Here is a 113,798-nt window from a genome sequence, read left to right as displayed (position 1 = left end):
AAATCTCAAACTGCTTATATACTTACAAGAATTATGGCTTTTAATGAGGACACATTTCGTCAGTAAAAAGGGGTATTTTGTCAGTATTGGAAATCAATGGCGACATGTCGTCAGTAATATGTCGTTGGTAATACTTCGTCGGTGAAAGACATTATTACTAACGAAATTCAAAGTCGTCGGTGATAAATATTATTACCAACGACTTTGTCGTTGGCAAAAAGATTAAGTTTTTTTCTGAAAAAAATTCATGAACATATCAATGACAACTTTTTCGTCATTGATAATATTATCAATGACGAAAAAGTCGCCATTAGTTTAATTATTTTATAAAAAAAAATAAAATTATAAATAAAAAAAATTATTAAATATTTTTTTAATTAAAAAAATATATAAAATATTAAATTAAAAGTAAAACATAACACCAAACTAAATATTTTTATATCACATATCAAATGTCAAATATAACAATATCCTTCAACTAAGATAATACTTGCTAAAGTGAATATTCATAAACCATAAATAAACATTAAAGCAATAGTTCATATAACTAAGATAAAATTAAATACTAAAAGAAATTTGTTGTTGCGTCGTCGTCGTCATCATCATCATTAGCATTCCTCGGAATCTGCGGTTGAGAAACATCCGGCATCTGTGGATAGTATGGAGGCATCTGCGAACTTGTCATCATATGAGCAGTCTGTTGCCCATGTGGTGTCGGCATATGTGATGTCTGCTGTCCATATTGTTGCCCTTGTGGTGTATGCATCATTTGAAAATTCTGCGGCATCTGTGACATTTTTTGCGTCGGCATTACTTGTGGCATCCGAGACTGTGAGTCTTGAGACGTCTGAGGTGACTGCGTCATCATCTGCATCATTACTGGTGGGCTATTTGGCGAGGGCGACTGTGACATCATCTGCATGAATGTCTGAAACATCTGAAATTGTTGAAATTGATGAGACATTTGTTCAGGGAGTTGTTGAGGCTGCTGTAATGGCTGTTGTAACAACTGCTGAAATGAAAGTGGAGCCCGCTGCGACTGTTGATGTTGAAAACCCATTGGCTGAGAAGATGAACCAGATCCATCTCCAGACATATAAAAGTGAGACGGTTGTGGACGTGTTGGTTGCGTTGGTTGTATTGGTTGTGTTGGTTGTGTTGGAGCAACGTCACTCATCAATGTCTCCACATGGGCACGTTGTTCAGGTGTCAATACTCGTGTCATCGCCTGAATATGTCTTTGCAGATGAGATACGGTTTGGCTTAAGCCAGGTTGTTCAGTAGTTGCAGCAAATTGTGAGCGTCGTTTTCCTGATTGCCCTTTCAATTTGCGGCCCACTCCTAGCTTATGGCCACGCCTCTCTCCAAGAGTCTCACGAAGTATCTCAATCTCAACATCTTGTCCACACTCAGCATGAGTAGATTGACCGTCATATATTGTCTTCATCCGTACCTATTTTAAGAATAAGTTAGAAACTAAACAAACTTATAGTTATTTAAATATATTCAAAAGTAATTAGTTTACATAATCTTACATATTTTTCTTTAGCATGCTCGCTAACAAACTCGCCTGTGCCCTTCTTTGTGTGACAAGCTTTCCAATTCTCAATGTGACCTATGTTTTGCTGATAAATAAAAATTGTAAGCAAATTGCAATGAAATTAAACTTCATAATATAAATGGTATATATATTAATTTACATTTTCATGAAGGATCTCAGCTATAGTTATGGACCCTTGTGTTGATGGGAATAGCATTTTCTGCCGATTGAGAGCATTTTGCTTTGAACGAGACGTAAACTCCTCAGATGTGAAGAACTGACATATTAGGCGCCATTGTTCTTCATTGAGTTCATTTGGAGGGGGGGGGGGGGGTTCTTGACTGCAATTTCAAAGTCTTCTGGATTTTTGTAAAATTCTTTGAAATGTACATATCTAACGTTCTTTCTTGTCTTATATTTTTCGGCCATTTCAGCTAACGAAATAGCTAGTAATTTTGGATGTCTGTCAATTTCGTAATAGTACTGCATTTGACAAAAAAAATATTATGATAACATACTAATAATTTCATTTATTAATTTAAATATAAATTCCAAATAATTTACCCGAATTTTGGATAGAATGAGGTGTTCATACTGCTCTGGGACACTTGCCCAATTGGGATAATGTCCAGGAACATGCAATGTAACCTCTCCCCCTACAAAACGAGGAAATGTTTTACTCTCCAACCCTACAATTCTGTTAGAGACGTTGTCAAACTCTAAAGGCAACGGCACCCCAGCTTTTTTCCTTCTTTCTTCCAACTTAACCAAAACATTCCTCCCACGACCTTTCCTAAATTCACCAGTACGATGCCAAACTATCTCCTTGGCTATACGTCTTGAACTATATAATCTTTTCAATCGATGAGTCAATGGAAAGTAACGCATCACCTTATGCGCTACTTTTTTTCCCCTTGTGTTCTCATCATTAACCCATCTACTGGTCCCACACACTGGGCAGAAATCTTTCAATGCATGCTCATTGTAAAATAAGCAACGTCATGAATTGATTCGTACCCTAGGCCTAATTTACCTGATTTCTTCTTTGCCTCATAGTGTGTTGCAGGAATTTTGTTATCTTTCGGAAATGCAAATTTAAGCAATTTCAACAATTCATCAAAAATATAATTTGGTATTTTCCCCAAATTTTTCAAGTGCATTAACTTTGCTATAAAGTTAAGGGAGGATATCCAATCACAACCCGGGTACAACTCTGCCTCGATCTCCTCAAACATTTCATCATAATATTGACCCCTCTGAATACCATCATCGATGGCTCTTTCTTCATCGTTTATAGGAGGGAAGAAATCTCCAATTACATCAACCATCTCATCAACATCAACATTGTTGTTGGCCTCGACTGGTTCATCCGACTCACCGTAGTAAATCCACCTCTCATAACTGCTTTCAAAACCCTTTGTAAAGGTATGTGTCTGCACAGTGTTCAAAGGATGCAGTCTGGTATTCTTACATCTAACACAAGGACAAAAAATCTTCTGTCACAATCTTTGTGATTAGATGCAAGTGCCATAAAGACTTGGAGACCTTCCCAGTAAGTTGGATCCTTACGATTTCTCTTGGTCACCCAAGTCTTATCGATTGTCATCTACCAAAAAAATTTAATTAATAAATTATAATCGAATTCGTTTGTGCGACACAAATTTTATGATTTATGTACAAGTTGAACTAATGGTGCTTTTATTTCATTTTATGATTTTTTTTAACTTTTAGTTTGAATAGTATTTTGATAATTCTAAAAGAAACATTGAAATACTTAAACTTAAAATATTTATCTTTCTTTTAATAAAAATTAGATATTAAATAAATTTTCAAAAATAAAAATTAAACTTTTTCTAGTTAAAATACTTAGTTTAAAATCAAATGTATTGAATATATGTTTTTAATAATACTTAAATATATAAAAAAAATATTAAAAAAATAAAAATCTAAATTTTAAAAAAAACAAAATTATACTTTTTTTTAGTTTACTTAGTTTTAAAACTTAACTATATTAAATAAATTTAATTATTTAATAATTTTTTTAAAAAAATTAAATTAAATTTCTTTTTAATTAAGATACTTAGTTTTAATATATTTATAATAATATTTAAATATTAAATTTTTAAGAAAATATTAAATTGAAAATCTAATTATTTAATATTTATATAAAAAAAAATATACGTGCGTGTTCCCTTCAGATAATACGCATCGTGGGCCCTCCTCGGCCTTCTTCGTTTTCGATGAAAAATAAATAAAATCTCGATCTCCGAAAGCGTTTTCCTTCCCCCACTGCATCTCCCTCCCTTCGTCGAGCCTTTCCTTTAATGGTTGGGGAAAGCATTCCCTTATCTGAACTTGGCGGGCACTCTTTCCAGCCTTATTCAAAGAGGGGGGGAGGGTTGGTTTGAACATAGGCTCAAACATGATTTGAAATAAAATTACACTTTTTTTTATTAATTACTTTTTAATTATTTAAAAATTAAATTGTTTAAATTTAATTTTATACAATATTTTAAATAATTAATTATTTCAATAAGAATTTATTTAAATTTTATTTTTTAATAAATTCTTATAAATTTAATAACTTGTTATAAATTATAAAATTATTATAAATTTTTATTATCTCAAAATTCTACTAACATTTCGGCGGCATAACAACTATATTTTAACCTATCTAACAAAATTTTAAATTTTTCCTAAACACTTCAACAATCTTCAAATACATCACAAATTCACATCATTTCTACATACACAAAACTTACGTATAACTAAAACAAATTAAACAATTAGTAACACTTATAAAAAATATATATAATCTATTTTTTTAAGACTATTATAAATATATTTTTTAAAAAATTAAACTAAAAAAATTAATATACAAATTACATTTATTTACAATTAACATATAATAAACAAATTAACATTAATAAAGAAATTAACATATAAGAATAAGAAATCTTGGGTCAGATGGGTACATGCAGTTTATATGAAAGATGGGAATTGGTGGGATTACCAAGCAACAAATCAAGAGAGTTGGTATTGGAAGCAAATAGTGGCAGCCAAGAATCAACTCAAAGAAACCATAGACATACAACACTTTGCTCAACGGAAATACAAGATTTCAGATGGCTATGAGTTGATCCTTCCAACACAGAGAAGAGTCACATGGAGCAATGAGGTTTGGGGTCGTTTCAACACACCAAAGCATAGTTTTATTGAGTGGCTGGCTGTGCAGAATCGTCTCAGAACCAAGGATAGATTGCAGCGGTTTCAGATGCTAATTGACCCGAGTTGCAGCTTGTGCACACAGCTGCTACCCGAGACACATGATCATCTTTTTTTCAGGTGTCCATTCTCAGCTGGCTGCCTAAAACATGTCAAAGAATGGCTGTCGTGGGGCGCTTGTTCCAGCGACTTACAGCAGCTACTCAAGTGGATACACAAGGCAAAAATCAGCAAGTTTAGGAAGAAAGTTCTTGCAGCAGCTGCTGCCCACTTAGTTTATTCCATTTGGCATTCCCGAAATGACCAAATATGGAATAATCATCTAGAAGTTCAAGATGTAATTGTGCAAAGAGTTAAACAAAATGTAAAGCATAGAATAGAATTGTTTTGGCCAAAGAAAATTGGCCCAAAAGATAGAGATTGGTTTCATTCATTGTAAAAAGATAGAGGTTGATTAAGAGGTCTTTAACATAAAGATGCTCTTTTCTTTGTAATTGTTTGTACAAAAGTATTGTCGATCATTAATAAACTTGCTGATTTATCAAAAAAAAAAAAAGAATAAGAAAAAAAAAAAAACACTAACTTTTTGTGATGGCTCCAATCAACAACTTTAATAAATTTTTCTCATTTATGTTTTCAAAATTTTTGAAAAACAAATTAATTTGTCAATATGTGACCATTATTACAATAACCCTAAAACAGTACAAAACAAAACCTAAAAACAAATTAATGTTTAAATAATGTTTTTTAAGAGTGTGTGACTATTGACTTTATGATATATTTTCAACACATCAAATCACAAACAATATATTAGAAATGAAAAGCTTTTTCACTTGGCTCAATGCACTTTTACGTTTCCCATCTCCACTCATGACCTTTGCTTTTACAGTATATATTTATATATATATGATAATGAAAATTATGAGAGTTTTTTCTGTGTAAAAAATATAATATACATTACATATATGTACACTTACTTTTGCCGAGAGAGATCAAGAGGCCACAACTACCATTTTGATCAGAAGCTAAGAGAAGAGATTTTTACCTGCAGAGAGATTTTGAATAAGATTATGAAAGAAGAGGAAGATGAAATGGAGAAGATGATGATTATGATGTATAACAAATTTGAAAAATAAAATAGAAAAAAATAAATTCGTACCTCTAAAATAAGTGATGGATGTGGTCGTCGGCACAACCACTACCACCGGCAGTGGTGGATGGTGGACGACGCAACCAATGATGGACGGCGCAACCAGTGACTATGATATAAGGGTTTTCTTTTTTTTTATTATTAAATATTTTAGGTTTTTTTTTTCTATTTAGTTAATAAATAATAAACGATATTTAAATTTTAATAAAATTTAATGTAAATCTGAATAATAAGTTGCTAATTTTTTTTTTTATTTTTATATTTAAACATTACAAGATTAAACAAAAATAAACTTATTTTTACAAAATTATTTTAATAAATTTATAAAATAATTTGTAAATAAATTGAATAGTATCTAAAAAATCATATGAGTTACATTAAAAAAAAATAAAAAGTAACCTAAGGCATCTTAAACAATAAAATAACATAATATAGCCTAAAAATATAAAAAAGAAACAAAGTAGTTTCTTTTAATATTAGTCGTCTTTTTTAGAGACTTAAAAAAAATATGTTTCTCACACATTAAAATAGTTATTTTATTATTTATATATATGTAAAGTTTTGAAATAAATTTTTTAATTGAAAAGTAACCAATTGATATCTTATTCACATCAAAAGCAACTAAATGATTGTTTTTTTCAAAACTCCCAAAAAAATGAAAATTTTTGGAAACGAGATTTTTCCAATTTTTTCTATTTCTGATAATTATTTTGATTTTTGGTATATATACTGATGTGGCACAATGATATTTGTACAAATAATTTTCATAAATGTATTTTTATAAATAAAATTAATTTTAAGTATAATATTAAAATAAATCCCTAATCATATATTCATTGATTTTGCAAGGGAATTAATGTTATTTTTGTAAACCTACCATAAATAAACATGGTATTTCGATACAAGTTGTCATTAATTTAGTTTTAGTCACAACATGTATTGTGACTAAAAATACATTTAGTTACAACAAATTGTGATATAGTGACTAATACTTTTAGTCACAGACTTTGTAGTCACAATGTAGGAATAACAATTTATAATTAGTCACAATATTTTTTACTTTTAGTCACAAGTTTTTTTGTGACTAAAAGTAAAAACTTTTATAGTGAATATATATATATATGTGTGTATGTATGTATGTAAATATAGTACTTTAGAAAAATCTAAAGTGGTGGTGGTATCAATATTGTTTGGTGTAACGTCCACGCTTCAAGCCTCCATTGGGTCCTTACACCCACGAAATAATGGCTCTTATACACGAGTTCGTCACTCTGGCTGCTTCATGAATTGATGACTGATCCTACAGACCAACACAAGTGTTTCTAGCATGCTTTGTCCTCACTCACACGTTTCCTAGGAAAACTTCCCAGGAGGTCACTCATCCTGAAATTACTCCCAGGTCAAGCTCGCTTAACTGTGGAGTTCTTTCGTGATGGGCTACCGAAAAACAAGATGCACCTTGTTTTTCGGTAAGCTGTGCAATCCCACACCGCCTGGGGAAGGTCAAGTGCGATGATTCTAAGACTGTGTAGGTATGGGACTACACAGTTGAAGAGGGCTTAAATGGATTGATTGGTACTACCTATATCAACAAGGTGCATCTTGTTTTTCGGTAGCCCATCTCGAAAGAACTCCACAGTTAAGCGTGCTTGACCTGGAGCAATTTTAGGATGGGTGACCTCCTGGGAAGTTTTCCCAGGAAGCGTGTGAGTGAGGACAAAGCACGCTGGAAACACTCGTGTTGGTCTGTAGGGTCAGTCATCAGTCCATGAAGCAGCCAGAGTGACTTACTCGTGTATAAGAGCCATTCATTCCGTGCGTGTAAGGGCCCAATGGAGGCTTGAAGCGGGGACGTTACAAATGGTATCAGAGCCTTGACCCAGCCGGAAGTGTGGTCGACGAGGACGTCGGACCCCGTAAGGGGGGGTGATTGTGACAGTCAGTAGTCCCATGATCCGTAAGGGGAAACACCAGGTAAGTTGTGCAATCCCACACCGCCTGGGGAAGGTCAAGTGGGATGATTCTGAGACTGTGTAGGTATGGGACTACACAGTTGAAGAGGGCTTAAATGGATTGATTGGTACTACCTATGTCAACAAGGTGCATCTTGTTTTTCGGTAGCCCATCACGAAAGAACTCCACAGTTAAGCGTGCTTGGCCTGGAGCGATTTCAAGGATGGGTGACCTCCTGGGAAGTATTTCCAGGATGTGTGCGAGTGAGGACAAAGCACGCTGAAAACACTCGTGTTGGTCTGTAGGGTCAGTCATCAATCCAGGAAGCAGACAGAGTGGCGTACTCGTGTATAAGAGCCATTATTCCGTGGGTGGAAGGACCCAATGGAGGCTTGAAGCGGGGACGTTACATTTGGGTGTTAATAAGAGTGATTGATTTTTACGTTAGACTAGTTTGCAAAAGTCGTAGGGTAACTATAAATTATATGTCGTGATGTGTTTTAGTCAATTCACTTTTTAAGGTTATCGTAATAATACAATTTATTATTTTATAAATTTTTATATATTTTATGAATATAAAATATATTTTATATACGAAAGTTGTCTCAAACGTCTCTCAAAAAATAGATTATATTAGGTTACATAGAATTAGAGTTTGTCTAACTCAATTATATGATCTATCAATATTTTTCAGCCCAATGAGCTATAACCTACCCTTAATATAACTATTTACTAAAAAAATAAATTGGATTGGTCAGATTAAATGAATTAGGGGATCACTCACAATCACGTACGTATACTACAAAAAATCTTACTTTTAGCCACAATAAAATTTGTGACTAAAATTAAAAAAGTTGTGACTAATTATAAATTATTATTCTTATGTTGTAAGATCCGTGGCTAAAGATATTAGTTACAAAAATTATAGTTTGTTGTGACTAAATGTATTTTTTGTTACAATATACTTGTTGTGACTAAAACTAAATTAGTGACAATTTGTGTATGGTATGTTTTAATTACAAATATTTTTTTGTTAAGACTAAAAGTCACATTTAGTCACAGAAAATTTATGTTGTGACTAAAAAATTATTACTAAAAATAACAATTTTTTTTGCAATTGTAGTTGGTTTGAACTAATATATTTGGCCCAGAACTAACACATATGCTAGCTACGTACGTAAAAAAGAATAGTACGTAGGCTAATACATATTTATTAATCAACGGAAAATACTTAGGAAAATTCTATATTAACTTAAATATATAGTAACTTGCAAGCAAAGTGTGGCTATTATAGCGATGTCACTTGGATCATATCGATCTGTGTGAAAGTTTCTATTAATTTTTACCTAAATGGTTGACAAAACTCAATAGACACTACACTATCCTAACCAATTAAAACATAAACCTAAAAAATAAGTAAAGTTCATAACATAATAACATTACTATTACATCCTTTAGGATTCGTTTGGTATATCGTATTACATCGTATTGTATTGTATAGTATTATATTAAATTATATTTTATTCAATATTTTTATGTAAACTGTATGTGGTATTAATTTTTATGGACATCTAAATATATAATATTTTAAAACTAATACAATTCTATTATAGGAGCGTGAAAACAGGAGGAGAGAGAAACCCTACAGAGGCGACGAGAAGCTTCCAGGGTCGTGTGCGATTATCTTCAGAGTTGTGTGTGATAATGATAGCCTCCAGGAGCGTTGTCGGCGAGTTGTCAGCCGTTCGGTTCACGTTGGCCGGCGACGCCAATCAACGACAGCCACCGTCGGTTCTTGTCTTTTGTCTTGTCTTGTCTTTTGTGACATGTGATTGTTTGAGATTGGTTCCTGTTTATCGGTTCTTGTTATTGGTTTGAGTTTGTTATGGTTTTGCCATTGTTTTCTGGCTTGAGTGTCTAAGTTTTCTGGCTTGAGAGTCTAAATTTTTTGGTTTGAGATTGTTTATGGTTTTATGGTTTGAGAGTCTAAGTTTTCTAGTTTGAGATTGGGTTCGGTCTGTTGGTTTTAGTTTCTTGTTTCGATTGTTTTTGGGATGACTTCTTGTTTCGATTGTTTCGAGGGTTCAAACTGAAAGTTGCTAAGATGGTTGGTATCAAGGAAGTGTTAAGTTGGATTGATCATCATAATTGGGGACAAGTAATTTTAGAATCAGATTGGTATGCATACAAGCTATTCAAAGTGAAATCTCTATGTCATCTTCTTTTGGTCTCTTTGTGCATGATGTTCGTGCGTTATTTTTATCTTTAGAAAATATTGAATTGCGTTTTGTCAAACGATCTGCAAACAAGCTAGCTCCCCGCTTAGCTAGAAATTCTTGTTTCTCTCCAGGTCGTGTGCTTTAGTTGGAGGATTGTTCCTCTGAAGCATGTTCTATTGTTTTTAACCAAATGATTAGTTATTAAAAATACCGATTTGGATCAAAAATATATAAATACATATAATATTTTAGTATAAATTAAAGTTTTACATATAGTATTATATAAAAATATGTTGTATAATCCAATTCAATATAATATAATAAAATATATATGACCTAACACAGCTTTCCAAACGAGCCCTTAAAGTTTTTAAAACTATATTGATGTAAAACGTGAGTGGTTGATGGTATACAATATCCCTAAAGTCCAATTGTGTGCACACAAAGCTTTACAAAAGAAATTAATAACCCACAAAACCTAGTTGGAGTTCTTCCAATAAAATTAAGTGAGTGTTTAAAATTGATGCCTATAATGGAGAATACCCGTCAATTTTAAACTATTTTTGTCGATTTAAAATGGCTCTGAAATAAAAATTGAAAGGAGCATTTCAGCTATGCACTATCTTATGCAATGGAGAAATATCTAAAGTTCTTTTTTTTACTGCTTTAGTTTCCTACTAATTTAGTAGGAGATGGATTTTATTTGTTGGGTTGAGATGCAGATGAACACAATCAATCACTACAACAATAAAAGGTATTAGCAGCGAAATTATTAGTGACTGATGGTGTTCGCCGCTAATAAGGGGCCTGGCGGCGAAAAATAGGGTTCGCCAATAATAAAATTCAAAATTTTTAAAATAATATTTTCCATTATTAGTAACAGGACCCGCTGTTAATGTCACCCGCTAATAATAATCTCAAAAACAATCGTGAAAATTCCTGCCCATTCAAATTTAGAATTATTAGCGGCGAATCCTGTCGCTAATAATATTTTTTAATTACTAAATTATTAAAAAAAAAAAAAAAGAATTATCCCATATACTATTTTTTTTTTAACTTTTTATACAAAATTACGGTTTGGGATTCTAAAGTGGTTGCAGCGCTAGTTGCAATAGGAGTTTCTATATGATTTTTTGTTGCAATTTAAGTTGCAGCGCTAGTTGCAATATGAGTTTCTATGTAGAATTTCGTAAAAATAAAAAAAATAAAAACTAGTTTAAAGTGTAAAAATAAAAAATCCTCTTACAAAAATTATTTTAATACTATTAATAATATTAGCGGCAGAGCTTAGCAGCACACCCCGCTGCTAATAGTTATATATATAACCCTAAAAATTTTCTCTCCTCGTTCACCACGACGACGATACTTCGTCCGCTCACCTCCAACAACCCTTTAGGCCATTCCAGCTCATCCGTCGCTCGTCCCAGCTCCGTGTAGCTCATCTCACATCCCCTTTGCAGTTCGCATTCGTCCCCAAGCAGAATCGGCCATCTCCGCTGTCCCCATTCATTTTGAGCGGCCCACAATCATGGTATATATATTTATATATATATATATATATATATATATCTACATATTATAAATATAATATTCAATACATGTTTTTTAAAAATGATTTTGCTTGCTTGTTTAGGGTGGAGTATTACCACGGGCAATGATGTTATAAATTATTATGGTTTATTTTATTGTTTTCTATTTAAGTATTTTTTTTTTATTATTATTATTGGATCAATTAAGTTCTGAATTTGCAGCTTGGAAATAGTGTTCACTTATTTGTATTTGTAAAAAAAGTATGTTTTTTATTATTATTATTATGAATATTAGATATGTGTTTTAATTTTTGGGGATTTTTCATTTTTATACTTCAAAACAATTATTTTTAAATTTTTACAGAATTCTATATCAAAATCCCTATTGCAACTAGCGCTACAACTTAAATTAACGAAAAATCGTATAGAAATCTCTATTGTAACCAGCGCTGCAACTACTTTAAAAACTCAAACCGTAAATTTGAAAAGAAAAAAAAAAGTTAAAAGAAACAATATATAAGGGTAATTCCCTTTAATTTTTTTAACTCAAAAAATATATATTATATATATATGCTGTGTAATTGATTTCTATTTAATTATTTTTTTTAATATTTAGGTAATGCATGTGTATATTTTCTTACAGTGTATATGTTGATTGTGATGAGGGTTATGTGTACTATTTTTTAATATTTAGGTATGTTATTAAGAAAAAGTTGTGATTTTAATTTAATGAGTGATTAATTTGTTGGGTTTATTAATTGGTTTGGACTAATTGGGATCGAGATATTGTCGCAGGAGCAACTATTTTTGTCTACTTGATTCTCCAACAAACTCAACTTGGGGACCTCTATAGGCTTGGTAGATCATTATCCATTACAAAATTATACAAATGAGGAGAATTTCTAGCTTGATCTTGGTAACGAAACGATTAGGACATTCCCTCTTTTAAATTCTTTTCCTTATACTTTGGTGGTATTCACCTTAGTGATTTTATGTTGTAATTAGTTTAAGACACTTATAAAGATAATGAATGTTGTATTATTTTTTAATTATATATTTAATTGATAATATTAGTTAATTTTGATTATATATAATTTATTATTTTAAAAATATTTTGAAATAATTTTTACTTTTTCAAATTTTTAACTATTAGCTGCGTGTATTAACAGTGGACCATGCCGCTAATGATGTTTGTATTTCGAGACTAACATAAACATTAGCGGCGGATCCCGCTTAATATTTATTATTAGCAGCAGATGCTTAGTCCGTCGCTAATAATAGTTAATAGCAACCAATTAGCGGCAGGACACTACCGCTAATAGTCTTTAGCTAAAGTTTTTAGGGTACTAGTAGCGGAACCCTCCACCGCTAATGATGTCAAGAGTAGTTGTAGTGAATGTAACAGTTGATGGAGCCATCTTTGGTGAAAATTCTGCTTATGGGTTTGGCATGGTGTGACTCAAATTGTTTACTAGTCCGTGCCCATAGTTGCTTCATTGAAGGATTGACAACTCCAGAAATGGTTGAAGCCATGGACATCGAAGAAGCTCTTAGCTTGATCAAACACCATATCTGATTGCTTGGTGGTGGTTCAAAGCCGAAATTCGTGACGGTCCCAAAAATAATTTTTTTTTGGGACTGTCGCTAACAATATTAAGTGACTATTTTAAACTGTCGAGAAAAATTGAGTATTCGCGACAGTTTAGAACACTCAAGAGGGCAATCCGCGATGGTTTTATGGGTTTATATCACAATTTTTAATAGTGAGTTATACCCGTAACCCTAAAACTGTCACATATAATATACCCGACGGTTTTAAACTGACGGGTATAACTGACTAATTAATGAAACGCAAACCCTAGCTACATCTTTCTCATTCAGTCTCCTTCCTGCCATTCACTCTCTTCTCGCTCTCTCTCTCTCTCTCTCTCTCTCTCTCTCTCTCTCTCTCTCTCTCTCTCTCTCTCTCTCTCTCTCTCTCTCTCTCTCTCTCTCTCTCTCTCTCTCTCTCTCTCTCTCTCTCTCTCTCTCTCTCTCTCTCTCTCTCTCTCTCTCTCTCTCTCTCTCTCTCTCTTGATCTCCCTTTGAAGCCTCAAAGACAAAAGCCATGTCCACAACCCAAGATGGTCATCATCCACCGAGAAACCCCATTCGAAGTGGCTTCCACCATCGACGAAGGACAATCACCAAGAATCCCCCGTTCGAGCTCCACCGCCAGTGATATTCTCTCTCTCTCTCTCTCTCTCTCTCTCTCTCTCTCTCTCTCTCTCTCTCTCTCTCTATCTCTCTCTCTCTCTATATATATATATATATATATCTCTCTCTTATCTTGGTCTGTTCGTTCAACCACCGGTCATTCCCAACCACGGTCGCCTTCCTCCTCATGGCCACCGGTGCCCACCACCTCCTTTAGGTGTATATTTAATTATTTATTAAAATTAATTTATAAATATTTTCTATATAATTTTAAACAAACACATACATATATACTTATTTAGTTAAAGCTAATTAGGATTTTTGCCCATCAAACTTTATTTACCAAATCATGCCCCCGAACTATTGAGATTGTTGGATTTAAGGACTTTTGTCAAATTTTAGTAAAAAAAGTATAACATGGATGAAAGTTCATGGGGCATGATTTAGTACATGTCAAAGTTCAAGGGGCATGATTTGGTAAATATCAAACTCTAGGGAGCATGATTTAGTACATAAACAATCATTAAAATAGTAAACTTGAATGAAATTAGACAAAAGTCCTCAAATCTAACAAACTCAATAGTTTAGGAGGAATTTTTAATGGCCAAAAAAGTTTAGGGGCATGATTTGGTACATGTAAAAGTTTAGGGGGCAAGAATCCTAATTAGCCTTTATTTAACATATTTTAAATTTAATTTAGATTAATTATATAATTTTTTTAGATTTAGGCATTAATAAAAATTTTGGTTTAGTTTAATTATTTAGTTTTAGATTTAGGTATTTTGAAAAATATTTAGTTTACATTATTTGTTGTTATGTAATAAAAAAATTATACTATTTGTTGTTAGGTAACAAAAATATTTAGTTTTAATTATATTAATTATTTAAATTTATAAAAATAGTTTTTATTAATTATTTAGCTATTAGTTTGATTTTCCTTTTTCATTAAATCGTTATGGAAAATTTTATGTTTGGATTATTCATTGTTATTTAAATTGTTATTGAAACTTTTTTTTATATATATTATTGACTTTTTAATTAGTCGTTGCCAAATTTTGCCGAGCTCCTCTCTTTTTGGCGGTATTTCAAGAGAGGCTCCTTATTATCGGTAATATATATGTATTTTTAGTTCATACATATTTATATATATATATAAGTTGATAGTTGTTGTAAAATTTAAAATTTCAATATTAATGTTTTTATTATTTTTTAGGTATTGGCCGGGTTCTTGGTGTTGATTGAAGAGCACAAAAATAGCGCCTAACTTTATTGGAGAAAAGTATTATCACTAAAACTTTAAAAGTTTTTATTTAGTGGAGTTTGAAAATCTTAGATATTCATTGTAGCGAAGTAGATTCTGCGATTAATTGTATACTGCGGTTGGGTGGATAATTTTTGTATTATTAATGTTAATTTGTTTATATTTTGTACTGTTTTGTATGCGTTTTGTTTCTTATTTATTGCATGTCTGAAATTTTTGAGAGCATCCGATTACAGTTGTTATGCTGCCGAAATTTCGATAGAATTAGAATAATTTTCAGTAAAATGCATAAATATTAGATTGTGATAAAAATGCATAAGTATTTTTTTATAGCATTATAATTTTAATAATGTTCATGTTTAATTTTTTAGTAGAAAAAATATATGTAATGTAATTTAGTTAAAGAAAAAATTTAGTGTAAATAGTTTAGGAAAAAAAATTAGTATTTTATTATAACGTTAGTACAGTTTAGGTAATGTTTAATTTTAAATTTTAATTTTACAAAATTTATCTGATATTGGAATAATTAATTTTTTTTTTTTTTTGTGTTGATGTGTTTGTAATATGGTAGGTTTACAAGTTTAACGTGCTTATTCATCAATGTAATTTTAGAATGTGCAGGTATATCGTTAAGTCTTTTTTTGGAGCAATACTAGACGATATTTGAAGTTGAGGTCTTAAGATTAAAGAGTGCATTTCATTTTGTAAATACTTTTTTGCTTCATAGTTGGTGATGATAGAATCAGAAATGTGTATAAAATTTTGTAAGCCTAAACTAGTACACTATATATTGTAATTACATTTGTGTTATTAATAAATTTTTATTTATGCTCGATTCGTTTGACGATTATGATTATTGTTGGATAAATCTCCATACTAACTGTCTCTCATAAGGAAATACCTTAAACAAGTTACAAAGAAAATAAAGTAAGATTTTTTACAAGCCACAACAGACCATTATAATTCTAGGAGTAGTCGGTTCTGTTTCACAGGCTAAAATTTTATAAGCTCTTTACAATACAAAAAATAAATAACAACATTCAATACTCCAACAAACTATCAATAACTCAAGCAAAACAAATAACAGTTTTTTGTAACTATTTCTTAACTGATTTTTTTCCTCAGCTCAACACAACATCACACACAACAACAACAATATAAAAGGGGATCAACTTGCCCATTTTTGAGAGAGCTTCGGTCCAGCCCTAGAGAGTTGCTGCAACCCCTTTTGTGAAGAAATAATTCTCAGTTTCATAAGAGGAAAAGCAAGAGAGAGTTAGAGACATAAGTGTTGTATTATCAAAGCAAAAAACAGAGAGAAAAGAGAGAAAAACTTGAGATTACCTGTTGTACTTTGGCTAGGAATCTCTAACCCCCTTGTAACTGGTTTTCACATGGATAGTGAAAGATCAAGCATCTTTGAGGGAAGCTTGACGGAGACGTACCTCTAATTTTTAGAGAGGGAACTCCGAAATCAATCTCTTTGTCTTCTTGCTCTTAATTTTTTTGCTTGTTATTTTCGGGTTACACTTCTAGCACAACCAACAAAGATCATTTTAGATCTTTGTTGCTACTAGTTATGTGTTGTTTATTTTGTGTACAGGATCGGCTAGAGAAGAAGAAGAAAGGGGTGGCTGAATGAGGATTAAAGGTGCGACTGCTAGGGTTTGAAGAGAAGAATATATAGAAGCTGGGAGAGAATGGGTTTCGACTGCTAGGGTTATGGGAGAAAATAAAAGTGAGCTACTAGGGTTTTTTTTTTTTTTAGCAATATAAGAGGTTTATATACTGCCAAAAAGGCAGTGTTTTGGTGTGTATTCTTTTGATCTGCACAAGAGAAGGAAAGGTCAAGTTTGAGCTTGGTTTTTGTGACTTTGGGAGTTGTTGGGGTAGGAGGGCATTTCGGGTGTATTGTCTATTTCCTACATTAATTATGATATAAACAAATACATAAAATTTAAGATTATTAAAATTTTAAAATAATAAAAAAAAATGGGATATTATATACTATAGGTGACAGTTTAAAAATGTTGCCTATAAAAGGTAATAGGCGAAAGTTTATAACCGTGCCTAATACTATAAGGCACAGTTATAAACTGTCGTATACTTTATCATAGGGGACGAATTTAAACCGTCGGGAATGATAAAATAACAACAGTTTCGAACCATCACCAATTTTTTCATTTTACGACAGTCGAATAGGCGACGGTTATAGAAATCAACTGGAATACTTTTCCCGATGTTACGAAAATTATAAACACTACGCAAGTATACGCAATCAAGTAGTAAAACTCACACAGGTGAGGTCGAACCACAGGGAATTGGATTAAATACCACTAAACTATATTTATAATTCTATTTGACAAATCGAAAACAATTATGATTTAAGAAAATTAAAGTAATTCAGAAAATGTAAAACACAGTTAAAGTTTAAGCAAGATGAGATGATAGGGAGGAGAATCCTATTGTTGTTTACCCAAATCGTTAATGCCTAATTACTATCCTATTCTTGAAGTGAATGACAGATTATAAAGTAACCTAGCTCTTTTCAGATCTTCTAGATTCTAAATCACATGTTATCTAATTAATTCCTTAATTAAACTAACATGAAATCAGCATTAGGTAATAATCTACTCGTCACATACGTCATGTAAATACTCTCGTTTCACATAGAACATCGATTATCCAAATTTTAGCATTCTCAATTCTCACTTTTCAGATTTCGAATTGAGATCATAAAGCATGCACAAGGTGATCAATCTTTAACATGAAATTAAGCGCAAATTAAGATAATTTCACAAACAAGAATGAAGGAATGACAATTAAACATTAACTAGGCAAAACATTTAAACAACAATCATCATCCTCCCTAAATGGGAAATTTAGTTCAGAAATAAATCCATAACCATTCCTATAGCAATATTCAGCATAAAGAAATTAAAGAGGAATAAAGAAAGAAACTGTTGGTGGATGAATTCTGGATCTTCACTTGAATCACTCTGCTCTTCTTGCCGCTCTCTGCTGTGTTTTAGGGTTCCAAATCGCTTCCCCTGACTTCCAATCTCAGTTTTCTATTTATAACTAATTTTTAGGGTTCGTCGGACAAAAATACCCCTGACCGTACGGACGCTCGCCGCGGCCAAAAGTGGTCTCACCGCGGCCAAAAGTGCATCAAAAAACCACGTTTCTACCTAGACTTTCTAGCCGCGGCCATGGAAATCTCGCCGCGGCGAGATGGAATTTTCTGCTTCGATCTGTTTTAGTAAAATGAGCATAACTTTCTCATACAAACTCCAATTGAGCTGATTCAAGATGCGTTGGAAAGATAAAAAAAAAGATCTAAAACTTTTATGTTTTAACTTTTTCCAAAATATGAACAGAACATTGTCAAATTTAGGCTTGAAGTTTCAGCTTTATTCTCTTTCAAAATTTTCTCTATTTTATAGATCACTGTTTTCCGAAATTTGTCCAATTTCTACATTTCAAGTGTAGAAACCTGAAACCAAAGAAAACAAGCGTAATTCTATTCCAAAAATAATAATAAAGAAGAAAAACAACTATAAAATGTGACCCAAAACTTAGGCTAAAAATAGCCTAACACTCGACTATTTAAAACTATTGGGAAAAACTATTTTTTAGTAGTGCATTGAAGGATCGACAACTCCAGAAATTGTTGAAGTCATGGACATCAAAGAATTTAAGCTCTCAGCTGGATCAAACACCATATCTAATTGCTTTGGTGGTGGTTCAAAGTGATCTGAAGCTTGGTTCATGTGGTGTCGTTGTTTCGGGCAATCATTGAAGATTGTCGTCAACTTTTTCATTCTTTAAATTATGTGTTGTTATTTTTCATTAAACGATATGCTAATATGGTTGTACATTGTTGTTAGGGCATTATGTTCCAAATTGAGTTATAGTCATATTTGTTAACTGATTTAACAAATTAATAAAGGATTCCAATTTACTTTTAAAAAAATTAAACTATAAATATATATTTTGATAAAATTTAGAATACCAAATAAATATTTACATTCCATTTATGTCAAAAAGTGAAAAGGAATAAAACAAACTATAATTTGCAAATTAAAATTTATAGTTTATATGTTATTTGCTAAAAAAATTATAGTTTATATTTAATTTTTCTTGACTTAATTATGTGTATAATTTGCATTTGATCACTAACATAAAAGTAGAAATATCCAATTTCAGTATATTATTAAAATACTCTGATCTATTCAAATGTTTGTTTTTTCTTTTTTTGAACAATTCAATATGTAATTCTTATACACATATAATATTCATATCTAACACCATTGAACTTGTTTTGAAAGTGTTGATAATGTAAACAAATAAGAAAATTATACACTGATATGACACCATAACACATACATATTCTACAAATATATATTTACTAAACCTATAAAATTATTTGTCAAAAACAAACAAATAATAATATCGTCATAACTTTGTTGTTTATAAAAATAAATAAATAAATATATAAATATTATCACTACAAGAAAATGTTACATTACCGGCGGAATTATTAGGGGCGGACTAAATCCGCCGCTAATAATAGGGTTTATTTTTTTTAAAAAAATAAAATAATATTGAAAGAATTGGTTTGTGCGGGAATTCTCCCGGTATTAAATTTCAAATTTATTAGCGGCGGACTATTACCGGCGGAAGTCCGCCGCTAATAATATTAAATAATATTTTAAATATTATACTTTTATTATTACCGGCGGATCCTATTATTACCGGCGGATCTCCGCCCCTAATAATTTTATATATATATCATTTTCATCTTTACTCTTCATTAATTTCTATTTCTCTCTCTCTCTCTCTTCGTCTCTTCGTCTCCGCCCTTACCACCATCAATTCCTCTCCTCTTGCTCCTTTAAATCCACCCCTACATCTCACCAAATTAATGATGGTCTCCTTTAATGGGTGAGTATGATCTCTGATATATTTTTTTTTTGAATATTTACTTGAGAAATATTTAATTATATATTTAAAAATGGGTTTCTCTTTCTCTCTTTTATTTATTTTCTCTCTGTGGAAATGCTAGAGCACTGCGACAAAGGAAATCAAAAGGAAACCATTATTTTTGGGTCAGTTTCTTCTCTTATTTATTTTTAATTATTTTTTAAAAAAATTATTAATAAATGAGGTATATATGTGAACATGGGTATATATATAATTTTTTTTTAGAAAACTGATATATATTAATTTATTGAAGTGTATATTTTTCTAATTAAATATAAATTATGTGAATGTATTGATTTTTTTTTTGAAAAGGAGTGTATGTATTGATTAAGAGTATATATATTTGTATATTTCAAAAAAAAAATTATACAGTAATTTAAAAGTTATACATATTTTATATATATATACTTTTTTAATATGTATAATATATTTATATATATATTATTATGTATATGTATTTTTTTTTTGTCAGAAAATACAATTAGAATATATTATAGTTTTGAATAAGTAGTATTTTATTACAAATTTTTATTTGTGAAATTATTGTGTTTTTCAATAGCCTAAATAAGTGCTTATGTATATTTATATTAGTAAAAGAAAATAATACTTGAGTTGATGTAATATTTTAATATCTTTGTGTGTATTTATTTGTTTATTTTTTTTTGAATGAGTATGTATTTAAATTTTACTTATTTCATAGTGTGTATTTATTTAATATAATTTTTCCATTAAATAAGTTATTTAAACAAGAATAATATTTTGATTAAATTGTGATATAATCTTATAATTATTTAATTTAAGTACTTAATAATAATTGTGAAGTTATTGGTTCATCGCAACAGCAGGAGTAACAATTTTTACTTATCCTCATACGCCAACAATTTCGGAATCAATTTTAAGATAGACCGCTTAGGTGATCTTCGCATGGCACGGTAGATGAAGAGCTTCACCAAATTGACCTTTATTGTTTTGAAGTGATGATGAACAACATTAATGATTAGTTTATGCATTTTGTAAACTTAGTTAATGTAATTATTTAGTTGGATAGTATGAGTATTAGTTAGTTTGTTTAATGGATATTGTAATTATATATTAATTTTAAATTTGATTTATATTTAAATTAGATAATTGGTTTTTAATATATTTTTGTTATTTAATGTTTTTTTATTTTAAATTTATTTAATATTAATTTATATTAAAAAATAAATTTAAAAGTATTAGAGGCGGAGTAGTCCGCCGCTAATAATAGTGTCAGATTACGAATCTGACACTATTAATAGCGGCGGGGTACTGTTAGTCCGCCGCTAATTATTGTTAATAGCGACCCTTTATTACCGGCGGATTATTACCGGCGGAACCCGCCTCTAAAGATCTTTACCGGCGGATTTTTCAATTATTACCGGCGGACCCTTCCGCCTCTAATTCTTATATTTGTTGTAGTGTATACATACAATACAAAAAATTGTTACGACAATTTTTTAATTACAATATAAATTTTTTGTGTTCAAATATGATTTTTAGTTAACAAAAAGTTACTTATAATTATATATAGTGTTTAAATACAAATTGTGATTTTTGTAACTAATCGCTTTAGTCATGAACTTTTTAATCATAACATAAGAATGATAATTTATAATTAGTCAATTTTTTTTACTTTCAGTCACAAATATTATTGTGATTAAAATTAAAATTTTTGATCGTGATATATTTATATATATAATATGTGCCTACTTGTGCCCACGTACAAATACAATCTACTTAATTACCTTTTCGTTGGGTTTGATTTTGCTCATGACAAATCCATATCTCCAACCACTACTAACTAAAATTCCTAGGCAAACTATTCTCTCTCTCTATTATATAAGCAAATAAACCAAGTCACACAAACAATCAAAAATGAATTCAAAAGAAGAGTTAACAACAAAGCCATTCAAAGTAACGGTGACAAAAGAAGAGGTGGTTGCACCACTTCTACCACTACAAGAGCATTGGCTACCGATGTCCAACCTCGACCTCCTCTTGCCACCGCTTGATTTTGGGCTTTTCTTCTGCTACAAGAAACCTATAACCGCGGTGGCAGAGGAGCATGTAGACGAGATTCCAATATCATTATCGGTGTTTGGGGTTTTGAAGAAGGCCTTGGCTCAAGCTCTTTTGCCCTACTATGCCTTTGCAGGCGAGGTGGTGAAGAACTTGAGCGGGGAGCCCGAGCTTCAATGCAACAACCTTGGAGTTGATTTCATTGAAGCATTTGCGGAGGTTGAGCTTAAAGAGCTCAACTTTTATAACCCTGATCACAGCATCGAGGGCAAGTTTGTTCCCAAGAAGAGCCCGGGGCGAGTTCTCGCTGTCCAGGTAAATTAATTTGTGTGTTTTTTGCTTTTTTTTTCATTGATTTGATTAGGAAATTATTTCTACTAATTATATATATATAGATATATGTTTTGATAAGGTGAACTATAATTGATCGAGTTAAAAAATCTAACAAATGCACATAATATATGTCTTACTTATGAATTTGATAAAACAAATTTTGATCATATCCTAACTTTTCCATTTTACACAAATTTTTGTACAATCTTTACATATAACAATTTATAGACTAAACTACTATATCAGCATTCCCACCTGTCACAAAGTTTAACAGAAAAAATACTTTTGGAGATTATTTTTAAGAAACTGAAAATATGAGAGAAGACACAATAATATATAAGTCATAATTCAGAAAAAAAAAATTAATATGAAAAAATATCTTCAGCTCAAAATTAAAATTGAATGAAAAAACAGGGCATCATTAACATAATGCAATATTTTACATACATCAATACAAAAATATAAAAAGTTAATATTTGATTAAAACACCGCAAGCTAGGTTCTATGTTACCATAAATAAATATATATAAATATACAAGTTTTTCATTTAAGAATTAAAAAGAGTCAAATTAATTCAGGCATTACCATCTGAATTTCTTTATTTAACTAGTTTATACTAATTGATATATGTATATATACATACTAAAGTTAAACCCATGATCTTCCGTTGATTCATAATAGATAGTTTTATTGGTACACTACTACACTAGCTATTCAAATCATTTATATTAATTAATTAATATATAATATTAAATCTAATAATTAGTTCTTGATAACTATGAATATTATTGTTATTAATTAGTCTGAAATTTACGTGTAGGGATGTGTAATTGATCACTAGAAACAATATTATCTATAAAAATAAATATTTACATAAACAACAACAATTAATTGGTGCAACTAACAGATATATATATATATATAGGTTTGTCTATATACATATCAGTAGGTAAGAAACCATGGAATTAATATATAGATCTTTCTATATATTCGTGTAGGCCAGTCTATATATATATATAAGTACTACTACTATATTATATAGGTTAATTAAATTAATTAGTAAAGCTAGGGTTTGGTTGAATTTTGGCATCAAAATATTGTATATTATCAATCATGATCAGCTGGGTCAGGTAATGTATCCATTTCTGAACGCATCTGTCATCTGTTAAATTATTTTGTATATATATATACATATATATAATTTATTTGAGTCTTCACTAATCAAATGCAAAGAGATAATTTATTGGTTGAAGGAAAGCGTACCTAACCCAAAAAGTCATGGCTAATAATTTATCCACGTACGGATTAGATATATATAATTCATTATATGTCATTGTCATGTATATATTTTATATAGCAATATAATAACCCAATCCAATTTAATTAAAACAAAACTCAACAGATGAGCTAAGTGACTAGTGTTTGAATATGATGTTGTTAAACTTTTCATCATCATCAGTGATATATAATAACCCAATTTTGATTTATTATATATAGGTCTATATATGATGATTTGTTATATAGTAAGACACTAATATAAAATAATTTTGAAGAAAACGAAAGGTTACCAAAACTATTATATATTAAATACTAAAAGATTCTCGTGATGATGAAAGACTCTTCAAACTGAAATTGATGCCCTTACATGAATCACGTCTCCATCGATAAAAAGAAATTGTTCATGTGCCCAACTAACAGTAACACATATATAATATTATATTGTAAAGTGTGGTAAATTCAATTAATATATATTTAAGTTTAATAAGTAATATTGTAGACCTTTCCGTTACTAAGTTACTTTATATGAACAGAATTTTAAGAAGTATTATTTTGTGCCTAACAGTTTCCTTGAAGTTATATTAACATTAATTTAATTAAATATAAGAAGATAATTTTTAAAAAATATTATTAACCTAATGGAGTGTCGGGCACCAATGCCTAATAGCAATATTCTTATATGAAACCCTTTAAATTATGAGATTCTGTGACTGTATTGGACACAATTAACTTGTCAAATAATAAATACAAAAAATTGTACGTAGTAATTTTTTGTGAATACGTTTTAGGAAAATTAACACGTTATATTTTTTTTGATATATTTAATTACTGCAAATTAATTTAAGACCTATAATACCGTCCACTAAATTATTATTATTATTAGTTGACAACGTTGATGATTTTGAGTCTCTACTACACAGGCGACTGAGCTCAAGTGCGGTGGAGTGGTGGTCGGATGTTCATTCGACCACCGCGTAGCCGACGCATACTCAGCCAACATGTTCTTAGTCTCATGGGCCGAACTCGCTCGCTCCAAACCCCTCACACACCTTCCATCCTTCCGCCGTTCCCTTCTCAACCCGCGCCGCCCAGGCCACATAGATCCCGCCTTCGAACACATGTACATCCCAGCAATGCCGCCGCCACCCGAAGACCCCTCAGCTCCCCCAACAGACCACCTCATCAGCCGCATATACCACATCAAAGCCGAAGAACTCAACAAACTCCAAACCCTAGCTAGCTCGAATAACAAGAGAAGAAGCAAACTCGAATCTTTCAGCGCATATTTATGGAAGTTAGTAGCCAAAAGCTCTCCCAACACCGATTCCGAAAAGCCATGCAGGTTAGGAATCGTCGTAGATGGAAGAAAATGGTTAAGCAAAGGCGATCAACAGACAACAATGTCTTCTTACTTCGGAAACGTGTTGTCCGTACCATTTACGGGAAAGAAAGTGAGTGACCTAATCGAAGAGCCTTTGAATGAAGTGGCTAATGAAGTTCATGAGTGTTTGGGAAAAGCATTAAGGGAGGAACATTTCTTGGGGTTGATTGATTGGGTTGAGAAACTTCGTCCGGTTCCGGGTATGACTAGGATTTATAGTTACCGGAGAGAAGATGGGCCTTCTTTTGTGGTGTCTTCCGGGCAGAGGTTTCCGGTTTCGGATATCGATTTCGGGTGGGGCAAACCGTTTTTCGGGTCGTACCATTTCCCTTGGGGTGGTGATTGTGGGTATGTGATGCCCATGCCGAGTCCGAGTGGGAATGGAGATTGGATTGTGTATATGCATCTCTTTAGGTGGCAACTTGAGGTGATTGAGTTGGTTGGTTCTAAGGTCTTTAAGCCATTGACTTTTGATTACCTAATCAATTGTCATTATTGAATATTTATAATAATATTGGTTTTGTAATTTCCCTCTCTCAATTATTGTTTCCAAACCTACAAAACTATAAAATTACATAAAAAGAATGTGTGTTTAAACAATAATTGTTCTCTACGTACATTGTATTTTAATATAGGTATGTGAAACAATTATAAAAAGAAGGATTTTTTTTTTTATATATGTTTGCATTTTTCTCAAAAGAATTATATATAATTTGCATTTATATCTCAATTTCTGTGCTTATATATTTGTATGTAGTTTCATGTTTGTACTTTTATGGTTGTAATGTGGTACTATGTTAATTAAGTAGCGAGGTAAGTTAAAAAAATATATTTTTTTTATCTATTAATTAAAAATATTTTTATATTATATTTTATTAAATATATTCAGTTTTATGAGTAGGTTGCCCAATATACCCTCAATCTATACTTAAGTCTAGCTTATAATTTACATTAACCTAAGTAATAGAGACATCATCCGTAAAAATGGGTGTAACTTAAAGAATTTAAAAATGGAGGTGAAAATTAAAACAAGTAAAATAAAATAAGTATAAAATGTAATTTCCTCTTAAGTAGTTCTATTATTTTTCATATATATGTGCCTAAATTTCATATAATTGTTTTTAAAAATTATTTTCTGTTTTTAAAAACATTTGCATCTACAATCTTGAGGCTACTGAGATAAATTGCAAGACTGATACACAGCTGCAGCCAATGACGCTACTAGAACCTATTTTAAAATTTGGTCATCAGCTTTGCAATTTATCTCAGTCTCAAGATTGTGGAGGCTGATGTTTTCCATTTGAACCACCTTTGAATATTTTACAAACATTGCTTACTCAAATGACAATCGAAAGAACATTTATATAAATTATTAATTATAAGTACTTTAAAATGTGTAGAAAATTATGGGTTATTTGACTTCATAACTTAAAAGCTGTTTTCAATTTTTAAAAATAAAAATCAACTTCTAAAAAGTAATAGGATTGTTTAGTCAAATTTTTTAAAAATAGTTTTTTGAAAATTGAGTTTTAAAAAACTAGAAAACAGATTACATCAAAATGTTGTTTTTTATTTTCAAAAATAATTTTTTCTAACATGTTATATTTTACATTTTTGCTCACATACCCAAACACTGGACCCGGACTCAGACTTAGACCTGGAGCCTAGATTCGGACCTCGACCTAGACCCAAACCCTACACCTTGACACGAATTAAGGCCCGAACCTTGGACCTCGAACAACGGGCCCAAACTCAAACCCTGAACCTGTACCAAGGCATGAAGTCAAGACGTGGACCCTAGACCCTAGACCCAAACCCGAACCTCAGACCCTGATCCTAACCCAAACTAGGGCCTTGGTCAACAGACCTAGACCCCGGACCCGAACCCTGAACAACACACTCTGACCCCGAATAACGAACCTAGATCCAGACTCAGACCCCAAACCTGAACCTTAAACCTTAAACAATGGACGCGAACTCAAACCTCAAACCCATATCAAGGCCCAAAGTCTAGACCTAGACCCGGAACCTGGACTCTAGACATAGACCTGAACCTAGGTCTCGGACCCTGACCCGAACTAAGGCCTTGGTCAATGGACCTAGACCCCAGACCCAAAACCCCAAACAACAGACTCGGACCCCGAATAATGGACCCAAACTCAGACCTCAGACTCGAACCCCAAATCCGGACCAAGATCCTAAAACCTATGACCTGAACCCAGATTCCAAACCTAGACCGGACCCCCAAGTTTGGGGTCCGGGTCTGGGTTTGGGTCTAGCTAGGGTTTGGGGTCTGAGGTCCGGGTTCGAGTTTGGGTCTGGGATTAGGGTCCAAGTCCAGGTTTAGGTACGGGCCAGGGTTCAGGGTCGGGGTCTAGGTCTGAGTCCGGAGTTCAGTTCGAGGTATGATGGGTTCATGTCATGGTATGGTGTAGAATATTGAATATTTTTTAACTTAAAACATGGGTAAATACCATTTTGGACCTTGTGTTTTGTAAAAGTTACCAATTGGACCCTCTGTTTTGTTAAATGACAAAATTGACCCTATATTTTCAAAAAATGGTCAAAATAGGACCCTAAACTCAATTTTTAACAATTTTATTTTTTAATATGACCAACTTTAAGACAATTTGTTACACGAACAGATATAAAAAATGTAACCAGTTTTGTCATAGCATCTTTATATTAGATAATTATTAAGTTTTATTTTGACAAAAAATCAGTTCAGGGTCCTATTTGTACAATTTTAGAAAATACAGGGTCTATTTTGTTATTTAACAAAACAGAGGGTCCAATTAGTAACTTTTGCTAAACACGTGGTCTGATATGATATTTACCCAAAAAAATCTAAAAATAGTTTTAAAAAGTCTGATCAGCTAAACACCATTTAATTTTTATAATGACAAAAAATAATTTTCTATTCTCATTTTTAAAAATACAATAGTAAATATTGGAAACTGAAAATACAGCTAAAAAACTTCTATATTCTTGGACTTATTGCTATTTTAAAATGAAAACAAAAACTTTGGGATTATTTTGAGTTTTTGAGTAGAGCTTAAGATGTAATGATTTTTTTGTAATAGATGGTTGTAAATTTTGAAAAGTGAGCAATACAATGAATCTTATTCATAAAAAAATAAAAAAAATCAAATTATTATTTTCGATTTGCAGAAACTACTTTATATTTTTGTCTAACATATTCTTTTTTACATTTCCTCTCATATACCCGGACCTGAATTTAGGACTTGAACCCAAACCTAGGACTCGGACATATACATGGACCCGAACCCAAATCCAGCATTGGACCTAGACTCGGACTTGTACCCGACCTTAGGACCAGGACCTAAACTCAGACATAGGACTCAGACCCAAACCTAGACCTGGATCTACACCTGAACGTGAACTTGGACCCCAGTCCAGGTTTGGGTCCTAGGGTCAATTCAAGATCCTGAGTCCCAGTCCGAGTTTGGGCTCGAGTCTGATGTCGGGCGGGTCCGGGTAGGTCCATGTCGTGGTATGGTATAGAATATTGATTTTTTTATGTAAAAAGATCTAAAATAATTTTTCAAAAATGCTAGTCAAACATTATATATTTAAAAAAGAAAATGTTAGCCAAACAACATTAACTTTTTAAATGATCTTTTCTTTTCTTCTATCTTATGCGTTGAACATATATAGCTATAATTAAGGAAATCATCATTATTTTCATATATTTATGATTACAAGTACATGGACTATATCGTCATGGTTGATGACTACGGTCAAACAAATCAAAGCTTAATATAGGAAACTAAGAAGAAATTAAGAAAGCTTGTTGAATGTCTTGTTAGAAGAATTTTCAGCCTAGGGCTGACGTGAGCTCTATATGCTCTTGGTAATTGGTGGTCCAATAAGAATAAGTTTCTTTTTTTTTTTTTTTTTTTTTTTTTTTTAAGCGTTTATATATTACAACCATGAATAATTTGAGATTCGAACTCAGGACCTCCAACACACACGCACCCTCCTATGATCACTTGAGCTAGTCTCAAGTAGTGAATAAGTTAGTACTTTGATGCTTTGAATTTCGCTCTCAATTAATTAATCTTCTGTGTTTCTTGGCTATTTTATTATAGTCATCACAAAGGGTTCATCTGTGTTTGGAACTGTTGTACGTATGTCACTCTAGCCATGTTGCGTTCAATGAACATATGCTTCTTCTTTTGCCTCTCTTCCTCAAACTTCCATCTTCATTGTTATTCAACTCTTTTCCATTCATTCCACCACATCGATCCTCGTGCCACAATCCTCTTGATGGAAAAATCATCAATATTAATAAACACAAAAACTATGGTCATGTTTATGTAAAGAAAAAAAAATATCATGTTCTCATCATTTTATAGGAAACATTAACTAGTGGATTTGCCTCTTAACTTTTGTAAAGAGTATTGTTTTGCCCCTACTTTTAACATTATTAAAATTAAACCACAAACTAATATTTTTATAGGCATAATAGTTATTACAAGAATTAATTCTTTCCCAAGCGCATTCATTCATAACTAATTATTAATACGCAACATTAATAAATTCAAGTACTACAATACATCAATTGTGTGAACAAATTGGATTAATTTTGCAGGCACTTAAAGAATGCTTGCAAAAGTTATTACATATCAATCCATGCGTGTTAATAGTGCCCACAATTTAGTTTTGCACCTACACAAACAAGCAAACTTTCTATTTATGGCCCATTTTATTACCATTTGTTAGTTAAGAAGCCTACATCTCTTTTCACTTCTACTCTAGCCTCTATGGAGTAACAAAGTTGAAGATTGTGAAAAACATTCTCCGTAGGAATGAAAAACCCTAACAACGTTGAAATTTCGTTTTTAATATTACTAAGTGAAATTATTAAATAATTGAATTAATGTGAAACTGCTATGAAATTATTTGAATAGAATTAAAACATGCTCTATCAAAAACCAAACCTAATATATCAGAAATATACTGCAAAAATAGTAAAATTACAAAGATTAAAATAACACACGATATTTTGTACGTAGTATCAACAATTCATGTTGATCGCTAATAGTCCAGGGGCCATGCCCAGAGATAAGATTCATTAGTTAAATTTCAACAAGTACAAAGTAATTGACTTAAACAAAACATAGACTTCCTCTAATGATTTTACCGCAAGCTTGATGTACTCATATTTTCTGAATGAATCTCCTTAAGACTCCAAGGTTTGAACTCCCTTCAAATTACTTGATGAATGCTTGCTTCCTCCCAATGCAAGACTTGTAGAAATCTTCTCCCGAAGATAGCAGTGCTTTGCTTCCTCTCAAAGCAAGACTTGTAGAAATCTTCTCCTGAAGATAGCGGTACTTAATTCCTGAAGATAGCGGTGCTTACTTCCTCTCAAAGCAAGTCTTTTAGAAAAAATTTCTCCCAAAGATAGCCGTGCTTGCTTCCTCTAGAAGCAAGACTTTGATGAACCTTCCCCCGAAGGTTGTTCTTTATATATTCTTTATGCTCTTCACTTTAGAATTTACTTACATAACAGTAATCTCAAAGACACACAAACTCATCACCAAAGAATAGCAGGACAACTATCATTTACAAAAAAAAAAATCTCTTCTAAAAATATAGGAAATTAAGAAGTAGAAGAGTTCAACCTTTTGCTGCTGGTTTAGGTCATATTTAGATTGATAAATGACCCCTAAAACCGAGCTCCAAAGGTCTGAATACAAAGAAAAAAAAATTAGTTTCCTTACAAAAACTCATTAAATGATGAAATTCTGTCTGAATAGATATGGAAAGTGTGCAGACGAAATCCTGATCTGTCTAGTCAGCATTGTGAATCTAGACTCCATTAAAGCCAAGTTCATTCCCACGAAATATTCTTTGGACATCACACAACTTAGCTGCACAGATGAATGAGATCATATCAGAGGAGGAATCAAATAAATTAATTATAAATAAATACCATATATAGATATAGTATAATTATTACATAATAAAATATTTTATTTTTTTCATATAAAGCCACAACCTGAGAAACAATATATTCTCAATAAATACACAGCAGGCCGTGCTTTACAACAAAGGAAATAATAAAATAATAAATGGAAAATATTCTCCAAAAAGAAAAGTCATAATCTGTTCAAACAAAATGTCAATCCGTTCAAATAGATTCACTGTACTTGGACAGATTTTCAACAAAGTTTCCTTATATAAATAAAAATAACAAAATATACATTAAAAACATAGCTCTACACGTTTTCTTGACTAGGAAATCAAAAGAGAATTAATGAAATAAATATATAGACTTTCCTTAAATATACAAAGTAAATACCAAATCATTTAAATAAGAAAATCACATATATTTATTCAAAAGACTTTTCACACTAAGAAAAGAGAAACTATTTTCGAAAAAAAATAAATGTAATAAACAACTAATTTCGAAAATACCAAATATAATTAATTTTATCATCTTTACCAAATATACCAACTAAAGACTTTACAATCTCCCTCTTTTGCAATTTGGTAGACAAAATTAATTACAAAACACTGTAACAAACATGTTAACGATACATAAAAAATACCTTCCTTGAATACAAGCACTAACACGAATAAAACATAAAGGATTTAAAACTAAAACCATAAAACTTCCCCTCAAAATAAGAGGGCGTAGAAACAACAAACCGATAAGGGTTTGTGCAAACTTCTCCTCCTTTGTGCCTGTTAGGCTATTTTTAGCCTATATTTTGGATCAATTTTATGTTCACTTTTCGTTGTTTTAGGACAGAATTATGCGTGTTTTCTATGTTTTCAGGTTCTTCGAAGTAATAAAGGCCTCGGGTTGCAAGAGTGCAATAAAAGATAAGCGGAGCCAAGAAAAATGCCAATTTTAGGTTCAATGCACTTTTGGCCGCGGCTAGATCACTGTGGCCGCGGCCATAACTCGAAGACAGAGGACACAATTTTTGATGCCCCAGCCGCGGCGAGATACACCCTCGTCGCGGCCATAAAGTCAGAACAGAAGCACGGTTTTCAGAAGCTCATCTGGCCGCGGCGAGGAACATTGTGGCCGCGGCGAGAGCCCGTACGACCAAGGGGAAATTCGTCCAACGAACCTTAAAAATTAGTTATAAATAGAAAACTGCGATTGAAAATTAGGGGAAGCGATTTGGAACCCTAAAACACAGCAGAAAGCGGCAAGAAGAGCAGAGGAAATCAAAGTGAAGATCCAGAGTCATTCCACCAACAGTTTCTTTCTCTATTCCTTTTTAATTTCTTTATGCTGAATATTGTTATAGGAATGGTTATGGATTTAATTATGAACTAAATTTCCCGTTTAGGGAGGATGATGATTGTTGTTTAAAGTTTTTACCTAGTTAATGAATAATTGCCATTCCTCCATTCTCGATTGTGAAATTATCTTTATTTGTGTTTAATTCCATGTGTAAGCTTGATCACCTTCTACATGTTCTATGATCTCAATTCAAAATCTGAAAAGTGAGAATTGAGAATGCTAAAATTGGATAATCGATGTTCTATGTGAAACGAGAGTATTCACATGACTTCTGTGACAAGTAGATTATTGCTTAATGATGATTTCATGTTAGTTTAATTAAGAGATTAATTAGAGAACATGTGATTTAGAACCTAAAAGATCTGAAAAGAGTTAGGTTAGTTTATAATCTGTCATTCACTTCAAGAAAAGGATAACAATTAGGCATTAACAATTGGGTAAACAAACAACAGGATTCTCCTCCCTATTATCTCATCTTGCTCAACTTTCACTTGTGTTATTTAAGTTTTCTGAATTACTTTCATTCTTTTGAATCATAAAAACTATTGATTTGCCAAATAGAATTATAAGTATAATTTAGTAGTAATTAATCCAATTCCCTGTAGTTCGACCTCACTTGCGTGAGTATACTACTTGATTGCGTGCACTTGCGTAGTATTTAATAATTTTCGTAGCAAGTTTTTTGCGCCGTTACCGGGAAATTGTATAAAGATTGATATTACATAAAATTATACTAACTTCTGCTTTGGTCTATTTTTCTTGCTATTTGCTAATCTGTTTCTTGCAATATTTTCTTTATCTATTTCAGGAATTCTAAGTATATGCGCCGTCAAGGACAAGCAGTCATAATACCAGTTGATCCTGAAATCGAAAAGACTTGTAGGAGAAACAGAAAGACAAGAGGCAAGAAAGTGTTTCAGCAACTTTAGAAACACCAGAAATCATGGCTGGTAATGCTAATGCTGCGAATAATGGAGGCAACAACGGTAATAATGGCGGTGCCGTTGAAGATCAACCTAATGGCCGCAGCTTGAGAGATTATATTCTCCCGACCCTTACGGGGGTTCAGTCATGCATCAGACCACCAGAACTGGATGCTAACAACTTTGAAATTAAGCCTGCCGTACTTCAAATGGTGCAGTCTTCAATCCAGTTTGGTGGACTCCCTTCTGAAGACCCCAATCTGCATCTATCAAACTTCATGGAGTTATGTCAGACTTTCAAAGTCAATGGGGTTAGTGATGACGCCATCCATTTGAGACTGTTTCCATTCTCACTCAGAGAAAGAGCCAAGAGTTGGTTAATCTCCTTGCCACCGAATTCTATAGCTACATGGAATGACTTGGCTACTAAATTTCTGTCTAAGTTCTTTCCCCCAGCAAAGTTTGCTAAGCTGCGAGGAGAGATCAACAATTTCTGTCAACAAGAGAATGAGTCTCTCCATGAGTCTTGGGAGAGGTTCAAGGATTTAATCAGAAAGTGCCCTCATCATGGTATTGAGAAGTGGATCCTGGTTCACAACTTTTACAACGGGCTGGTAGGAAACACTAGAACTCTTATAGATGCTGCAGCTAGTGGAGCATTTATGAGGAAGAGTGTGAATGAGGCTTATGATCTGTTGGAGGAGATGGCCCTGAATAATCAGTAGTGGCCAACTGAAAGAAGCCAGACAAAGAAGGAAGCTGGAATGTTAGAGGTGGATGCCATTACAAAGCTGACAGCCCAGGTAGAGGCCCTAACAAAGCTGATGGTTATGCAAGCCAAACAAGCTCAAGTGGTCTGTGAGCTATGTGGAGGACCTCATCACTTTTCTGAGTGACAGGAAGATGTGAATAATCTGCCAATGGATGAAGCAAAAGTCATTGGAAATTATTCTCAAAACAACAACTTTGGGTTCAACCAAGGAGGAAAATGAAGGAATAGTGGGTTCTATCAACAGCGAAATCAGAACAAGTTTTGAAACCAACAACAGACTCAGCAGCAAAACTCTAGTGGGAATTCTGGTCTTCTGACAGATTTATTGTTACAATTTATGACAGAAACTAGATCTTCCATTAAAGATTTGCAAACTCAAATGGGACAACTAGCAACTCAGGTAGCAACCCGTCCTCAGGGAAATTTGCCTAGTACAACTGAAGTTAATCCTAAAGAAAACTGCAAGGCAATTACCCTGAGGAGCGGTAAGAAATATGAGGGGCCTGAGATAATACAACCAGTGGATGAAGATATTAAAGATCAACCGGCACCAACTCCAACATCAACAGAAAAGAAGGATATTGATAGTCGTGCACCACAACAACAATCTCCACCAATCAGCATTGATCATCATGTGAAGATACCTTATCCCTAGAGACTCCGAAAGACCAATCTAGACAAGTAGTTCTCAAAATTTCTAGAGGTCTTTAAAAGACTACACATCAACAATCCTTTTGCTAGAGATTTTGCACCAGGAATTAGGGTCGATAGCAAAACATAATTATCTTTCATACATAACCAAGGTGGTAGATTATAATTAGCCAACACCACTGGCCACATACTGTATGCAAGACTCATGTTGCCAAATGGATTAAATCCAACAGCAGCTAACCATAGTCGAACATTTCTTGGGTCACACTACTACAATTTAGCCTTTTAGTGACACTATTTAGTGACACGCAAAAAATTGTGGGTCACTAAAGAGTTGGGAGTGATTTTTAGTGACATGCACAATTAGACTCTAAATATTCAGTGTTAGTCTCTTATAATGTGTGTCACTAAAAATATGGAGTGTCACTAAAGATTAAAACTTAAAATTTTCAGATTTTTATTAATTTAAAAAAAGATTAATATACAGTGACACGCCAAGCGTGAATGGATAAATATATCCCTACTCATCTGGTGCGTCACTATATCATAATTATATTTTTTTTATATATAAAAAAATACAGCTCAATTAATAAATAAATAATATATATAATATTAATGGTCCCTAGTAAATCTCACCACATTCTCTCTCTTAATAAATTAAAATAAAGTATTAGCTCTTTTATCAGCCAATACAAAAAAAATAAATAATAATATAAAATAAATATAATAATAAAAAAATGAATTAAAAGGTAAAATTTATTAAAAACCCTAAAAATTTCTCTTTCTCCCAAACTTAATTTTCTCTTCTCGTTTCTTCTTTGCTGTCTGAAGACTCCATACTGAAGCAAGGCTTCAGCGTTTGTCACCGCCAGGCGTGGATGAGCCTAATCGCCCCTAGCTGTTCTCAATCTTTTCCATCTCTCTCTCCCCTCTCCGACGGAAAATAGGCTCTGGCTGGAGATGAAGGCTAATGGATTGGTTCGAATAGAATGGGGCGATTTGGAGGAACCCATGCCGGAGGTTGTAGCGGTGGATGAACCTCCTCTGGATACTCCGCCGCCTCCTCCTCCGAATGTTGTTGACGTTGTTGTTGCTGCTGGGAAGAGTATGAAGAAGGTTAAGCAAGTAGATTCAAGTTTAGGTGATGCAAAAAGAATGAGTGGTAAAAGTATTAATTTAGTTAAGCTATTTAATGATCTTGATGATCATTTTCTGAAAGCTTCTGAGAGTACCCATGAGGTTTCGAAGATGCTTGAGGCAACCCGATTTCACTATCACTCGAGTTTTGCTGATAATCGAGGTAAAAAAAAGTTTGCATTTTGATATTAATTTTGATATTAAAGGTGTCATTTTTTTTTGTTTGGAATCTGAATTAAATTTTTTTTTGTTGTGTTTAACAGAGCATATTGACCACTCTGCTAGAGTGATGTGTGTGATTACATGGAATAGGTCATTTAGTGGCCAATTTAATATTGAAGATGGACAGGTTTAGGTCATGGAAGACAACGCCGAAGGGTTTAGGCCATGGATGCGATGGCGAGGCTAGCACCCTGGTCAGGTGCGACTGTATTGACTATTTTTTATTTTATTTTATTTTTTGGGTTTTGAAGATTGTATAGATTTCTCTTTTTGGGTTCAATGGCAATGGCATGGTTATTTTGTGTTCATGATAATTCATGTATGTATTTTTTAGATTTCCTATTAGTAATAATATTTTTCTGATATTTTTTTTTTTTTGTATGTTCTTAGGTCTTAAGAACATCCAAATCCAAAGGCTAAATCCAAAGGCTTGGAAGCTCCAAATTATGGATATGTTTTGTTATATTGTAATTTATTAATTTTTTTGTAGTTTATACCCATTTTGATTTAGTTAAGATTTTTATTTATTTCCTGAGTAAATCAAGATTAAATTGTAAAATAATTTATATTTTTAGTATAATTCAGTGTAACCACATAAATACACAAAAAATTATTGTTATTATTGAATCTAATATTTATTATTTTGCAGTTTTAATTTTTTTTAAGAAAAACAAAAATAAAATATATAATATATATTATTTATTTTTTTAAAAAAAAAATATGATATGGAGACGTTCTTTGAGTGTGGCTGTTATCAAGAAAATTATTAAAAAGAGAAAAAATATAGATATAGTGACACTCTGTGAGTGTGACTATTGTCTTTACAGTCTGACAATGTGAGTTTTTAAAAGTCTATAGTGACGCGCGGTGAGAGAGTCTAAAATATTTTAGTGACTCGTACTAAGTGTCACTGAAAATTACATTTCCTGACAGCCACATTAGTGACGCGCAATGAAGTGTCACTAAAATTATTTAGAGTCTCTCAAAGTGGGTCACTGAATCCCATTTTTGTAGTAGTGTCACTTGCAAACTCAGGATGTTTTGCATCAAAGTCTTTCCAAGCAAGACCATCGATCGGGTGTCGCATCACCCCATCATCTTTTGATTTACAAGTATGATGCCATGTCATGCTCTTTGCTGTAATCCTCGAACTATATAATCTTTTCAGTCGAGGTGTCAACAGAAAGTATCGTATAACTTTGCAAGGAACATTTTTTCCTTTACCGTTCTCGGAAGTAACCCAACGACTAGTTCCGCAAACTGGACAAGCCTCCTTGGATGCATTCTCCTTATAAAATAAGAAAAAATTATACGAACAGACATGGATAGAGTCATAACTCAAGCCTAATTTCTTCAATCTCTTTTTTGCCTCGTAGTACGTTATTGGAATATTATTTTCCTTCGGAAATGAAAATTTTAACAGCTTCAACAATTTCTTCAAAGATATTATTAGGGATTTTTCCTCTAACTTTTAAATGCAATAACTTTGCTAAAAAGTTGAGAGACGAAATCCAATCACAACCGGGATACAATTCAGCTTCAATTTCCTCAAATAAGTCATCAAAATGTGGGTTTGTGGTTGGTTGTTCATCTTCTCCATGTACATCCTCTGTTGTCGAAGGAAAGAATTCTTCTAGAATAGGAATCATTTCATCCTCTAATTCAACATCACCAACTGCTACATCATTAACAGCATCCTCCGGCTCCCCGTGATAGATCCACTTCTCATATCCTTTCATAAAATCTCGATCAAATACGTGTGCTCTAACCCTATCTATTTTTTCAAACCTATTATTTAAACATCTCACACAAGGACATCGAATTCTTCCATCACAATCCTTATGTTCGGATGCCATTGCTAAAAAAGCTTGTAGACCATTCCAAAATTCATGACAACCACGATTTCTGATTTGAGTTCAAGACTTATCTTTGTCGCCATCTACAATGTAGGCGACAAATAAAGTATTAAAAGTTTGAATGATTTGTAAAGTGTTACGATATTTTATGAATAAAATTTTTGCCATGTATATCTATCGCTCTTGTATATTGCAAAAAAAGTGCAGAAAAATTTTGTTTTGGACTTTATTTACAACTATACAAAAGCTATGATATATTTTTAAATATAACAAAGCTATGGTATATATTTATAAGTATACCAAAACATTGATATATTCTTTTCAACCATTTATTATTAATTATTATTATTATAAAATTTTATGAATATTTTATGAATTAAAACATATTTAAATAAAAAATTTATTCATTAAATTACTAATTTTTTATTTTTAATTTTTTTAATTTTTGAGTTATTTATTATTTATATAAAAATAAATATATTTTCTAAATTTAAATAAATATAAAATAATTATTTTTCTAAATGAATTATTATTATTTAAAAAATTTGTATTAGTTATTAAAATTTAAACTAATTATATACTTAATTCTTAAATTTATAAATTTATCTTTATAAAACAAATTCATTAAAAGTTACTATTTTCTTATTTATTCATTATTTTTAATTTTTTATACCACCTTAAAAATACAATAACAATTATTTTTTAAGAACTTAAATAAAAGTTTTATTCATTTAATTGTAATTTTTATTTAAATTAAAAAAAATTAAATTCTTCTAATTAATCTTTTTAATTTTTAATATTTAAATTCTTTATTAATCTATTCAAAAACTAAAAAAAATACTAAACTTTTTAAAATTATATAAATATAAATTAATAATGTAATGAAAACAAATATTATTATTTAAAAATTCATTTTACATATTAAACTATAAACTAATATATTTCATCTTCTAATTTTTTAAATTTTTTCATCATTCTAAACTTACTAAACTTACTTTTTAAATTTTTACTAAACTTACCAACAAACTTATTTAATTTAAATAAAATCTAACATAAAACAAACAAATACACATTATTAAAAACATACATTTCAATCTGAAAATAAAGAGTATAACATATTGTCAATTACTGAAATTAATTAAAAATACTACAGAATAACACAATACAATATATATATCACTGTATACAATATATATAAATTATATACACATTAATATATACTATATATTTTATATATACATATATATATATAAATCTTATATATATAAATTATATACACATTAACATCTATACATTAATAATATATATATATAAATAAAATATATATATGTACAGATTAAAATATATGCACAAATAAAAAAAATAAATACCTAAACATATAAACCCTAAAATTATCTATATAAATATATACATTTATACACAGATATATATATAAATTTATATCCAAATATATATATTTAAATAAACACACAGATATATACTAATTATTTTATATTTATATTACTATGTTATTACATACACAAATTAATATATATATATATACACAGATATTTAAAAATAAATATCCAAATTAATTTATAAACCCTAATATTATCTATTTATTTAATAATTTATGCAGAATATATAATTTATAGATCTCTAAAAATATTTAAAACCTTAAATATATAAATTTGTATATAAAACGTATTATATATATCAATTTAAAACCTTAAAACTATATAATCTCAAATGTAAAATAAAAAATTAAAACTTACAAAAACTGCAGAAAATTACCGTAATGGCCGCTCCGTCGACTGCTCCATCGGGGTGGTGGCGTCGTCAAGGGGTTGGGGTGGTGGAGAAATGGGGGGAAATGAAATTTTGAGATTTGTAGATAAGAAGGGGAAAATGGGAGAAAGGGTTCGGATGGAGTATTTATAATACCATTAGCGGCGGATAGTCCGCCGCTAATAGTATTAAATTTCCAGTTTTATTTTTTTTCTAAAAAAAATTACTATTAGCGGCAGGGCCCGCCGCTAATAGTATTCAAACTGTATGAGCAGAAAAAATTCCACCCGTTTATTAGCGGCGGACCCCGCCGCTAATAATATTTTCTTAAAAAAAAAATAAACGACCACTGTTAGCGGCGGACATTGTGGTCCGCCGCTAATACCCCTGTTATTAGCGGCGGAGAGGGTCGGCCGCTAAAAAATCCGTCGCTAATGACCCAAAATGTTGTAGTGTATATACCCCTAGACTGGTTTGACTCCGGTAGGTGTGTGGTGATCGTTCATTCCACTTACGAAGGCATTAGTCAATCTTAAATATTACTTTCACCTATACAATCAAATGGCTAATGTTGTCGAGTGAATTTCGCAACACAAAAATGTATTATTTAATTAATATAAAAAGAGAATTTTCAGGGAAGTGACAAGTGCGAGTATTCGACCTAGAATGGCGAGTACTCGACTGGGAATGCAAGAACAATCAACAAGGCTGGAAAAATATCAATAAGACAAAGAGTTATAGTGGTTCAGTCAGATTGTGATCTGCTTAGTCCACTGTAGCAAAGGATTCGTAGGTGCCATTTTCATGGTGGATCACCCCTTTATATACAAAGTAGGTGTCCAATCGGTTACATAAGGATCGCATTCATTGTTAATCCATTATTTACATATTGAATTGCAATAATTAAACCCAAACAACGTTAACATTAATAAATGAGTGACAGTTACTAAGTCCATCAACGTATGCGTCTTCCGCATCTGCGAGTTGACTGTTCATGTTCCGTTTGTTGAGCTCGCAAGGTTATTATCGCGTTAGGGACTGTTCGAGTCTTTAAGCAATCGCCTCTTGTAGACCTCGCATATCGAGCTGATAGAACCTAGACTTGTGAGCCTATAGCGGTTTATCAAGGCTATTAGGTCGTTGGGACCAGATTCGCACCATAGAGAGTTGACCTCTATGCTTTTGCAGAAGTATAGAGGGGATACTCGCATATGTCCTGACACATGCGAGTTGGATCTACCCTGCATAATGCGAATTACGGTTACGTGATTCGACTTAGGTCGTACTCGCAGTATCTCGCTGGTTTTATCCTGGGCGAGGTCTAAACTTCGAGAAGTCTCTCACGGACATTTCAGCTTTCATTGGAAATCTGAATACACGTGTCCTTTAAATAGGAGTCTGGTCTCGAGTTTATAGGTGAGAGAAATCTCACTATAACACATGCCCCTAGTTTCGCGACGTGACAGGAGCGGTCACTGAGGGAAACTATTATTCGAGAGACAGGTGAAAGGTTGTCACGAGGAGGTGACCTTTTGGTTGTCCCGTCGAGGGTCTCGAAAAATGACGGCTGTAATTATTACTTTTTATTACATTTATGGTGCCACGTCACAAAACTCCTCGGTTTTTGTGTAGGCGTGGCCATCGTTGGCCGTTAGATTGGGCGACCTTAGGCATTCTGGCTGCCACGTGTCGTAATCCCAATTAATAAGGGATATGGGTATTTAAACCCTTTGATACGAATCAAAAAACTCCCATTTTTCCCTCTTTCTCTTAACTTCCTCTTTCCCTCTATTACAGAAACTTCAAAAACCCATTTCCAGATTTTCTACCACTTTTTCTACAATATTCTCAATCTCAGAAGTGGTCGAGAGCAATCGCAGAAAACAGAACTAAAGGTTAGTTTTCAAGTCATTGCATTTTCGTTTTCTGCTTGGAGAAAATATGCTTTACCTTCTGGGTTCGGGTATTTTAAAGGCTTTTTAGGAATGTATGCTTGTATGTGCTTATGAGGCTATGTGTTTTAGGTAAGAAAACCTGGGTAAATTCATAGAATATGACCTGTAAACTGACATAACCGCACACGACACATAGGCACTGTTTCACGTCTTGAATACTCGCGGATATTCGGATGAACAACTTGAATATTCGCTGGTGTTCAGATGAACAACTTGAATACTCGCATATTGCCAAGATTTACTTCCATTTGACTGTTAGCTAGATCTTTTAGGATTTTTATATGTCGCGGGCTGAGTTGCAAGGGTATCAATCGCCGTTCCAAATGGTGGGTGTATCTCAGTATTCTAATGGTCATATATGCGATTATATGCCCTTTGAGATACTGAGGTACACCCAGCCATTTGCAATATGCGATGATACTCAAATGATCGTACTCTTTGGCTGATAAGTAGTCTCGGAACGGTGGGGGTCTCCCAGTAACTTCAGGGCTATGCTAAAAAACGCATACCCCTTGAGTCACTGGGAAACTCCCAGCCGTTTCTGGAGGTATACCCCTTGGCCGAGGATGCGTGAATTACTTGCCCAAGATAGTTTTATCTCTTCTCGCATATTGAGGGGATTGGTCAGTAATCGCAAGGAGGCTGACCATTCTGTCGAGTGTGACTTTATAATCTAATGCGGGTGAGATCACTTACTTTACTTTTCACACATCCATCACGCTGAAAAGATCTTCTATCTTTCAGATGAGCGATTTGTCGGATAGCCAACAGCTCGGCTCTGGAGGCCGTGCATTTGACGGTGAAGCTGACCAGGAGGAGGATAGTTTTCTCCCCACTTCACTTTCCGAAGAGGAGGCCGCTCCAATAGAGCTAGGCCCGATGTCCTCTGTGGACATCGAGAAGATGGTGCAAGAACTCGCAGAACCTGGGACTATCGATATTCGAGACAGCGAGTCCACGGTGTCGGCACGCGACTACCTTATACATTCGAGGCATGCTCCCGACATCGAGGTCGAGGAGATGGACGAGGAATGGACGACTCCAGTTCGCGAGTCAGGTGAGGAAGAGGAGGAGGCGGAAGGGAGTGGGACAGATTCGGTCGACGATTCCCAGCTGAACGAGCCCTCCGCGTGTGAGGATTTAATCTCGAGAGTTTCCAAATCAGACTTCACCACCTTTGTGAGGTTAAATTTGCTGCGACTCGCGTTTCAGCGACCTAAGCCATCTCAGAGAGCGCATCTTCCATTTACTAACCCTGCGATCATTCCCACAGAGGATGTGGTAGTCTCAATACCCATTCTTCGGTGTGGGGTATCGGTCCCCTTTCACCCCTTCATCGCAGCTATTCTCAAGTGATATGATGTATCGCCCTTTCAGCTAACTCCAAACAGCTACCGCACTGCTCTAGCCTTCTATGCGATGTACATGGAGTATGTCCATAGGGCTCCCTCAGTAGAAGAATTCAGCTATTTCTACGACATAAAAAGCGTAGGTCTTCATAATGGCTTCTACTGCTTTAGCAAATGGGTGACTTCTGAAATCAATGGAGTTGAAGGAATGGTGTCGAACATGGGGGATTGGAAATCGAAGTGGTTTTATGTCTTTAAAGTTCCTGGGATTAGGACTGACTTTAATTGCAGACCTAGTATGTCGCGTATTTCTTGACTTAGACGTTTTTTTTGCATAACTTTTGAGATCTTTTGCTTACTCGCTCTTTGTTGTTATCGCAGATAGACCAGTTCGACCGACCCTTGACGCGACTAGCAAGGAGACAGCTGAAATCCTCGGGAGCCTTCCAGTACAAGATCGCGACTGGCGATTACTGTGTACAACTGCGAAGTTGCGAGAACATCAGCTGATTCCTGAGAACGCAAGTCTTCAAAGGGAGCCAGTATACAAAGAACCATCCGAGAGGCAGCAAGAGCGAATAGACAAGCGCCTTTCTAAGCAAACTCCTCGACAAATTTCAGGTAATTCATCTCTTGTTACAAACTGACGGGTAGGGTTTGACTTATACTTATCTTTCATTTATATTCGCAGATATGACTTTTCTGAAGTCTGCCCCTGTCCTGAAGATCAAACCAAAGGGTGGAACAATGACGACTTTGCCGGTTGTCGCCCAAAAGAGGAAGAGCGATGCGATGGCTACACTTGTCGCAGACTCTTCCAAGAAGCTGGCCAAGACCACACAGGACAAGGGGAAGAAAGTCGTAATTGATCCACCTGTTCGAGCTCGCGACTTCCTAGCCATGCAAGAGAAGTTCCTGTGAGATTCCTTATGAGGATCTTGTTACGCGATCTGCCGAGCTGGCCGCGCAGTCGATGACTCTGTTCATAAAAGCTGTTGCTACTGCTTCGAAGGAAGCCGACTCGCTGAAGAGGCAAAATGCTCAGTTTCAGGAGAACATAAAAAAGCTGAAGCAAGAAGTAGCGAGGAGGGAGAAGGAGCTCGAGGAACTCAGCAAGACCAAGGAGAAGGAGCTCGAAGAACTCAGCAAGGCGAAGGAACAGGCGGAGCTTGAGGTCAAGAAATCGCAGGCGACGATCGTGGAGATGGCCCGCGATTTGGAGACTGAGAAAGAGAATGGGAAGAAGCAGTATGATCAAGCAGTGTCCGATTATATCTATACCACTCTTTCCAAAGTCCCAGACTTTGACTTGTCTCTTCTTGGAACAGAAGCCGCTGAGATAGCTGAGGCTTTTCATGCCATGTCGCCTACTCAGACTCAAGGTGGGGGAGGGAACCTTCTTGATGAGGTCGAGGGCGCACAAGCTGAAGAAGTCGAGAACGAAGTCATCAGCAAAGTCGCGGATGAGACTGCTCCGGATGAGACTACTCCTGCTGCTCCAGATGCTTAGTTATCCTCTAATTTATTTTAATTCTCTTCGTTTTTTTATATGCGGTACAAGGGTACTCGCGCTTTTGTACTTGGACAAATTTCTTTTCATTTTGGACAAATTTATATCCTCGCGGGGATAACTATCCTTTAACATTTACGCAGTACATGGGTACTCACGTTTTTTATATATATATTTGCGACTTCAATTACAGCTTGGTGTAATAAGTAGGAATATTTACAAAGCTGGTAAATTTTTTGAAAATTTAACAAGTAATTTCATTCATATAATCAATAGTACATTCGGGCATATATACCCCCTATACTTAGGATTTTTCCCTTTTGAATGAAAAATATCTAAGTATAAGTACAAGAGTGAACATAATCGAATAATGCGTGCACTATTGATAATAAAATTTTAAGCTCTCGCTATTCCATGCTCGTGGAATCGCAGTTCCATCGAGTGTTGCGAGTCGATACGTTGCATCACCAATTTTATCTGCGATGAGGTATGGTCCTTCCCAATTATCCCCGAAGACCCCATGCGACGGGTTTTTGGTATTTGGCATTACTCTTCTAAGGACTAAGTCTCCTGCTCGGAGGACTTTTACTTTCACTTTGGAGTTAAAGTATCTTGCAGTTCGCTGTTGGTAAGCCGCATTTTTTAGGTGCGCTTTGTCACGCTTTTCTTTCAAAAGATCAAAGCAGAATAGCTGATTCTCGTTGTTCTGCGAGATGTTGAAAACATCCCTGCGTAGGGAACCTGCCCCAACTTCAACTGGCAACATGGCCTCGCACCCGTAAGAAAGTGAGAAGGGTGTTTCGCTAGTTGTAGATCGAGGGGTCGTATTATAAGACCATAGGACTTGCGATAACTCGTCTGGCCAAGCTCCTTTGCGATCTTCTAATTTCCCTTTTATGGTGTGTTTGATTATTTTATTAATGGCTTCAGTTTGTCCGTTACTCTGCGACTAAGCAATTGCGGAAAAAGCCTTCTTAATCCCCAAATCGTCGCATAGCTGTCGCATCTCTTTACAGTCAAACTGTTTTCCATTGTCTGAAATGAGTTTATGCGGAATGCCAAAACGACAAATGATGGGAGGTATAGACAAACTCGCGCAATTTCGTTGCCGTGATGGTTGCGAGTGCTTTGGCTTCGGCCCACTTTGTGAAGTAATCAACTGGGACTACAGCATATTTGACTCCGCCTTTTCCTTTGGGTAACTCGCCGATTAAATTGATTCCCCATATTGCAAAGGGCCATGGACTTGTGATAGAATGGAGGTTACTCGGAGGCTGGTGGGTGTAAGTGGCTATTCGCTGACATCTATCACACCTCTTTGCAAACGCGAGAGCATCTTGTCGCAATGTTGGCCAGTAATACCCTTGCCGCATAATTTTTAAAGCAAGGGAATTACCTCCGGTATGATTGCCACAAATCCCCTCGTGTACTTCACGAAGTATGTAACCACAGTCTTCTCCACTGATACATTTGAGAAGCGGTTGACTAAAACTTCTGCGATACAACCTTTGGTCATATATTACATAACGGGCTGCCCGCTGTCGCAATTTTCTCGTTTCTACCTTATCATCGGGTAAGAGCCCCTTCTCAAGATATGCGAGGATAGGAGTCATCCAGGTAATCTCCTGAACATCGTCTATCTCCATGATTGCTTCTCGATTTATGGTTGGGTGAGCCAGTACATCTACCGGGATTACATCGAGCAATTCGGCTTCTCTAGTTGAGGCCAAATGGGCCAATGCGTCTGCGTGGGCATTTTGAGCACGCGGTACTCGAGATACAACTACATTTTTGAATTTCTGCATTATTTCGCGAACGATGGCTAAGTATTTAACCAATCTTCCGCCTCTTGCTAGGTATTCTCCATTCACCTGGCATACCACGATTTGGGAGTCGCTAAAAGCCTGTAGATACTCGACTTTCATCTCGAGGGCCAGTTTCAATCCTGCGATTAAAGCCTCATACTCGGCTTCATTGTTAGATGCAGAAAATTCAAAACGTAAAGCAGCGTGTACCTTGAAATTATTGGGACTGATTAACAAGATCCCACTGCCAGAACCTTCGTTATTTGAGGCTCCATCGACGTACAACGTCCATGCTTCTTTACCTGCTATAGCAATGTCACTTCTGTCCTCTATGACTGCCACCTCGGTGCTGGGGAATTCAAGTATAAAATCTGCCAAGGCTTGCCCCTTGATCGCAGTTCTCGGTTTATACTTGATGTCGAACTGACTCAACTCCATCGCCCACTTTAACAATCTCCCCGATGCTTCTGGTTTCGCTAAAACTTGTCTTAAGGGGAAGTTTGTCAAAACTTCAATGCTGTGAGCCTGGAAGTAGGGTCGCAATTTTCTTGAGGATATTATCAAGGCGAAAGCCAATTTCTCCATTTGAGGATAACGCGTCTCGGCATCCAGTAATCGCTTACTGACGTAATACACCGGGTATTGGCGTCCTTGGTCCTCGCGTATTAGTACTGAACTAATCGCATATTCGGAGACGGCCAAATAGATAGACAAAACTTCTGCGGACAATGTCTTCGATAAGATCGGAGGTTGCCCCAAATGCGTTTTTAAAGCTTGAAAGGCTTGCTCGCATTTTTCGTTCCAATGAAACCTTTTGTTGCCTTTCAAAATTTGAAAAAACTCCTTGCACTTATCAGAAGATCTAGATATAAAGCGGTTTAAAGCTGCGACTTTACCTGTGAGGCTTTGAACCTCCTTTGGCTTGGTTGGTGATGGCATCTCCACCAATGCCCTGATCTTCGCAGGATTGGCTTCTATTCCTCGCTGATTAACCATAAAACCAAGGAATTCCCCAAAGCCAACCCCAAAGACGCATTTCAACGGATTTAGACGCATCTTGTATCGCCGCAGTATGTCGAACATGGCCTGCAAGTGGGTAATATGATCCTTCGCATGTTGTGATTTTACGAGCATATCGTCAACATATACCTCCATTGTCTTTCCAATGAGATCTGCGAACATCATATTCACTAGCCTTTGATAAGTCGCACCTGCGTTTATTAAACCAAAAGGCATTACTTTGTAACAGTATAATCCTCGATCAGTAATGAACGAGGTATGCTCTTGGTCTGGTTCATACATCGGGATTTTATTGTATCCCGAGTACGCATCCATGAAGCTCAAAAGTGCGTGACCTGCAGTGGCATCGACAAGCTGGTCAATGCTAGGAAGAGGAAAGCTGTCTTTGGGACAGGCTTTGTTTAGATCCGTAAAGTCAACACATGTGCGCCATGAGCCATTAGGCTTTGGCACAAGTACGGGGTTTGCTAACCAGTTGGGGTAAAATGACTCCCGTATAAAGCCGCAGGCAAGGAGGCGGTCGACTTCTTCTTTCAGCGCTTGGTACCTCGCGGGGTCCATTTTGCGGCGCTTTTGTCGGACACCTCGCACCTCGGGGTCAATGTTCAAGCGATGACACATGACTTGCGGAGATATCCCGACCATATCTGAATGTTTCCAGGCAAAGATATCAAGATTTTGCTTTAAAAAGGTCGTTAATTGTTCTCGCAGCTGTAAATTTAATTTAGAACCAATTTTTAAAACCTTGTTATTATCTATAGGATCTATAGGTACCTCGATTGTGTCTTCCGCGGCTTGGGCTGCGGCGGTGTGATCAAGGATTCTTGGATCCAAGTCTGGTTCGTCTATATGCGGCACCTCCTCGATCCTGAGGATCTCCTGGCGAGGAGGTGGTGCTTCCAAAAGGTAGATAACATTTACCGTCCTTTTTTCTGCGAGTTTAACGGCTGCGTTATAACATTCTCGTGAGTCGGACTGGACTCCCCGCACCGAACCTACTCCAGCGGGAGTAGGGAACTTCATCGTCAGATGATAGATCGAGGTTATGATCTTCATCTCTTTCAGGATTGGTCGACCAATTACGGCGTTATACGCTGAGTATTGGTCGATTACTGCGAAGTCGGTCATTGACTTGGCTGTTACTGGGGCAGTTCCCAAAGTGATTGGGAGCTTGATCATTCCTTTAATTGCTATGACATCTCCCGAAAAGCCATAAATGCTTGATGTCATAGGTCGCAAATCCTTCTCTTGCAACCCCATTTGCTTGAAGGCTTGGAAATTCAGCAGATTCACTGAACTCCCATTGTCAACCAGTATACGATGGACATTGTCCCCACCTATATTGGCGACTATTACCAGTGCGTCAGAATGCGGATAATGGACCCATCTCGCATCGCTCTCCATAAAGACGATGTCGTCGCATTCTTTCTTAAAGAGCTTCTCAGGCCGTTCACCAAGATTATTCACATTGGTAAGCGGCCTCTCCTTGGCTTCTCTGGCATACCGTTCTTATGATTTGCGAGAGTCGCCCGCGATGTGTGGTCCTCCGATTATAGTCAGGATATTGCGAGGTGTTTTGGAGCCACTCGCGTTCTGGTTTTCTCCTTTGTCATCCGCTTGGGGATGACTTCCTCGCTCCTTTTATACTTGTCGAATTTCCCTCTCCGGATCAGCTCCTCTATTTCATCCTGCAAGACCCAACATTCTAGAGTAGTGTGACCAATGTCCTTGTGGTACTTACAGAATTTTTTAGGATCCCTCCGGTCGCGATTCCCCCTGATGGGGGGTGGTTTCTTGAAGACTCCGTTCCTTTCTTCAATCGCATAGATATGGTCTCGAGGGACTGCGAGTTCAGTATAATTGACAAAGCGAGGTCCTCCCTTCCTTTTTGGCGAGGACTCCTTCTTTGGGGGTGACTTAGCCAGCTTCGGACTTCGCTGTCTGCGCGGGCTGCGTCTTCTCGGGCTTCGGCCCCTGGAGTTCTTCCCTCGCGGACTGCGAGATCGTGATCGCGGTATGGGTGACCGACGTTTGTCCTTCCCCTTCTCTAACTCCGCTAAAGAGTTCTCGATTCTTTTGTGAGGTTCGGCCATGGCGAAGAACTCTACCAAGGACTCCGGCCTTCAAGCTTGTAGTTCCTTCCAAAGGTCGGTCCTCGGCAAGATACCTGTTATCAACATACAAACAAGCGAAGACTCGGGTGCCTTCTCGACCTTTTTTACTTCTGCGTTAAAACGTTTGAAATAGTCTTGTAAAGACTCACCAGGTTCTTGTTTGATGGTTGCCAAAGTCGTATAGGGTGTTCTATACGTCATTGTGGCCTGGAAATGCATGAGGAATAGGTGGACGAAGGTTTCCCATGTCGATATTGATGCCTCAGGTAATTGGGTGAACCAATCATGAGCATTTTCCTCGAGTGTTGCCGCAAGAATGCGGCACTTCGCGAGTTGGGGTACCTGGTCTACTTCCATTATAGTATTAAATTTTTCTAAATAGTCTATCGGGTTAGAAGTACATTTATACTTGAGGGATTCGGATAAACGAAACCCTTTCAGAAGTTGAGCATGCCGCACCTCTGCAGTAAAAGGTTAGGTGCCATGCAGCTTATATATAGGCTTACGCTGCTGCTCGAGCATCTTTAAAGCTTGCAGAAGCATGCTTTGGTCGATTCCTCCTGTCGCAGGGGCTGGAGTCACTGCGACTGCGGGGCTCGCAACTACCGCGGCAAGGTTTGCTGGGATATTAATCCCAGTGGTCGCGATCGGCGCGATAGGCGGGTTATTATCTGTGTTGACACCCTGATCGCCCGCCTGGGGATCACGGAGTGTCTCGGTATTATGTGGGCCGCGGGAGCGTGCCCTGAAAACTGCGTTGAGATGATCCCGTAGATCACCTCGGTGTACTTGATAACGTCCTCCCTGTTGTGTCTGTACAGAGCCGGACCTTGTATACCTGCTCGGGGTGCGTCCATGCGAAGACGAAGAGGCTGACTCTGCGTCGTTGTCTCTCGATGGTCGACTGCGAGGATTACGGCGCTCAGGATCTTCGTCAATTTGTGCGCTCTGGTTAGGAAACCTTGCGGATTGATCTCTCGACATCGGATGGTTCAAGTCCAGAGCTTCAGGGTTAGTTCTTCTATCCCTGCGTACACGGTTAGTATGACGTCTAGAAGTTGTTACCTGAGGGTTATCGTTGCGAATGGCGGGAACTCGAGGAGGGCGTCGAGCTCGACTCTGTCCATCTACCTCGGCTTGTAGTGCCCGCAGTTGATCCTGAATTGCAGCATATTGATCAGTGGTGAGCTGGACCATTCCCTCGGATACCACCGCCGGAGTAACGGGGGGAAAATGCATGGTTGCTGGTGGTGTGGACGTGTCCCCGACTTGAGGGTCAGTCGTTTCTAGGAATAGGTTGAGAGGTCTGATATTGCTCCTCCCTACTCCGCCGTTAATGACGTCCACAGGTGGCACTCCAGCTCCAGGCAGTGGTACACTCATCATTCCAATATTGATGGACCCGTTGTTAGCTTCGTTAGCGTGATTTCCAGCCATGATGAATAGTGTTCTTTGAAGTGAATGAAATCTTTAGTCGAATTCCCACAGACGGCGCCAAATGTTGTCGAGTGAATTTCGCAACACCAAAATGTATTATTTAATTAATATAAAAAGAGAATTTTCAGGGAAGTGACAAGTGCGAGTATTCGACCTAGAATGGCGAGTACTCGACTGGGAATGCAAGAACAATCAACAAGGCTGGAAAAATATCAATAAGACAAAGAGTTATAGTGGTTTAGTCAGATTGTGATCTGCTTAGTCCACTGTAGCAAAGGATTCGTAGGTGCCATTTTCATGGTGGATCACCCCTTTATATACAAAGTAGGTGTCCAATCGGTTACATAAGGATCACATTCATTGTTAATCCATTATTTACATATTGAATTGCAATAATTAAACCCAAACAACGTTAACATTAATAAATGAGTGACAGTTACTAAGTCCATCAACGTATGCGTCTTCCGCATCTGCGAGTTGACTGTTCATGTTCCGTTTGTTGAGCTCGCAAGGTTATTATCGCGTTAGGGACTGTCCGAGTCTTTAAGCAATCGCCTCTTGTAGACCTAGCATATCGAGCTGATAGAACCTAGACTTGTGAGCCTATAGCGGTTTATCAAGGCTATTAGGTCGTTGGGACCAGATTCGCACCATAGAGAGTTGACCTCTATGCTTTTGCAGAAGTATAGAGGGGATACTCGCATGTCCTTACACATGCGAGTTGGATCTACCCTGCATAATGCGAATTACGGTTACGTGATTCGACTTAGGTCGTACTCGCAGTATCTCGCTGGTTTTATCCTGGGCGAGGTCTAAACTTCGAGAAGTCTCTCACGGACATTTCAGCTTTCATTGGAAATCTGAATACACGTGTCCTTTAAATAGGAGTCTGGTCTCGAGTTTCTAGGTGAGAGAAATCTCACTATAACAGCTAATAATTATAATCATTGCATTCTACATTCAAAATAAAGTCAAAGGACATATAATATGACTACATTAAAGTTTGGAGTTCCAAAACCTCACCTAAGCGGTGCACATTAACTATTGGTGGTGGTAAAAATTGGTTTACCGGAAACGTCGCTGAAAGTAGGGGTAGTATGTATCAAAATGACTATCTCGACAAGTAGATCACACCCATGCAGACCGTTTGTCAAAACAGTACACGATTTGGCCGAAAAGTCACCGAAAAGGGGTAGAGCTACAAAAACATCACCGGAAAAAGTAGCGATCTGGGAAAATGGTTTAGTGTAAGTTGTTTTCTTCGATGAGCTGAGTCTAGTGGTGAAGACGACTCGCTAAACTAACACCGGAGGTGGTCGAAAAATCCGTTCAAACTTTGAACCTCCAAACTTTGAATTGCGATTACGAGCTAACGGCGGTAAAAGGGGTGATGCTGCGTGGGGGTTGAGGTCGTCGGCACCTGGGGGTTTGGTCTGACGCGTGGAGTCAGATGGTTTAGTGTAGGTTGTTCTCCTCAACGAGCTGAGTCTAGTGGTGAAGACGACTCGCCAAACGGACACTAGAGGTGACTAAAAAATCCATTCAAACTTTAAACCTCCAAACTTTGAATTGCGATTACGGGCTAACGTCCGCGAAAAGGGCGGCACTTCTTGGGGGTTGAGGTCGTCGGCACCAGGGGGTTCGGTCCGGCGCGTGGAGTCAGGTGGTGGCCAGAGAGTGGTCGCCAGAAAGTGGTAGTGATGGTGGTTATGGCTTCTTTGAAGCTTTGAAGATAAAGAAAGAGAAAGAGAAAGAGGAAGAAAGAAAGAGAGAGAGTGCTGATGGGAAAAAAAGTTATTTATATTATAAATATTTATTTATTTTATTTTATTTAATTATATTACATATTTTTTTTCCTTTTTGACTCGGTCAAAACCGAGTTCTTACAATTATTATCATCATATTTAAATTAATAATTAGATAATAACAATTCTAATACAATTTTAAGCAAATATACATTATATGTTACAAATACTAATTTAGTATATACATTTATATATATGCATGATCACTTATATGATGTTATATTTTACTCTTTATGCTTATATCATCTTTTTGCAGGTAAGGCAGCTGGTCCATGATTGACCTAAGGTAATCAAAAGTTAATGGCTTGAAAAAATTGGAAGCTTCTTTGTCTATGAACTCCAATTGTGACTTAAATAAGTGCATATACACCACCCAATCTCCATTGCCAATTGGACTCAATGCCGGGTATACGTAGGAACCTTTGGTAAGTTTTCGCATTCCCATTGGAAAATGAAATGTCCCCAAAATGGGTCTACCCCACCCAAAATCAACAACTCCAGTTGAAAATCGTAGCCCGGATGAGACCATAATAGATGGTCCATCATCTATTTTGTAGCTTGATAATCTGAACATTCCTGACTTTGGACGAATGGCCTCGACCCAATCTATCAAACCCGAAAAATGCTCCTTCATCACAACTCCTTTTAAAGACTTGTGAACATCTCTAGCAACCTCATTGAGTGGCTCTTTATTGAGATCACAAATTCTTTTTCCCCAGTTTGGAATGGATATCACATTTCCGAAGAAGTTACTCATCGCGTTATGATCCTCTTTTCCATCGCCTCTTCCTAATAGCTTCCGACCATCAACAACAATGCCCACTTTACATTGCTTTTCAACATCAGTACTAGTAGAAGATTTGGCAATCAACTTCCATAAAAAAGCACTAAAAGACTCAATCTTGGTTATGTTATTGTTGTTGTTGTTTTTGCAAGCTAGGGTTTGGAGGTTGTTGATATGTTCAGCTTTAATATAGTAGAGGCGATTAATAGGATTGTCATTATTTCTTGGCCCCGAGGTGTTTTCTGGAGTAGTGACAACGGTAACATACTTGTCATAAACCGAGGTGTCAATGCTACCAAAGTTGCGGCTAGGGTTTAGTAAAGATCGGCGAAATGAGGGCGGATTATTATAGGTGAGAGGTTTAGACCGAACAAATTCAGCCCATGATACTAAAAACATGCTAGCTGAGTAGCCGTCACTTATACGATGGTCAAATAGGGTCACCACAATTACACTGCCACACTTGAGAGTTGTTGACTGCATGTAATAATGAGAACAAATTAATTAGTAGAAATTGTTACATGTATATTAACAATGTTTCTAACTACTTATAATATTTACTTAATACCATTACATAAGGGTGATTCTTACTCATAAATACTTTTTCTTTTGATGTTTTCGATGCATAATAAATAAATTGTTATCATATGTATATCTTTATATATTAAAAGTGTTTATTTAACGGCATTTTTTAGTTTAACAGAATACACTTTAAAAATAAAAGAATATTCGGTTAAATTTAACGATGTTAGTAAAATATATAAATAATTAAACTCAAAAAATTAAACAATCTTTTTTAAACGTTTAAACCTAATAATTAAACCCAAAAAATATTAATATTAATATTGTTACACGATTAGCTTAAGGCTTACACGATTTTTTTTTTTAAACCCAAAAAATTAAACAATCAGGTTTAAACCCAATAATTAAACCCAAAAAATTAAACAATTTTTTTTTAAAAAATTAAAAAAAACTACACCGATACCCACCCTAAATAAAAATCATCAATATAAAATTTAAACTTTATACAAAAAAAATCGTTTATAACCGTTAACTTTCAAAAATATATAAATAATTAAACCTAAAAAATTAAACAATCTTACGTTTAAACCCAATAATTAAACCCAAAAAATATTAATATTAATATTGTTACACTTAACAAATTAGGCTTACACGATTTTTTTTAAACCCAAAAAACAATCTTTATTTAAACGTTTAAACTCAATAATTAAACCCAAAAAATTAAACAATCTTTTTTTAAAATTAAAAAAAACTACACCGATACCCACCCTATAAATAACAATCATCAATATAAAATTTAAATTCTATACAAAAAAATTGTTTATAACATAAAACATTTGAATAACAATGTGTATATTATAGGTTTATATACACAATTATGATATTCTTAACAATTAGTTTTATAAAACCTATCGTTTATAACATAATTTACAATTAGTCACTAAATTCTTAAACAAAAACCACAAGAACTTAAAATAAAACTAATATTTACGTGGCTTGCCACGTAACTCGCAACTAGTATAAAAATATATATAAACTAAGTATTAGTAACATCTATGTTTATTTTATTAGAATTGTTATTACATAATCATTAATTTAAATAATATAATAATAAAATTAAATCTAATCTAATACAATACAATTCAATTATATATATAAAATAAATAAGTTTAATATAACTAATAAATTTGTTATAATACACACAAAAAAATGTTACTTTTAGTGACAATTTTTTAGTCACAACATAATTTTGTTGTGATTAAATGTGACTTTTAGTCACATCAAAATATTACTTGTGACTAAAACATAGTATTTAGTTACAAGTTGTCACTAATTTAGTTTTAGTCACAACAAATATTGTAACTAAAGATACATTTAGTTCACAACAAATTGTAATATTTGTGACTAATACTTTTAGCCACGGACCTTTTAGTCACAACATAGGAATAATAATTTATAATTAGTCACAATTTTTTCACTTTTAGTCACAAGTTTTGTTATGACTAAAAGTAAGATTTTTTATAGTGAAATTATAATTGATTAATTGAATAATATAACTAATAAATTTGTTATAAAATATAATTAATTAATTGAATTAGTGTCTAATTTAAATTAAGATTTATAAAAAATAATAATTATTTAACTTTGTTAATACTTTTAAATTAAATTTAAATATATTTCAAACTAATTTTTTTCAACAAAAAAATTAATTGATTGATTTAACGGTGTTAGTTTAACCGGTTAACTTTAACGAAAAAAAAATGTTAAACCAACAATATCCGTTAAATAACCACATTTAATATAAGAGAGATTTAAATTAAGATTCATATATATATATATAAATAATTAACTAATTTTTATTGATACTTTTAAATTAAATTTAAGTGGTTAAAGCTATTTTTTTTTTTAAGAAAAATAATTAATTGATTGACTTAACGGTGTTAGTTTTAACCATCAATATTTTTAATGGAAAATTTTTTAAAAAAAAATCGTTAAACTAACAATTTCTCTTAGATAGTCAAATTTAATATAAGAGATACAATAATGTTGCTTAGAGTTATTATTACCTAATAATTAATTAAAATATTAATAATAAAATTAAATTCAATACAGTTCAATTGTATTTTAAACAGGGCCGGCCATAGGTATAGGCGGGCTAGGCCCGTGCCTAGGGCCCACACTTTCTGGGGGCCCAAAATAAAAAAATAAATAAATTTAAGTGTATTATAAGCAACAAATATTCATAGCTTACTTGGTTGAGGTGAATGACATAATGTCTAAGGTCATGGTTCAAATCACATAACACTCTCTTTTTGATATTTTTTTTAATATATTTTTTAGGGCCTCAAAATTTAATTCGTCTTGGGTCCATATATTTTCAGGGCCGACCCTGATTTCAAATGAATAAAATATAATCTAGTTTTAAATTTATTTATAATATATATATTTAACTAATTTTATTAAAAAAAATAAAATAAGTAAATAAGTTTAGATATTTTAAATAATATTTATTATAAAGTATATGATTAATGTTTAATTTAAATTTAAATTAAGATTTATATAAATAAAATAATTATTTAATTTTGTTGATGTTTTAAAATTAAATTTAAATATTTAAAATTATATTTTAAAAAATAATTAATAAATTAATTTAACGGTGTTAGTTTTTTATCGTTAACTTTAATAAAAAAAATAGGTAAACCAATAATTTTCATTAGATAGCTACATATTATATATGTGTATAATTTATTTAGGTAAAATATATCTCCCACAAATTTAATTTTTAAAATTATTGTAGATAATTTAAGATATTGAAATAATAATTCAAATAATTTGTAGTTATAAATATCGAAATGAATAAGAGCTATCTAATTATAAAAAACAGTTAAAAAATAATATATAGAGTAATTTCTTAAACAAAACGTTGAAATGGGAGTAAGGCCCCGTTACCTACCTGGACGACAAGAATGTCATGGTTATTATCTGGCACCAATTTGCCTACCACAAAATTCTCGTCAAGGTTGTGTATGTTGAGATTTTCTAGTTCAATATCAGCATAAGCTTCAATAAATTCAACACCGCGGTTGTTGCAGCAAATCTCAGGCTCACCAAGCGAGTTTCGAACCACTTCACCGGCTAGTGGATAGAAAGGCACCAACACTTGAGCCAAACCTCTCTTCAAGCTACTAATAAAAGACTCAGCAGCATTAGTAGAAGCTTGTGGCCCCGAATCTGATGCCGGATTCTTGTAGCATTGGATAGCCACAAACTTGAGTTGTGACGGAATTAGAAGGTCGAGATTAGACACTGGCAACCAATGTTTTTGGATTAGTGACGAAACACCAAGGGGTACCACCACCTCTTTCTTCATTATCTTCACTTGAAATAATGATTTAGCTTTATCTCCCAAACCCATCTTGCTTACTTTTAGATTTGTTTTAAGTTTTGCTCGTTTTGTTCTTTTTTTTTTCATCTTTTCAGGTTGTTTTTATAGAGTTTTGTGATATGTGTGAAAGCATTAAAACTTGTTTAGACTATGATGCTTTGGTGACTATAGTTGTAAATATTACACTCTATTGGGGTAAGCTAATGTAAAATTATATATAAAAAAAAAATTAATACGATAATAATGAGAAAGGGACTTTATAAGGTGCCTGCTAATACTAGAGGAGAGGTGTCATACTGTTATTATAAGAGCATTTTAATATGAATAATGCTACATAAATTTAAATTTTCACACATTAATTACACATAATGATATATATATTATGGATTAATTACATATAGTTAGGTAAATTTTATTTTATTTACTTAGATAACGTTGGAAAATTCTACAATACACTCCCTTAAAATGGATATATTGATGCAACCCTATCTGTTTTAGCATCCGAAATAATTTTTTAGTTAATTTTTTTCTCATGGTCATGTACGTTATAGTTATTTAAGAAATCCTGCAAAATTTTAAGAAATTTAGAAAAGTTTAACACGCCGAAAACTATGTTCAAACAGTGTGTTGCGCGCGTGACTATTTTATTTTATACGCGTGTAAAATAGACTGTTTGAACATTATTTTCTATATTGTAAATTATTCCGATTTTTTCAAAATTTTATAGGATATCTTAAATAGCTATAACGTACATGAATATGAAAAAAAATTAGACTAAAAATTATTCTGGATGACGAAATAAGTTAAAGGTGCATCAATACATCCCTTTTAAGGGGTGCATTGTAGAATCACCCGATAACATTTTATCATTTAATTAACGCATATCTATTAAGTTGTATTCATATTTGGTAAAGTCTATTCTGTTCTCTCTCTCTCTCTCTTTTTTTTTTTTTTTTAAATTAAACTCTTATTAATAAAAACTAAAGTTTAATACATATCATAAGGCTCGTTTAGAATGACATATTAGGTCGTATTATATTGTATTGTATTATATTAAATTGTATTTTATGCAATATTTTTATGTAAAACTACATGTAGTATTAACTTTTATGGACATTTAAATATAGGGTAAATACTATTTTGGACCCTGTGTTTTGCAAAAGTTACAGATTGGACCCTGTGTTTTGTTAAATGACAAAATGGACCTTGTATTTTCTAAAATAGTAAAAATAGGACCCTGAGCTTAATTTTTTGACAATTTTTTTTTTAATACAACCAACTTGAAGACAATGCTTAATACGAACAGATACAAAAAATGTAAACAGTTTTGTCATAGCACTTTTAGATCGGATTATAATTAAATTTTATTTTGACAAAAAATCAATTCAGAGTCCTATTTGTACTATTTTAGAAAATACATGGTCCATTTTGTCATTTAACAGAACACAGGGTCCAATTGGTAACTTTTGCAAAACAGAGGGTCCAAAATGATATTTACCCTTAAATATATAATATTTTAGTATAAATTAAAGTTTAACATAGTATTATATAAAAATATGATATATATATAATCAAATTCAATATAATACAATACAATATGACGTTCCAAACGAGCCCCAAAAAAAAAAAAAAGATAGATAAACATCAATCTAAGCTAATTCACCATCCACTCTAAGTGCATGCACAACTAATTCATGATAAACGGACATTAATTAAGAATAAGTCTATTCTCTATCTATTTCCAGGCCAATTATCAATTTTTTCAATTTTTTTAGTTCACTCATTATCACCTTATTTTTATCACTTTGCTTTATTTTTTTTTTCTTTTTGTCTTTTTATTTTTATTATTTTTATAAATACATACATATAATAAATTTTTAATATTAAGAAACTAAAGAAAACATTTTTTCTCTCCTCTTTCTTTTCTATAATCCTTTATTTAAAAAAATTCACCACACCATTAATAATTTGAGCTTATAAATTACATTATTATAATCTAGTCTTTAATGCTGAACATTTTGATATGTGAGAGTACATATTTTTTTTTTTTTGAATTAATTACATTCCAGCATGTAAATATTATATTATTTAAAAAATTGTTGTTGGTTATTAAAATATTGACTACTATGTTAAAACCACTAGTTTTTTAAATAGGCTGACACATATACCAATAAACTTTAGTACTAGCGCACTGTGGTTCTCTTCTAGGTTTCAGCGCTTGCACATTCTTTTGTTCTTTTTTTTTTTACTGATAATTTTTTTATTATTTTTACGTGATGTGACTCATGACATTTACAGTAAATTTTTTTTAATAATGATGATAAACTTATCAAACATTCTCTTTCTCTTTCTTCTTATTTTTTATTAAATATTTGAGGGTTTTTTTTTTATATATTTTGTTAATAAATAATAAACAATATTTAAATTTAAATAAAATTTAATGTAAATCTGAATAATAATTAAGCTGTTAATTTTTTTATTTTTATATTTAAACATTACAAGATTAAATAAAAGTAAACTTATTTTCATAAAACTATTTTAAAAAGTTTATTTATAAAATAATTTGTAAATAAATTAAATAGTATCGAAAAAATTATATGAGTTACATTAAAAAAAAATAAAAGGTAAGCTCAAGGCATCTTAAACAATAAAATAACATGATATAACATAAAAATATAGAAAAGAAACCAAATAGTTTCTTTTAATAGTAGGCGTCTATTTTAGAGACTGAAAAATATATGTTTCTCACATATTAAAATAGTTATTTCATTATTTATATATATATGTAAAATTTTAAAATAAATGTTTTTAATGGAAAAGCAACCAATTGATATCTTATTCACATCAAAAGCAACTAAGTGGTTGTTTTTTTTTCAAAACTCCCCCCCCCCCCAAAAAAAAAGGAAGAAAATTTGTAGAAACGAGATATATTTTTCTAGTTTTTTCTATTTTCGGTAATTATTTTGATTTTCGGTATGTATGCTAACGTGGCACAACAATATTTGTACACGTAATTTTTTTAAAAGTATTTTTATAAATAAAATCAATTTTAAGTATAATATTAAAAAAATTACTAATCATATATTCATTGATTTTGCAAGGAATTAATGTTATTTTTATAAATCTACCATAAATAAACATGGTATTCCGATACAAGTTGTTATTAATTTAGTTTTAGTCACAACAAGTATATATTGTGACTAAAAATACATTTATAATCACAACAAATTGTGATTTTGTGACTAATACCTTTAGTCGCGGACTTTTTATTCACAATGTAGAAATGATAATTTATAATTAGTCACAACTTTTTTTACTTTTAGTCACAAGTTTTATTGTGACAAAAAGTAAATATTTTTATAGTGGATATATATATATATATATGTATATGTATGTGTGTAAATATAGTACTTTCAAAAAATCTAAGGTGGTGGTGGTATCATTGTTTGGGTGTCAATAATAGCGTGTGATTGATTCTCACGTTAAACTTGTTTGTAAAAGTAGTATGGTAACCATGAATTACGTGTTACTGATGTGTTTTAGTCAATTCAATTTTTTAAGGTTATCGTAATATATAAATATAATTTATTTATTCAAATGTAAAATATAAATTTTTATATATTTTGTGAATGTAAAATATATTTTATACATGAAAGTTGTCTTAAATTTGGAAGGTCCTTCAAAAAATAGGTTAAGTTGGGTTAAATTTATTCTATATAAAATGTGGCTATATACCAAAATTCTTGGTTTATGGGAAATTATTGGGTAACTTTTTTTTAAATAAAAAAAAAATAACAAATTATTAATGTTGCCATGTAAAGGGTCAGCATCCATGTAGTTAGTTCAACCTAAATATAATTACTCCACTTAAAGAGTTGCAATTAATAATAAATTTTTTCAAATTGTTTATTTTTTTATTAAAAGTTATTTTCAAATTTTGATATTTAGAATTAGTTAAATTTTAAATATTATTTTAAATTATTGAATGTTTTGATAGTTTAACCAGATGAGCATTTTCTTTAATTTCGATGATAAATTTGGGACGAATAATAATTTTTTTTAATTACTATTACAAAGTATAATAGTAATTTTTGTTTTTATTTAAATCACTACTATGCTTTTAAATTTCAATAACTATCACTACATTGAATATTATTAATTTTAAAATTATGATATTAAAAAAAATTAAAAACTAAAATAAAATTAACATACGTGACTTGATATGACCTATCAGTATTTTTCAGCCCAATAAGCTATAACCTACTCTTCTTTTTTTTTTTTTTTTTTTTTGTTTGAATAAAAGTTTGATTTTTATTAATTAAATAATGACTTCTGCTACCAAACAATGTAGCAAAATAGTTAGAACAGACTCCAAACTAAAACGGATAATATAGCAGCTTTGGCTAAGAAATGGGTTGGCCGGATTAAATGAATTAACTCACAATCACGTACGTAGTTGGTTTGAACTAATATATTTGGCCCATAATAACTAACACATATGCTAGCTACGTAAAAGAGAATAGTACGTAGGCTAAAGTACATATTTATTAATAGTACGTAGGGAAATTGATCTATTAACTTAAATATTATAGGGACTTGCAAGCAAAGTGTGGCTATCATAGCGATGTCACTTGGATCATATCGATCTCTGGGGAAGTTTCTATATATTAATTTTTACCAAAATATGGTTGACAAATATCATAACAAAATCATAAACCTAAAAAATAAGTAAGGTTCAAAACATAATAACAATATTACTATTAGGTATTTTAAATTGTTTTCAACACTATAATATTGATGTAAAACATTGTGAGTGGTTAACAGTTTTTTATTTTATTTATTAAATTAAAATATGTGAAATTTGATATTGATTTATACTAATAACAATATATCACTTCTTGTGATATTTGATACCTAAAATGTCTTTTAGTATTTTCCAAAACATAAAAGTAAAAGAGAAAGTTTATATTAATTCAGCCAAACAATATTAGCCTACTTCCCAGTTACTCTCCCCTTAAGGAATCTTCTCATTAGATGGTTACAATATCCTTAAAGTCCAATAGTGTGAACCATATACAAAGCTTTATAAAAGAAGTTAATACCCCACAAAACTAGTTGGAGTTCTTCTAATAAAATTAAGTGAGTGTTTAAAATTAATTCCTATAATGGAGAATACCTGTAAATTTATTTAAACTATTTTTGTCGGTTTAAAATAGCTATGAAATAAAAATTGAAAGGAGCACTTCAGCTATGCAATACCTTGTGCAATGGAGAAATACCTAAAATTCTCTTTTTATAGCTTTGTTTCCTACTAATATAGTAGGAGATGGATCTGATTTGTTGGGTTGAGATGTAGATGAACACAATCAATCACTACAACAATAAAAGGTATTAGTGGCGAAATTATTAGCGGAAGATGGTCTTTGCTGGTAGTCTGGTGGCGGAAAATGGGGTTCGCCAGTAATAAAGTTCAAAATTTTAAATATAATATTTTCCATTATTAACGGCAGGACCCGCTGCTAATGTCACCCGCTAATAATAATCTCAAAAACAACTGTGAATAAAGTTCCCGCCCATTTAAATTCAGAATTATTAGCGGCAAATTCTGCCGCTAATAATATTTTTTAATTACTAAAATATTTAAAAATATATATATTTTATTACTATTAATACTATTAGCGGCGGAGTATTAGCGGTCGAGCATTAGCGGCAGGCCCCGCTGCTAATAGTTATATATATAAACCCTAAAAAATTTCTCTCCTCATTTTTTCTCTTCTCCTCTTCTTCTCTTCGATACCTCATTCTCTTCAACCACGACGACGATACTTCCTCCTCTCACCTCCAACCCTTCAGGGCATTTCAGATTGTTCGTCGCTCGTCCTAGGTCTCACATGATCCCCTTCACAGTTCGCATTCGTCCCCAAGCAGAACCGGCCATCTTCGCTGTGGCCATTCATTTTGAGCGGCCCACAGTACTGGTATATTTATTTATATATATGTACATATTATAAATATAATATTCAATATATATTTTTTAAAAATGATTTTGCTTGCTTGTTTAGGGTGTCTAATTTTTAAGCACAAGACAGTGTGGGTGTAGTATTATTTATTTATTTTTTTGAGCAATGATGTTATAATTTATTTATGGTTTATTTTATTGTTTTTCAGATTGTTAAAGGGGGTTTAATAATTTTTGGATCAAGTTTTGGATTTGCAGCTTGGAAATAGTGTTCACAAATTTGTACTTGTAAACAAGTATGTTATTTTTATGATTATTGTTGCGATATTTTGCACACGCAAGTGTAAGTATCGTTATAAGTAGTAAACTCACCAGGAGTGAGGTCGATCCCACAGGGAGTGTAGTTAAGCACGTTAAAATTAAACTTTTACTTCTATTTGGTTAAATAAAAGAATAGAAAAGAATGAAAAATAAGAAAACTAGTAAGAAGCAATGATTCAAGAAAATTGAAAGTTAATAAAAACTAGGGCTTCGATTTCAATTGTTTCTATTGAATATGGCCTAATATGATTATTTTCCTAATATTAATTTCTATGCAATAGCAGGTTTACTAAAGTAATTTATAGTCTTCTCAGATATATACGTCTCAATTACATGCAAACTTTCTACTCTCGTGATAAATTTAACATGCAACAGGCATTAAACACAGAAACCCTATAAGCTATCTAAACCATATAGGTACTCTTGTCCTATATCGAAATTCAGTTCTATTTTACTATAGCATATTTGACACTCACTTCTCAGATCTCGCATCAAAATCATAGACAGTTAATTGGTGCTCAGGCAATTAAAAGTAATTAAGCACAAATAAAATAGAATACATAGAAATTAGGGAGAAAATAAATCATATTAAAACCATAAAACAATGTTAAACAATCTCCATCTAACCCTAATTAAATGTTTAGGTACTCATGTTTATGACAGCACAATCACACATATTAACTTTTAGAAAAGAGATGAAAATAGAGAAGAGAAGAATGCTGAAAACCCTCTGAAGAATGCCTCTAATATTGTAATTGATCTCTCCACTTTGCATCTGTATTCGCTTTTCATTGTTTTAGGACGGAATTATGCGTGTTTTCTATGTTTTCAGGTTCTTCGGAGTAATAGAGGCTTCGGGTTGCAAGAGTGCAATAAAAGATGAGCGGAGCCAAGAAAAACGCCAATTTTAGGTTTAATGCACTTTTGGCCGCGGCTAGATCATTGTGGCCGCGGCCATAACTCGAAGACGGAGGACACAAATTTTGATGCCCCAGCCGCCGCAGCGAGATACACCCTCGCCGCGGCCATAAAGTCAGAATAGAAGCACGGTTTTCAGAAGCTCATCTGGCCGCGGCAAGGAACATTGTGGCCGCAGCAAGAGCCCGTACGGCCAGGGGCAAATTCGTCCGACGAACCCTAAAAATTAGTTATACATAGAAAATTGCGATTGAAAATTAGGGGATGTGATTTGGAACCCTAAAACATAGTAGAAAGCAGCAAGAAGAGCAGAGGAAATCAAAGCGAAGATCCAGAGTCATTCCACCAACAGTTTCTTTCTCTATTCCTTTTTAATTTCTTTATGCTGAATATTGTTATAGGAATGGTTATGGATTTAATTATGAACTAAATTTCCCATTTAGGGAGGATGATGATTATTGTTTAAAGTTTTTACCTAGTTAATGAATAATTGTCATTCCTCCATTCTTGATTGTGAAATTATCTTTATTTGTGTTTAATTCCACGTGTAAGCTTGATCACCTTCTACATGTTCTATGATCTCAATTCAAAATCTGAAAAGTGAGAATTGAGAATGCTAAAATTGGATAATCGATATTCTATGTGAAACGAGAGTATTCACATGACTTATGTGAGAAGTAGATTATTGCTTAATGCTGATTTCATGTTAGTTTAATTAAGAGATTAATTAGAGAACATGTGATTTAGAACCTAAAAGATCTGAAAAGAGTTAGGTTAGTTTTAATCTGTCATTCACTTCAAGAAAAGGATAGCAATTAGGCATTAACAATTGGGTAAACAAACAACAGGATTCTCCTCTCTATTATCTCATCTTGCTCAACTTTCACTTGTGTTATTTAAGTTTTCTGAGTTACTTTCATTCTTGTGAATCATAAAAACTATTGATTTGCCAAATAGAATTATAATTATAATTTAGTAGTAATTAATACAATTCCCTGTGGTTCGACCTCACTTGCGTGAGTATACTACTTGATTACGTGCACTTGCGTAGTATTTAATAATTTTTCGTAACGGTGCCTATCAAAGTAGCCAAAGGACTAAGACAAATCTTCTCACCCTTTTAGAACCAAGAGTTGATTGAGCAACGAAAAGTACTGTGAGAGTAACAGGAAAAACACCATCATGTGGAAAGAAGATGAACCAACACAAGTACAACTCATAACCATTGATCCTGAACAAACTTAGAGAACAAATGAATTAAAACAGTGTATCACGAGAGAAGAAGAAGTAGAAATTAGTTAAAAAATTCCTTAAAGAATGGTCATTTTTTTTCCTTTCCTTTTTAATGTTAATAGTACTATAAATCTGAGCTTTAGAGGCAGTTTTTAAGACATTTTAGCGTCAATTTTGGTAAAATTCTCTACCGACGCTGATTCAGGCGATACTGTAGGATTGAAAACAAGTGATGCCAAATATTACCCTATGAACTCATTTATTAATAAAGAACTAACGCTATATGTACACTATGGTGTCGATTATATACAAATAACTAACGCTATATGCATATATAACTGACGTTAGGCCCAAAAATATACGCCAAATCATTAATAACTATTATGTTATTCAGTTAAAAACCAATTATATATCAAGAAATTTAATTTATTTAAAATATATATTTAGAAATTTGTATTAAATACTATTTTATTTAAATTTAAATTAAATATTTACTTTTTAAAAAGCTAAATTAAATATTATTTAAATTAATTTTATGATTAGCCAATATATTTAATTTTATTTTATAGAAGTAATTAAATAAATTTCAATTATATATTACACAAATATTATAAAATTAGTTCAAGTATTAACAAGTTAATAAATCTAATTACAAGTTAACCTAAAAAAATAAGATAGGGAAGAAAAATTCTTAGGCCTTTCAGCATCATTCGTCCAAACCTTCGTGAATTACCGCTATCAATCGTTCTATCCACTGTCGTTGTAATGGTAATAATTCAGTTTTTTGATTGTATGTTTGCTTTTCTTCAAACTGTAAAAAGAAGTAAAAATTTATATTAGTATTATATATATTATTATTCGTTAATATAATAAATACAATAATTATTTTATTTAAAATTATTAATAAAATCGTTAAATCCTACCAAACTAACCATTATTCGTTACTACTTTAAAATTAACTCAAAAATAAATACTTTTTTATAGTACAATAAAAAAATATTTGCGCCATAACATAATATAATGATTTTAAACTATTAAAAAAATCCTAAAAATTATTTATTAATTAGTATAATGATCGCGCGAAGCGCATTTATGTTGCCTTGTTAATATAATAATTATATATTTTTGAGGTTTATGAATATTATTATATAATGTATTAAAGATTACTTTTAATGTAAAATTATCCCATATACTATTTTTTAATTTTTTTTTCAAATTTATAATTTGGGTTGCTCCGGTGGTTTATCCGATAGTTTCTAGGGAAAAAAACAGAAAAATACAAAAAAGAAAAAAAATTACAAAAATACTCTGGGCCGGCCCATTAAACATTTATACAGTTCACATACAAATATTTACAAAAATACCACATGCACTACGCCTTCAGCTGTAAAGAGCGAACATTGAAGATGAACATACCTCGATCGTTTCAAAACCGCAAAACAACCAAAATGAAACCAAAACGAGGAAAATACAACCATTAATTCTGGCGAAATCAATTGGAAAAGAAGACCTGCAATAATCTAAACAGAAAATGACGAAAAAAAATCAAAAAACTGTGAAGAAACTGAAATTACACATTTGTTTTCTGTTTTATTCGATCAAAACAACTCCCCCTAATATCGAAATCTAGATTCATGAAATGTAGATCTGTAACAAACAGATCTGGAGCTCCCACCAAATCCAAAACAATGTATGATGTGAATTTTTTTAAAAAAACCTCATGAATAATACATCTACGTTATATACAATTGCATTTTGATTGATTACTGGTTTCCAATATAAATATATTTTTTAAAAAACACAATAAGAAGAGTAAAATCGAATTAAGGTACAACCAGATATGCATAAGTCTGTTTATTTTTTGTTTTGGTTGCCTTATAGTTGTATTATCGTTTTATGATAGTTTATATATTATGCAGAAATTTAATTTGACAGGGACTAAGAAATATAGTAGTTATACATAGTAAGTTTTGTGCAAATAGTTGCATATTAGTTTTATAATGAAATAACATATGCAAGTAGCAAAACTATAATAAAACTACAAAACAACTGTATACAAACTAAAATAAAGGAAAAACTCTTTGAACATCAACATCCATGATAAATCTCATTGTTACCCATTGATGATATAAAAATGGACAGGAAACAACTACATAAAAAATATATTAAAAAAAAATACATACAGAAGGTGTTTACACTATTAAAAAACTATGAAAAAACTATTACAAAATGAGAAATCAATAAACACAAAACCCGCAAAAGTTGAATATGAAAAAATTTCAAAAATGGGGGAAAACCAAAAAGAAACCGAAAACAAACCTCGGTTCGAACATCAGCACCAACATTAGTTTTTTTCCCACAAACGTCTTCAGCCATGATCAACTTCAACCTTCCTTTTCCTATTCTCAGAAGTTGGGGAAATTTTCTAAGAAATATAAACTTTAAATTTCTTCTTCATAAGTCCACGACCCCTGTTTCAATACAGGCAGAGCAAAGTCGGAGTCATCATCTTCTACAACTGGGTATTTTTCTTTGGACTTATTTGCTACAAATTTAACACTCATTTTCAATTTTTTTTTTGGGCAATGGAGAAGGGGACGATGAAGAACAAGTAATAGCCATGAATATATATAAGTTCAGACCAAAGAAAATAGATGACAAATAGTTATGGAAAATCGGTTAATGGAAGTTAGAAAAGAAAATGACAGAAAATTGGGTAGTGAAAAAGTTGGTTTTGAATATGGTTAGGAAAGAAGATCAGTTATGGAGAATTTTTTTTTAAAAAAAAAAAAAAACTGAAAAGATAATGAAAAAAAGAAAGAAAAAAATATAGGGAAAACATGGATTGATAGGTGTCAATCAGCTGATATGTGTAGACACCTCAGTTGCATTTAAGTAGTAAAATTGTAAAGAAATAAAACTTAAAGTGTACAAATGTAACTACTGCCGTGTGGGAGTATATATGTAATAAAAAAGCCATTTTGTATTTTTGATGTAAAAATTTCTAGTTTCTATGTGGGTTGCTATATGGATTTTGGTTGCGATTTAAGTCTCCATTAGTTGCTATAGGGATTTTTGTATAAAATTTCGTAAAAGATGCAAGACAAAAAACTATTTTAAAGTGTAAAATAAAAAAAATAAAAATAAATAAATAAAAAACCTCATTTTTAATTTATCCTAATGTATATTATGTATTTATGTTAAAAAAATATATTATCATATATATAATACAGTCTTGTTTATTACGATATAATCTCAACTTTTTTATTTTACAAAATAGTTAGGATATATAACTATAGTAAAAGACTATTATTATGTTCATATATAAAAAATGTTAGTTTGAGAATTAATTTGAATAATGTTAGAGGTAGGTGGTGAAACTGTACTCACTTTAATTTGCCAGGAGGAGATAAACTAATACTAGTGGCAAAAATGAGGAGACATATCCATTAATTTATAGATATGAGTCACCCTGTAATTAATTATCTTTTTAGTTAATATATAATCTGTTAAATATTAGGTTTTGTCATACATTTTTCTCTCCTAATACTAATATTTCGATCATAGCTGATTATTGTTTAGTCCATGTGATAACTGTATTAATTAATTAATTAATTAAGTCAAATCGTGCATAAAAAACATAAATATCGTGACTATTATTAGTCCATGTGCATAGCTGGGTCCAATTTAATAAATAAAAAACAAACTTAATTATCAATAGTCTCTAACTCTCTATGTCCTTGGAGATCAAGGAAAACATATAATATTGTATTATATATTTATATATACATAAATTAATGTATGAAACTTGGATACCACGTCTTAGATGTGTTATATATTTGAAAATTAAACATACTAAGTTCATCATCAGTTCGATCCATAATCAAATACTATACATTAAATAATGAAGACCAAGAAGAAAGCTGCCCCTCCTAACAAAAATAAACACAATATCGAAAACTGTAGATCATCATGGCCAGATCTTCCGCAACGTCTCATCAAACACTTAGAGAAACATTCATCTCTAATGCCAACAATCAACTTTGGGAGCCTAACAAAGTCATGGAGATCTCATACAAACAAGCGACACTACTGCAACCTCATTAATCATAAGCATCATCAACTAACACAATCTTATAATTGGCTAAGCGAATCCGATGATCACAACTACAATCGAAACCAAGTCAAAAAGCCTCAACTGTGCAAGATATCGTTTCCTTTTTACCACGTGAACTCCAGTTGGTATTTTAGGAAGAAAGAGTTGAAACCATTTCCTTGGCTAAACTTTTGGGGTTGTTGTTATGGTCATTTGGTGGTGCAAAGGGTTGATAAGATGTCTCAAATAAATATTTTCAATCCCATTCAACAAAATTGTTGTTATGGTTGGAGTGTTGAGAATTTAGGGGACAATATTCCCATCAAAGGTGTGGCATTATGGTCTTCACCTTCTGATTATGATTATAAGAAAAGTTGTGTCATGATGGTGGTGACTGGGATTTCCTCTCCAGCTTTCATGTTTTATTGGCTGAGAGGAAAACCCGATTCCCATGATTGGATCAAACAAGATTGTCTGCTTGTTGATCCACATGAAGAATACATTCAAAGCAAAAAAAGTGATCGTAATCAACCATTTATGCGGTTTACAAATGCAATCGGAGTCAATGGAAAGTTCTATGCTTTAAGCTCACAAGGAACTCTTGTGGTAATCGAGCATGTGGTTGACATCTTTGAAATCACCGGTGTTGGGAAAGCGAGAGCCATTCCTTCCGTACTTTGTAAGGGGTTTAGGGAGTGCTTGATAGAATGTGATGGTGAAATTCTGCTTGTGTTTCTTGTTTTTGGGGAACAAGATAGAGTTGTGGATGGTGTTGAGGTTTATAAGCTTTGTTTGGATGATTTATCTTTGATCAAAATGAAGAGTTTGGGTGAGAAGACATTGTTTGTGGGCAGTGATTGTTGTATTTTAGTTGGTGCTGATAAGGTTGGTTGTAGGGGCAATTGTGTGTATTTCAGAGAGCAAAGAGAGGGTGACATGGATGGTTGGTTTGAATATGACATGAAAGTGGGTGAAATTTCTTTAGTGTGGAGTCATAGTACCACCAAATGTGTAGAGTGGGATGAACCTATTGCAGAAGATGATGATCCAGATCTTAAAAGAAATAGAGAAATAATAGGCTACCCACATAAGTACAAATATTTATGGTAAAGATATTGTATGTGCTTAACTAATAAGAAATGTTGTTGATGTTACTTACTTGTTTTTCAAAATATGACTTATGTATTTTTTTCCAATGTGTTAAAATAGTCTTCAAACTATTGACATTATTGTATAAATGGTCTTTTTGTTAACTTTTTTTGAAAAGCTTCAATCCATTAAACTGCCAAATCGGCAAGAATAAGAGTTTGAAGAGCAGCAGGTGCTATCCCTTCTACAAAATTACAACCTGACCAAAAACAAGAGTTGCGGGCAATGCAATGTGCAACTCTGTTAGCAGATCACTTAACAAAACAAATTTTAACATTGGCAAGAGAAAGTAAAAGAGTTTGACACTCAACAACCATTAAACCAAACACCGAAGGCATTCGAATAGAACTTTCCAACGCTTGGATCGAAAGTAGGCTATCTGATTCAATGACAACATCTTGAATACCTTTCCTCTTGACCCAACTGAGTGCTTCCTTAATCCCCATTATCTCGGCCAATTCCGGTTGAGTACCCCCAGTTACATAGCTTGCAACAGCCTCAATCAACCGTCCACCATCATCACGAACAACAATACCTGAACCATAAGCATTTTCAGCAGCAAACACGGCCCCGTCGACATTAATCTTAAGCTTATTTGCTTCCGGTTTCGACCAACGCTCGCTTCCTTCAAAAGTACCAGCAGGCACATGAAGGGGATCAAATTTCCTTGATTGAGCGTACTTCCATTGAGCAAGAATTAATCTCGCGGTACACACTACATCAGCTGCAGAACAGTTTTTTTGGTTCCAAACGACATCGTTGCGGGTCTTCCAAATAGACCAACACATCATAACTCCCTCCTCAATTATTTTTGGTTTTTGCCGACTGACTAGAGCAGTAAACCAGTCCACAAAGCTGACATTCTGTGTTGGTGCACTTCCCCACCCAGACCGAATCCAACAAGAGGTACTGAAGTTGCAGAACAATAACACATGCTCAATTGTCTCTGCTGCATTGTTACAAAAAGGACACTCCAGCCCCACGAAAATATGTTTTGATTGTAACTGTCTTTTTGTTAACTTTTGTTATATGTGACTAATAAAATATTGACCTAATTGTTTAGTTATTTTCACATATTAGGGCCACATATGTAATTTGACAAAAAAAAAATTAAAAGGCTTTAAGATTTGTTTATTTTTTATAAAAATAGTTAATTGATTTTCTAATATATACATATATATATTAATTATTTTTATTTTAAATTACATACATGGCGCACTACTATAAAATAACTCTTTAGAGGCTTTTTTTCAACAAGTTTCATAATAAGGGAAGCTAAAGGGTGTAAAAATACCTGTCTATTGAAAATTGACTTTTAGAGACAATTTTTGTATAAAAATCGTTGGTATAGAATTAGATTATGCCATTTAGAGTCAGTTGGGAGGAAAACATTTCTGAGTGCATTTTCAAAAGCCTATCCCGTTGGTTATTAGGAAATAACCGACGACATAGGGTACACGTGAAATTTGACACGTGTACCCTATGCCATCGGTTATTTTCTAATAACCAACGGGATATGGTTATGTAATATATCCAGATTAAAATAGTATTTAACTTTTCTTGGGATATTAATAGTGAAAGAATAATGATCTCATTTATTTGTATTGTTAGTAAGTAGAGATTATTGTTTAGAGTAGTTGTACCAATTTTCTAAAGAGAGTTAAAGTTGTGTTAACTATGAAAGTAAAATATTATGATATTTATAATATGTTTTTTAGATTAAATTAATTGTATAAGTGTTATTAAATAACATTATTATCCAATTAATGTTAGAAAATTCGTAAGCTTAGAAAAATTCGTAGGTTTAGAAACTGTTTTACTAAAATGACCATATCTGGAGTTTTATAACTCCGATTGAGGTGATTCGCGTTGGAAAGATAATTCAAAGATCTATAAATTTTGTAGAAATAGCTATATCATAATTCGTAATTTTTTTAGGTCAGAATTAAGCCCTAAAGTTACGATATTTAGAGTTTAATTTAAATTTAAAAGTTAGATATTTATTTATTTAATAATTTATCATATTATTATTGTTATTATGTTATTATTATTATTATTCATAAAATTAAACCTAATAGGAGTCAGATAGTATAGGTTTCATTCAACCCTAAAATTATATCGTTCTATTCTTCCCACATCTGAAGACTAACCCTAAAAGTTTTCAAGTCATCTTTCCATTACATCATTAGCCAAATCTATAGCAATTTTCACTCTCATCTTTGATCACCATCATCTCATGTCTATAGTCATTCTTCATCATCGTAATAAAAAATTCATTTGCAATGAAACCGGTTGAAAAACCTACAATAACCTGTATTAAACCATAAGTTTTGAGAAAAATCAAAAAACCACCTGCCAAAGATGACACAAAATGGAGTGTCATGATATTAAGTTGCCCACAGTGAAAGGGGACTGTACTGTTTCTTTATAAAAAGGGGATATCAGCCAAAGCCATATAGGTATCACTACAAAAAATTGCTACTTTTAGTGAAAATTTTTCAGTCATAATATAAATTTTTTGTGACTAAATGTGACTTTTAGTCACAAAAAAATGTTACTTGCGACTAAAACATAGTATTTAGTTACAAGCTGTCACTAATTTAGTTTAAGTCACAACAAGTATTGTGACTAAAAATATATTTAATCACAATAAATTTTAATTTTTGTGACTAATACCTTTAGCCACGGACATTTTAGTCACAACATACGAATAATAATTTATAATTAGTCATAATTTTTATACTTAGTCACAAAAAATTTATATTAATTAATTTTTCAGTTAATATATGCAACAATGCATAATCTGTTATTTAGGTTTTGTCATACATTCACAAATATTTCGATCATAGCTTACTATTTGTTTCTATCAAATTCTTCTTATAACGAAGAACCGTTAGTCCATGTGCATAGCTGTATTAATAATTAATTAATTAATTCAAATCAAGCATAATAAACATAGATATCTTGATCACTATTATTAGTCCATGGCAGCTGGTCTAACTTAATAAACTTAATTATCAATAGTGATCTCTAGCTATGTCCTTGGAGTTCAAGGAAAACATATAATATTCTATAATATATATCTATTTTATATAAAGTGTACCTATATAACTAAATTTCTTGGTTTATGAGAAATTCATGGGTGACTTTTTATTTATATTTAATAAAATAATAAAATATTATTTATATATAATAAAATAAAAATAAAACAAATCTCATTAATATTTGAACTGATATTTGTAATTTGTTTCTGATTTAATTTATATATATATCTATTTTATATAAAATGTAGCTATATAACAGAATTCTTAGTTTTTGGGTGACTTTATTCCAATTACTATTTAACAATTTTGAATGCCTAAGCTAACGTAACGTCTCTTAAGTTTTTAATTTTTTCTTAAAATAAATATAAACAAAAAATAAAAGTACAAATTAAATTATGAAATCAAAAGTGGAAATCGAAACTGAAACCAATTTATTAGCAAAAATAAACTAAAATCCCAATATCTACTTCTGATTTTCAAATGTAGTTTAGTTTAGTAGAAAGATGGGGCTTTATTTAGACGGAATCAAACCCTAATCCCTTTTCTTCATACAAATCTAATTTAGTTTAGTGGAAAGATTAGGGCTTTATGTAGAATTACATTTTCTGATTTTTTTTAAATATGATGATCAGGACTCTCTTCTCTGAATTGGTCATTCTTAGACATTAGTCGAATCTATAACGTTTTTTTTAAAGCATTCTTGATCTGTAAATTTTTTAATTTTTGGTATGAATATGTATTTATTTGTATTGTTTTTTTTATTATTATTTAATTATTTTTAGCTATTTTTTCCTGGTTCTTGGTGAAATCCCAACTATTTCTTCTTCCTTTTCCTTTTTGTTAAATCATTTATTCACTAAGCTTTTGAAGTAGCAAAAACGTTCAGAGATCTACACATACGACTCCAATGGCGATATCTGCTCCGTTCTGCCTCTCTCTCATTCTAACACCCATACCCTTCGACCAAACAATCTTCATTCCAGACAAGGAGTGCCAAAAACCCGTCTCCGAGCCACATCAAGCGATTTCCTCAGAGTATGGCGAATCTCCGATCAAGATTTAGGCGTCAAATTCTAATCTCTTCTCAATGGAAACAAAAACAGAGAACTAATCGGAACGAAAGAAATTAATTATGTGGTTCATTTACCTCTTTTGATTGGAACAAAGCCGAGCCCAAACAAATCAGATTTTCAAGTATCAATACAACTTGTACAACCCATTTGTTTTTTTTTTTGTTAAGGTACACTTGTTTTATTTGAGATATCACCCTATATATGTTTATTAATTTAATGGAATATCTATAAACTCTATGTGTATATATAATTTATTGCTACATGTTTAGTGCGGATTATCTTCGTTTCTATTGATATTGCATCAAAGGGGGTTGCAAGCTCCAGTAGATTGATATCGAGTTCTAAGATACCAAAACATGAGAAACAAGCTTCAATGCTCCTTGATAATCATCCAAATTATAATTAGATGGTTGAATTACATTGAACAAATTCATTTGAAATAGTTAAAAAAGATAGACGAATCATTTAAAATAGTTTTTTTTTTTGGCTTTATTTTTCATTCATTCATTATTTTATCATATTTCTAATTTATTTTTTGATTTTGAAATTCATTCAGTGATTTGGATTGGAGTTGATGTTTGCCATCTCAATCTTCAATTCATAAAACATTTTGTATTCCACATGGAGGAGGTGATCCTACTGGTGTGAAGAAACACTTAGGCACTATATTTTCCTTCTCATCCAGTGGTAATTATAACATTTTTCCATTGAGAATATTTTGTTTTCTCCTGGTCACATTTTTAACGAGCTTAGTTTTTATAATAAAGGTACTTACCGGTGGCATTCCATTTAAAATATTTAGTTTTACCTCTCAGAACCATTTCTGCTACACTTTGGGGTTATGACTTTAGGAGTTGTATATTTATTCATACTCTTCATATTCATTTTGCAAATTCAGAACACTGCTAGAATCGAGCCTGAAGATGTTTCCAAGCATCCAATGGACTACGGATTCCACGCACTATATCCAAATTATAAAGTATATTATTTAGATACACGTAATAATAATCTCACCTAATAACAAATAATATTTTTTCTTTAATTTTTAATTATATCACTTTTAAATAATATAGAAAAAAAAAACTAACATAAAATTTAGTATACGTGCCTCGCACGTACTTTTTGCTAGTATATATAAATATATCAATATATAGAACTTGGATACCACGCCTTAGATGTGTTATATATTTGAAAATTAAATATACTAAGTTCATCATCAGTTCCATAATCAAATACACTACATTATACAATGAAAACCAAGAAGAAAGCTGCCCCTCCTAACAAAAATAATCACAATATGGAAAACTGTAGATCATCATGGCCAAATCTCCCGCAACGTCTCATCAAACACTTGGAGAAACATTCATCTCTAATGCCAACAATCAACTTTGGCAGCGTAACAAAGTCATGGAGATCTCATACAAACAAGCGACACTACTGCAACACTAATCATAAGCATCATCAACAAACACAATCTTATAATTGGCTAAGCGAATCCGATGATCGCAACTACAATCGAAACCAAGTCAAAAAGCCTCAAATGTGCCAGATATCGTTTCCTTTTGACCACGTGAACACCAATTGGTATTTTAGGAAGAGAGAGTTGAAACCAATTCCTTGGCTAAACTTTTGGGGATGTTGTTATGGTCATTTGGTGGTGCAACGAGTGGATATGATGTCTCAAATAACTATTTTCGATCCCATTGACCAACAATGTAGTTATGGTTGGAGTGTTGAGAATTTAGGGGACAATAATATTCCCATCAAAGGTGTGGCATTATGGTCTTCACCTAATTCTTGTTATAATTCTAAGAAAAGTTGTGTCATGATGGTGGTGACTGGGATTTCCTCTCCAGCTTTCATGTTTTATTGGCTGAGAGGAAAACCCGATTCCCATGATTGGATCAAACAAGATTGTCCGCTTGTTGATCCACATGAAGAATACTTTCAAAGCAAAAAAAGTGATCGTAATCAATCATTCATGCGGTTTACAAATGCGATTGGAGTCAATGGAAAGTTCTATGCTTTAAGCTCACAAGGAACTCTTGTGGTGATCGAGCATGTGGTTGACATCTTTGAAATCACCGGTGTTGGGAAAGCGAGAGCCATTCCTTCTGTAGTTTGTAAGGGTTTTAGGGAGTGCTTGATAGAATGTGATGGTGAAATTCTGCTTGTGTTTCTTGTTTTGGGGGAACAAGATGGAGTTGTGGATGGTGTTGAGGTTTATAAGCTTTGTTTGGATGATTTATCTTTGATCAAAATGAAGAGTTTGGGTGAGAAGACATTGTTTGTGGGCAGTGATTGTTGTGTTTTAGTTGATGCTGATAAGGTTGGTTGTAGGGGCAATTGTGTGTATTTCAGAGAGCAAAGAGAGGGTGACATGGATGGTTGGTTTGAATATGACATGAAAGTGGGTGAAATTTCTTTAGTGTGGAGTCATAGTACCACCAAATGTGTAGAGTGGGATGAACCTATTGCAGAAGATGATGATCCAGATCTTAAAAGAAATAGAGAAATAATAGGCTACCCACATAAGTACAAATATTTATGGTAAAGATATTGTATGTGCTTAACTAATAAGAAATGTTGTTATGTTACTTGTTTTTCAAACTATGACCTATATTTTTCAGTGTGTTAAAATTCAATTAGACATCAACTCAAAATAAACTTAAAAATAACAAAACAGCAACCCCAATTTAATTATATGCAAACAACTACACTTATAAGCAAAAATAAATCAAGAAGTTAATAAACATTAAAAAAAAAATACCAAAATATTTCTACAAACTGTATTTTTGGTGTCAATTTTAAACTGACAGTTATACTTATAGTGTAAGCTCATAGAGCTAACACCCTTATCGAGACAAAAAGTGAGAGTTTTGGTGTCGTTTTACAACTGACACTTAAAGTGTACATGTGTGTTTTTTACTTTTACTGTCGGTTTAGAACCGACACCAATAGGTTGAATGTCCTCATTAGTATCAGTTTAAAACTAACACCAAAAAAGGTATTTTTGGGTTATGTTTTTCTTTTGGCATTTATAACCAACACTTAAAGGTTTTTTAGGGGTTTTAAGTGTTGGTTTTAAAATGAGCCACCTCTCCTCGAAGTCCTATAGAAGCGAGAATCCTCAGGGAGACTGCTGAAATGGGCCATGGAGATCTTAATCAATTCAATATTCAGTATCAACCGAGAATATCTATCAACGGTTAAGCCCTAGCCGATTTTTTTATGGAATGCATCGGGATTAGAGACGATATGGAAGAGTCAGGTCCATGATTGGTGATTTGAAAAGTCTACTTTGACGGAACCTCAAATAAAAAGGGTGTCAGAGCCAAAATAATACTAATTTCCCCTTAAGGGCACCTCTAGTTCAAATTCATCGCCTCCAACAACGAAGTAGAGGATGAAACAATGATCACCAACTTACATCTAACTAAGGAAGTTGGAGCCGAAAACATTAAGGTTTATAGCAACTCTCAATTAGTTGTGAACCAAACATCATGGGAGTATCAAACTAAAGGAGAAAAGATGACTGCCTATGTCTCCAAGGGTTGAGAACTACTTCAGAATTTTAGAAGATATACCATCCGGCAGGTCCCCCGAGACCAAAACACCTTTACATATATGTTGGCAAGGCTTGCGAATGATTCGACAATAGAGGAACACAAAGTGTTCGAGGCACTTCAAAAGGCTTCTCAATTCGTGCCTCAAGAAGATTTATTGGTAAAGGTGGCTCCAACATACCCAGGCTGATTTGTCAAGTGTGTCACAAACTTGGCCATACAACTGCAGTGTGTCATTACAGGTTTGACAAGGGATTTTTTATCGTTAAAATTTGTGAAACTTGAGCTTTCTTGACAGAACCAGATGACTTAGATGATCCTCAAACCTATTCCACATCAACACTACCTGACTATGCTATTGATATAGAATGGTATGCTGACACAGGAGCTACGAATCACATATCTCCTTAGGCATGGAACAACTTGACAATGAGCAACCATAAAATGGAACTGAATCTCTTGTTGTAGGTAATGGTAAGAAATTTTCCATCACTCACATTGGTAACCATTCCTTACCTACTTTCTTTGAAATTTTAAAGCTCAACTTAGTTCTTCAAGTCCCTAAAATAAGAAACATCATGTTAGCATTTTAAAGCTAACAATGACAATAATGTTTTCTTGGAATTTATTCTAAATGTTGTTTTGTCAAGGATAAGCTCAGATGGACTATCTTGCTTAAAGGAAGAGTTAAGAATGGACTCTACGTGCTCCCACAAATCTCCTTTTCTAATTCAAATATGGAGCTCAAGTGTCATCTAGCCACACCATTGCCAAATGACTCAACATCACCTTCTTGTTTACCAACAAACTGAGTTTCTTCTTCCTATTTGTCGAATTGTAACAAAGTTGTATCATCAGCTGAACATAATTATAGTCTTTCTATAATTAATAAAGATGATTTTTCCTATGCTCCTGAAAGTGTTCATGTGCAAACTAAATCTAATGTCGATATTTGGCACTCGACATTGTGTCATCCAACACCTTGAATTTTGGCAAAAACATTGTCTAGACTTAATATTTCAACCAACTTAAAAGAGCTAAATTTTAGGAGGCTTGTAATATGGGTAAATGTCAAAAGTTTCCCTACCCCACTTCCAATCCTACAGCATCTCAGCCCCTAGAGCTGCTCTAAATAGATCTTTGGGGACCCTCTCATGTTGCATCTCTAATAAGCCATAGATATTACCTCATTTTCATTTATGGCCTTAGTAGGGTTACATGGATCTTTTCTCTTATCCTAAAGTCCCAAGCCTACCCCCACCTTTCTTAATTGAATTTAAAAAGTTGGTTGAAAAACAATTTGATCTTCTCATCAAAACTATTCAACCTGACTGGGTGGGGAATACAGATCATTTTCTAAATTTCTCACTCAACATGGGATTCAATTCCAACACCCTGTTCACATGACCATGAGCAAAATGATAGGTAGAAAGAAAGCACATGCACATAACAGAAATAGGTCTCACATTACTTCCAACATCTAGTTCAGCATTATCTTATTGGTGTTAGCTAGTATTTTAACACGCAGTTTATGTTATAAATAGACTGTCAACACCTATTATTGATGACTTATCTCCCTATGAGTGTCTTTTTCATAAGTCACTAGATTATGTGTTTCTAAAATCGTTTGGATGTGCATGCTTTCTGCATTTGATCATCAACCACAGAAGCTCAACATTATATCTGAGAAGTGCACCTTTATTGGCTATTCCCTGCATGACAAAGGTTGTTAGTGTCAAAACAATGAAGGAAGAATCTATATAGCTCGCAATGTCACATTTAATAAGTTGAATTTTCCTGCATTATCCTTTGCATAACCCTGGCAGGTAACTCCCTCTCCAACTTCACTATTTACCCTTTACAAGTTTCTACACTTCTCCCTTAGATGTTAGTGCCACTGCTTTACCACCTAAGGTTCCCTCTACTATTGTGGCCACTAGAATTGAGCCTACAATTGCTTCTTTTGCACCATTAACTATTGAAGTTATTCATGTGCCATTTCCGCCTGTCCCCACTTTATCATCTAATGTGGACACATTTCCTGCAGCCATGGCTTTACAAGTTCATGCAGAACCACCAGTAGTTGCTGCAACATCCTCTACAACTTTTGCAGCATCCACAAAAGCTCCTGCAGGATCAATTAACACAACACACGTTGCATCCACTAGTGTTGTTCCAAGTACCACTGTCTCTCCTCTCACAGTCAACAATCATGCAATGAGGACCATGTCTAAAACTAGGGTATATACAAGACTAAAGCTTATCATGCAACCACTCACCCTCTTCCTGAATCCCTACTACCAATAACACCAACAACTATCAAAGAAGCTTGTTGATCTAAGGTGGTTCAATTCTATGCAGGAAGAATATATGGCTTTAATGAAGAATGGTACTTGGACACTAGTGTCTTATGATCCTCAAATGAAGCTAGTGGGCATAAAATGAGTGCATAGAGTCAAACTCAACTCAGATGGAAAAATAGAAAAGTGTAAATCTAGACTTGTTGCTAAAGGCTACCTCCAAATTCTAGGCATTGACTTCATAAACACCTTTAGTTCAGTTGTCAAACCAGCTATTGTCAGAATATCTACACACCCTAGCTGTCTCAAATAATGGGAAAATCAATCAACTAGATGTATCTAATGACTTTTTGAATTGGCCATTACAAGAGACAATGTTTATGCTTCAACCACATGGCTTTGTGGATGTTACCAAGCCAACTCGTGTCAGTAAACTCTATAAAGCTTTGTACGGGCTAAAGCAAGCTCCCAGAGCTTGGAATGACAAGCTAAAGTAAACTCTGTTCACCAATGAGTTCAAAGCCTCTTGCTCAGGCACATCCCTCTTCATCAAAGGTTCTGGAGAGACCTTGATCGTGTTACTAGTTTATGTAGATGATATAATAGTACAAGGTCCAAATGAAGATGCAATCAACACACTCATTGGTGAACTAAATAAGATGTTCTCCATAAAAAATCTTGGCTCCTTACATTACTTCCTTGGGGTAGAAATTGCAAGAGACAAAACATGGATATACTTATCTAAAACAAAGTATATTTCTGATCTATTAGTCAAATTACGTCTAGAATGAGTTAAACCAAGTCCGATTCCTACAAGCTCAACTCACAAACTCTCTTACCAATAGAGAACCCTTCCTAGATCAATCCCTCTATCGCAACACAATAGGAGCACTACAATATCTCACTTTAACTATGCCGAGATGTGGCTTTCATAGTCAACAAAATAAGCCAATTTATCTATGCCCCTACTACAATACATTAGGATGCATGTAAGAGAATATTTAGAAAGGTACCATAAATGAAGGACTTCACATCAGACCTACCACGGGACTTGGTCTCCAAGCTTAAAACGCTAATTGGGAAAGCTGCCCAGATGACAGACGATCAACAAGTGGATATGTAGTGTACTTTGGAGGAAATTTGGTATCTTGGTCTACAAAAAAAAAAAAAAACAAGTAGTTGCAGGATCCAGTACTGAAAGTGACTTTTGAGCCCTTGCTAACACAACCGCATAAGTGAAATGGTTATGTTCTTTTATTGCTGAACTGAACATCACTCTGCCTTCTTCTCCAATTATTTGGGTCGACAACCAAATAGCTACAAGCTATCAATCCAGTCTTTCATGCTCGTTCCAAGCACATAAAAATTGATTTTCATTTCATCCGTGATCAAATAATGGCCAAACAAATTGAAGTAAGATGTGTTCCATCCTTTGATCAAATAGTTGATATTCTTACAAAGTCCCAATCTATTGATCGGTTTAGCTATCTCAAGCACAAGCTTTAAGCGTGTACAACATCTTTTGCTTGAGGGGGGATGATAGAGTACCTAATTTTGTTACTTAGTGGCTTGAGTTCGTTTTGTTTGTTAAACAGTTTAACAGTTTCTTGCAAGTTGTAAATTCTATTACAAACTATAATTGTCTAGCTTCATTTCTTGTAATCTCTTTATATAATTTAAATTCCTCACAAAGACTCTGAAGCTTTTACAGATATAAGAATTGCATTCTCATAGAGATCATAAGCTCTCACATGAGGTTAATAAGAGAATTAATTCTTGGAACTTTTAAGACTTTTAAAAAGTTTTATCCCAGTACCAAAGTATACTAGAATTATTATTTAAGGGTAAATATCATTTTAGACTTTGTATTTTGTAAAAATTATAGATTGTACCCTCTGTTTGTTAAATAATAAAATAGACCTTATATTTTTTTAAATAGTTGAAATAGGACCCTGAGCTTAATTTTCGATAACTTTTTTTAATATAACCAACTTGAAGACAATTCTTAAAATTAACAAATGCAGAAAATTTAATCATTTTTTTCATAACACCTCTAGGTCGGATTAGTATTACGTTTTAATTTGACAAAAAAAAAAATCAGTTATGGTCTTATTTGTACCATTTTAGAAAATAAAAGGTCAATTTTATCATTTAAGAAAACAGAGGGTCTAATTTATAACTTTTGCGAAACATGTGGTCTAAAATAACATTTATCTATTATTTAATAATAATTAAACTATTCATATAACACACCAACCATGAATAAATATAAGGTCTCAAATTTTAATTTTTCGACGACCATTTAGGACCGGCCATGAGTACAAATAAATATATATTTATGTTTTCCTTGAACTCAAAGGACTATATATTAACATACTGTAGTGATCATTAAATTGTTATAGACATGCACATGGATTTATATATGTATATATATGTATACATTTATGATTTTATATAAAAATCCACACATAAATACGTGCACATGGATTGATTCTAGTTAGGAATTTTTTTTATTATGCTAAGAATTGACTTAATTAATTAGTTGAGTTTAATTAATTGTTTTTATTATAGGTTTATAAATATAAACAGATACACTAACCATTGGAGATTCATCAAAAATAATATAATAATTACAAACAATACGTACCTATATAAGCTCAATTATGATTAATAAAAATGTCAAAGCAAAACTAAGTCAACTCTAATAACATGAATTATGTACCGAATAAAATAAGGTGTGTTCCTTGGAGTTGAAGGAAAACAATATCAAAAAAATTGACAAACATATATGTGGAACTTGGACACCACGTCTTAAATTTGTTATACATTAAGTTCAATTCCATAATCAAATACATTATTATTACAAGTTATACAACAAACAATGAAGACCAAGAAAAAAGGTATATCTCCTAACAAAAATGACCCCAATAACCAAAACTACTCCAAATATTCATGGCCAAATCTTCCACAACGTCTCATCAAACACTTACAAAAGCACTCATCTATGATGCCAACCATCAACTTCAATTGCGTAACAAAGTCATGGAGATCTCATACGAACAAAAGGCACTGCAGTATTAATCCGTATGATTGGCTTATCGAATCCGATCAAGATTACAATTTTCCAGACGAAAACACTCAAAACCATGTCAATTCAGGATACTGTAAAATGTCATTTCCTCGAGATCCATTCTATTGGGTTCAATGGAGGCAAGCACCGAAACAATATCCATGGCAACACTTTTTGGGTTGTTGCCATGGTCATTTGGTGGTGCAACGAGTGGTTGGTTTGACTACTGAACTAAATATTTTCAACCCTGTCGATACGTATAATTATTCCCAAGGTTGGACTCTTCCAAGTTTGGAGGACGACATTCCTGTTAAATGTGTTGCTATTTCGTCACCTCCTTCTGAATATGATTTGAATAGATCCTGCATGGTGATGGTTGTGACGGCGATTTCATCGCCGGCTTTCATCATTCTTACCGGTGAAGCAGGTAACGGATGGATTAAACAAGATTGTACTATTGTTGATCCACACGATGAAACATTTCGAGACAAAAAATGTTATCGAAGAGAGAAATACATGCGATTTACAAATGTAATTGGCGTCAATGGAAAGTTCTTCGCTTTGAGCTCACAAGGAACTCTTGCAGTTATTGAGCGTGTGGATGAACACGGTTTCTTTGCCAATAATGGACAACATCGTTTTGAAATCACATGTTTTGGAAAAACACGAGCGATTCCTTCGATAATTTGCAAGGGTTTTAGAGAGTGTTTGATAGAATATGAAGGCGATATTTTGTTAGTTTTTCTTGTATTTGGAAAAGAAGATAGAGTTGTGGATGCTGTTGAGGTTTATAAGCTTTGTTTGGATGATTTATGTTGGATCAAAATGAAGAGTCTTGATGAGAAGACATTGTTTGTGGGAAGTGATTGTTGTATTTTGGTTTCGGCTGAAAAAGTGGGTTGTAAAGGTAATTGTGTCTATTTTACACAACAAAAGGTAGGAGGCGTTGTGGAAGTTTGGTTTGAATATGATATGCATGTTGGTCAAATCTCTTCTAGATGGACTCATACAATTCCACCTAGTAACACTAAATATATGGAGTGGGATGAACCTATTGCTGAAGAAGATGATCTGGATCTTATAAGAAATAGAGAAATAATAGGGTACCCACGTAAATACTACTATTAATAAGATCTTCATGTATGCCTTAAATAAGATACAATCTTGTTATCACAAATTACAAAATAAAACTTACACAAAAGGTTGTGAATATATAGTTAATAGTGTTAATAAACTATATATTTTCTTGACCGAGTCCTTATTTGTAGTATATTGATAATTTAGATGGTGTTAAAGATCATATTTTGACTCCTTACTCGTAAGTTAATTAGTCCCTCTTTTTAACTGATCTATTAAATACTAATAACATGTCGTGTCAATTTTTTATTGGTCCAGATCATAATTTTTTAAAAATTTTAAAATAAAAAACTAAAAAAATATTTAAAATTTTTTTTTTTCTTCATCGTCTTCTTCACCCACCTCAGCCATGACCCTTAGTACTGGTGTTAGTTAGGTGTGTTTAGTTGTTTGTTATTTCTGTTACAGCTGTATATAGTTATTTATAATTGTAATTAGTTATTTTCTGTTGCTCTTTCCTTCCTTTCTCGCACTGTATATATACTGAGCCATTGGCTCCATTAATGAACAGAGTTCATTCTATTCATTTCATTCTGTTTCTCTCTCTCAATCCAACATGGTATCAGAGTAGCCTCGTTTTTTTTCGCTTCTGCGATCGGTTTTCTCTCTTCTCAGATTCGTTTTCAGCTCAAATCTGTTATTCTCAATCGTTTGCTTCTTGATCAATGACGACTCCTTCATCTTCTCCGACCACGTCCGACGTTCCAGGAGTTGCGGGCTCATCCGTTTCAACCAGTGGTGTTCTCCCACTAACACTCTATCAAGCTTGACAACAACAATTTCTTACTCTGGCATCCTCAAGTTTTGTCAGTGATTCGTGGCCATCAACTCGTCGATTACATCTCCGGTGAAACTGCTCCTCCACACCACCAAAGTTTCTAACTAAACTGGATCAACATGCTCGACGAATCAACCCTCTGTATCTCCAATGAGAGCAGCAAAACCAGCTTCTCTACTCATGGCTTCTTTCTTCCATGATAGAAGGCGTCTTGACTCGTGTTGTTGGCAATGAGACATCTGCTCAAGTCTGGAAAACACTTGAGGTATATTTCTCCACTAAAACCTTTGCAAAAAATTGACCAGTTCACTAATCAGTTATCTACAATCAAGAAAGGTTCTCTTTCTGTTAATGATTACTTGCTCAAAATCAAAACTGTCGTTGATCGACTTGAATTTGTTGGTCATCATGTTTCTGTTAAAGAACATATATCTGCAACCTTTAAAGGATTGCCTACTGAATATGACACTTCCATCATATCTGTTAATTCACAGAATCAACCATACACCATAGCTGAAATCTAATCTCTCTTGCTCTCACAAGAGCGTCGAATGGATAGTCACCACAAAGAGCTTGACTCTATTAATCTTGCCACTAATCGACCATCTAGAGGTCGTGGATCTGGTTATTCTTATTCCAATGCAGATAACAGGTTCAGTCTTGCTCCTTCCTCTGCCTTAAATGGAAGAGGACGAGGATCTTGGAATCCCTATGTTGTCCCACCTCGTGTTGTTGGTGGCTCTCTATCTAACTTAATGTCCACACCTTAAGGTCGTGGAGTCTCTGCTTCTCTACTAGGCCAATCTGCTCCCAACACCTACTCCAATGGTGCCCCTGGATCTCGAATTGTTTGTCAACTATGCTCCAAACCAGGGCACATTGCTTCTTGCTGCTATCAACGATTTAACATGGATTTTCCAGGAGTAGAGCAGCTAATGTGTAACATTTTTCTGCTAATTTAGCAACTGCTGACACAGTTGCAGATGCTTCGTGGTACCCTGATTCAGGTGCCACAAGCCACTGTACTGCCAATGCTACTAATTTCACTCATGAGGAGCCTTATTTTGGAACAGATCAGATACATATGGGCGATGGTGTAGGTCTGTAGATCCAAAATGTTGGTAAGACCTTTTTCCACACACCCTACACTTCCTAGACTTTAGTTCTAAATCAACTTCTTCATGTCCCTCAAATCACCAAAAATCTTATTAGTGTCTCACAATTTGCATTTGATAACAATGCCTTTTTTGAATTCTATCCTAATCATTGCTTTGTCGAAGATCAAGATTCCACGGTAGTGTTGATGGAGGGACATCTTAAACATGGCCTCTATGTCATTCCTTCTTCACAGATGCAATTTCAAGGCACTTCCACCAGTCAGTCTGTCCTACCAACTGTCTCCTACTCTGTAAATAATGCTCAAAAGAGCAACTGTAATGATGATCAATGTTCTAATTTTTCTTTGTGGCACAAGAAACTAGCACATCTGCTGCTAGAACTGTCCAACATGTAATGTCTCTTTGTAATATTTCCAATTCTAATAAAATTGTCAATGACTCTTGTGATGCTTGCTCCAAAGGTAAGATGCACAAATTTCCTTTCCCTAGCTCCTAAACCGTGTACACAAAACCACTTGAGCTAATACACAGTGATCTCTGGGGTCCTTCCCCAGAATTTTCCTCATCTGGCTATAGGTATTATGTTCATTTCATTGATGCCTATAGCCAATATACTTGGGTATTTTTACTCAAAACAAAGTCTAAGGCACTTCCCACTTTCATTAATTTCAAAATTCAAGTGGAAAAACAGTTTGAATTTTCTATTAAAGCCCTTCAATCTGACTAGGGCGGTGAATACCAAGCCCTTGAACCTTACTTGTTGACTCATGGTATAGCTCACAAAGTCTCATGCCCTACAACACACCAACAAAATGGTGTTGCTGAACGAAAACACAGACATTTAGTCGAGTCAGTCCTTACACTTCTTGCTCAGGCTTCTATGCCCCTATCCTTTTGGGATAAGGTTGTTAGAGCCTCTGCTTATATCATAAATCAACTCCCAACTTCTGTTCTTAAGAACTCTACCCCATTCAAGGCTTTTTTTCATAAAGATCCTGACTACAGCCAACTCAAAGTGTTTGGGTGTGCTTGCTACCCTAACACAAGGCCCTAGAAGAAAAATAAGTTGGAATTCAGGTCAGTTCAGTGTGTGTTTTTAGGATACAGTCTAAAACACAAAAGGTATAAGTGCCTTTCCCAAACAGGTAAAATATACATCTCTAGAGATGTCATTTTTAATGAACATCATTTTCCATATTCTACTCTGTTTTCCCCTCACACCACTCCACATGTCCCTACCTCTAATACATCTGCTAATGTCCCTAGCTATTAGCCTCTCCACCCATGTTCCTCCCACTTCACCATCTTCCACTCCCACTCTCCCCACCATTAATCCTCAATCTCCCATCTCTAGCTCCAACTCCATACCAGAACCAAGTTCTGAAGCTTCAGAAACTACCCCTGTCACAGCACCTGCTGCTGAATCACCTACACCAGCCCCTACTGCTCCTCAAAATAAACACCCTATGGTAACAAGGGTTAAGGCAGGGGTGTCCAAGCCTAAAGTTTTAGTAGCAACCAAGGAACCACTCACCTTAGCTACAGCACTCAAAGATCCCAAGTGGTTTGCTGCTATGCAAACTGAACTCTAACTGCTTACACAAAAGAAACATTGGGTCAAGGTTCCCTTACCTCTTGGAAGAAAAGCAATCGTTTGTAAGTGGGTTTACAAAGAGAAGAAAAATGCAGAGGGAAGTGTCACTCAATACAAAGCAAGGTTAGTGGCCAAAGGGTTCCTCCAACAATGTGGATTTGACTTTACAGAGACTTATAGTCCAGTTGTGAAGACTGCCACAGTTAAAATTGCTCTTACAATTGCATTATCTTACAACTAGTCTATCAGACAACTAGATGTAAATAGTGCCTTTCTAAATGGGGAGCTACAAGAAGAGGTGTTTATGGCTCAACCTCCGGGTTTTGTTGATCCAGAAGCTCCCCATCTAGTCTGCAAATTAACCAAAGCCATTTATGGACTGAAACAAGCTCCTGGGGCTTGGTTTAACAAGCTTAAAGATGCCTTACACTCCTTTGGTTTCTCTTGTGCTAAAGCTAACAATTCTCTCTTCCATAGACACACGACTTCTCACACAACCTTTCTTCTGGTCTATGTAGACGGTATTTTGGTGACTGGTAGTTCTCAAACTGCTGTTACAGATCTCATCTCCAGTCTCAATCACATGTTTGCATTAAAAGACTTGGGCTCCATCAATTATTTCCTTGGTATTCAAGTGTCTCACACCACAGAGGAGCAGCACTTGTCTCAAAAGAAGTACATTATGGACTTGCTTACCAAAACTAAGATGGACAATGTTAATCCTTTACCAACACCTATGACAGGGGGTGAGAAATTGTCTGCACAAGGCAGTGATCCCTTTGTTGATCCAACTTACTACAGAAGCATTGTGGGTGCTTTGTATTATGCCACTATCACCAGGCCAGAGATATCATATGCTCTCAATAGAGTGTCTCAGCTCATGCAAACACCTCTAGAATCACACTAGAAAATAGGGGGTGAGAAATTGTCTGCACATGAAACCCTCTGCATCACTCAATTCAATTGGTTTTTGTGATGCCGATTGGGCTTCAGGCCCAGATGACAGGCGCTCAACTTCAGGTTTTTGTGTCTATCTCGGTCCCAATGTTGTCTCCTGGTCCTCCAAGAAACAACAAACTGTTTCTAGGTCCAGTATAGAAGCCGAGTATCGAAGTTTGGCACAAACTACAGCAAAGGTTATCTCGGTTCAAGCTTTACTTTCTGAGATTGGGGTCCAATTATCACAACCACCAACTATGTGGTGTGATAATCAAAGCACAGTCTTGATGGCAGCCAACCCCATTCTCCATGCCAGAACAAAATATATTGAATTGGACCTCTGTTTCGTTCGAGAAAGAGTAGCCAACAAACAACTTTTTGTTCGACACACACCGGCCTGTGATCAAATAGCTGACATCCTCACAAAGGCCTTGTCCTCTACACGGTTTCATCTGCTTAGGTCTAAACTTAGTCTGGTGTCTTTATCCACACTAAGTTTGAGGGGGTGTTAGTACTGGTGTTAGTTAGGTGTGTTTAGTTGCTTGTTATTTCTGTTACAGCTGTATATAGTTATGTATAACTGTAATTAGTTATTTTCTGTTGCTCTTTCCTTCCTTTCTCGCACTGTATATATACTGAGCCATTGGCTCCATTAATGAATAGAGTTCATTCTGTTTCTCTCTCTCAATCCAACACACCCCACCTCCATCCCCAACCACATCGAGCCTCACCACCCTATTCTCAGCTACGGTCGTCGTCTACCTTCGATGTCGAAGACAACCAAAAAACCAAACAAAATCTTATCTACTGCACCCGCTAATCAAATCAAATCTAATTTACACAAATCACTAACATTGTTTTGACCCAAAAAAAAATCCAACATATATAAAAATAAATATGTATATATACATAGATGAGAATAAATGGAAGAGAGAACCAGTTGGATCTAATCGGAACACCACCAGACACTGGCTCTCCATTACACTTTTTTAAAAAAAGGACAAATATAAAACTAAGAAAAAGAGATACATATACTTAAAAATGGAGCTCCTTCACAGTCATCCATTATCCAGATCTCCACCCCCGTCGAACACGAACAGTCAAGAACCACCAGTTGTCGAAGGAGGGTAGGGCACCGACAAGTGAAAGAAAGGGAGCAGGGAGAGAGAGAGGACCATTGCGCGACTATGAAGGTGTTTCGTGTTTGAGATCCGAGTGTGGCTGGGGATGTGTGAAGAAGAGAAAGAAGAAAAAGAAAAGAATAAAGAAAAAATGAATAGTTAATTTTTTTTTTTTTTTGAAAGATGAATAGTTAATTTTATAATATTAAAATAAATTTTTTTAGTTTTTTTTTATTTTAAATTATTTTCTATCAAAATTATGATCTAGACTAATAAAAAATTGACATGTGACATGTTATTAGTATTTAACATATCAGTTAAAATAATGAATTAACAGACTTACGAGAAAAGGAACCATGGAGACTATTACCATCAATTTTGAGGTTAAAAACTTATCTACATCAAATATAAATTTTAGGATACTTATACCGCAATTTTTTCATTATGTTTTAATGTATGGTATAAAAGCTTTTTGATTTGTATATCAATTTTGAGTGCTGTCATTTATCAGCTTCTTGGAGAGTAAAATATGTGCATATTGAGTTGAGATCAGAAAAGTTACTTAAAATTATACTTTTGTATAGATTAAATTATGGGGGGTTAGTTAAAGATGATATAGCTTGGTTTCAGCATATTTGTGAGGACTTCAAAGTCCTCTGTTTTCTCTGTTTTGTACATATTGTATATCATTCAGATAAGGAGAGAGAGCTGATCACTTTTGTGGTCGACCAAGAAGTTTCATGGAAATTATTATAATTCTCATATCATATGTAAATCCAACAAATTAATATTGGAAATAGTAATCAAATATAATTATATATAATCTAAATAAATCATAATTTAATTAAACTTAATAATAATAAGTTCAAAATAATAGTGAATTCCAATGGGGACTATATTATATTGTATATGTGATTCGGCAAAGCACGCAGGCCAAGTACCACTCAATAAGTACCCAAAGTGCATATATAAATAACATAACATTTCAACTTAATTATTGTGAATTAATTCACTAATATTACATAATTATGGCCTCGTTTAAGGAAATAGTGTATGTTGGTGTCACAACTATTATGTTGTTGGTTGCTTCAACTTCAGCCGTTGATTACGTTGTTGGTGATGATTCAGGCTGGACTATTAACTTCGATTACCAAGCTTGGGCTCAGGATAAGTCTTTTCGTGTTGGTGACAGACTAGGTAATTAACCACTAAGGGCGATCCTGAGTTAAAATGAGTAGGCAAAAAAATATTTGGTCTTCACTCTAAAGATAAATAGTATTTTTAAAATATTATTAAGAAAATATATGTATATTTTTTTAAAAGTTATTTTTTTTAGATAATTAGACCATATACTGAAATTTCTAATTTTTTTACTTTTATACTGTGGGCGGAATTTTTTTCAAAATTACTATGTAAATTTTATACTGTGTACTGTATTAAGTTTTGACTGTTATTTTACGGTTGTTTTTCAGTTGTTCGACTGTTGTTTTTAATTGTTCGGTTTTGTGTTCCACTATTGTTTTCTAAATACACGATATTTTTTAAAAGATTTTCGTGTGATAGTATTTTTGTAAAAGTTAACCCAAATTTTAATATTTTTGTAAGTTTCTTTTTCTTTAAGCCTCTAAAATAAGTGGGTGCTGACCCAAACCTAACCCGCTTATACACTTAGGACGAGCCGGCCGTGACTATCTTAAAAAAAAGAATAATTATCTTTTTTACTCCCTGTACTTATGACACTATACTATTATGCCCCTTAATCTATTCAGCTTGTTACAAATAGTCCTTGTATAATTTTATATGCATACATTTAGTCCTTCTGTTTATTTTGTTTAAAAATACCGTTTGTATTGATGATGTGGTATTATAACAAAGGATAGAGTAGTAATTTCATCTCTTTTTAGAAGGAAAATTGACTATGAGGTGGCATAATAACTGACAATGAAAGATGATTAAAAAATAATTTCATAACCTTTTAAAAAAATTTAATATAAATAATTTTATTAAAATAATTCCAATCGTTTTTTAGCAGTTCAAATTAGAAAAAGGTGTAAAATTAGGATTCTACAGTATTTGAAGAGATGGATATCACTAGAAAGAACATGGGATTTTTGGAAAATTAAGGTAATGATATTCTATTTTTTTGGATGTTATTTTTCATTTTTTTTTCCTGTGATTGTAATTTTTATGACTTGTAATTTATTTTCCTAATGGTATATAATTTTTCAACTACTATCTATGTATAATGCCATATTATTAATTTAACAGTCAACTTTAGTCAATTTTAACAGAATTAGATAGAAGGATTATACTATTCCAACTGATATATTTTAGGGGTATTTTTAACTACACTTATAAATTAAGGGGCATCATAGTATAGTGTCATAAGTACAGGGACTAAAAAAGCTAATTATTCTTAAAAAAATACTTATAAATAATAATATGAATACATAATGATACATTATGTACACTATATGCATCAAAAATATTAAAGATGACAATTCACGACACAACACAATGATACAATTCGAAATATGTTCACTGTCAAAATTGACATAAACGTTTTTCGTTTTCCTTTTTCCTTTGCAGTATTTACGTATCCAGCAGGAGTTCATAATGTGTTCAAAGTAAATGGGGCAGACTTCAGACAATGCACAGCACCAGTTGGAGCAGTGCCGTTAACGAGCGGAAACGACGTGGTGGCATTAGAAAGTCGAGGGAAAAAATGGTACTTGTGTGGTGTTGCTCAACACTGTGCAGTAGGAAACCAAAAGCTTGGCATTGTTGTGGCTCCCAATCCATGGTCTCCCTTACCTTCCCCATCTCCAGCTCCTTCACCACTTCTTAGTGATGATGTATCTGATCAAAACCAAGACTAATTAATTTACTACACACCTAATTAAACCAAGCGATTTAATTATAATTAATTAGTTAATATGTTTTATCCAATAAATTAATCATTTTTCATGATTATATAATTATTTGTTACTGTTTTAAGTATTTTGATTCCAGTTATAACCACAACCCTCATGTTTATTTAGTTGTAATCTACTGAGTTTGGAAACCTATCTGTGTGCAAGTTATAAGAATTTCATCTCACTTTACAATGTATTAAAAAATTATAAAGTAAAAATAGTTTCATAAAACATTTTATCGAAAAATATTTTCTTTTCTAGTTAAAAAAAAAAAAAACTAATTAAAATAATGATACAAAACATATCTATTACAAATGTTATACTGACAGACCCGAACATAAATTTCGGACCTCGGACCCCGGCCAAGATCTCGGACTTGAACCCCGAACCCCAACCTAGGATCCTGGACTCAAACCAATACTAAGGGTTAGGATAAGCTATGTATACAAGTATTGTTATTAGACACTTTAAGGTGTTCAACATCATACTAGTATTTTTCATTGTGAATATTTAACAGTTTTTTTATATTATTTATTAAATTAAAATATGTGAAATCAGATATTAAATTACACATCCTTGGCACTTTAATTTAAAGTGTCCACTAATGTACACAAAGGTTGACATTAAGAATTATTTTGCAAATACACAAAAATAATAAAAATACAGTTTTATGAAATTTAAATATTTTTATAATTTTTATGATTTTATTTACAAAAAATAAAATCGTTTAATATATTTTATATTATGGCTTTTTTAATTTGCGGTTGATATTTTATTATCTGTATTTTATTTTTATTTATTATTGTTTGGATATTATTTTCGTAATTTTTTTTTAGTTGTTATAAAACACCCTAAAAATATTTTTAAAAAAATCTTTAAAATGTAAAAATATAAAAATTTTATTAAAAAAAAGATAATATTTTATGTAATTATTTATTAATATTACCCACTAAAATATCGCGGGGCCCACCATATTCTCACCTACAAAATTACAATAAAAACATAGAATTCAATTTAAATTCTCATCTAAATACTAATTTTTATAACAAACACCCCTAAGTAAAAAGAAACAACATAATATGATATGAGTAAGGCTAAAGTGTATGGTTAGCCATTTATAAATTGTAACTTGATAACATTTGATATTTCTCACAACTGGACAAGCTTGCAACCACTATCAATGGATCTTTTAACTCCATCCAATACCAACTGTGTCTTTCTACTAATCTCAGGCCATTTACAATTTGGCTGAACCCCATCATACACAACACCACGAACAAGCCTAGAAAACTCTTCAACCATCAAAGCCTCTTGGGGTAATTCACAATCCACACTCACTTCCTCAGGCACTGCATTCCACCCAATGTGGAGATCCACAAACATGGCACCACAACTTAACTCAAAAGAAGCAGAGTCTTCTTGGTATGGGATTATGAAGTCATTGGTGTGAATTGTAGCATTAGAACCAGATATAGTCAGGTCCATTGAAGTGTTGGAGAAAAAAGAGCAGTGAATTGTTGCAGCCGTGTTGTTCGATGAAATGTCCCAATGAAATGCTGCTGTAAAGGACAAGATGACTCCGGTGCAGTTTGTTGTAACGTCCTGAGCTTGTACTGTGGTTGGCAATTGGTAGTCCTTTGCCCATAAAAGGGCTCCAATGCAGTACCACCCCAAGTCCCCAAGCGCGCCGAGACCGTCTAAGTCGGGTTTTACCCTTATGTTGCTCTCCGAAAATTCTGGGCTTACTGACATTGTGGATGTGCTGTAAATCTTCCAACAATGGCAAACAAAAACAATTAGCTCATCTCATATACATTGAATTATCTCTTAGTTTTTGGTTTGGCATGTTGTTGATTAATTTGATACCAATAATAATTGTAACACACTCAAACTACATACACACTATCTACACTTAATGTTGTATAATTAACCTTAACTACATAACTAAAAGTGATATAAGTGATGTGATTTCTATATTTAATCATGAAAAATGCTTAAAAGTACTAATGGTGTTTAATATTTTCTAACACGTCATATTGTTATTGAAATATCAATAATTAGTTGTAAGACACTTTTTTTTAGATGGTTTTAAGTACTAATAGTGTCTTAAAACATCTCTGACCATGCTCTCTAAACACATTAGTTAAAATAAAAAGTGAAATTTGAAAAAAGAAAAAAAAGTTTCAACCCTACAAAAAATAGGTCTTTATAATAGAGAATTGACAGGAAGCTCTCTAAATGTAGTAAATATAAGGAGCACCTAACTTAATCGTTACACCAAAATTATTATTATGTCTATAAATATCATCTTTTATTATAAATATAACTAGTTAAAATACATATACATTTTTTTTTGCTACAATGTGGGTAATTAATTAGTTAAGCATAACAATTAGATAAACTCAAATTGTTGATAAACAAATAGATCTCTACAATGAAATTAATCAAATTTTCAGAATTTATAGTCTATTTTGAGATAATAAAATTGTTAAAATTATTTACTAACTACTTAATATAAATTTTCAAAATAATCCCAATATACATTTTATTAATTATTAACAAACTTACGAAATTAATTTGGCCAAAAGTTTTATTGGAATGAGAGATCAAGTCTTTCATCTTGATCGTCCTAGGATGATGCAGCCACATGGTACCGTCCATGAATTGTACACCGTTGGATCGGCATGCCTCCAAAATCTGATCAAGCTCAGCGACATTAAGAGCAGCCGGCTTCTCCAACAGCACGTGCTTCTTCTTATTAGCTGCCTTCACTGCCCACTGGATGTGGAGACTAGTAGGCAGGGGAAGGTACACGGCATCTACGCATGGGTCTTCCAACACTTGATCGTAGCTCCCATAAAGCTTTATTATCTCATGATCAGTTCCCGAAACTCCAATCAGCGACGCGAATTTCTCTGCTTTGTCGATCGAACGGCTACCGATGGCGTAGAGGGTGACGCCCGGCCCGAGGGACATGGCTCGAGCTAGTTTTCGAGCTATGTCGGCGCATCCAATGATTCCGAAACGAATTGGATTGTTTGAGCTGAGCGGAGCTTGATGATCAGCCATTAATGCTATGGAGTGAGTGAGTGAGTGAATGGTGTTTGGTAATAGAGTGATAAAATGATGTGTGGACTCATTGGCTGCCATTTATCTATCTATAACTATATAACATACGTACAATAAGGCTAATTAACATATATATAAAAATTATGGTATTAGTGACACCCGTATAATTTATTATTGAAAAAAAATATGTATTTTTAAAAATTATTAATTAAATTAAAAATTAATAATTAAAAAAATTACGTAAAATTAAATTAAAAAATTAAATTATTTTTTTTCAAATTCATTATAGAAGTGGCATTGATATAGTATTAATATGACAACTGATTAAATAGACATATTATCATTTTTTTTATCATGTGTGACATAAAAAGTTTAGGGGCATAATAATACTTGGAAACGAAAATCCTAAATAATCAAAAAAAATTAAATATATAAAAAAATTATAATTTTTTTTGAATAAATTATGTAATTTTATTAATAACAATTAACTAAAATAATAGTCTACAATCCAATCGGAATATCTTCCTTGGAGACACAACTAGGATTATAATAAAAAAAACTAGTCAAAATAATCTGCCACCTAATTTCCAAATCATTTGACAAAAAAACTAAAAATAAAATTAAATTAAAAAGATTACAGCATTTAAGAAGTACACCTATATTCACTTTCATCTACCGCTTAGAGATAGAAATTGTTGCAGCAAATTCATTTAACCTCGTAAATTAAGTATTCAACTATTGTACAACGTACGTAACTACACTATTAACACTCGCTTTGCTATATAAAAGTAACTATTAAAGAAACATTTAAATTATAAATATATAATATCAAAAAACCGTCAACAAAATAACAAGAATATATTATAAAAATAATATGAAAACATCAAAAGATTATATTTTCTATAAATAAAATTTTAAAAACTGTAAGAAAATTTAAAATTTCATAAAATCGTATATTTATAATTTTTATTATTTTTGTGTATTTGTAAAATATTTCTTCATTCTTTTATATATTTAAATTTTTAATGTATACTTTTTTTTTGAATGGAAAATGCATCTTTATTAACCATTAAAATCCGCTACCAAAGAAGGTAGCAAGTCGAATGGAACAGACTCCATATCGAAGATACAACCAGGAAAAAATATAGAAGCTCTAGCACAGTTATGAGCTACCATATTTGCTGATCGTTTCACAAATAACACAGAAATAGTTTTCAATTCTAACAACAGTTTTTTACACTCTTGGATAACTTGGCCAAACATTGAAATCATATTCACCTCGCTTCTTATCGCTTGGACCACCGTTAAACAATCCGTTTCGAGTGTAACATGTTGCCAATTATGACTCTTAATCCAACTTAACGCTTCACGAATGCCAATGGATTCAGCTACCTCGGGTGCAACCGAACCAGAAAAGAGCGCCATCTTCCCCTCTATTAGCATACCGTGATGGTCTCTTGCCACTAACCCGCATCCATATATGTTACCACCATCAAAGAGAGCAGCGTCAACATTTACTTTGATATAATTAACATTTGGCACAGTCCAATGCTCAGCACCCAATTATGGAATTTTTGTCCCACCCTATTTGAAGAATAGGAGGAATAGGCAGACTGAATTTAATGCTCTTATAAATATATTTAATTAGAATTACAAGTATATAAATACATACAAGAGAGTCATGGTGGTCATATAATAACAAAATTAAGAGAGAGAGAGAGAGAGAATGGATGAAGACCAATTACAGAAACACAAAGAAAAAGAGCAACAAAAAGAAGAAGCTGTGACCATGTTGAAGAGGCCTAGACCCAATAATATTAAGCCACCACCACCAAACAAAAGTATGCATTCATATACAAATCTTTATTAATTAATTATACATGTTTCAACAAAATTATTATTAATTTCTTTGTTAATTAATTACTATAGAACAAGCAAGAAGACCTACTCCTAATGTCACACCTCATGAGATAAATGTAGATGTGGGTCAGGTAATAATTAATTAATTAATTACATAATAATTAAATAATAATCAAGTTTCTTGTTTCTAATTAATTAATATTAATTAATTTTAGGATGTTGTGAGCAAAGTAAGAGAATGGGTTAAAAGTTCAGGATCATTGGATATTCTTTCTATTACAGGCACAGTATCATTTGCATCATTTGATGATCCTTCTATGGTTTTCCAAGAGGTATATTATATATATTTAGATATTTAGTTCTTTCTTTTTTTCTTTATAACTTTTCTTGTTTTTATTTTGAATTTGGTTAAATAATTTTTGCAGAGTTTTTATCATATTGAAACAATAAAACGTTGTGAAAGGAAATTTGATCATGATGAAGAAGATGTAAAATTCGAAGTTAATTTGTTTGAACAAATTACCTACATTAATGTTTATCATGGTGTTGTACGAGAATTACTAGCTTCTACTCCTGTTAAGGTCATCATCACATTATTCTTATTTAAATTTAAATTAATTTTCTTGTTTTCTTTTGTTCATCATAATTATTAATTAATAATGATTTTTTTTTTAATTTTTGATGTATTAGATAACGGTTGCAAATTACAATTCACCAACAGCAACATCATCATCGTCCACAACATCAGTACCAAGATCCCAACATTAATTCACATGAAACATTTATGTCCTAGTTTCTTGGAATTATTTATTATTTTATTGTTTTTGAACAAAGTTAGTTATTATAGTTGTGAACTGAGAGTAATTAGTTGAATTGTTTGGCAGTTTAGTATAATGCCATTTTTTGTAATCAATTTTTGAGTCTACAGCTTTTGTTTATTGATTCAATCCAAGAATTCTTTGTCAAAATATTTGTAGGAATGAAATGAATCTATATATCTTCGAGTAATTTGACAAAGATTGAATAAGAACACAACCTTGTATTGTTATATCTCAATTAATGTATATTTTGTCAAAAATCAGAAAAATATTATTTGACCTCCCAAAAAAATACGGTACAAAAATAACTATAATCATAATAATTAAAATTAATAATTTACTTGCTATTTTGGTATTGTACATTTTTTATTTTTACTAAAAAAAAAAATATTCTATATCTTTGTAAAATATATATCAATTATTATGTAGATTTTAGATATTTAAGTAAACACATTAAATTATCACTATAATACTATATGAAATAATTTTACTTATTTTGAAATAATGTAAGAATTTCTTTTTAATGATATAGGGAACACCTTATTTAATTTGTATGTTTTAGGAAATATATATGTCACTATAAATAACCTTACATTTAATATAGAAAAAATAAAGAAATTGTGACTAGAAGTACATTATTAAATTATCACTATATCGTGATGAAATTACAAATTTTATTATTTTTTGTACTATCTCTGCAAAAGAATTATTTAATTAAAAAATTAAAGAAAAAATTAGAAAAATATGAGAAAAAAAAATAGATAAAATTAATTAATCAGTTACCTTGTATTATTCTTCTCATATTTTATGGGAATTTTACAAAAATACTGCTTTTTGACCAAAACTTTACATTTTTACTGGGACACGGCAAAAACAACTTTTGTACTGCCCAAGCCCAATTTCATTACTTTTGTACTGCCCAAGCCCAACATCATTTCATTTATACTGTGTGTGTGGGGAAACAACCTTCTTCGTGTGTGGGGAGACGCCGGAGACGGAAATCACCAAGAAAAAACCATTAAAACCGGCAAGAATAAACAAAAGCAGTAAAATCGACGTCAATAAATAATCATGGCAAAACAACAGTAAAACAACAGTAAAACAACACTAAAACAATCAAACAAAACAAAAGAAAAAAATGATTAAAAAAAACAAACAATCTGCTGCACAACCTCAACACCAGATGCAAAATCAACTATATTTGCAAGTCTATTCCTAGAAAATTATAAAAAAAAACTACTAAAACAACACTGAAACAACACAAAAACAAATGAAGCAAATATAACTACTTAGAAAAATATAAAAGAAACACACACCTCCATCTTCCACACTCACAGACATAACCATCACAACAACACGAGAACACCCAGAAAATACCTATTGATTCAAATAAATAAATCATGAAAAACAACAGTAAAACAATACTAAAACAATACTAAAACAAAAAAAAACAATAAAAAAATGATCAAAAATTAACTATGTTGTGCACATCCTCAATACTAAATGCACTATATTTGCAAGAAAAGTTCTAGAAAATTAGAACAAAAAAAAACCACACTAAATCTTATATTTTAAAAAAAAACATAACTAAGAACTTCAAAAAATTAAAAAAAAAAAGAAGAAGAAAAGAAAAGAAGATGAAGAAGAAGAACTAAGAACTATCACCTTCATGGTCTTCCTTCCCCTCATCATCTCAGCCATAAAAACATAGCTTTTATTTGGGTAATATTATAGATTTGGGAAAAAAAAAGAAAAAAAAGAAGAAGAAGAAGGTGAATAGTAGAGAGATTAGTAAACACATAAGAAGAGAGAATAACCACAAAAAATTTGACCCTAAGACAATAACTGGATGTGTTTTTTTTTTAAAAAAAAAAAAGAAGAAGAAGAAGAACATAAGAAGAAGAAGATGAATAATTAAATGGGATAGTAGGTATAAAAACGTGGTGTGAAAGAGAGTAATTGTATTAATATGATGATTAAATTGAATTAAAAGAAAAAAAAAAAAAAAAAGCTGCCACAAATGTGACAATTACCAGTCACATCATTTTTTTATCACTTAAAATAAAAAAAAAAAATAAATAAGCTAAAGTTTTAAAGGCAGTAAACTGCCAAAAAAAAGAACAGTAAAAAGGTTGTATTTTCCGTGCAACAGTAAAAATGTAATAAATTGGGAAAAAACAGTAGTGGGTGTAAATTTCCCTATTTTATTAACCCTTTTCTAAAACTATCCCATAAAATAATTTGTTGATAAAAGACCATATTTTTACAAAGTTATACCTTAACAAAAAAAAAAAAAAATCCCCTTAATTATATCTATGTTATCACAAGATTTCTAACTAAATTTTTGGTCCCTAACTCGGAAGAAATATTGTAATTTCGAAAAATGCCAAGAAAATATGTGTATATTTTTGCAAATAAATTAATTTTTTGGGCTCTAGGCAGTGATCTGATATGCCTTAACCCAAAACAAGTCCTTTTTTTTTTAGGAATAATTACATAAGACACTATTTTTTGTAAAATATTTACATTTTTACGTTCAAAGATTGTTTTTTTTTTACATTTTTACCGTTTTCCAAAAAATAACACGAAAACAAAATAAAATCAACAAGAAAACAACATAAAAGTAACATGAAAATAAAATCAAAATAATAACAAAAAATAACATACAGATAATAAAAAATTAACGACAAATGAACAAAATTTCAATATAAAAATACCGTATTTTATGTAAATAAAATCAAAAAAATCGTAAAAATATTTAAAATTCCATAAAATTATCCCTTTTGTATATGTGAGATAACAAGGCAGCTTCGCTTTAATCTATTAATCAAAAATACTTTTATATTATATTTTATTAAAATATACTCAAGGTTAAATAAAAGTAAAAAAATAAAATAAATATATAATATAATTTCCTCAAAAATTCTTTTTCTTTGTGTTGTAGTCTCAAAAAATAGCAATGCATCTAAATTACATGATATAACCTTACCAAAAAAAAAATGATATAAAAATCAAATTTTTAATGAAGTAACCATCGGTATAACAAAAAATTAAAAATGCCAAAAAAAAAAATACAAATATGCTGGATTCATGCCTTTTTTCTTTTTTCACTAAATTATCAAAATTCACCATTACCATTTTCAGGCATAATATTTTTCTAATTTTAGTAGTTCGATGACATGGTATCTTATTTAACTAAATAATATTTATGAAGTTAATTTTGTAATATTTTACATACTATGTAATATTATAGGTTTTATTTGTTATTGATTGTTTTTGTTTGGTCTAAACTTCTAATAAAGTTGTAATAGTTGAATTGTATATGGATGAAAAAGTTGTAGGCCCAAGGTCCAAGAATGGCCCCTTTCTAGTTTCTATGGACTAAAAGTGATTGGGCTTTCAGGCCCTAAATCACCATAATAGCTAATCATGATATGAGAAATGAATGTATCTAACTAGTATTATAATCTTTATTTTGGGATAATTTTTTTTGAAAAAAAAAAAAAACAAACAAACAAAAACAACAATAAAATTACAAAAGTAAAGTTTGTACGGATTTTTCAATTTTTTTTTTTTACAGTTTTTTAAATTTTATTTACATAAAATATGGTATTTTAGTATATTTTTATGTTGTATTCTTATTATTTTATTTTTGATTTTTTTGTTATTTATATATTATTTTTTATATTATTTTGATGTTATTTTTTTTTTATATTTTTATGTAAATTTTTTTTAATATTTTTATAAAATACTGTAAAAATATAAAAAAGAAAGCTTTACACATAAAAAAAAATATTCAAATTTTACAAAAATTGATATTATGTAACTATCCATTTTATTTTTCTTTTTATTTACTTTGAAAGGGGATTGCTTATTAACTATTTTGCTATTATTGTTGTTATTTTATTTAAAAAGTAACATTATACCGATCGAAATAAAATATAGGAACAGAAAAATTCACATATTTTAATCTGGTAAATTGAAAATTTAATGGATTTTTTTTTCTTCTTCTTAAATCTTAATTATGTACTCAGATTTCTCATACAATGTGCCAAATCAACAACTAAATTACAATCATTTTTTTTTTCCAAATAAATAAATCATAATCATATATATTGATGAATGTTGTATAGTTGGGTGGCTTCATTGAAATTTTTTTATTTTCAGATAATTTATAATCGTGAAATTTTAAAATTTTCTGTTGCTTTCACTAAAACCAGCTGGAAAATGACACACAAACTAATTATTATTATTATTATTATTATTGAAAATTGTTATTTTTAATATTACTACCACTTTACAGCTTGCAAAATATTTATTTAGAAGATTATTTATTAAATATATTATGATAACCTCGTATAATCAAATTTTAATATTAAAATTAGTTTTGAACTCACAAATCACAATTTCCAATTATGATATTTCGTCTGATCGGGATATCTATATATTCACTCTAATCATTTTCTAATGTGGACGCCATTATTAATTCCCTTATTATAATTATAAAATTATATATATTTATGTATATTAGTACAGCTCGATTCACAATTTCACATGCTATTATATACAAATTAGTAATAATATTTCTGATTTAATATATAATTAAATTTATGATCATAAGATCCAGTACTCATTTACACAGAAGGAAATTAAATTAACTATACATCTCTTCTTTTGTTAATTAGCATCTGATCAATTTTCATTAATATAATTTACATGTCTCTATATATATATCATTCACAATGAAAATTATAATTAATATAGCATATTAAAAATAATTTAAATGAAGACTTAGATATTAAAAATACAATAACCTTTTTATTAAATTTAATTCTCCAAACAACAAAATAGATAAACTGATCCAATAATAATACACCACTCATTCCTTTCCTCTTACGAAATAATCAAGCTCTATTTCCCTTTAATAATAATTTAATATGTATATACTATTATATATATGAGTTTCTTAAAATATTAATGAATAATGATTGTGATACACTCATCCTACACACTATCTATATACAATTTTCTATATAATTAATCTTAACTATATATATAACTGAAAATGATATAGTTCTTATGTATTATTTATGATAAAAATTAAATACACATCACTATAAAATGTGTGCAATAAGTATTTGTCATTAGCATTACTCAGTATTAATTATATTTACTTATATAAATATGTGTGAATTAAATTAATTATTTTTATGAATAAAAACTATAGAATTTGCATTACTGTAAATTTTTTAATTTTCAATGTCAAAAATATTTACAATACAATGCTATAAATATATTATGCATATATATATATATATATATTAAATCAAGTTATTTATTTTATTCTTCTTCTTTTTAAGGGGATCAGTCAAGTTATTTAATTTTTTCTAATAAATAATATTCTTAAAAATAAATTACTTTATATATTATTTTTTTTAATTTTTCTTTAAAAATTTACGGTTTGAATTACTTTGTTAGTTTCTCTAATACATTTTATATGGGTTGCTATCTAGATTTTAGTTACAATTTAAGTTATTCCCTATATTAATTTTCGTAAAAATATAAAATAAAAACTACTTTAAAATATAAAAATAAAAAAATCTTAATTAAATTGGGTGGAATCCGTTTAATATTTTTTTTCTTTGATTTATTTATTTATTTTGCTTTATTAAAGCATATTAATTAAATTCACAAAGGTTGAGGTCATTTAATTTGTTGCGCGGAAAATAGTTTGGCTCCATTCGATTACACAAAGGTGAAGATAATATTTATATAGTATATATATAAATATATAATTAATTAATACTTTAATGTACTAATCATTCAATTAATTTTATAAAAAAAAAGGAACTCATTCAATTTATATATTCAATTTATATATTTGCAAGTGGCATTAAATTAAACATTTCCACTAATCGTCGTACCTCTCTTTGTCCATAATCTATATATAGATAAATATATATCAAAATAATATATATATAATACCAAATTAGAAAGTAAAACCCTAATTATTAAGGAGTGTCATTCTTACCAAACATGAGAAATTCCTTATTAAGCCACATCCATTTATTCAATCACTACCATTGAAAAATTATTGTGATCTAAAAAAGTTCTACATATACAATTATTTATAGTGATACTTCTCTATAGGTAATCTTTTCTTAATTATATTTAACTCCATTATTTATTATAAATAAAATATATTAATGGTAAAAAGTAATGAGAACAATTTTGTTAATTAATTAATGGGGTCTTACAAAAGTTATTACTCATCAAGTAAAAATAAGCTAATTAAACTTTTACAATAATTCTAATTAACAACTTTTTTAATTAAGGATTGTTGTTTGGCGATATCATAATTTTATTATTTAAATTTTTGGGGATAGTTTCTCGTTCTAAGAATTCAACGGCGCACATGTTTTGGCAAATGATATATACTTTGCAGTTATACAATGAACTATCTTAGTTTGAGAATATTTTAGCGTCAATTGTAAATGTCTACATAATAAATTCATAAATAATTATAATCACTACTTTAAAAAGACAAATTGTTACCCACCATATAAATAAGGTCACATTTATAGTTATACATATATATTGTAATATAGTTATTGTTCAATGAATGATCACTAAATTTTATGGTTATAATATATTTGTCACAACTTTTTGGCACACAGATTTGTTAATAACTTTCTTATTTATATATTTATATATGCCCATTAGCATTCAGTGCATGTGCGACTTATAATGTAAATGATTAATATAATTATATAATTAATTTTGTAGTTAATATATATATTTATATATTTATAGCAACCTTTTATTCTTGGGATGGCATCTTTCAAAGAAATATTGCAGTGTATAGAGAGGTAAACTTTGAGTAAGAGGAGTCAATATTAATATTAATTAAAATATATATTATATATATCAGTGACCATATGTACTAATTATTAATTAAAAGACTATAAAATATTTCTATTAATGTGACTTTTAATGCTTTATCTCAGCATGTCAGGAATAATAGGAGTCCAAAAATGTTACGTTTCTCAATTTGGAAATTACTTTGTCTTTATATATATATATAAATAATTTACATATCTGGTTAGGCTAATTAATAAACATTATACTAATTTATTAAATAAAAATAATTATATTAAAGAAACTAAAAAATGAGATCGAGAATATGTAACGTATAATTAAAGATTATCATGTGGGTACTGTAAAGAGACATTAACAGATTTCATAATTACTTGTTAATTAATTAAGTACTTTGTAAATTAAATTAAATATATCATGCAGTCATGTTCGGTTATTTTATTTATTTTGGCCAATTATTTGTACTACATATACTATATAAGTATATTGAACTTTTTTCCAGCAAAAAAAAAAAAAAAAAGAGTATATTGAACTTTGGTTCAAGCAAAAAAAAAATAAAAAAAAAGGAAATGGATACAAATTACTATATTTTTGGTAAAATTTTTACAATTTTACATTTTTTTATATAATTTTATGATGTTTTATAAAAATAATAAAAAAATTACATAAAAATAACAAAAATAACATTCAAACAATATTAAAATAACATAAAAATAATATACAAATAACAAAAAAAATTAATAACATAATAAAAATACAACATAAATATAACATAAAATTACCAAAATATCTTATTTTCTATAAATAAAATCTTAAAACTATGCATAAAAATATTTAAAATTTTTCGTATTTTTTTTTTAATTTTCTTATTATTTTTTTTAATATTTTTGAGATAATTCTAAAAAATCATATATACATGTACACATACCATATATGTATAACAACAAATGTTTCTGTAATTAATTTTATGATAATATATTTATATAGCTTTTTCTTTTATTGTAGGTGATTAAATAATTAATTAGTCAATGTGAACACAAAATATGATTCCTTGATGATTTTTCAATTAGTCCAAATAGTCTTTAATTTAATTAATTCTTATAATTATTGATTAGTTGGAGCCAGAACTAAAAGCTCCCTCACCAGCCAACCTATAAATATACACATATAAATTAATATATTTTAATTATTTTTAATCTTATCCCTTTACTTATTTGGGACTATTTTTTTTTTGTTGTGTTAAGGTAACATCGTATCTTTAGAGGATTGTAGGAATCATAATCACGTGGGTTCTACCCAATCAGACTTCAGATTAACAAATTAAGTCTTCCATTTAAGCTTAAAATGTTTAAAAATAACAAAATATATCTTATTGGTAATTTTTCAAAAACTAAATAATAATAAATAAAAATGTGTAAGAGATATAATGAGATACATAGATTGGTCCCCCACGATTAATTATGTATATAAGTTTAAATTAAATTGGGTAGTACCCCAACTTCAATGAATGTTAATTATGAAACCCTAGCTAGCTAATATTATTAATTATATTCAGTTAAATATATAATTTAATTAATTAATAGAAGGGTAAGCATGATTAGGAGGTAGCTTAGTGGTTATAGCGTACGGTTGTTCCTTATGCTCTCATGGTCGCACGCCCATGGATTATTGCCCTAATAAAAAAAAAAAAAAATTGAAGAAAAAAAACTATTTTACATTATGAAATAGCTTACAAAAAATAAATTAGTGAGAACTTAATTTTGTACTCTGATTATATTTCATTAATATGTTGATGTTATATTGTGAAAAATAGAACCTATACACTAATAAACATTTAAAAAAAAAATAAGTTTGATCGATCATTAACTTGTTGAAGGACGAAATGCGAATTTTGAAATAAATTTGTTTGATGTCGGTCTTAGAGTGTGGGACACACAAGCTAAGTGTTATGGCAAAATTTGAAATAAGGCATTTTTAGGCCCGCCCTTATTAGGGTGGGGTATACAGGGCCTAGGTCTTAGGTTCTATAATTTTGAGGTCTCAAAAATAGAAAATTTGTGTATGATGTATAAAATAGAAAATTAGGTTGATTGTGCCTGGAACTCAATTATTCGAGATGATATGGAGGAAGTCGGTGGTTGATTGTGCCTGGAACTCGGTTATTCACTCTTGGGCTCCTGCCAAAGTCTTGAAGAAAATAAGGGCGACCGGGGTCGCTCTTTTGCACTGGAATAGAACTCAATTTGGTAAAATTGACACCTTGATTAAAGAGTTGGAAGGTAAACTCAATTTCATCTAGAATAGGCCTGCGAGTTCTAGAGACTTGGGTTCTGAATGTGAAATCTGACGTGCTCTCAATGAAGCCTGGTAAAGAAAGGAGTTATATTGGAAGCAAAGGGCTAGGGTTAATGTGACAGTCAGTAGTCCCGTGATCCGTAAGGGGAAATACCGGGTAAGCTGTGCAATCCCACACCGCCTGGGGAAGGTCAAGTAGGACGATTCTGAGACTGTGTAGGTATGGGACTATACAGTTGAAGAGGGCTTAAATGGATTGATTGGTACTACCTATGTCAACAAGGTGCATCTTGTTTTTCGGTAGCCCATCTCGAAAGAACTCCACAGTTAAGCGTGCTTGGCCTGGAGCAATTTCAAGGATGGGTGACCTCCTGGGAAGTTTTCCCAGGATGCGTGTGAGTGAGGACAAAGCACGCCGGAAACACTTGTGTTGGTACGTAGGGTCGATCATCAATCCAGAAGCAGGGAGTGGCGTACTCGTGTATAAGAGCCATTAGTCCGTGGGTGTAAGGGCCCAATGGAGGCTTGAAGCGGGGACGTTAAAAATGGTATCAGAGCCTTGACCCAGCCAATAGTGTGATCGACGAGGGCGTCAGACCCCGTAAGGGGGGTGATTGTGACGATCGGTAGTCCGTGATCCGTAAGGGGAAATACCGGGTAGCTGTGCAATCCCACACCGCAGGGAAGGTCAAGTGGGACGATTCTGAGACTGTGTAGGTATGGGACTATACAGTTGAAGAGGGCTTAAATGGATTGATTGGTACTACCTATGTCAACAAGGTGCATCTTGTTTTTCGGTAGCCCATCTCGAAAGAACTCCACAGTTAAGTGTGCTTGGCCTGGAGCAATTTCAAGGATGGGTGACCTCCTGGGAAGTTTTCCCAGGATGCGTGTGAGTGAGGACAAAGCACGCTGGAAACACTTGTGTTGGTCTGTAGGGTCAGTCATCAATCCAGGAAGCAGCCAGAGTGGCGTACTCGTGTATAAGAGCCATTAGTCCGTGGGTGTAAGGGCCCAATGGAGGCTTGAAGCGGGGACGTTACAGTTAATTGGCTATTGGATGAGGATAAATACACGATGTTCTTCTTCCTCTCGGCAGCTATCAGAGGAAGACGGAATGCTATTGAAAGTATCTTAAACAAAGATAATGTTTGGATTTCTAGACGTGACTTGATTGGGAAGGAATTCATTGACTTCTTTCAAGGAATTTTCTTTGGTACGGTCAGTGGTCAGGATTTAAATTGCGACTACCTTATTCAGGATATGATATTTGTCGATGACCAGGCAGATCTTGTGATAGGGCCTACCAATGAAGAAATCTGTAGTACTCTCTTTGCCATGGGTAACAATAAAGCCCCAAGACCAGATGGGATGTCTATTCTTTTCTTCAAGCACTATTGGGGGAATGTGGGTGAGGACTTCTGTGATGTAGTCTCAGATTTTTTTCGGACGCGCATTATGCATAAAGGCGTTAGCGATACAAATATAGTCCTTATCCCCAAGGTCCGAAACCCGAAAAGATTAAACCATTATAGGCCTATTTCGCCGTGTAATGTTATGTACAAGGTAATTTCTAAAATCATTGCTAATAGAATTAAGCCACTGCTGCCCTCTCTGATTTGTCCTACCCAAGCTGCTTTTGTTTCGGGGACGAATATTCAAGATAACATGTGATCATTCAAGAAATTATCCACTCCTTCAACAGGAAAAAAGGCAAAGAAGGTTGATTTGCCATAAAAATTGACCTTATGAAAGCCTATGACAAACTGAGCTGGAATTTTATTGACCATGTGCTTGCTGGGTTTGGTGCACTGCAAAAGTTTTGAGGTTGGATATTTCCCAATGTATCACTACCACCTCTCTCAATATTTGCCTTAATGTTGGTCAGTTTGGTAACATCACGCTCTCATGCGGCCTTCAACAGGGTGACCCCTTGTCTCCTTACTTGTTCATTTGGGCGGCAAAAATTTTGTCTAGATTTTTGATCGACGCACAATGTAAAGGTTCTATAAAGGGTATTAGACTTAGCAAGGGTGGCCCTATACTCTCCCACATTTTCTTTGCAGATGATTTAATCTTGGTTGGGAGAGTGAATTTGGAAGAAGTTAAAAGTTATTGGCAATGCATTGAGAGGTTTTACGATTGGTCAGGCCAGCAAGTCAATAACTCAAAACCTCAAAAAATACTTCCAATGACATGAAAAGAGGTATCAAGTCGGTGCTAGGAATTGGGTCCCCAGAAGGTAACATCAAATACTTAGGGTTCCTCTCTTTCACTCCAGACAAAAAGACACCGACTTCAATTTCATCATCAAAAACCTCATGTCTAAACTTCAGGGTTGAAAGCTAAGTCTCTGTCTAAAGCGGGTCGTGCCATACTCATAAATTTCATAGGCCTATCCTTACCTATGTATGCCATGCAAATGACTAAACTCTCAAACTGCCTTGTGGCTAAGATTGATGGAATGGTTCGTGATTTCTGGTGGGGGTCTGAAAAGGGTAACATGGTTTGTATCTAAAAGCTTGGGATAAGCTTTGCCTTCCTAAGTCATTAGGGGGGCTTGGTTTCTATAAAACTAGAGAAATGAACCTCGCCTTCTTGACTAAATGGGTGGTAGAACCTTTTAAATGGTAACCAATCCTTTGCTGTCGGATCCTGGAAGCGAAATAGTTAAAAGGAAAGCCTTTTCTTAATTGTACATCCAAGAATTTTGATTCGTGGTTTCAGAAAAATGTGGTTAAATCCAACTCTATCTTAAAAAAAGGAGCATGTAAGTTGGTGGTGGACGGGAAGGATATTAATATTCGGGATGACCCTTGGTTCGCTCATAGAAAAGATTTCTTCCCTCATACTAACAGCTCCTCCACGTTTGGGGTAAACAAAGTTGCAGACCTTATGTTAGATAATGAAGGATGGAATATCCCATTGTTAAACAGTCTTTTCGACAAGAAAACTGCATCTGATATCTTAAAAGGGGGTAATTCGTCTAGTCTAGGAAACAATAAATGAATTTGGACGTTGGAAGGTAATGGGCGGTTCTCGAGCAAATCGGCGTATCTTGCCCAAGCTCTTGACAGAGCGCCTCTTTGTGAGGTTGCCCCGTCTCTTTAGAACAAACTCTGGATTAGTAAAATTTCTGAAAGACTGAAGACTCTTTGGTTGTGGATACTGGCCAGGGCTCTTCCAGTGCGTTCTGTGATCTGCAGAAAATTTCCTATTAAGGAGGTGTTGTGCCCTTTGTGTGGGACATAGAATGAAAATATTGAACATTTGTTCTTATCTTGTAATGTGGCTTTCCACTTGTGGAGGTGCTTTCCCTGGGGCATTTTTCCTGTGTGTGATACTGGCATCCAGATGTGGGACTGGGTCAAATTCATCTAGGATCTTAAAAATATAGGCATCAATTCTAATGAGGTCTTCCTTTATGCATCGTTAACTGTTGACACCATCTGGCGGATCAGGTACGATAAGGTACATAATAACTGTCTTTTTGATGTAACTAATTGTATTGATAGTATTCGTTCTTCTTTTACAGTTCACCATGCTTTTTTGTTCCCTTGTTCTCCTCCGTGCTTGATGGTTGATTGGCATCCTCTCCCGCAAGACTGGATAAAGCTGAATTATGATGTTAAAGTAGGGTTAGACACTATGTGTACTGTTGTTGCTGCAAGGGATCATCTTGACAAGGTGATATGGGTTTATACTTCCAGAGTAGTGTTTGTTGATGCTCTATGTGTAGAAGCGGCGGCTTGCTGCTCTGCGCTGGATGTAGCGAAGAATCTTGGATTGAAGTTTATTATAATTGAGAGTGATTCGAGGGTAGTTATCAATGCTTTTAACAGGACTGAGTCCAGGTGGAGCTTGAGAACTATGTCTCTTTTAGTATTAAGTCCTCTCCCTCTTTTATTAGTTGTATTTTTTCTAATATTAGTAGAAATTATAATTTTGTTGCCCATAATGTGGCTAAGTGAGATCTGGAGATATACCTATTACCTCGATTCCTAAACACTTTTTTTGTAATGACCGCGAGGTCTAACTATCTTTTATCTAATATATGAACATTTTTTTCAAAAAAAGAAAGAATATATTTTATATTTAATCCATGTTACTACCATTAATGCTACGACTTTTAGTGATAATTTTTTTAGTTACAATATAAATTTTTTGGGACTAAATATTATTTTTAGTCACAACAACAACTGCTGGTTACTAAAAAATAGTATTTAGAGATAAATTGTCACTAATTGAATTTTAGTCACAGCAAGTGTGGTGGCTAATAAAAACACATTTAGTGACAAAAATTTTTAATTTTTGTGACTAATACTTTTAGCTACACATATTTTATTAATAGCATATGTTGATTGATTTAACGGTGTTAGTTTTAACTGTTAATTAACTTTAACAAGAAAATAAAAAGAAACCTCAACCAATAATTCTCACTAAATAGTTACATTTAATATAAAAGAGATTTCTTAACAAAAAATATATATATATTTAAGAAATATATATCTCAAGAAACAATAAATATTTTTAACTTTAATTAATAATATTTCAGCTATACATAGAATATAGTACTACGTACTATCTATCTGTATATAGGTGTATTAGGAATATTATTGTTACGTGCATTACATATATACTTAGTTATAATTTTAATTTTTTATGTGTATTTTCAAAATTTTATAAATTAAAGGAAACAAATTAATGTTTTAATTTTTTTTTTCAATATTTAAAGTTTTAAAAATTTGAAGAAAATAAATATAAAGTTTAAAAATATTAAAATTAAACATACTATCTAATATTAAAAATAACAATAAAAAAATAATAATGTTACAAATAATATATTAATACTTATATATATTTAAATTAATTTAGAATTGGTATAAGTTCAATTAACTTAAAATAAATAATATTAATATTTATATATATTTTAAATGATCTAAAAAATGATATTAATTTTTATAAAACTAAACCTACTAACACCGTTAAATTTAAGAAAATATTCTTAAAATATTTTGTTAAACCAACAATAGCCACATTTTATTTATAAAAAGATATTTTATATTCTTATATATTTTTAATATTAGGTGTATATTTAATTTTAATATTCTTAAATTTTATATTTATTTTCCTTAAATTTTTAAAACTTTAAA

At 32.5% G+C, this 113,798-nt stretch overlaps 8 protein-coding genes, 1 long non-coding RNA gene and 1 other non-coding gene across 10 annotated transcripts; 6 read left to right on the top strand and 4 right to left on the bottom strand.

Annotated features, from left to right (window-relative positions):
• Positions 1–4,526: 4,526 nt before the first annotated feature.
• LOC115719796 (uncharacterized) lies at positions 4,527–5,204 on the top strand. Its single transcript, XM_030648985.2, has one exon. The coding sequence runs from the start codon at positions 4,527–4,529 to the stop codon at positions 5,202–5,204; it is 678 nt and encodes a 225-aa protein (XP_030504845.2).
• Positions 5,205–20,115: 14,911 nt separating this feature from the next.
• Positions 20,116–21,198, top strand: LOC133033904 (uncharacterized). Its single transcript, XR_009685929.1, has 2 exons — positions 20,116–20,184; positions 20,902–21,198. It is a non-coding gene; the product is annotated as an uncharacterized LOC133033904 (long non-coding RNA).
• A 611-nt stretch (positions 21,199–21,809) lies between these two features.
• Positions 21,810–25,764, top strand: LOC115719745 (coniferyl alcohol acyltransferase). Its single transcript, XM_030648921.2, has 2 exons — positions 21,810–22,414; positions 24,631–25,764. The coding sequence occupies exons 1-2, from the start codon at positions 21,956–21,958 to the stop codon at positions 25,588–25,590; spliced, it is 1,419 nt and encodes a 472-aa protein (XP_030504781.2). The 5' UTR covers positions 21,810–21,955; the 3' UTR covers positions 25,591–25,764.
• Positions 25,765–33,772: 8,008 nt separating this feature from the next.
• On the bottom strand, positions 33,773–33,879 carry LOC115721494 (small nucleolar RNA R71). The gene has a single exon (XR_004012513.2). It is a non-coding gene; the product is annotated as a small nucleolar RNA R71 (small nucleolar RNA).
• Positions 33,880–35,495: 1,616 nt separating this feature from the next.
• Positions 35,496–36,421, top strand: LOC115718805 (uncharacterized). The gene is made up of 2 exons (XM_030647626.2): positions 35,496–36,028; positions 36,129–36,421. The coding sequence occupies exons 1-2, from the start codon at positions 35,689–35,691 to the stop codon at positions 36,218–36,220; spliced, it is 432 nt and encodes a 143-aa protein (XP_030503486.1). The 5' UTR covers positions 35,496–35,688; the 3' UTR covers positions 36,221–36,421.
• A 16,258-nt stretch (positions 36,422–52,679) lies between these two features.
• Positions 52,680–57,610, bottom strand: LOC115719465 (coniferyl alcohol acyltransferase). Its single transcript, XM_030648526.2, has 2 exons — positions 56,965–57,610; positions 52,680–53,966 (listed from the first exon to the last, which is right to left on the bottom strand). Exons 1-2 carry the CDS (start codon positions 57,481–57,483, stop codon positions 52,923–52,925), a joined length of 1,563 nt encoding a protein of 520 aa, XP_030504386.2. The 5' UTR covers positions 57,484–57,610; the 3' UTR covers positions 52,680–52,922.
• A 13,590-nt stretch (positions 57,611–71,200) lies between these two features.
• On the bottom strand, positions 71,201–76,010 carry LOC115719795 (uncharacterized). Its single transcript, XM_030648984.1, has 3 exons — positions 75,998–76,010; positions 71,479–72,021; positions 71,201–71,271 (listed from the first exon to the last, which is right to left on the bottom strand). The coding sequence occupies exons 1-3, from the start codon at positions 76,008–76,010 to the stop codon at positions 71,201–71,203; spliced, it is 627 nt and encodes a 208-aa protein (XP_030504844.1).
• Positions 76,011–91,824: 15,814 nt separating this feature from the next.
• On the top strand, positions 91,825–93,691 carry LOC115719794 (blue copper protein 1b-like). The gene is made up of 2 exons (XM_030648983.2): positions 91,825–92,009; positions 93,402–93,691. The coding sequence occupies exons 1-2, from the start codon at positions 91,841–91,843 to the stop codon at positions 93,689–93,691; spliced, it is 459 nt and encodes a 152-aa protein (XP_030504843.2). The 5' UTR covers positions 91,825–91,840.
• A 1,097-nt stretch (positions 93,692–94,788) lies between these two features.
• Positions 94,789–96,898, bottom strand: LOC115718741 (uncharacterized oxidoreductase At4g09670). Its single transcript, XM_030647566.2, has 2 exons — positions 96,296–96,898; positions 94,789–95,497 (listed from the first exon to the last, which is right to left on the bottom strand). Exons 1-2 carry the CDS (start codon positions 96,875–96,877, stop codon positions 94,877–94,879), a joined length of 1,203 nt encoding a protein of 400 aa, XP_030503426.2. The 5' UTR covers positions 96,878–96,898; the 3' UTR covers positions 94,789–94,876.
• Positions 96,899–98,193: 1,295 nt separating this feature from the next.
• LOC133034658 (uncharacterized) lies at positions 98,194–99,683 on the top strand. The gene is made up of 5 exons (XM_061109929.1): positions 98,194–98,637; positions 98,732–98,787; positions 98,872–98,988; positions 99,082–99,237; positions 99,347–99,683. Exons 1-5 carry the CDS (start codon positions 98,523–98,525, stop codon positions 99,422–99,424), a joined length of 522 nt encoding a protein of 173 aa, XP_060965912.1. The 5' UTR covers positions 98,194–98,522; the 3' UTR covers positions 99,425–99,683.
• Positions 99,684–113,798: the final 14,115 nt, after the last annotated feature.

The sequence above is a fragment of the Cannabis sativa genome, chromosome 2 (genome assembly GCF_029168945.1).
Source record: "Cannabis sativa cultivar Pink pepper isolate KNU-18-1 chromosome 2, ASM2916894v1, whole genome shotgun sequence".
In the NCBI taxonomy this organism is placed as follows: Eukaryota; Viridiplantae; Streptophyta; class Magnoliopsida; order Rosales; family Cannabaceae; genus Cannabis; species Cannabis sativa.
Note: the sequence above shows the minus strand (reverse complement) of the source record. Positions and strands in the feature narration are given on the sequence as shown.

Excerpts from the sequence above, each read along its gene's own strand:
- LOC115719796 (XM_030648985.2), top strand. The coding sequence starts at position 4,527 with ATGAAAGATGGGAATTGGTGGGATTACCAAGCAACAAATCAAGAGAGT.
- LOC115719745 (XM_030648921.2), top strand. The coding sequence starts at position 21,956 with ATGAATTCAAAAGAAGAGTTAACAACAAAGCCATTCAAAGTAACGGTG. Across the intron at positions 22,415-24,630 it reads GGCGAGTTCTCGCTGTCCAG|GCGACTGAGCTCAAGTGCGG; the intron begins GTAAATTAATTT and ends TCTACTACACAG.
- LOC115718805 (XM_030647626.2), top strand. The coding sequence starts at position 35,689 with ATGAAGGCTAATGGATTGGTTCGAATAGAATGGGGCGATTTGGAGGAA. Across the intron at positions 36,029-36,128 it reads GAGTTTTGCTGATAATCGAG|AGCATATTGACCACTCTGCT; the intron begins GTAAAAAAAAGT and ends TGTGTTTAACAG.
- LOC115719465 (XM_030648526.2), bottom strand. The coding sequence starts at position 57,483 with ATGAAAAAAAAAAGAACAAAACGAGCAAAACTTAAAACAAATCTAAAA. Across the intron at positions 53,967-56,964 it reads ATGACATTCTTGTCGTCCAG|TCAACAACTCTCAAGTGTGG; the intron begins GTAGGTAACGGG and ends TATTACATGCAG.
- LOC115719795 (XM_030648984.1), bottom strand. Across the intron at positions 71,272-71,478 it reads CAGTTGGGTCAAGAGGAAAG|GTTGTAATTTTGTAGAAGGG; the intron begins GTATTCAAGATG and ends GTTTTTGGTCAG.
- LOC115719794 (XM_030648983.2), top strand. The coding sequence starts at position 91,841 with ATGGCCTCGTTTAAGGAAATAGTGTATGTTGGTGTCACAACTATTATG. Across the intron at positions 92,010-93,401 it reads TCGTGTTGGTGACAGACTAG|TATTTACGTATCCAGCAGGA; the intron begins GTAATTAACCAC and ends TTTCCTTTGCAG.
- LOC115718741 (XM_030647566.2), bottom strand. The coding sequence starts at position 96,877 with ATGGCAGCCAATGAGTCCACACATCATTTTATCACTCTATTACCAAAC. Across the intron at positions 95,498-96,295 it reads CTTTTGGCCAAATTAATTTC|ATTTACAGCACATCCACAAT; the intron begins GTAAGTTTGTTA and ends CATTGTTGGAAG.
- LOC133034658 (XM_061109929.1), top strand. The coding sequence starts at position 98,523 with ATGGATGAAGACCAATTACAGAAACACAAAGAAAAAGAGCAACAAAAA. Across the intron at positions 98,638-98,731 it reads GCCACCACCACCAAACAAAA|CAAGAAGACCTACTCCTAAT; the intron begins GTATGCATTCAT and ends CTATAGAACAAG. Across the intron at positions 98,788-98,871 it reads TAAATGTAGATGTGGGTCAG|GATGTTGTGAGCAAAGTAAG; the intron begins GTAATAATTAAT and ends AATTAATTTTAG.